At 40.1% G+C, this 137,891-nt stretch overlaps 2 protein-coding genes across 4 annotated transcripts; both read left to right on the forward strand.

The window, feature by feature from the left end:
* Positions 1-3,318: 3,318 nt before the first annotated feature.
* LOC111867740 (probable cytochrome P450 49a1) lies at positions 3,319-10,514 on the forward strand (the record flags this gene model as incomplete). The annotated part of the gene is made up of 3 exons (XM_023857857.2): positions 3,319-3,397; positions 4,932-5,141; positions 9,806-10,514. Coding segments are annotated over 3 exons (397 nt in total), but the record flags the coding sequence as incomplete, so codon positions are not given.
* Positions 10,515-11,486: 972 nt separating this feature from the next.
* Positions 11,487-67,575, forward strand: LOC111867746 (probable cytochrome P450 301a1, mitochondrial). Of its 3 annotated transcripts, none has more exons than XM_033752848.1 (11): positions 11,487-12,089; positions 23,042-23,175; positions 25,805-25,917; positions 28,156-28,272; positions 28,758-28,834; positions 33,839-34,040; positions 38,175-38,337; positions 39,270-39,439; positions 42,197-42,275; positions 46,425-46,634; positions 66,491-67,575. In XM_033752848.1, exons 1-11 carry the CDS (start codon positions 11,783-11,785, stop codon positions 66,521-66,523), a joined length of 1,605 nt encoding a protein of 534 aa, XP_033608739.1. In that variant the 5' UTR covers positions 11,487-11,782; the 3' UTR covers positions 66,524-67,575. The 3 variants fall into 3 exon arrangements, with proteins under 3 accessions (XP_033608739.1, XP_023713649.1, XP_023713639.1); XM_023857871.2 differs by lacking the exon at positions 66,491-67,575 and adding an exon at positions 48,716-49,161 and having other exon boundaries at positions 11,490-12,089; XM_023857881.2 differs by lacking the exons at positions 46,425-46,634; positions 66,491-67,575 and adding an exon at positions 48,716-49,161.
* The last annotated feature ends 70,316 nt before the right edge of the window (positions 67,576-137,891 follow it).

A 137,891-nucleotide genomic window follows, 5' to 3' on the forward strand; every position in this document is an offset into this window, starting at 1 on the left:
CTTTTTAATCATTTAATAATCCAACTAGATAGGAAATCTTCAAGAGAATTCGAACGGATCTGGAATATAGCCCAATAAATTTGTGTTTTGAAAGATATGGCGAATTAACCAAATAAAAGTGAAAATTTCTTAGGCAGAGGCCGTGCATATCCTTTCATTGTGACGTTGTACAACCGCTCAAACCTTGTACATATTTTTTCAAATTCTACATTAGCGTCTTTCAATATAAATTGTGAGGAAATCCAGATTTTCAGCAGCACTGATCCGTAACAACGCTCTCGTTATATACGTTTATAAAGGCAATTTTCGTATATAGTTGTAACAGAAATTATTAATAATTTTTTTTACGAAAATCTATAAGCAACTTGTCGATGTGGTCATTACTAATTTCAGACCTACACTGAACTGCCAGAAGTACATCGAAATATCAGCAGCATCTGCTGCTCCTATGCAGACACTCATTGAAGTGCTAACCACTCATGCAGCTGCTTAACCATCAATGCTGTGGTTTCAGGCGGTGTGGAAGGTGACAGTAATGTAGATAGAGATAGGTGCAGAGTGTAGCAATAGAGCAGGTGTAATTGAAGTCATGAAGGAAGTGTAAATCACTTTATCTGAGGTGGCGAGAAAATGCAGGGTTTTGTTAGAAATTTCCCTGGCTTCTTCCGTTCGTAATTCTCATAAGAATAGTAGGAATGTGAAGACGTTAGGGCTGTTGGAAGCAGTGGCTTGAGATCATCACTAGTGTAGAGTAGGTTCAGGCGAAGGCGGGAAGGTGGTCTCCAGAAACTGAACACAATTTCTATTTTAATGCCTGGAAAAAACCATGCTAATGTAAAATATTCAATCAAGAAACTATTCGAGTTTTAAATATATCATTATAAAATAATAATAATTCCATCAAAATATTTATCTATTGACGTGCTCACACAACAGCCTAAATCCTAACTACAAAAGAAGTACCAGGAAAGAGGGAATTAGGCAAACTCTTAGAGAGAGAGAGAAAAGAAAATCAACCAGCCCAAACCACGGCTACTTTGACAACAATAAATATTCAATAAGCTCAAACGCGCCAGCCATAATGTTGGGAGAAAACATGATTATACATACATTTATATCACATAAAATGAGTACATTTCCGGTCACGGTAGCCAAAGGTCTAAGGCTTGGAAGCCGGGATCGTGGGTTCGAGTCTAAATCAAGGCATGGGTGTTTAGTTTGTGTGTGCGCATTTTTCTGTGTTTGTGTACAGGTAGAGGCTTTGCGACGAGCTGATCACCCGCCCAAGGTATCCTACCAAATATGTAAGATCTAGAAAAACCGAAGTGAACGGAGAAGTTCATGCAGGTAGACCTACGCCCACTGGGGCTGTAGTGCGAAAGGAAGAAATGAGTACATTAATGTGAAGAAAATACCGTTATTAAACACGATTAAAAAGGTTTTGATCCAAACAAATCAATTTCCTTGTAAACAACATTAGCAACTGAAGCGACTCTAACAGAGGGGCATCTTTACTTACGGAGCAGACAAAGAACAAAGCACTATGTATAATGTAAGTAGTAGGATATCGAAGAGAGTCAGTTTCCAAAAGAGAATTGCAAAATTTTGACGGAAAGTGAATTTAAACAAGGGATAGTGTGCGAAGTGTACAGTTGTAATAGGTCCAAAGCATGGGAATAACTGCAATGAACTTTAAGAATAAAGCGACTGAAACAGAAGACTGCAAACTTCTGCTGGACGCATTCTACTTCGTTCGCATCAGTGGAAGTAATTCAATTCCCGAACACGAGAGGATTATTTAAGCTTCGATCAATTATACCTGACGTAAAATATAATAAGCACATATATTCAAGAGATGAGAAGGAAAAATTGGTGTTGCAAGCTACTGATGATGATGATAATGATAATAATAATAATTAAATTCAATTCAACTCTTTTTTATTTACGTGCAAACTTAACAGCACAGAGACCAATAACAAAGCTAGCACGAAGAGAGAAATACACAAAAAGAATTAAAAAACAAAATACAAAAATGAGAGTCTATATTAATTACACAGTTAGCATGAATAAAGATACAGAAACAAACATGCACACACAAAGCCACAATGTGAGAATTTGATTTTCAAATAGAGCAGCATACAATAATAATAATAATAATAATAATAACGTAATTAATGAAAATAACAATAATATAATAGTTTAATTAGTTCAGCATAAGATATGTTTCATCAACAGAGTTTTTGGTCCAAAGACGTCAGCGTCCCTACACACAATATTAGCAGCAGAAGCGCATCTAGCAGAGGGGCAAATTTTACTAACAGAACAGACATTGAACATAGGAAAGTCTCGGATATATCGAACAGGGACCCGAAGGTAAACAATTTCCAAAGCAGAAGGGCAAAGTAGAGAATCACGATAAACTTGAATAAGGAAGAGCGCATCAAGATGATATCTCCTCTTTTGCAAGGTGTGCAATTTCAATTGTTCTAAAGCAAAATCGTAACAGTAATGTACTTGAGGAAAAAAACGTTTAAAACAGAGAGCCGTAAATTTCTGCTGAATGCATTCTAGTTTGTTTGCATCAGTTGACGTAATGGAATTCCAAACTACTGAAGCGTATTCAACCTTGGATCTAACTAAAGTAAAATATAAAATGAACATGCATCCAATGTTTAAATAGTTAAAGTGATACTGCGAATTATACCTAACATCTTTATACAGTGTGAAAAAATAAAATTAACATGATCATGAAAATGAAGTTTAGAATCAAGGTATACGCCCAGGTCTTTCACTGAATATGTCCGAGTTATAGTGAAAAGAAGAAGTTTGTATTCGTATGTCAATAGTTAGTTTTCCTAGAGATCCTTATAACTTTGGTTTTGTCAGCGTTGAGTTTCATATAGTTCGCTGCACACCAGCTACGTATACAGTCAACGTCAGATTGCAGAAGATTACAATCTACAGGACAGCTACTAGCAATGTAAATTTTAATGTCATCTGCAAGGAGTAGGTATCTGGAGTGCTTAATTGAATCACACAAGTCGTTTATGTAGACATTGAAAAGCAGAGGCCCAAGAACAGATCCTTGTAGAACACTGGACAATACTTCGAAGGGCGATGAAATAGTTTCACCGATACGGACCAGCGATTGTCTGTTGGTTAGGTAACTGTGTATCCAGTTTACATAATCACCAGAAAATCCAAGGTCACACAGTTTGGGAAGAAGCAAGGAGTGGGGAACGAGGTCGAAAGCAGAAGTTAAGTCAAAGTAAAGGCATCCATCTGATGTGGATTATAGGTGTGATATATTTGTTGCAGGATGTCCCCAATTGCTGTCGGAAATCACAGAGAAACAGTTAAAGATATGGTCCTGGCTGATTATCAAGTACCAAAAGGAGTAAGTATTTTACAAATCCAAGATAAGTTTTTCCTGCCTTATGACGTAATATGGTTTTATTTCATATGTCAGGAGACTGTATTTTGAATTCTCGCCGCGGTGAGAAATAAGATCTTATATACAGATAAATGATCGTTATGTGTCGTCATAGAAACTTCATTTCTCGAGTTTGAGCAGGTTTCAAGAGAACTTTCGGCCACTAAATGACCGGCATTAGGCGAAATTACATATGCATCACAAAGTTGCAAAATCTGGTGATGAGTCAGTTCTCTCTAGGACGTCCACAGCGAAGTTTTTGTGTGCTATTCGGTCACTCGGTTCTAGTGCCTGAATCGTCTGAATCTAGTACACTCTTACGCGTAACCTTTTGTGTAGCACATCGTGCACTGCTGAACGCGGGATTTGTACGTAGCTGTAAGCTAGCAGCACGGATTGATCTGCGCTGACTTCGCTGGAATGCCTCTCTAATGCGATTGACATTTTCTTCAGAGGTCCGTATCTTTCCAGGGGATTTTACACGCAACAGACTACCTGTAGTCCTCAGTTTGTTGTCCCAGAACCGAATGGTTTTCCGTGTAGGAGGCCGACGTCCATATTGCGTTCCAAAACGATGCTGGACAGCCGTAAAAGATTGCAATTCTTCTAGCCACAGCACGCATTGAACCTGTTCCTGTGGTGTCAACATTGTTTCTGAGCTTGCCGAAAGTCATCAGCTGGCGCATTCGTGCAAGCCGGGCACGGAAAATAACTTTCAGAATTTTACATTCTGATGATGTAAACCGTATACTTGTATGAAAATTAGTTTCAGAATATGAATTTTCTATTTTGGATACCTTTCATCCGGATATTCTGTATACACGTGTAAATCAATCGAGATATATTTCAGTCACATAAAGTACAGAAAATACTCTGCCAAAGACCCAGTTCTACTAACAATTGGAAAATTCTCATTAGTCGTCATATTGCTGTTATTAACAAGAAGAAGGTGATAAGCAGAAGTCACTGGGCGGATAAAAATTTCAGTAGGATGATCATCATAACAAATTTGGTGAAAATCGAATAATTACAGTCATTTATGTACTGATGCTCCAAACTCCGTCTTATGTGCAAACCATATTATATAGGTCTTTCGTTTTGCTCTCCTTTACACACAAACGAGACGAAAACGAAATACCTATATTATATGGTTTGCACTGAAGACGGAGTTTGTACCATGTATCGTATTGAGTGCAACAGGATGCTTAAATATAATACTGATGCTCATTTAATGAATCCGTGTGTAGGCCAGAATGCATACCATTGAAAGATTGTATGACAGCGAACAATTAATCGGAAATTATGTAATCGTGGCTTATTTTGTAATACGATTCAGGTGTTTGCTTGGAAGGACTCAGTTCCGTCCAAGATTCTCATCAGACACGTCTAGAATACAAAACGCTTTTTTCCTCAGCCAGCTTTCCCAGTGATGTCCATAGTATGTATAATATCTGACTATACAAAACTTATTTACAAATACGACCATCTGCTCTTGCAGACTAACATCATCATGCCCCTCCTAATGCTGAGTAACTTGGAACAGTATTGCCCAGAAGCGGAGAAATTCATCCCAGAGCGGTGGCTGAAGACTGAACCGGAGCACAGCAAGAGAACGCACCCTTTCGTGACAATGCCTTTCGGGTTCGGACCAAGAATGTGCTTAGGCCGCAGATTCGCTGAGCTGGAGATAGAAACATTAGTGACGAAGGTATGTTGACATGCGCAGTTGTCCAGTATCTTCAGTATCATATCTTTTCTACCTCTCTACTGTTTGAGGATCCAGAATGGACTAATCTGTCTCAGGTTTGCGACCTGTACCGGACTTTTTTACTAGCTTATTAAACATTTGGGTTCATGAAAGGCGAATAAATTCTTCATTTTCTGTTTTCCTTAATTTAAAGAAGGACCTCTGTAGAAGCAGTCAGGTGGCTATGTACTCTCTAGACGATGGGCATAACTGTTTGTAAGAAAATACAGTGGAGCCTCGCTTAACGGGTACTCTCACAACGAGTAATTCGCATAACGAACAAAACAAATTTTAAAAAGTAACTCGGTTATCGATCGTCGTTTCGCATAACGAGTGAATAGAGGGGAAGTCCCTGATTGTGCTCTTGCTACATCAGTCTGTGTTTAGCACTCGTTCCACTAGCATCTTAGTGTCGCTTGTGATCACACATTTTTCCTCACTTTTGTTCAGACATATTATTTGTGACTTTTTTATGTGCAAAAATGTTCCCGAAGAAAAAGCCGCAGAAAGGCAGCCATAAGAGAATAAAAATAACCGTAGAAATGAAACGTAAAATCATTGAAAAGCGAGAACGAGGTGTGAGCGTGGCTGATCTAGCACGCACATACAATCGGTCTACATCAACGATTTGCAGGATTTGGAGTTGCATTGCGTTTCACAGTAAGAAGTTGTGGAGGAGAGTTTGTCAGAGGAGGAGGACGTAACAGCAAAGCAACAATCTTCTGGCGCAATAAGAGAAATGCTGAAAGCATGGAAAACTCTTGTATCGTGCATTGAGAAGCATCACCCTAATAATGAAGTAGCTATGAGCGCTATAAATTTATTTAATGAAAATGCTGTGTCGCATTTTCACCAAATTTTGAAGCTTCGGCAAAAACAAATGTCTCTAGACAGCTTTATAGTAAAAAAGAATTAGATATGTATCATAAATAATAAACTAATTACTTCGATTACTTTTTTGTTTTTTGCAAATCGAATTCGTATTCCAGGTTGGTTCATTCCGCATAGAAGAAAAGTTGAAGATGATTCACGCTCCTTAACAATGTATATATAATTTTCTTAGAATAAATACTTATAAATAAAATGATCTGAGTATTTTTTTCAGCATGGAACGCATTATCGTATTTAACATTAATTTATATGGAAAAAATTGTTTCGCTTAACGAGTGTTTCGCATTACGAGTAATATTCTGGAACGGATTATGCTCGTTAAGCGAGGTTCCACTGTAATTCTTAATTACAAATTAGCACCAGACTAAGGGTGACGGCAGTAATGGAGCAAGACGTGATGTGTTAGCAGGGTAGCAGATATTAAAATTAGTGTATCCTGGTTCATGTGGCAGTTTCTTATCTTTGAAAGTCATAAAGTAGGTTTCTCCGTAACGTCGGTACATATGGACCAACCTATATTTCGTTACATCCGACAAAACCGTAATCTAAACGACTCGAAATGTGAACGTTGACTTCTGTAACACAGATCGTTAACTCTATTCTTTTTCCTTGGCACTACAGCCCCAGTAGACCTAGGCCTACCTCCAAGAACTTCTCCGTTCACTTTGGTTTTTCTACATCTTACACATTCGGTAGGCCTCCTTGGGCGGGTGATCAGCTCGTTGCAAAGCCTGTACCTGTACACAAACACAGAAAAACGCACACACACACACAAACTAAACATCCATGCCTTGAGAAGAATTCTAACTCACGACCCAGGTTTCCAAGCGAACGAAAACAGTACTTAGACCGCTCGGCTACCGTGACGGGCTCGTTAACTATATACCAGATATAAAAATATATAGAACGAAATGTTGGACAATTGAATGAAACATTAATTTTAAAGAAAAGGGAAGATGTATGCGATTCGTACACTTATCTACATAAGTAAAGAACTACTTCGCTATATACGTGTATTAAAAACCTTCGAAAATAAAAAGTCAACAGTGGTCTTCTGAAATGTGTCCTGAATTGACTGAAGTGTAATATAATTCAAAATAATTAAAAGGAATATCTTTCCACACGTGAAACGTAAGAAAGTACTGATTTAGTGTAGACTGCATTAGAAAGAGATATGTTTGATTATTCTGTTACAAATTCTCTTTTAGTCTGTATTATTGGACGAACAATTAAATCATAACATACATTCTGTCCCGTGTTAATATTTTACGTGTCTTATGAAGCGGGTTTAGGATTTGATGATCGAATTCACTGCACCTTCATACAACTTGTTACAAATTTAAAAAAGTCACTGTCTTCGACTGGATATTCTCAAGTCCTGACCATACTACACTGATTCACTACTCTCCCTCACTCTCTTCGGCCTGGGTTTCAGGCTATATAGTCTCGGGTAGGACCACAGAACAGAAAACACTTCTATTGCCTATAAACGGATGTCCTCTATTGTTGCTTATTCGTTGGAAGGTGTTTACCGAGCAACGGGCTGCTGAACAAGAATCTTCCGGCGCGGGAAGGTGTTATTCGAGCCTCTACCTAGCAGTAGTCTATACGTCACAATATATACTGTAGCATATAGACCAGCAGAGGAACGCTCTTTCCTCGGCGGTCCGGGTCGAGATGGTATAAGGAGGGGCATTTTGTTATATCCTCAGAGAGGATGTTACATAAGGACCATGACAGCAATGGCTCAGTTACAAAAAGAATCTTAGGTCGTGTTCCTCATGGGGCTTGGCGCGAAGACGAACCGATTGAGGGTAAATTGCCAGTCGTAAAGTAACTTTGACCGTGGCTTGTTGCAGTCAGTGCACCGATCAATAGACCGATCCACCCTGTTCCTCGGGAATGTAAATACGTGGACCTCGCCCTCCAGGTTGGGGAGTTCCGAATCTGAGACGGTAAAATATAATCATAAGTCCTGCGGGACACGGACACGAGAATGACTGCGCTGGCGAGGCCGATCAACAATTGTAAACAAGAGATCCGTCCTCTAGTCAGAAAGGAATCCCCACATCATAAAACCCGTAACTCTCTGAGAATAATAAAATCTGGCCTTGAGCCCCAGGTAGGTGCTGGACACCAAGACAGGCTGACAGGCTGACCGACTGACGGTCGGTCGTAACATATCTTCGTTTCTGTAGCTTAGTTAGTTAGTTAGTTAGTTAGTTAGTTAGTTAGCTGATATAGGGGGTTCAGTTGTTTGCTGATGCTGTGAGAAGCTGGTAACAGAGGCTGAGGAAAATTCGGGAGCCCAGAGCAAGGGGAAAGGTCACCGCTTAGTTCCCCTACCAAGCAATGGCTAGCGAAGAACACAGGACATTGAGAAGAACTAGTGTTTCCTATATCTATCTGTAAAGTGTGTAGAACAGTTAGAGCTTAATACTTACTTGTAGTTAGGAGCTGAAGTGTTCAATAAATACCATCGCCAATCAAAAACCAGTGTATAAAAAAGTAAAGATACTCCTGTAACAGGCCGTGGAGGCGTGGAGGCGTATAGGGTTGTGAGACGTCGAGGATCCCATATTTTCTTGACAGTTGGCTCACAGATGTCGGTGAGAATTCAGTTTTAAGAGCCCGAAGTTCCTTACCCCCAAGGCAATTCCTGGTACTTATTTCTGTTAGAGGTTACGTCGACACCAGAGAGACAGTGCGGCTGGAAGGATTAGGTCAATTGAAAAATTTAATGACCTCATCGGTAATCGAATCTGTGACCTTTCGACTTGTAGCACGGTATTTTAATCAACTATCCTACCGGGTGGCCCCGAACCCCGTCTATAGTCATGCCATAACGTGACATTTTGATGTCTTATTTATTTATTGCGCTAAGTTTCCTCTTCGCGCCTTTTTCAGATACATATGAGTGAAAAACTGCAATTAAATATAGCTCACCTTTCATATATTATATATATTCTAACTTTGTAACTGCTTTCAAGAGACATTGATGATGGGAAGGTAAATATAAAAATGTCTGACCAAACGCAATATATTTCAATTATTTTTTGATCATAATTTAATGTGATAAATTTATTTTAATAATATCAGACAGATTCAAGAATTATATTTATGTATATCAACTTTAGTTTTAATTTTCACCGAGTTCCAATAACGTGTGTAGTAATAAGTGTACAAGATTATCCAAATTCATAATATATCATAAAATTCTTGAAATCGAGGAACATATCAGGGGTAGGAATTATTTTAAATATAATATAATAATAAATAATTTGACATTATGTGATTCAAGTTAGAGTTCTCTATGAAACATCTGTTGTTAAACACATTTCATGTGCTTGTATGTATTAGTCGATAATATGAAGCTGCGAGTAGTACTTCTTATTCCTGAAGTTCTCTCCAATGCATACGTATTGTGTGATTATTGTGTTCTGTTTCTGTGAATACTACAGTGCCCTACTATATATGGTGGTCCGAAATCGTTATGTATTATGATTATATTCGGTTCTGTGCAGAGCGTACTACTGAATATAGGATGCGTAAAATATGTAAAATGTTTTCATCTAATGGTAACTAAATGCTTATGTTCTGCGTGCTGACAGCTAGACTGTTAATTCATGTACGGTTGTGGTGATAGTTTTGAACTAGACTATAACTAACGTACACTACCAAACAAAACAAAAACTAATTTTCATAACTGATTAACACTGTAATTTTATTTTCAGATTATCCGCAACTTTATTGTTGAGTACAACCATGAAATGAAGTTCGAGAGTAAACTGCTCCGGATACCTGTTTCACCACTAAAGTTCAAAATGATTGACAGGGAATAATTAAATATTTCTGTTGATTTATTCACGTCTACGTTCACAGAGATGAAAAATTCCATTCCATATATTAGAACCATCTATGTCAAGAAAATATAATAAGCAGACCAGTTCATTCAGAGATAAAAACACGTCATATGAATACAAACAGAGGAAATGGCAGCTCAGCGCATCTCCTTGTGACAACTGCAGTTAAAAATAATCAAATGGGATTAGGATATGTATAATTAACAATTGAACTGATGAGTATGGGCGAATTGTTGCTTTTACTTCATGTATATCCACTTACATCTCTTATATTTTATATCTATTCTTACACAAACATGAGTTGAAACGGCATCTAACAATGGATCAGAAATGCAAATCACATGTGCCAGTGAACAGTGTATAGACTTAATATTATATACAGGCATTCTGTTACACTGACGTTCCATTTACAGTCTATGAAATTTTCAGTCTATAATGCTACAATCTATAAAATTGATTAACACTTCAATATCGGACAGCGATTATCATGTGCATATTTTGTGATACTATATAATAGTGTTAATATATTAAAATATTAATGAAATGAAACGAAAGTAATAAAAGGAATTACATACAATTAGTTCGCAGTGCATTAGGATTGCTCACAGAAATGTTGCCTGAAAATGGCCTTCCATGGCCGAAACATGTTCATACATCATATAACATTGTAGCAGTGCATATGTGTTTTAGTTTCCGTCTCAATGTAACTTCATTACATTTCTCATTAATGACCAGCCTTTACGGAACTGATATAGGAAAGGAATATGAGACTTACTGAAATCTAGGCCGCGCCATAGCTCAAGCGGATAGTCGCTGGCTTTCCAACGCGGCATAACGGGTTCGATCCCGGGTCTGCTCAAGTGGGATTTGTGGTGTACAAAGTGGCGCTGGGGTACATTTTCTCCAAGTACTTCAGTTTCTCCTGCCAATCTTCATCCACGAATTGCTCCACAATCACCCTCACCTATCATCTGGGGCTGGTACAATAGGCCAGAAATGGCAGCAGTAGAAATGACTTAGTTCCACCCCACCAGAAAAATAATATTAAAGTCTAAAGGAGAAAAATTTGTGATAAGGTGAATATTTAACAAGATAAATGTACAATAATTAAGTGCGCAGTGTGATATCTTCAGAAAATGAGTATCTTTGTATCGACAGAGTGTAACCCTAACCAGTTCCCTTTACACTTCATTTCGTCTCAAAACCCTTTAAATTTGTCATCTCCTGGACGTGCTGAAACAGTGATAATTTAGAAAATTCCTTTAAAATTTTACCAAATTTTAAAATGTTAAAGGAATTTTCTAAAATTGGAACTGAAGATTTTAAAAGTGCCAGTTCATGAATGTCAAAATTGACGTGTGTGTGACAAAGATGATGTACGAATCAGACAAATATCAGCGAAGTAGATCCTGTTAGCCAATTGGGAAGACCTGTCTGTTTTTAAATTTTAAACTGGGTGCAGTGTAACAGCTATGTGAGTGTATACACCTGATGATGGCCGTTTGTGGCCGAAACATGTAGTGTAGAAGAAAGCAAAACTAAAAACCTACAATAAATTGTCGCACTGAGGACGGAATTTATATCATATATCGTATAGTCTTCTCGTTATCATGAATTGCCCTTCACATCACCGACAAACATATAGAGGAGTGTTTCTTGTACTCAAATATAGATTTTCTATAAGAGATAGACCAATAAATACGTGCATACAAAAAAGTTTACAGTAGGATTAAGTCAGATCTTTTGTGACTTGCATGTCAGAGAGAGAGGGTGACGAAACAGTATATCCTGCACCATGTCGTTTGAAAGTGATACGCCAAAGAGCGACTAACATAGTGACGTCTGAAGATGTGCTGTAACAACGTTCATGATAACTCTCGTATCTGCTATTTATATTGCACAGCAACTCTGACCACAAGCAGTGTGTGCGAGATGTTACGACAAGGCGTTTGTGTGAGTAGGTCGCTCGTCGTTGGAGGCCAAAACGCAGCGTTGCGCAATGTCAGCGCTCGTGTGCTCAAGAGATGCAACAGCACTATGGTTGCCACACAGGCCAGGCCGGAGGAGTGGGATTACGCCAAGCCATTTGAAGACATGCCAGGACCAAAGCCGTTGCCTATCATAGGGAATACCTGGAGATTTATCCCACATATTGGTAAGCTACTGTTTCGTTACTTCTTCATGGGTACGCTCAGAGTGAAAGACCATTCGTCCGTTTTTATGTGCAATTCATCACGAATCGGATACATGTGAAATTTAATACTGGAAGAATGAATACTAAAGCTGTCAAGGATATTAAATTGTGAAAGTATGGTTCGAGAGTAGTACATATTTTACATGTATTTCAAGCAGGAGTCAAGTTTCGAGGGATTAATTATACGAAACCAATGCAAATACGTATTACAGCTTTAAATTGTTTTCAGCATTGTGAATATGTAATAAATTTTCGAAGAAAATAGTGTGACATATCTTGAACTTTCCATAGTATGTTCGGTTCTTTATTAAACCAACGACGAAATTACGAATATTGTTGAAGAAAAAACGAGGAAACCCATGCAGTCTGTAAGACTTTCCACTATCCATAAAACTATATAAGCAATAGCTTTCGTTTTATATGCATACCTAGGGGATCCAATATTTAGTCACCTTATCTGCCTGGATTTCCTTCCTCGAATAGAGTCATTCACGTCCGAATTATGATCCTATTTGCGCCGAATGAAACCTTGCTATATTCGAATTGAGGCCCTGTCTGGGCCGAATATTCTCAAGTCATATCCGTAGAATGGATTCATTTGCGCCGAATGTATATTTTACATCAGTTGACGATTTTTATGCAGATCAGCTTACATTTTGCTCGCATGTTCGTGCACCGCTATTGTACATACTCGGGAACAGAACCTTTGTTGTCAATATGTCCCGTAATATTCCTCAGGATGTTAAAGTCCATCACTCTTAACTAGCTTCAACTTCAAGCGTGGTAGCCCTTGTTTAAGGAAGGAAGCGCAGGTTATCGAGTTATGATGACGTAAATATTGAATGTTTAGAAACGGAAAGGCATTACAGGCCGTGCTTGTTACAAAAAAAAAAACAACTAATCAGATATATTTAGAGTGAAGAAGGAACCTTCAAATTAAAGGTAAGTTCAATTTTCATTCACTATTTTGGCCTGAACGACTAACTAATGAACTAACCAAACAATAAATTATATCAATGTAAGGGAATCGACGTTGTGATGCTAATACTCTTTCAACGTAGAAAGAAACTGTTCGCGGTTTATGTAACTCTTATTCATAAGAACTGGATTCAACTCGAGCGTGTTCACACCAATTACGAAGAAAATTAATAATATATACACATTGGACTCCTAATTTTGATTCGTGTTCTTCGTTTCCCAATAAAGAATGGTACTGCCATCCTTCACCTCCTTCATGCATGCTATATATACTGCCTATCTAATTCTCCATTACCCGATTACCCGAGTATGACTACAAGAAACAACTTCATGACGTATGATCCATTTTGTTTAGCCAAATTACCGCCCACCTCTTTGCACATCGAAGGTTAATTTCCGCTTTAAACAAAGGCAGCCACTAGATCATGTACTGGACGATAGGAAATCAGGAAACATATCTGCGCTGTTAACACTTAAACATCCCGCAGCGCCATAAATTTTAATGTGTTTCATATAGATAAACTGAATCTATTCATAATCTCTATCGGCCATTTCGAAGGTGTTACTGAGTACCTGCTGAATAAGGGGACGTGTTTCACGACTCTCTCATATACCACTTGTCTTTCGATATACAAGTATTTAATGGTACATTTGTATGCAAAACCTCTAAGTAAAATCTTTTACAAATTAAGCCGAATTCAAGTGTGAAGCATTTTACACTATTTCCCACTTACTGTGTTACGAATTACAAGTGAAACAATTGTGTCTTACCCGTCACTTTGCAACATATATTCACGAAATCTTATAGCTTAATCCAGATTAATAACCAAAATAAGAGGTCGCATACCTAAGACTCGTCATTAAGCATATCTCCAGAACATAAGCTATAACCTTCACGGATGGTCGTCAATACAAGGCGAAATTCCAAGGTTACCCTTTACGTTATTATATGTTGCTTGAGAAAATTGCATTGGTTGTGCATCACATAATAGAAATGTTAGAATTTCATCCTCGTGTTTAATGTCCAACTGAATGCAAGGAGCTGAAACTGTTTGAAACTGACAGTCGCTCAATTTGCCAAGAACCCACCGCCTTTTTACTCGTACGAAAGACGAAGTTTCCTCACCGTGTTAACAAATTTCCACCTAAGAATCATCTCTGCCTTTACTCACTTCAGTCCAGGCTCTCACGCTGTTTTATATTAAATATATTTTAATATTTCTGCACCTGCATCCAGTGTCCCATCTCTTCTACGAGTATTGCCTTCAGGACTGCCGACTAAACTTCAGTGTGGGCACTTCTACATAGACTGCGAGGGTTTAGGATCTACCTTAAAAAATATCATATTTAGCTGCACATTTGCTTATTTGTTGCTACCAAACAAAAAGAGAAGCATAACTGTAGCGAAATGCTTTTTGTTTTTTCGCTTTTATTTTGTATGCTCTCTTGAATTTCAAAATTAAGGTACAGCTTTCGACACAATAACGAAGTAAATTAAATACATTATAATAAAATATAAATACACTTTAAAAATTATAACTATATATGTTATAAATAAATTAAAGTAAATTGAAGTAAATTAAAGTAAATTAAATATAATTTTTAATCAATTTTACTGTCCCCTTCAATCACTACATTCGTCGTTCGCATGGGCCATTATCACGTTTTATATGAATAAAAAAAAGAAATATAATGCATTGCGATCCAGTAATAGTGTATTTCATTCACTTTTTTCAATATTTATATACTTATTTATTTACTTGTTTATTTACAGACCATGTAAGGATGGTCTATGCCAGTGGTTCTCAACATTTGTGAGACCGAGGTCCGGTAAATTCTTTCTTTATAAGACGAGGTAACGTAGCGGTAGCGTAGCTACTGGCAGAGCCTCTTTTGCTGGACAGGTCAAAGGGTAGACATCAGACGAAGAGGGACACCAAAAACCAAAAACTGATGCCGGAAACAGCGTCATCAGCAGCGACTTGAAGCACAGAGCAAATGAAGCTCGAGATGGTTCAAGTTCGTACAGCAACAGGCATGACCAGAGTGGTTTGAACGGCTGTTGCACTGCGATGTGGAAAGCAAATGGAAAAACTACCACATTATCACTTTTCCTGGATAGTCCTGGATAGGATAGAAGATCGCATTAAGTGGAGGAACTGTTTTGGAAGAGACTGTGGACCTGTCATCTGACAGATTACTGATGAATGAATGAAGACGAGGACCCAGTATAGTTGATGCCAGGGCCGGTACCGGGCCGCGGCCCGGCGGTTGAGAAACCCAGGTCTATGCATCCGAAATATGTAGTGGTTGATTGAGGCAATAATATTAATAAAACCTCTAATATTTTATTGACTTTTATTAGTTTTATAAATATATAATACCGTGGCATGCCGCCGAAACGACAGAAGACACGTCAATTGATCGGTAACGGTCGTGATAAGAATATATACTTCAGTGGGAAGGGAATACCAGCAGGGCGTTACCTACGAAACGCTGAAACAACAAACACGTTTCCCCGGAAATGAAAGGGTACTACCAGCAGATAAAAAAGAACCCCTAAACACGATGCGCTCTATTCCGTCCGAGGGCAGGTTATAAAGTCCAGCTTCGAAGAGACTTTGACTTGACCGTCGGTAGTAGTCAGTAGTCATTCTTCAGTTTGACTTCGACTATAGCAGAAACAGTAATTGTGATAGTTGTGAATAACTGTACTTGTGAATGTAGAAGAGACTGGCCAATTAACTTCTTCTTTAAACCTGAGACCCGCGTGAGTTTACTTGTCGCGTAACAGAGGCAAAAAGTGACAATATATTTTGTTGCTATGTCTATCCGAGCGCGACTCCATTCAATTCGACTAAATTTAATACGAAGTCAACTAACACAAATTAGTGTTGAAATTCCTGATTCTTGAGTCTCTCGTGGCTAAATAGTTAATCATGATCTTGCGGCATTTAATCAAAGCTCTTTTTAGCTCATTTTGTTTCTGTTCCCATGACTATTAAAAAAGTAAAGTAAAAGTATCCCCGTAACAGGCCGTGGAGGCCCATAGAGTTGTGAGATGTTAAGTTTCCCATATTTTCCAGATAATCGGTTCATAAATGGCGCAAAGTTGTCAGCCCTACACGCCGGCCGCCCTTTAACCCCAAGAATATTCCAAGAATATTCCTGGTACTTATTTCTGTTAGGGGCTCCATCGACCCCAGGGCCATAGTACGGCTGGAAGGATTAGGTCAATTGAAAAAATTCAATGAACTCATCGGTACTTGAACCCGCAACCTTCCGGCTTCTAGCACAGTGCCTCAACCAACTACGTTACTGCGTGCCCCCCTGTCATGTTTGAAGATTTTTGTGTGTTTTTATGTCATCATTATCTTTTGACAGTTACATGAGAGTTGTTTACCTTCTAACAAATTCACCTCCTCTTTCTGTCCCTTCCTTTCATTATTCTGTTTCTCACATTTACGTACAATCGCATTCAAGAAAAAATGATATTCGCAATATTACATAAGGTAACAACGATAGTGTGCCCAATATTGTCTCCACGGGGAGTCTCCTCTTTAGTCACAGATGGTGTTTCTGGAAGAACTGAAGAATACTTTACTTTGCACGCATTTCTATTCTAACACATCGTGTTTTCTTAAATAATATAGCTAGGAAATAAAAATTTGTTACTCAACAATAAACAAAATTCAATTATACCAACAGACAGCATAGCCTGTGTGCAGGACTCAAACCCCGACTTTCATATAATCGTATCTGGATCAAGTAAAGTGTTCACTGTTTGCAATTTTATACGTGTTAAAGACTATCATCATTCATTATGTCTCCAGGATGAACTTCTTACTTAGGCAAAATATTCTTTATGAGTAAGTTAAACTGGTCGGAAGTAACCACAGAATTTCGCACTGTGTCCATTGTTGTGATTGTTGATTTATAATGAAGAGGTCACAAAAATACGTATATGCACGTTTACGATCTACGTCGTGCTAACCATGCGACACCCTCTATCCGCAAATGTTGGCACAAATCGCTGACAAGCGGCGGTCGCTCGGTCGGTATAGTTGGCTTGCACGCTAAAAGCCACGGAGTTAATTTTTTACTATCTACGTCGGTACGAAATTTCATATACGTATTTCCAGTCGTTCATGAGTTATAACCAACAAAAGCGAAAGGTGAATATTAACTTCAATCAGACACAAAATTATTATTACAGTTCACAAAGTCGTGCGTCCGCCATGATGTTATTTCAGATTGTATGACATAGAAACCTACTACGTTGGGATAGGTTGCAATGACATAACATCCTTATGAAAATTCATAACAGTCGAATATCCGGTTCAATGAGAGACATATAGACCCGTCGCTAGGAGGTGTATATGTGAACATCAGCCGTTGCTAGGTAATGCCCGCACGCAACAATAGAGGAGCTCTCGCGATACATGAGCAGTTCAGTCGTCGCTATGTAACGCGCTTAGAACACGCGTGCGCGGTGACGTCACACAAGAATAGAGGTGAAGCAGTGTGAGTAGGTGTGTTCAGAGTCGGGATTTAGAGGACTGGGGGTTGAGTGGTTAAGTTACAAATGAGTTCAAGAGCTCCATCAGGTTTTTGTTGAATTTAGTGATTTGAAGGACACGGGTGTCGGACAGAGTGTCTTTTACGGACTTCACTTTAGGTAGTTTGTTCAGGACCACCTCCCGTTTGGCGAAAGTGGTATCGGTAAAATTTGCCGCCCGGCCGTGTTTGTGGCAGTGCTGTGCGAAACAACATAACAAGCAGTGAATATGAGTGTACACCAAGGTGGCGGACGTCCCAGAACCGGGATTCAGGAAATACCGGAGACAGGAGTTCTCATCGTTGAAATTTGAATGCCATGCTATAACGAACAGATACCCAGAAGCAGCTTCTGTAGCACAATAAGTACACGAAACGCTCAGTGGCATTGATATCATTGCCAAATACACACCGGCTAGAGTAGGGGAAGACTCTCAGTTCATAAATATTGTGAACAGTGCGGAGGAGAACAGAGCAAAATTTTGCAAATTTTTAGATGGTAAGCGGTCTTCAGCGCTCTCTACGGCATGTACATGGTAACACTGAATGAAACTAAGACCGTCCTGAAGGTGAATGCACGGGCAGGGCAAAATACAGCACTGAACATTTTCTCATTTCAATCAACGGCCCAGAATGACAACTTCCAGGCAGAAAAAGGACGCAAGAGGCATGTCTCTGAAGATACCACACAAAGAGTCAAGAAGTATACAAAATCAGTCCTACTGCTCCGAGACACTCAACACCAGTAGCCGCAGGCTCCGCAGAGCAATGGGGAAAACGTTTGGCATCGTGTGCAGCATTATGGGCCATTAGAAGAATTTCAGAAAATAGGTTTATCAGTACAGGCTCCCAGTTCGTCCAGTAATGAAGCTGTAGCCACTGTAGTGTGACAGATAATGACAGAGCTCCGTGAAGCTATGTTAGAAGAAGATAGAATAAAGGTTATTGCAAAAATGATACTTAATGAAACAAAATGTCTGCTGGAGTTTATAGGCCGCTCAAAATCATAGAATTGAATGCAAATGTCATTTAGCGGCAGCGCTATGAGCTCAATGAACAGCTGCAAAATGTTCATATAGATGTGACTTTACTCTCAGAGACACATTTGCTACCCTATGCAATGTTCTTTATTTGAAATTATCACTTATATCGCGCTGACCGCTTCTCAGAAAGAAAAGGCAGAACTGCGGTTGTAGTCAGAAAAGGCACTCACCTTGGCTTTCAGTCCTGCCCTTGTTTGGTTCAGTAGATGCCACAGAAGTTGGCATTCCGTCTGGTAATAGTGAAGTCCTACTTGAAACAGTATATAAGTCGTCAGGCCACGCCTGGACTGGCACAGACATCACAGAGTTCTTAAGATTTAGAAAGAAGTCGCTGCTGGCAGGAGATCTAAATCTTAAACATCCATTTTGGATTTGCGTAGTTTCAAAATCTTCAAGCGCGAAACTATTGAATTTACTGCGTACTCATAAGTTTGAAATTTCAGCACCACAATTTCCCACTCATTACTCTCCTACGGGGAATGGTGACGTGTTCGATGTTGTTGTGCACAAGAATGCTCGGCTGTCAGAAATCATTGTCTCTGATATTCTGCACTCAGATCACTCATTAATCGCTTTCCACTTGTCGGTACTGAACATAGGAAATTTGTTTAAAAATTACTTATCGTATTTAACATAAATATACGTATCTTAAAGATTACAATAGGAGAGTTTCATGGAGGTAGGCCTAGGTCCAAATGAGGGCTGTAGCGCCAATGAAAAAAAAAATTACAATTCTTATTCAAATTGGAAACTTGATGACTAAAAGCAGAGGTCATAGAAACAGTGTTGTACTCGTATATTGTTTTATGCAGTCAAACTGCAGAGAAAAACAATTTGAAATAATTAATTAAACTAACTCCTTGAAATAAAATCATTCTTGAGTAATACCAGCCTCAGATGTAATTCTAAAGTTGGCCACCATTTTTAAAAGATTCCACCTCTGATATCTCTATTCAAGTCATAGCCCTATGTAAGTAAAATTCCCTAACATTTCCTTTTTTAGAGCGAGGAATCATTAGTCTCATCCAATACTCCGTCAGACTAAGGACCAAAACCTGTCCGATTTCAGAGGTTCTGTATTCAATATAATATAAATTTCCCTCTTCATCTCGAGGCCATCTTCTTCGTCCCCAGATGAGGATGAAGGCACTAAAGCGATAGGGGACATACCTATTTAACAAGATTTGATGGAATGAATCTGCAGTGAATGAACATCGAAGAGAATTGGCTACACCCATGCTAACAGCAAGAAAGAAAAATATAAAAATTTGTGTAACGAGACCTGAACCTGTTAAACTCTCTAGTCTTGTCAATTATAGCTTCATTGCAGCTCACATCACCGACAGGAACATGATTCAGTGAGATAGGTACTAAAGTTTTTTCCTTGGCACTACAGCCCCAGTGGGCCTAGGCCTACCTCCATGAACTTCTCCGTTCACTTCGGTTTTTCTCTATCTCACACAATCGGTAGGACCCCTTGGGCGGGTGATCAGCTCGTCGCAAGGCCTCTACCTATACACAAACAGAGATAAACGCACAAAAACACACACTAAATATCCATGCCCTGAGTGGGATTCGAACCCACGATCCCGGCTTCCGAGCGATCGAAGACAGTTCATGTTTTAGACCGCTCGGCTACTGTGACTGGCACTAAAGTTTAGGACGTATAATTTAGGTAGAACACTAAAACCTGTAAGGCAGGAACTACAAATCACATCAGATTGTGGCGCAGTAACGCCAGTTCCTCCGTATGTCACTAGGATTGAACATGTAGGGAATATGGGGAGACACTCTTCTCCATAGCCCACCATACAAGTCTTAACAGAGCATTGAGCCGGTAACGTAGTTAGCTACATCTACCGACAATTTGCATCAATTTAGTGCGTAATTTCATTACGGTCATCATTACTCTGCATTTTAAAATGTGTGTAATGCTGATAAAGAGTGCAAAGTCATATTTCATGTTTCGCTGAATCATACAGGATTATGGTGATAAAAATGAACTTGAAACAGAAAATCTCTCGTATCAACCGCTTTTTTTACAGGGACTGTAAACAGAATCAGTGTCTGCGAGAGATAATGCTTGTATATCAAGGTTTTAGCGTAGGTCGGTCGCTGGCGGCCAACCTCAAATGCTGCGCAGTTTGTGACTGCATGTGCTTAAGAAATGTAACAGCGCTATGGCCATAACACAAGTTAGACCGGATTAGCTGTATTACCTCAAGATCTGAAGAAATACCAGGATCAAAGTCGTTGCTTGTCATAAGGAATATCTGGAAATTTATTCCATATCTTGGTAAATTATTGTTTCCCTACGTCACTAGGTTGTGCTGTCAAAATGAAGGAAAAATCATCCATTCGTATATGCAATTGGCCAACGGTCAAATATTGTCGGAAATTAATATCGGAAAAATTAACACTAAAACTCTAAAGCCAATAAAATTCTGATTACTGTCTGCAAAAATAAACCTTTTTTGGGTGAGTCTGAAATTGAAAATTAATATTCAAGAACTTTTTTTACGAAATAAATATGAACGATACATCTCTGATGTAGATCATTTGCGACTTTGCGAATTTGGTATCAATTTAACAGGTAATATATGGCTCTATGTTGTGATTCATTTCATGTGATTGGCTTTAAAGTATATATTTTTAGTTTAATAAATGAACATCATAAGTGAAATCGTGCGAAAAAAGTTGAAGTAACGTTCCCACTGTTCTTAGATGTATTTAAGCAATAAATTTCCTTTAATTGAAGATGTTCTGTGACATACTGGTCGTACATCTGCAAACTTATATCGAGCAAAAATAATGCCTAATAAACGATAGGTGGATTCGATACGGTTATCCAGTTAAGCTCCAGCGGAGAGAGCTGGAACTGCTGTAACTCGACGAAGTTCTGCTTATGCACTCTCAATTACTGTGCTGTGTTTCAGCGCCGTCGTAGTCAATATGCCTAACACACGTGTTGAATACGCAGACACGCATTTTGTGTACGGTTTCTGCGATGGAAGTGGTAGGGTTGCTGTGGCGCGTATCTGCAGAAATGTCCACACCACGAAACATTTGAGAATGTATAGGGAACACTGAGGGAGACTGGTTCCTTCCTACGAGCGAATACACAACGTGAACATGGCTTGGAGAAGATGTTCTGGCAGCAATGGGGCGAAGCCCAAGTACACGTTTAGGCAGAAATTCCAGAAGGACTGGTGTAGAACAGGCATATGTACGGAGAATTTTCACCATGAAGTTTTCTATCCGTGTCATCCCCAACGAATAAAACATTTCTTCCAGGCAGTAAAGCTAACCGCGTGAGATATTATAAATTGTTCTAACCATGGCTACACATTCCATATGATGTCCTGTTAACGGACGAGATTCAATTTACCGGGGAGCGTAGAACCGTCACAAAGAATTTGCCCTTTTGATTACATGAGAATCAACATGAAGTAGGATAATTTCACTAGCAGCACAGAATTTTTATTAATGTGTTGTGTGGATTATTAGGCAATAACCTGATTGGACCTCACGCTATTGAGCCATGTTCAACCTGATGGCATCTGTGCCGTCCTTCCTTGTTTACGTAACTCAATCATTCTCATATACCACTTGATTTCACCTTCCTCCAGTTGGTTAGGAAGGAAACGCTTCGTCCATGTATTGAGGGTTGGAACCTAGTCTTTCTTTTGCCATCTGCTAACGGGGAAGATTTGTGTAAAATTTTGTTTAGGCTGCGCCCTCCAAATTCTTCTTCTATTCTCGCACTGGCCTCTTAGGGCGATTGACCGCCGTGTTGGGAACGCTGCAGCAAAGTACAGAAACATAGCATCTGTCGAAGAATGTGAACGAGATACGAAAAAAACAGGCTAACATTTTAGGAACTGTTTATCATGTGTGAATTGTAAGGACTTTCATGTTTCAACAAGAATTCGACCACCTACCAGCTTTAACTGCACCGTACTCTGTCATGTTAGTACTTCATAAATTGAAAACCAAATTTACATTGTCAATGATGTTTCTTTTGTGAGTGCCGCCTACCTTCATAAACTTCACGATGTCACAGTAAGTACAACTTCAGAAGCTGGCGGGATCATATCTGACAAAAATGGCTGTCGCATATTAGAGCAGTATGAAGACAGTGTGGTTTCTATTGACATGGTGCTCGTGCTAGTTGCATTAAAATTGAAAATTATTCGAATAAGGATACAATGATACAAAACTTATGTTTTTCCAATAAACATCTATTCATAACACCGGAAACTAATAATTTTTAATCTGATTTCATTGTGCTTAATTTCCTTGTTATTTTAAAAAACAACTTGGTTTAAATTTAAGGTGATCTTTATCGACTAACAGAAGAAAGCTACCACAGAGATCTCTACGAAATGTATGGGAAAATCATGAAGATAACTGGAATCCCGGGGGTTAAAAACATGGTGATGGTCTTCGATCCTGACGTCATTGAAAAGGTAAGTGTTCACAAGTGACGCATTCTTGGTCTGCATTTAGCTTCGTGCTGACGGAGTGCGCAAATGTGTTTTATGGTTCTTGCATTCTTTCAAATTCTTAAGGGGGAAAAAATCCCCTAGTGCACCACAGAGCATTCGAAGAAATTTATTTGATGCCCCCCCCCCAAATATTTTAGGGACCTCGTAATGTATTTTAACTGGGATAAACTATCTCAAGAAGCACTTACAATGAATTTAATTTAGTGGAGTTTATCTGGTCTTTCCTACGGTATTTTTCCACAATTTCACAAGGTCCTTTCTGTGATACACTGTCAAATAAAAAAACATTAGCCTCTAGGCTGCAGCCGACCGCCGACGTACAGTTGCCACGACCGTCACTCGAGCGTTACAAGGCTAGTTCACAGCACCACCTAATGGCAGTTTTTGCGACCAGTGATTTGCAGTATTAGTCTGGTTTTATCATTATCAGTTTGTGATTGCTCCCGCAACCAACCAATGAGTGTATTAGCACTGTTACAAAAGACATGTTATAATAACACATGGCATTATCGGTTGCAATTTTTTTAAAGTCATGGGAGTCTTGATAACTTCAGTCCATTCTTACGATATGTCAGCATTACGTTGCTGTTTACTCAACATAACTGGGATATCATCTGCTCCAATGAACAAAAACACAATCGGAATCAATGAACGGAAGGAAAAATTTTGTTTCACCTGTGTCCAAGTGAATGTTTTTCCATGCCACAGTTTCAGCAAAAAAAAAAAGCACAATGTTGAGAGATATTCTGAAATTAGTCACAAAGATTCTGATACAAAATTTCATCTCGGTTCTGATATTAGGTAGAAAATGTTGCGTGGCGTAAACTTGAACTCTCCTTTCAAAAGTCTCTCTTTACTAGGCCCAATAAACATTCGAAAAAGCGAACTTTCAAATTCACTCAATTCGTTTAAAACAAAATACATCATTTTAGGACCGAGAACTAATGAGGGAGACCATGTTGTCTCCATCAGGTTATCTCTTTGAATATTCTGGAAACAGAGCAGAAAATGTGCCATCATTTACAGAAGACAATAACGAGAAGGACAGAACATAAGCCTAAAGATGAACTGACGAATGGCCTAAAAACATGTAACTTCCTCTCCCCACACTCTGATGACTCTACATATGTGGTTCATACTCTTCAGTTGGCAGTAATGAATAGAGTGGTGTTCAGTGATAATTCGACCAACGAAGAACTTCATATGGGTTTGGCTTTAAAAGGCAAAATGGGATGTGGATATATTTATATATCTTGCAGGATTATGCGTCAGATACCAATCTACGGCTCCAGAAAATTTTGCCCATAAGAATTATTTGAGCTTCTGAATCGGTAGGTAGCAGTAGCGTAGCTATGCTACAAGCCGGAAGGTCACGGGTTCAAGTCCCGATGAGGTTATTGGATTTTTTCAATTGACCTAACCCTTCCAACCGCACTATGGCCCTGAGGTTCACTCAGCCTCTAACAGAAATGAGTACCAGGAATTAATTAAATAATCTTCCTGGGGAGTAAAGCGCGGCCGGTGCGTAGGGACCGCCATCTTTGAGCCGATTGTCTAAATATTGTGGGAGCCTCAACGTCTCACAACCCTATGGGCCTTCACGGCCTGTTACAGGGATAGCTTTACTTACTTTTACATACCGGATGCTCTCAGGCTCTATAATCATTGTTAATGTATATTTGACGATAGAGACGGAAACAGTATCCGAAACGTCGAATACTACGTGCGTATTCATACCCTTGATAGGCTAAGTAGACGCTGTTGCACACACTCGCCGATAAAGTTCCTAAGAACGTTTCCTTCTGCTGTTTGTCTGAAGGTGGGTGGTGACAGTATGTGGGAGAACGGTGGCAGAGGGAGCTATTGAGCAATTGTATTATCACGTGTATTCATGACTAGTAAACGAGATTTGGGTTCATGTATCAATTTATCGGATATTCACTAGCCATAACTACAAATATTTATAACACTTTCAAAGTTGCTCTAATAATAACGCATAAGTAAATCCTTCTATATATGCATTAACTAGTCGTTGCTAGGTAACAGATTTATAAAACGGCTATTCATCTGCAAAATTTCTCTATCCGTTTCCTGACAACTGATTATTACACAGGAACTATAACTGACACGCTCCAGCTACCCCTGACCTAGAGCACATATGAAGTATTCAAATCACAGGTTAAGTCTTCACAGGACGACTTCTAATTCATTTTTGAACTACGAAATTCCCGTCTCTAGGTTCTACCGACCATTAACTATCTACTGCTTCAGTTATCCTGGGAATCTCGGATAGAAAACTTCTTTATTAAAGACAATTGCGTAACCTAGCAACTAGTCACAGAGCGTATCTTATAACAATGGATTCCCTATTGTTTTCACGTTCTTAAGTGGGAAGTTGTTTACTGGCCGTAGCAAAGAAACGGCAGTTCTTCCACTGTTGCCTGTATTCGTTGCCGCGAGAATGATTACGGACATTACTGTTATAGAAACGGCACATGTGTCACAATATCACCAACCGTCATTGTTCAGTCAGACAGTACAGGTTAATGAAACATTCTCAACAGCTACCATTCACTGTTTCTGTGCTCAGGTGTACAGAAATGAAGGACCGTGGCCGATCAGAGACACAGCAACAAGTTTGGCCTATTATCGACTGATTACAAGAAAAGATTTCTTCCAAGGTGTTGGAGGCGTAGCTATAACGTAAGTAGAATATCACATTGTTGCCATACTACGTGATAATTCCATCTTAATGAAACAGCTCTCTCTGCTCCTAACAAATTATTCAATCACGTACTGATTTAGAATAATTTTTTTTTTCCATTTAAAAGCCGGCCACGGTAGCCGAGCAGACTAAGGCCTGTACTCGCTCGGAAGCCGGAATCCTGGGCTCGAATCCCACACAAGGCACAGATGTTTGGTATGTGTATGTGTTTATTCTGTGTTTTGTGTTGTCCTGTGTTTAGTAGAGGCTCTGCGATGAGCTGATCACTCGATCAAGGAGTCCTACCCTTTGTAAAATGATTATGAAAATGAAAATCATAAGCCAGAGCCCAAAGGGAATGTAGAGCCAGTAAAAAAAAAAATCAATTTAAAACTGTTCACACTTCATTACCTATCCACTTACATGCTCTCCAGTTCTTCAGAAGTTAATAATTGCCCTGGCAGGTAACATTGTGTGTTTTTGGCACTTGGAAGTTACTTTCCACGTTCAAATGTAGGCTATTGGTTCCAATACTTAGCCCGTTTCAAAATCCAAATAATCCCGTCCTCTTCCTTTTTGTCATATAATATAACTTCTTACTCCCATATAAATTATGGTCTGATCGCCTCTATGGTCTAGTGGTCAGAGTTCCTGGCTACAGATTCAGAGGTCCGGGTTCAATTCACAGCGCTACAAGATTTTCTGTGAAGCAGTGGGTCTGGAACGGTGTCCACTTAGCCTCGTGATTATAACTGAGGAACTATTTCTAGGAAATAGAGGCTCCGGTCTAGAAAACCGAGATTAACAGGCGTGGCCATTCGTTGCGCTGACCACGCAACATCCTCTATCCTCTAAAGATGGCACTAAGTTCGCCGACAAACGGCGGTCGCTCCTTCAGTTTAGTTCGCTTGCGGACTACAGGCCACGGAGTTTGTTTCTTTGTTTATATATTTAGGTCTTCCGTGTGGATCACCTTTGTACAATTCCGCATTTGTACATACGCCGGGAGTGGGCGGCGATTTCTTTGGAATACTGAATCCATATCCAAAGGCCATTTTGCCCATTCAGAACCTAAGGATGCTCCATGACTTCTTGTCTACACAACCACATATTACTGGGCTTATAGTTCACAGTCAGATAATGTGAATGGGGGGGTATAATACGAGGATGGAGAAAAATAAGTATTAAGGAGCTCTGTAATTTAAACTTCTCAAAAAATATTTCAGATTGATCGCCTGAATAAGGATACGAGATGCTAAATATGTAGCATGAATGATGAAGATGAGATTCATGAGAAATATCAGCCCGGAAAACTTAAGGGAAAGAAAAATTGGGAAACCCAGACGTATATATGATGATAATATTCTAACCGGATTTTATCTCCGCAAGAAAAATATGTCACAAATGGAGGTAAAACAACTGTCATGGACTAATAGGTTTTCTACGTGGCCCACTAGGTAGCAACACATTCCAGCTTCATAACAGTCTAGGTAGCAGACGCGCATGCGCACGTTCAGAGGCTGGTTCTATTAGTCAAAATGGCTACTGTTAAGGATGTACTACAGAAGAGCGAATTTTTGTTGGGCGCTTTGTGAGTAGAAGGCCTAAATACAAAGGATATTCATAAAGATGTTTCCTGTTTACGGTGGGAAACGTTTGTCCGTAAAGTGGTTCACAACTGGATCGAGAATTCTCTCAGGAACGTTCTGCAGATGGTGCCTAACCAGTTGCGGAAGTGACTGACACAAGTTAAATGACGTCTGTGTTGCGGCTCTCGACGCATTGGTAAAGCTGTGGGAAAGGAATGTTAATGTCGGTGGAGGATGTGTTGAGAAATAAATGTTATTTCCAGGTTCGAATATCACGTGTTTCATGTTTCATATATATCTGCGACGTATTTACTAAGTCTCTTTCGTGTGTGTGCATATATATATTATATGATTATGAATCATATGAGGGTTACTCACATATATCCATAGCTTATAGTTGATTAAGTATTAAATAGATATATTTAAGACTATTTTTATGGTATTACTCATTTCCTAGTTAATGTGTGTATATCAAATTTGCCAGGTTCCTGAGTTGCACGCTGTATCCAGCATGAATTATTGAGACAATGAGGTATTTCACTTCTCTCTGTAAGCTCTCCTGCTCACATATTCTGCACATACGGCCATAATTGTCCTAACTGTGGCAACAGGATTTAAATATGTTACACCAGCTACGTTTTATTTCAGTCAAGGAGAAATATGGCAGAAGTTCAGGTCGAAAGTGAATCCCACTATGATGCAGCCCAGGTCAACTAAACTCTATGTGGCACCCATCGATTCCGTTGCCAACGATTTCTTGAAGAGGTAAATTATATAATTTTATACACACGCTAGGCTTACTTGCACATACACCCATGTAATCTTTCTCTTTACAGATAACAGTAAGGAAAGATAGTAGAAAAGCATGTGACTACCCTCTTTCAATATCACACCACGGAGTTAATAGCGAATATCCACAGATATTATGAAATGTACACTCTCATTCTTTGCATATAGAGCAGCCACAAATATTTATACACGTATAATATTACAGTAGAGCCTTTGGATGTTGCCTGCGTACTTGTGCCAAATGTCTTTTGTTTACACTAGTAAACTCCACTCGCTTAAACCTGGTGTTATTCCTTTATTTATATTTCAGCCATTATGCTGAGACTGAAAGCAACTATATCCCACGAGGAGAGGCGCCAATATTACCCGTTCTATTTGATACTGATTTGGATAATAGTGTCTGCAAAATACGCACAAATGTTCATCACACCTCTTCCTAAAGAGTGTCCTCTTCATTACAGAATCAGACTGATAAGAGACGAAAACTTGGAAATGCCTGATGATTTCGCCAACGAACTCTGCAAATGGGGATTAGAGTGTAAGTATCCGTAAAGAGTAATGTAACACGAGATTCATAAGCTTATAGAAAATTTTACCACAGAAGATATTGTGCGGGAGGGGCTGCTCGGCCGTGGCCGTGACTCTAATTTTCTGCATTCAGGCAGCTCAAATTTAGCTGTAAATATTATATATTCTATGAAGAATATTTTTCTTTTTATTTCCAGACATTATAATTGTATAATTCCCTCCAAAAAATATTTACTCTTATTTATGAGAGCTCCTCTGTAGTTCCCACAAAAATGAAAGACCTACGTGAGGTTTGGGTACGTTCTGTAGCCTTGCGAATGTTAATCTTCTTTGTCCAATTAAATTTTACATAATTTTATATTACATTACGTTTTTAGCGATAAGGGTTTTCTCGGTGTCATGCACTTGGGGTGTTAGTGGTCAAGGAAGTATCTCACCCCGACTGGATTTGATATGAAAACTATTCGTTATAAAGGAAAAGAAACCCTCTTTGTTTTAAATGTGAAATTTGACTTCCCGACAACTGAAGAATGCTGAATAATAGTCCAGTGTCAGAGTCCGGCCCTGAACCCGAATCAAATGTTAGGCTCTCTTGGGCCTCGACATGGAGGGTTAACTGGGTGTAAGTCTTAGTTGGATGGAAGAGGGAATTTTGGTCCCCGAGCCTCGAACTTGGAGGTTGTCATTAGGAAGTCTGTGGGAAAGCTGCGGACTTGATACGAAGTTTTAATGTAGTGCAGAAATAATTTCAAAGCTGTGTAAAGATTAGGAATTAAAAGGGCATTTATTATATAAATTAGAAAGGCGTACAATTCTTATTACCCAGTTCAAGAGGAATTTTCCCGTCTCTGTTCACAAAAGCAACCAATATCCCCCGGGGAAAACTTCATAACAACGGACTAGTAGCTCCGTACTTCGCGTCTGAAAATACTGATGAATACAAGAAATGCTGGAGCGGACACACAGGTGAATCCCGGAGATTGGGGTTGTGCTCAAGTTGGTGAAACGTTTGTGAAAAGGTCGTGGTGTTCTCCTCAGCACCCTGACTGTATGTTCTTCCTTAATGCGAGACCCTTATTTCCAAAACCATATAAATGAATAATATAAACGACAGTAATATATATCTTAATGTTTGTGTTATTAGGTTGCTGGTGGACGAGAAAGCAGAAGTTCAGAATTGAATGGTAGCAAGCATTACTCGAATTTCTTCATGATTCTGATTTGGCACTATCTTTCCCAAATATTTAAAATTTGCATATTCTGAAAGGCTCCACAACCTGCGTTTGTGTTAACATTTTCCCCTGCATTCTGGTGACAAGTTACCAATTTATTATCAGTTCTTTTTGCGTTTACTTCTAGACTAACTCACTTACCGGCCTCAATTATTACTTCCATGTTTTCTTTATGGTAGCTTTGTTAACTCCCAACGAATTTACGTCATTTATATAGACCACAAGGCTAAGCAATTGAACTAAATTTCATTAACAGGCGATTTTCTTTGTCCTTCATAAAGGAACTCGAGAAAATGGCTATGAACTCCTTCCTCTACCGGAAATACAGAGTGTTAATAAATATACGTTAACAATGCTCTGCGGTAGATAGATGGGTTCAGTCTGATCAGATTTTGTTAATACACCCATGTCCGGAAAGGCTTTGTTTACGCGCTAGGGCCTCTGAAATGTGAAGAAGAACGGCCCTACCTCTTACCTCTGTGGTTTACTGGTGATATTTACCTAACACTTCCCCAAGAGACCTTACCCAAGCTGCTGGAAGTGGTGTCTTTGGAAGTCCGTCGTGAAATGTGGTTCCAGCATGATGGCGCCCCAGCACACTGCACTAATGTCGTCTGTAAGTATTTAGATGAAACCTTTGGCAACAGATGGATTGGACGTGGAGGCCCAGTAGCCTGACCCTCGCTCCTCCGACTTGACTCCATTGAATTCTTTTTCTGGGGGTACATGCAAAGACTGGTATACGAGACTCCAATGCAGACACAACATGATCTTGTGGCAAGAATTGCAGTAGCAGCTGGAACCAACCGAGAAATGCCGGGAACACGACCAGGCGGTGCAGAACATGCAATGAAGTTCTCTGCCGCCATTTTGAACAACTTTTATAATGTAAAACAACGATAATATCTCCTAAAACTTATGAATCGTATTGGATAATTCTGTGGCCCTTAGTCCAACAGGAAGCGTTTCCGGACATTGGTGTATTAACAAAATATGATGAGATAGAACCCATCTATCTACCACAGATCGTTGTAACATATTTATGTATACCCAGTATATGAGACAAATATTTAGCTACATGGATTGTATTGTCTCAGTCAAACGTATATTAATGAGCCTTGCTAGTTCCATATTCATGCCAGACTCAATAAGAATACTGAATAAGACTTCCCTCATAGAGAATTGGAGACTTTCTAGAAGTCTATAAATAGATGAACCGAGTATCGTTCTATTTACATTTCCTTTCCAGTATCTCGAGAATGCAACAACTCTCATAGGCAATTAATATCTTGTGTGAAAGTCCAAATTAGTTATCCCAAAAATTTCATCATTGTATGGAGCTAATCTTGAGAGAAAACATTGGATATTATTTTTGTTAAGTTTATAGAAATGATATGACTTGATAAACTACATTCAGTAGCTTCATTCCTTTAGATAGGTACAACTGATCCCTTCCACTCCTGAGACAGTCCTTGCTTTTCTAAATAAAGTTAAGGCCGCGCTATAGCTCAAGCGGTTAGTCGCTGGCTTCCCAACGCGGAGACCCGGGTTCGATCCCGGGTCTCGTCAAGTGGGATTTGGGGTGGACAATATGGCGCTGGGGAAGGTTTTCTCCGAGTACTTCGGTTTCCCATGTCATTCTTCAGTCCACCAATTGCTCCACAGTCACCCTCACCTATCGTCTGGGGCTGGTACAATAGGCCAGAAGTGGCCGCAATACAAGGGACTTAGTCCCACCTCACTAGCAATAAAAAAATAGTGTTAAAGTTTTTATGGACCTCGGGAAGTTTTATTTCACATCCTGCTCTAATAAGTTCTGCCGAAATATTGTCAATATCTGGGAAAATGTTCCTTTTAACTTGTTAACCAGCAATTTCAATCGCGAAACAGTTGGTCTCAGGGAATGATACTTCAGCAATATGCATTCTATCTGCCTAACATAATTATTCAATATAAATTTCAGAATTGAGAGAAGGAATTCTTCGAGCTATTAAAAATGTTATGAGTATCTTCTAGCAAATTACCCTTGTCAACATTTACCAAGTTATTCCGTATTTCAGCGTCCTGTTGCAATTGTTTAACTTAACGTCCATGTATTTATCGTCCGTCAGTATTGCTTTGGTAACCCTGACTGTATTGTACCTATTTTGTTTTTCAGGAATATTGTTGTCTAGACGGCCCCCATTATGCATATTATATATCCTATATATGACACACAACAGGATGCATACTATTTTTTTTCCTTGGCACTACAGCCCCAGTGGGCCAGGGCCTACCTCCATGAACTTCTCCGTTCACTTCGATTTTTCTAGATCTTACACATTCGGTAGGACTCCTTGGGCAGGTGATCAGCTCGTCGCAAGGCCTCTACCTGTACACAAACACAGAAAAACGCGCACACACAGCAGACCACATTGTCGCTAAATGGTTCACGTACATCCACGGCACTTTCGTGGTTTGGCCACAGAAGCGAGCAACAAGTTTTTGTCACATCAACAAACTTAACAACACCATAAACTCGAGAATGGAAATACAAGTTAATAATACTCTGCATCTCTTGGACGTCTTGATCATGAAAATGGGCATTACGTTAGTCACGAAAGTATACAGGAAACCTAATCATACCCGAAATAACCTTCATTTCAAGTCCAACCACCCACATCGTGTGAAAAGAAGAGTTGTTCATAGCTTGTCATATTTCAGAGTCGGAATCATTTCAAGCATAGAAATTAAGAATATAAGACATTACCTGATGCTTACTCAATATCCACGAGTGTTCGTTAATTTCATAAAGAAGCCAGGGAGAAGCAACCGTCCCTCAAATACAATACTTCATGACATGATCATTATCCCATACGCTGGGCTATTTCCGAAAATTTCAGACTCATTGAAAACCGTTTCAATGTCAGGACAATTTTCAGAACAAAACATACACTCCCCAGGGTACTAATGAAGACTGTACCGGTTAGAGGTATCCAGCAGACGAATCAGCGTGTGTACAGTTTTCTATGTGATTGTAGAAGATGTTATATCAGAGAAATGAGCAAATATTTAAAGGAGCAGAAATATAACTTGACCCAACGTCTTCACAAGTCCAAATTCTCACACCCCAATACGTTTTTATTACATTATCGCATTTTTTACTGCTGGTGGGGTGGGACTAAGTCCCTTGTACTGCGGCCACTTCTGGCCTATTGTACCAGCCCCAGATGCTAGGTGAGCGTGATTGTGGAGCAATTAGTGGAATGAAGATTAGCAGGGGAAATCGAAGTACTCGGACAAAACCTACACAAGCGCCACTTTGTCCACCACAAATTCCACATGACCAGAATCGGGATCGAACCCGGGCCTCGGCGGTGGGACTCCAGCGACTAACTGCTTGAGCTATAGCACGGCCTTTATCACGTCTTAAAATTACCCATTTGCGTCTGTGGTAATAAACTGCGCAAGTATAATCTTAAGAGTATTATTATCTTTATCTGAATTATTTGGCCGATCACAGTGGCCGCGCGGTCTAAGGCATGAGCTGTCTTCGTCCGCTCGAACACTGGGATCGTGGGTTCACATCCCACTCGAGGCATGTTTGTGTTATTCTGTGTTCAGGTGGCGGCCTTGCCACGGGCTAATACACATTCCAAGTTTCCTTTCCGATTGGAAAAGAGGCCGAGGTCCCCAAGAGGTGTACAGCCACAGACGGATGGATGGATGGATGCGTAAAATTTTACTTCATACCGAACATTAAACTCATTGTAACTGTATTATATTTCTGTATGTTCTGACAGCCATTGTGTATATTGCTCTGGACACGCGCCTGGGCTGCCTGGATGCAGATCTTGCACCGGACTCAGAGCCTCAAAAGATGATTGACTGTGTCTCTGTAGTATTCGACTGTTTGCACGTAATGGAATCTAAGATCCCTATGTGGAAATATGTGAGCACACCAACATGGAGGAAGTTCCTCAAAGCTTCGGATATGATGACTGAGTATGTATGAAATTAAAAATAAACTCATTACATATCAGGCATTATTTTCAGATTTGAGTACCACAATGTATTCGACTCAAACTTTGTTAAATATTTTTCTGACGGAGATTGTGGGGAATGCCTTTGACGGAGACAGAGATCTCCAATATATAGGACTTATGACCCGATTTGACGTAGCACCTGGCCGGAAACGAGTTTAATATATTCAGCCGGCATGAAACTTTAGTTCTTGTAAGTGCAACATACATTCTAAAACATTTTTGTGCGTAGCTTTTTTGCTAAACTTGGATGTCGAAGAAGTCGTAAGCTTTATCTTTCATCTTCATTTTATCACCTTTAATTTCTTCTATAATTTCGCCGCCCAGTATTCCCCCCTCGTCACTCCAAATAATGGTAAAGTTTATTTGTGCCTACTCAAAAAACGGAACGGATGAGTGGCCCTAAACTTCACAGGTAGAAGATCTTAAAATATCAAAAAAGTAAAACCAACTGAATAATTTTAGTGAGACGAAATTCAGTTTGGTGCATGTGAACATTCTGAAGACATAACCGAGCATGGAGTTCATATATTGAAGAGACAGAATTGTTGTTGGTGAAGAAACATGACATTTCCTACCAAGCGGCAGCTGTTTCTACGTCACTCTTGAAACGAATACTGCTGAATTAATACTTATATTTTGGAGATATTAGAGAGAATTTCCTGATGGAGTGAATTCCAGATTTAAGAATAACTAAAATTTTGTAAAGCCTTTCCCGTTACGTCGAGTCAGAATATGTTTATCCATACTTTGTTATATATTATATATATTTTTTTTCCTTGGCACTACAGCCCAAGTGGACCTAGGCCTACCTCCATGAACTTCTCCGTTCACTTCGGTTTTTCTAGATCTTACACATTCGGTAGGACTCGTTGGGCGGGGGATCAGCTCGTCGCCAGGCCTCTACCTGTATACAGACACAGAAAAACGCACACAAACACCCATGCCCTGAGTGGGATTCGAACCCACGATCTCGGCTTCCGAGCGAGCTAGGACAGTGCATGCCTTAGGCCGCTCGGCTACCGTGACCGGCGATATTATGTATATAATACGTAAATATTTTTCAGACAGACGTTGTAGCTCTTAATAAAGCATGTAGTTTACAAAATGAAATTTTGGTTTGCAGAGCGCTTCTGAGACAATCAAGTAAGAACTGGTTGAGTTTCAATTAATATAGAGATCGATAGAAACAAAAATTAAATTATCTTGACGCTTTTTTGCAGGTCTCAAATGTAAAAATATTGTTTAATTCAGCTAAGACATTTCGGAGTTATAATATTCGGAGTGACTTACATAGTTTGATGCAAAGTATAACCATAACATATTCCTAGATACGGGAAAGTTAGTAAATGGATCACAAATCGATATAAAGCGAAAGGTGTGTGATATACGAACTTGGAAAAGCATTATTCCTCCACATATCCTCCACCGACATTGATCCCCTTTCCAATTGCTTTACCACTGCATCGAACCCCGTAGCATAGAAGTTTTTAGACTGTTGTCTCAGCCACTTCCGCACCATCGTTTCAATCTCTTCGCCATCAGCAAAACATTTGCCACCAACGTGGTTTTATAGCGGATAAAACAGATAGAAGTCACTACGGATCAAATCTGGCCTGTAAGGCGGATATTCAATAAGTTCCCACTGTAGTTCTTGAATTCTCTTCTGGATTACTCGGGCTGTATGGGGTCTTTCCAGGCCACTTCGAATTACATCCCGAAGTTCAACAGAACTTCACACTACGAAGCAGAATACACGTTTTCACCACGCTTATGAAAATGTGCTAACACTACTCCCTGAGAATTCCAAAATACTGTAAGCATAACCTTCCCAGCTGATTGCGTAACCTTAAACGTTTTGGTTGAAGGGGTTGACGGTAAACTGGGATGTTTCCACTGCGCTGAAGCATGTTTTGACTCGGGTTGATTGTGATGCAACCGTGATCTGTCCCAAGTAACAATTATGTTACTTATAAGCCTACCTTCTTCTTCATCTTCACACAATAAGAGATGTTGCAAGGACGAAGCCATTCGGTTCATTTCATTTTCCTCACTTCTTCAGTTCTCTGGCCACCCCCGTGTGTACACTTTCCGGAACTTCACACTATCATGCATTATGCTGTATGCTAAACCGTGGGCCCACCCTAGTTTAGCTACTACACTGTCTATCTTTGTCTTTCTATCAGCTCGAATGAACCCTTCCACCCGCTACGCAGTTGTTTCTGTCGTAATCTGAATAGGGCTACATAATCGCATCATCTCCGACTTTCGAATATTTTTGGGAGAAATTATCGACCTTGTTGTGAACAGCTCTAAGCGACAAAGACTTCTCATCGAATACAGGAAACATTTCTTTATTAACAATCTCTGCATTGAGTCCTTCCGTCCATAAAAACGCACAATAGAACGCTACTCTTCGATAGTACACTCCTCAAGCACGGTCTCCATTTTGACTACTGAAACCAACCTGTAAACATGCCCATGCACGCTTTCTATCCAGACTGTCATGAAGCTTGACTGTGCTGCTACCTAGTATTACATAATAGATCATTAAAAATAGCAGTGCGGGGGCCGGTTTTTAGGGCTCACCCCTTATATACATAGTATTACATAGAGAAAAGCTATTACATCCATTAAAGCTGTGTTACTTCAATTTGTGGCCTCTTTAGTGACTCTCCCTAGTAAGTTGATATCTTTGTAGGTTGATTATTATTTTGGTAAAGCATGAGGTCTGCACATTAGCAGAGTAACAGACAGCCCATAGATGAGATCTATGATCACGTATTAGAAATCAGCTCCTGATTGCCATCCAAATTTTGGGTCAGCATTCGGATAAGGCACGCTTCCAGTCATTTGCTTTTATTATTTTTCATTATTCATTTTAAACGCACTCTGTGTATGTCGTATGATGCGTAGGACAAATGGCTGATTATGGAGATGAATTAGAAAGGAGAAAAGAAGTTAATATGGACTAACTTTAGAATCACCTCAGATATTGTTAGAAATTCTTCCTGGGAACTTTGAAAATTTCTACGCTTAAAAATGATACATGAAGACAAACAGGCGAACTCATATATTTCTGAAACTGAAGAAACGCGTATACAATACACCATAAATTGGTTAATCAGTGTTGAAAAGCTGCTGCTGCGGTGGTTGCAATCTTCCACTGATTTTATCCCCAAACTTCGCAAACATATTGCCTTACTTTGTGGCTAAACTGCTAGCATTTCTACGCTGTATCATGGAGGTTCCACGTTAATTTCTCGGCCGATAGGCCTGTCATACCCATTGAGAGTTTCCACAACCTCAAGGAAAACAGAGAGATCAGTAATTCAAATTAGGCTAATGTTTTTCCAATTTGTTTTTTTTTTAGTAATCTTCAGATGAAACGAAGCTATATTGTGTTTAGGGGTAGATAAATTGATCAATCAAGAACATTATAATTGTTTGAAGTAGGTGTTAGACATTCATTAAACAGCATGCAACGTTGGCATAGAAGAAGCATTAACTTAAACGAAAGTCGATAATGCTGCTATTTCAGGAACACAAATATAGGAAATGAACCCTGAATACGGAAAATGCTGTCTTCTAGAATAACCCAGTGGAGTATGGCAGAAACTTACAATGTTTAGGAGGAATTTAATTACTCTTTTAATCTACCTGGGTCGGTCACGGTAGCCGAGCGGTCTAAGGCATGTACTGTCTTCGCTCGCTCGGAAGCCGGGATCGTGGGTTCGAATCGCACTCAGGGCATGGATGTTTGTGTGCGTTTTTCTATGTTTATATACAGGTAGAGGCCTTGCGACGAGCTGATCACCGGCCCAAGGAGTCCTACCGAATGTGTAAGATCTAGAAAAACCGAAGTGAACGGAGAAGTTCATGGAGGTAGGCCTAGGCCCACTGGGGCTGTAGTGCCAAGGGGAAAAAATATCTACTTGGTCGAAGGGTACGTCAAGAAGCAACTAACTCCGAGAGGCAGTATCTTCATAGCCTTGCTGCGTGACCTTCAGACCTCACGATCCACGACAACTGCGTACTGAGTATCATGGATGACCTGTCAAAATCAGCTTCTGTTAAGCCGCTATTCTTCCAACAGGTTCTGTATGAAACACATCAACCAGGCTATGGAGCGGCTCAAGGCCATGCCAGAGGACCCTGACAGGGAACTGACTGTCTTGGAGAAGTTGTTGATAACAGACCCCGATCCCAAGACCGCGATAGTCATGGCACTGGACATGATGGGGGCCGGTGTTGATACGGTAACTAAATTCATACAGAGTCCCTTGAGAGGAGCTCAGAGTTCTTTTCTTGATAAAGAAATTCCCTATATTCTATTGAAATTAAATATATTTGCAGGTCCCCAAGAGAACCCGCCAATTAACTGTATCCAGTGTCAACTGAGTAAGGTACTGATTCTCCAACCCTATTTATGTGATGCCAATTTAATGCCTGTTTCCTTTCCATATTTTCCTGAGACTCCTGAGTGGAATCCTCCTTTCAAAATTTCCGATTTTAAATATTGGTGTATACTACTCTCATTTCTCCGATGTATACTGTATTTTTTTTTTAATTCGCTTAGTGGGAGGTGGAGTCCAACTGGGTCCACTCGGCACTACGGCCATTGATTGACCTATTGTAGCCTACCTCGGGTGATTATGATGGAGAATTTGATGGAATAAAGAGTGGCAGGGGAAACCGAAGTACTCGGAGAAAACCCGCCCCAGCGCCACTTTGTCCACCACAAATCCCACTTGGGAATCCAGCGACTAACCTCTTGCGCTATGGCGCGGCCATGTATCCTGTAACTGCAGCCCTTATTCTCTTATTTCAGTTTATTATCCCAAACAAATTTCTTCGTAACAAAACCAGAAAGTTTCTTACCCTTCAGTGTCATTTCACTTTCTCCATTTTGGGTTCAACTATCCTCCTCAGCACTCGCCATGTGCACAGTATCGCCTGTCGATGTGGTCAGAGAACTAGGCTGGAGAACTGTGAAAGCCAGCTGAAGTAACCATCAGTCGTGGAGCGGAAGCCGGAGGCCCACTGTCGTTCATAAAGAGACTTTGCTTGGTGACGATTGTGAAATAAGACCATGCACTCATCGTTACAATTTAATTTCACTCATATTTTATAGTAATATAATTCAAAGATGCATGGTCGTTATTACCTACTTCGGTATATTTTATTTCAGACTTCCTACTCCACCGCTGTAGCTGTATATTACTTGGCGCAGAATCCTGAGAAGCAGCAGAAACTGTTCCAAGAAATACTGCGCTACCTTCCTGACAAGGATCAGCCAGTTACTTCGGAAATCCTGACTGAGCTCAAGTACCTGAAGGCGTGCATCAAGGAATCCATGAGGTACCAATCCAAATTAACTAGTTGGCCCTATTTAATCGGTGCAACAAACCGCCAATCAATTAAGTACATAGTTTGGCAATCAACAAATACACTGTCTAATGAGCCAATTAAATAACAAAGCTACAAGAAAACGCTAACAGGTCTTCAACACAATGCAATAAATACGAGAATGTTTGTCTTTTGAGACATTTGATCTTTATGCAAAGTAAAAAATAAGGTTTTATGAAGAAGCTACACCCCTCCGCCTGTGCACCACCTAGTATCACCGCACAAACCGTAGCGTATATTTGTATAAATTCGACATTAGAGACTTTCATTAAAGGTTCTGCGAATTCAGATTTTCGGTAACATTAATCAATAACATTACATAAGGCCATAAATGATCTTTTGCATATTTTACTTAAAGCATCGATGGAATTTTGGTGAAACTGGAAAAGCGACATACCCAGATGGTCACTATTAATTTTAACCGAAAGTTCAGCGGCCATATGTACATCGAAATAGTAGAAGCATCTGCTGTTCTCAAGCAGTCAGTGGGGTCAGGCTGTGCGGAAGGTGGCACTAATGTAGACAGAGGCAGGCGTAACGTGTAGCAGAAGAGCAGGTGAAACTGAAAAGGCTTGAGAGGAGGGAGTGACACTTTGTTGCGGTGAGAGAATCGTTTTCTTAAAAGGTTCCAGGCTTCCTCGGTTGGTCTTTCTGATAAAGTAAAATTGAAGCTATCCCTGTAACAGGCCGTGAAGGCCCATAGGGTTGTGAGACGTTGAGGGTCCCACATTATCTAGACAGTCGGCTCAAAGATGGCGGTAAGGATGTCAGCCTTAGGCGCCGGCCGCGCTTTACTTTCCAGGTAAATTATTTAATTAATTCCTGGTACTCATTTCTGTTAAAGGCTGAGTCGACCCCAGGGCCATAGTGCGGCTGGAAGGATTAAGTCAATTGAAAAAATCCAATGACCTCATCGGGACTTGAACCCACGACCTTCCGACTTGTAGCATAGTGCCTCAACCACTACGCTACCGCGTGCCCCGGTCTTTCTGATAAGGCTAGAGGAAATCTGAAGACTTTAGTTTTGTCAGAAGCAGTGGCTTGAGGTCATCAATAACGTAGGGCAAATTGGTGGGGGGCTGGAGGGTAGGAAGGTATAGCATTAGAAGAACTTACGATACGAGGGTAATTAGCTTTGAAAGAGACGGTGGTTGGTTTGGTTGTTGTCCTTCGGGATCAGGGGCCAATCCTCCTTATGATGGTGTTCCAGGTGTTTCCTGATCTGGAATGGGATTTGTGGTAAGTATATTTTGTGAATGTGCTGACGGGCCGAAACAGGTTCACGGCCATATCTCTTACCATCCCTAATGTTACCTAATTAATCAACCATATTACTGAGTAACAGGTACGATTATTTCCTGAATAGATAATATTTATTCTCTTGGTCAAGATATTCGTTCAGGGAGTTCAACCAACTAATAAAATTCGACTTTGCATTGAGTCCCGAGTCAGTGCAATCTACTCTAAAATTTATTGTTTCACACACACACACACATATATATATATATATTTCTTTTAATAATATCTTCAGCAAATTATTTCCAAAACCATTAAGCTGGTGTTCTGGTTTTATGAGAGACGGTAAGTGACAGCTCTACCAAGGAGCTGATGGAATGATACGTATAAATCCTTTCTATTTTCTTAGGCATGACACAGGAGGACAAGAGAGAGTAGAGGCGGGAGAGAAAACAGACGCAACAAAAGTCAGCCTCGTGAGCATAATTGAGGAGCTATTTCAACGAAATGGCGGTTCCGGTCTAGAAAACCGAGCTTAATGTGGTTGGGGATCCGTTGCGCTGACTACGCGCCACCCTCTATCCGAAAAGTTGGCACTAACTTCGCCGACAAGCGGCGGTGTCTCGGTTGTTTAGTTCGCTTGCGGACTAAAGGCCACGGAGTTTTTCATTTTTATGTTTATGTTCTTAGGAGTAATGATAGCTCAGTGGGTATAGGTACGGGCTACGGACTCGAAAGCCCGGGTTCGATTGCACGCAGTGCAAATTTTCTCTGTTCTCTACAACTTCCAGCCCGATCCTGGGGCCCAACAAACCTGGTATCCAATGAATAATGGGGTAATTTTAACTGGGGTTAAAGCGGCAGGGGAGTGAAGGTGACCATCCACCTCCATCTAGTACTAAGGTCAAGAAAGGTGGAGCTATACCTTACTCCCCCATATGTCTTCATGGCAAAGTGCTTAGCTACTTATGGTCAGGGATAATTTTACTTTCTTTTTAATATTTACGTTTAAGTGCGTGACAGGAATGAGAAGAGGGCAACTCTGAAAGACAACACAGCAAATAGAAGCAGTGTAGAAACACACTATTACACGTAGAACTGCACCGTCTACATGCTCAGAAGTAGAACTTACGTTTTCTAGTGTGGAAGAAACTTTATAACTAATAATCCATGAGGAAAATAGGCAATACAGATACGAGCATTAAAAATAATGATCATGATGATGATGAAGTAGATGATGATAATAATAATAATACAGTGCGTACAATCAAGTGCGCGCCGCGGCTGCAATTTGCCGTGAGTCATACCACCGCAGAACGGATGCAGTCGCGGGGAGGAGTTGCAACTCCTCCCTGCGACTGCATCCGTTCTGCGGTGGTATGACTCACGGCAAATTGCAGCCGCGGCGCGCACTTGATTGTACGCACTGTAGTAGAAACAATAACTACAAGCGATATGTTTTAATTGTTGCAGATTGTCCCCACTTTTTGTCGCAAATCAAAGAGAAACCGTTAAAGATATGGTTTTGGCTGATTATCAAATACCAAAAGGAGTAAGTATTTAGAAAGTATTTAGAATCGGTTTTCTGGCATGTGACACCGTATTGTTTGGTCGTGACATTCTGTAAGATAGAACTCTAAATGCTCACAGCTGCAAGAATCTTACTTCCCACCTGCGGAATGCCTTCACACAAGCTCTGTTTCTCCAGACGCAGACAGACGGACACCTGTCGGATACTAAACCACCATTATCTGGTTGATGTACACAGCACAATCACATACACACACAAAGTTTAGCTACCCTTTCTATTTTATTTGCGTCATATTTGATGTCAGATACGTTGTTCAACGAAAATTTAATAACTAATTTGAATTCAGAATATTTCCTTTAAATAATTAACATTACAAAAAAGAAATCAGTGAAACATTAACTGATATGAGAAATAATCAGTTTCTTGTGGTGGTGCCAAGAAATGTTTATGTTTTTTTGGGATGTGAAACCGTGTAGTCTGATGGATATTTACCGACATGTCGGAGGAACATGTTGCCGAAATTTCTGGATCGAACCTGCAGAGTAGGGCATGGGATTCCTCCGAAACTGAGGAACTACTTTACTATATACTTGTACGAGTATTACATGACGTCATGTAACTGACGAGAGAAATCTTGTGAGATTTGAGGTTTTCACGGCGCTGACTATGAAAAATGCCATTTTCTGGGATGTGACATCTTGTAGATCCTGTGTTAACCGACGTATCGGAGGAAGATATCGCCTCCATCTTCAGGGTATTTCTTATATCTTGAAGATGGAGGCAATACGATCCTCTGAAATGTTTGTTAACACAAATCTACACGGCGTCACATGCTAGAAGACGGCATTCTTCTTGAGAGTAATCTTCATTACTGTTAAGTAATAAACCATAATTTCGGTATTTTATCAGGACTCCCCTACAGAACGGAGGTGTATATGAAATAATTCATCGGCGTAGGGAAAGCTTACTGAATTTCGTGGTCCACTGTAGCGTCATCTACGGTATATTTTTAAAATTTTCCGTAGACGAGCGTTTATTATAAACAACATAATTTCACCAATAATTCAAATATTTCTGTCATTCTTTCTCTTCACCATATGTTTCGGCCACAGACAGCCAGTATCAAGTGTTTCAGCTTTGCCGAAACTGAAATGTCCATTTTTTCACAATACATATACAAATGCGATATTCCATAATCTAAATAAAATGGATGTTAAATTCGATTACATAGCTAGTAGTGGATTAGTCTGGCTCAGGATGGGACCGGTGGAGGGGGGCTCTTGTGAACACGGTGATGAACCTTCGGGTTCCATGGAATGCTGAGAAATTCTTGATAAGCTGCAGATTTGGCGGCTCCTCAAGAAGGGCTCAGCATCATAAGTAATTAATTAAGTAACTTTTTTTAATTCGCTTAGTAGGGGGTGGAGTCCAACTGGTTCCACTCGGCACAGCGGCCACTGATTGGCCTATTGTACCTACCCCGGGTGATTATGATGATGGAGAATTTGCTGGAATGAAGATTGGCAGGGGAAACCGAAGTACTCGGAGAAAACCCGCTCCAGCGCCAATTTGTCCACCACAAATCCCACTTGACCAGACCCGGGATTGAACCCAGACTGCCGCGATGGGATGCCAGCGACTAACCGCTTGAGCTATGGCGCGGCCAAGTAGTGAATTAAGTAAGTAAGTAAGTAAGTAAGTACCGGTCACGGTAGCCGAGCGGTCTAAGGCATGTACTGTCTTCGCTCGCTTGGAAACCGGGATCGTGGTTCGAATCCCACTCAGGGCATGGATGTTTAGTTTGTGTGTGTGCGTCTGTCTGTGTTTGTGTACAGGTAGAGGCCTTGCGACGAGCTGATCACCCGCCCAAGGAGTCCTACCGAATGTGTAAGACCTAGAAAACCCGAAGTGAACGGAGAAGTTCATGGAGGTAGGCCTAGGCCCACTGGGGCTGTAGTGCCGAGGGGAAAAAAAGTAAGTACACGTAAGTGTATATTCTATACAGACATCACTTACATTAACTTATTAACTCTTTCTTGTTCATTCTAAGTCTTGATACACCAACAAAACAACACCGCATAGAACAAACATAAGAACAGGCCTTACACCATGACCCTACCAGTGACAGATAAAGAGAATAGATTACATTTGCGTTTATTTTTAGTACACATGAACTCGGGACTTAACCTTCAGTCTCACATGGTTATCTTCAGTTTGCGAGTGATAATGGATCTTACAGTATTTCAGTTCACAAACAAAACTGATACATTACCAGATGCTGATCACGTTGTTTACTGAAGCATGTTGAAAATATGTTTACTCGAGAATGCAAGTAGAGTTTTTATAAAAATCATGCTGTTTGGGATAAATCGAAATGTTGCGTAGTATCACTGAAAAATAAACAATTGTTTAATCTTTATATATTTCCCCACCTTTCCAATATTTCGACCAAATTTTCTCCATGAAAAAGACGTGGCGAGGTCGCTCTTAAACGCTTGAAAATGCGGTATGTGCACGCGCATACAAACCCGAAATGTCCATTTCCACGAAATAGGGATATTTTATTCCATCGAACAACAATTTTATTGCGAAGAAAATGTAACGGGAGTTAACCTCATATATTAATTTTGTAGAGAACATTTCTGAGAAGAGAAATATTTCAAATTCTTGCTTATAAAATACATCATTTTGGACCACCTCTGTGTTCTACTTGTTCCTGACTACAAATTTTGAGGTCCCGCGTTCGATTCCCGGCGCTACCAGATTTTCTGAGTAGTGGGTCTGAAACGGGGTACACTCAGCCTCGTGAGGATAATTGAGGAGCTATTTCAAGGAAATAGCGGCTCCGGTCTAGAAAACCGAGATTAATGACCATGGGGATCCGTTGGGCTGACACGTGACACTCTCTATACGCAAAATTTTGCACTAACTTCGCCGACAAGCGGTGGTCACTCGTTCGATATAGTTCGACTACGGACTACAGGCCACGGAGTTCTCTTTGTTTTTGTACATTATTTCTAGGCAACACCGGAAAATCTTATAGTTCACATACAGCATAATTTTCTTAAATTTTATTAAATGACGCTGTCATTATGCAGACAAGCGTCGTTGCGTGTACAGTTCGTCCGACTTTTGCTTCACTATTTAAGGCAGAGGCGCAACACGTTTTCTCGCTTCATCAGTCACTTGGTTGCAAAACAACGTGAAAAATAACTTATAAACAGATCGCTCTTCCTCTCTAAAAGCAGAGTAACGGTTGCCTAGCAACAATATCAGGGCCGGAGGTAAGGAAAATATTTAACTAATGAATTTCTATGTAAATCCATACAAATCACACTATATACAATTCATTCATATAAATGTGTAGATAATTCTCTGTGAAGTAATTAATGTTATTAGCTTTCGGCAAGTTATCCATGGTCGTCATGCTGGTATTATTAACCAGAAAAAGGTTAAATTTAAGCTACAATTATGGGATAAATTTGAAGAGTATGATAATCATAACAAATTGAATGGGAACCGTTGATTATTCGCCCTTACTTACAGCTTCTGTATTATTCCTTTATAAACCTCTGCTTACTGAACGAAGCTTTCTGCAGGATAGATTACGTAGAATCGAATGGTTGAATGAAAGGAATAATTTATTGGAAATTGTTTTATCGTGGCCTATTTCGAGATAAGAGGCAGGCATTTGCTTGGAGGAGCTGAGGTGGGGCAGAGATTTGGATGAGACACACCCAGAACACAAGCCATTCCTACCTAGCTTTCTCGCTGATGTCCATATACGTATAAAAGGCTGACTATATAAAGCTTTGTAAGATTTGAGGTTTTCACGGCTGTGACTATTAAGAAAGCAGTCATCTGGGATGTGGCACCGTGTAGATGTGGTGTTAACCAACGTTTCGGAGGGACGTATCGCCTCCATTTTCAGGGTAGAAGGAAAAATAAGAAATCCGCAAGCGAAGAGACCGTGAGAACTGGTACAAGCAGTCTGCCGGTTCTCACGGTGTCTTCGCTTGCGGATTTCTTATTTTTACTTCTACCCTGAAGATGGAGGCGATACAATCCTCCGAAACGTCGGTTAACACCACATCTACACGGTGCCACATCCCAGAAAACTGCTTTCTTTATATAAAGGTTATTTACCAATACGACCATCTGCTCTTGCAGACCAGCATCTTTATGCCCTTCACGATGTTGGGTCACATGGAGCAGTATTGCCCAGAAGCGAATAAATTCATCCCAGAGCGGTGGCTGAAGACTGAGCAGGAGCACAGCAAGAGGGCGCACCCTTTCGTGACAATGCCTTTCGGCTTCGGACCAAGAATGTGCGTTGGCCGAAGGTTTGCTGACCTGGAGATGGAAACATTAGTGGCGAAGGTATGTTGACATGCGCAGTTGTCCGGTACCTTCAGAAACACTTCCTTTTTGTCTACGAACGTGAAATTTGCGCTTTCAGTCCAAGGGAGAACAGAGTTTGAGAATTCTTCAGAAGAAATCCCCAGGGAGCTCGTAGATTGAATACAGAGACCGTAACAAAAGGCCAGACATATTACATTAATAAGTATGAGGTGGGCAAGGCATATAGCACGAATCGGGGAGAAGAGGAATGCATATAGGACATTGGTGGAAAAGCCAGAAGGAAAGAGACCACTGGAAAGACCAAGGCATACGTGGGTGGACAATATTAATATAGATCTTAGAGTCTGGGATGAGATGGATTGGAGTGATATGGTTCAGGATAGGGACCAGTGGAGGGCTCTTGTGAACACGGTAATGAACCTTCGGTTTCCATAAAATGCTGGGAAATTCTTGAGTAGTAGAAAATTTGGCTTTTCATCAAGACGGGCTCAGCTCCGTAAGTATGTAAGTATACTACATTAATGATCAGCTTCATAATTTATACTATCCACGAAAATTATTAAGGGGAAAACGCAGAATAGTAGACATGAGCAGGGCATTGTACAATAATTTAAATTCATACAACAATTTTATTATAAAACAAAACAGCAGTATTGGGTTGCAGTATATTCTAATGTATGGGATAAGACAATATTAAAATGGACCTCAAGAGAAGTATGTTTGATTACACAGAGTGGATTTAGCTGCCCCAGTTTAGGGTTCAGTATAGAGCTGATGTAATAATCCGTGCGGGTTCCAGAAGAATAAAAACTTCTTTATCTTCCTTGCGCCTATTAGGTGGACATATGAATACTGAATGCTTAATCATAATATGATTATCAGCTGGTCAAAGTACAGTTCGTCATAACATATTTGGTGTTAATTTCACTTCGTTGGCCTGGGCCTCTTGTGAGTGTCGATAGAGTGAAGATGTTTGCAGTTCTCTTTTCGGTTGGTGTCTCCAGTGCATTCGTAGTGTGTCATGTTGTGGTTTTATGAGTGTGTGGGGTTATGAATGGTGCTTTAAAGGCACCATTGTAATCGGTAGGGTTATGTACACCGTATATAATTAATTATATGGAATGTAGCGTATATAACCCATTACCATTCCATGGTAACTTGTTTGCTATATTACGTATGTGCGTGTAAGCTTGACTGAAGTTGAAGAAAGTCGTCTTCTGGGTTTAGGCACCGTGTATTCTTCGTTTTGGCCGACGTTTCGGAGGAACGTATCGCCTCCATCTTCAGAGCAGTTGAATGGCTTGGAATGCGGAGAGCAGTAGCTGTGGTGATAGGATGTGAAAGATGCTGCTTATATACGAAGTAGGCAGGGGGGGTGGTTAGGGAGAACGGACCAATGGGAGCAGTGGGGAGCGATTAAGACCATATATGGTGTGTGTTGATTAAGGGTGGGGGGAGAGCACCTTTCACATCCTATCACCACAGCTACTGCTCTCCGCATTCCAAGCCATTCAACTGCTCTGAAGATGGAGGCGATACGTTCCTCCGAAACGTCGGCCAAAACGAAGAATACACGGTGCCTAAACCCAGAAGACGACTTTCTTCATTGTCATCGCCGTGAAAACCTCAAAACTTACATTGACTGAAGTTGTTTCCAGTTTTGTTGTTAGACTTCAACTCCAAAAAGAAAAACTACGTGGCCTGTAGTCCGCAAGCGAACTATACTGACCGAGCGACCGCTGTTTGTTTGCGAACTTAGTGCCAATTTTTGCGGATAGAGGATGTCACGTGGTCAGCGCAACGGATTCCCACGGCCGTTAATCTCTGTTTTCTAGACCGGAGCCGATACTTCCTTCAAATAGCTCTTCGATTAACCTCGTAAGGCTGAGTGTACCCCCTTCCAAACTCACTACTTCTCAGATAATCAGGTAGCGCCGGGATTCGAACTAGGGACCTCTGGTTTTGTAGCCAAGAACTCTGACCACTAGACACAGAGGCGATCGTTAGACTTTAACTAAACCATTAAACTAGTGACAACACCAAAATACACTCTGAACTGATTTTCGTAAATGAGTTAAACTCCATATTTTCTTTTTCAGATTATCCGTAACTTCAAAGTTGAATACAATTATGATATGAAGTTCGGGAATAAACTGCTGCATGTACCTGTGTCACCACTGAAGTTCAAAATGAGTGAGAGGGTGTGAGTTCTGTAAAGGGTCCAGCTGATTTTTCCATGTGAACTCTGAGAGAGGTGGAAAATTCCAATGCCGTGGAAAAAAATCATCTGCGGTAAACAGAGAAAAATTAAACCAATTCACTCGTGACGTCGACTGCGACAGAGTTTATAAGGAGGAAGGTTGCTTCAGTAATATAAGCTGTGGCAGCTAGAGTTGAAAGATGTAAGTTTTATTCAGAAATATAAAACTAAATATTTATCTGGTGAAAATGTGCGATTCATTGCTTTTACTTCATCGATACACATGGAGAGATAGTCTTTATTTGTAATTATGTTCATCCAAAGTTAAATTGAAGAAATCACAAATTTGTACTAAATACTAATTTGTAAGTATCCCAGGTAGGGCCGTGCCATAGCTGAGGCGTTAGTCACCGGCTTCCCACAACGGAGGCCCGGGTTTTTGGTAAACAAAATGGCGCTGGGGAAGTTTTCACCGAGTACTTCGGTTTCCCCTGTCAATTCTCAATTCACCAACTGCTTCACACTCATCATCATCTATCATCCAGGGCTGGTAGAATAGGCTAAACAGTGGCAGAAATATCAAATGGACTCAATCTCACCTCACCCATAGAAACTAACACAACTTATTCCTGGCAGGATGTTGTATACAGAAGAGTGTACCAGGGTTTTGTTTGTTACCAATAAAATTCTAAGGTTGGCAGCGCTTGCGCGGTGGACAACATGGCGGTAAACTCTTGTGTTATTGGTTCGACAGCTAATGCGTAATTATCAGCATTATTAACGAAAGTACGGAATTCCTCTGAGAGTGGTTCGCGATCTTCTTAAAGCAAACTGTACGGAAATAAAGACACTTTATATTTATTAATAATACATTTTGAATACTGATGGACGGAGTGGGGGTATGCGACATCACTCGCGAGATCACAGATTTCACGAGACCCACACTTCCCGCTACGCCATCCACGTTACAATATGTTCCCACTGAAGAGTATTCTAATATGTAAGATTTTTTCGGCACCGTATAGTTATCTTTTGGAGCTGTAAAATTTGCAGATCATTGAAAGTACTGTGCATCGTCGCCTGGTAACAAGACAAGAACGGAAGAACTGATTGTGATTCATACGCAAAGTGGGTCGCATTTAGACGTATCCGGAGGTCCAAGGGCACCGTCCAATGTTGAAATATGTAAATTTTATGCACGTTTGAAATATTTTCGAGAAACGAATTTGTGGGGGTCGCGACCATATATCTCTTCTCACCATGTAAACCTTCGATTGCAATTCATTATAAAATTTCGGTTAAGAGTAGCAAAGTGTGTAGCAAATTCAGCTATTGGCCATATGCGTTATATATTGCGGCATATTTGCTCAAGGCAAGTGCCAGCCAGCGAGGGCAGGAGTCGTTGGACACCGAAGCCGAGGTCGATGCACTGTTGGAAGCCGCTACCAAGCAGCGCAGTGATGGCCGTTGCTGATAGCACAAGCCTGTGCGTGATAGTGATTTGTAAACTTCAGTCACGAAATGTGTGTTCAAGGGTTCAATAAATCCGATTACCAATCCAAAAGCGTCTATAATCACACTCTATCACGTGACAACATAATTCACATTTCACAGTACGATATAATCTAACTTCATTAATGTACTAAAATAAGGCACCCTTATGAAACTGATATATGAAATTATGTATAAAACTTATTACACTCTTTCTAATTTTTAACATTATGTGACATGGAGAATATTTAGCATGAAGCAGGGAAAATAATTCGAAACCCAGAAGTTTCATATCTGTAAGGCGTGAGTAGTCTTGCATCAACAGATTGCAAACCTACACATTTCCGTGACACATTTTATTTCATGGTATGGTCCTTAAAACCTGCCATCACTGGTTACGTGCTGAAACACTGATGAGAATGGAATTAATTTTTGGGGAAATTTAGAGATCAGACCATATAATAAGGAAGGGTAGTGTCCTGTGTGTGTCTGCAATACATTAACGCTAATTTAAAGTTCATAAAGCGAACCAAGATGTTGGTACGGCCGTAAAGTGATCTGATCCGAACGACGTTACAAGGTATCTCATACTGATGCCAATAACCCTTCCTCCTAGCCAGAAGTCACATACTGCTGCCACAGCAAAGCATTTATTGCTTAAGAAGCCCGAAAACCGCTGAACTGCTAGGAAGAAATCCTGATATCAACCGGATAAATATAAAAATAATACGAAGTCTATAGAGCCAGAAGCTGTTGCTTCCAGTCTAATATCCTAAATTCCTATATTAAGTTGTAGCTCTTGGACTCATGAACTTCTCATTTATAATCTTAATACTCGTAGTATGCATCCTGTTGTGTATTATGAACAAGGTATAAAAAGTACACAGTCTACACAACAATATTCTGTATTTAAAACAAAGACTAGTATCAATTTACGCCTGATGATGACCCCGTATAGTGGTCGAAACCATCATTGAGAGCCACAGTTTTCGCTTCATATTTTGAGTGGTTACCAAGCAACAAAACAGTTACCTACACAAACAGCTCTTCCTCTACAAAATCCGGCACAAGTTGCCTAGCGACAACACCACAGTAGGGAAAATGGAAAACACTTCGCGGCAGGAGAAAGGATGTCGTCCATCAGGAGCTACTGGTGGCGGTTTCTCTTCTCCTTCCGATCGCCTGCGAATTCATGGTACATGACGCAATCCGCTCTGGACGTTGCGTTGCGCTGCATGTTATGTGTAGCGAATGGGACTTCATTCCTTCGCTCAACGCAGATGGTTAACTGTTCAAGCAAGAATGATTTGGTACGACCATGCCAGAAGTTCCTGATTCGGTTCAAAATTCGACCAATAGAAGCAAAGTTATCCCTGGGCTTAATAAATTAAACGCCGCGTCACGAAGACCAGTATTATTGTTAATTTTACGGGTTTAAGTTAAATGATGCAGTGGCCGCGCAATAACTCAAGCGGGTAGTCGCCGGCTTCCCACCGCGGCGGCCCGGGTTCGACCCCATGTCTGGTCAGGTGGGATTTGTGGTGGACAAAGTGGCGCTGGGCCGGTTTTCTCCGAGTACTTCGGTTTCCCCTGCCGATCTTCGTTCCACCAAATTCTCCAATCAATGGCCGCCGTGTCGAGTGGATCCAGCTGGACTCCAACCCCCTATGAGAATTAAAGAAAATGTTGATACAGTCGGAAGATAGTTGATCACACAGACAGAATCAGACGAAGAAGAATCACGACCGAAGTTCAGATACGAAATTTTTTGTAGAATACGCAAAGTATTTCCAAAATAAATTAATTTCAATTCTGATGTCCAGTTCGTAACTTAATGTCCCTGTTTTGTTCTAAGTTATCATGCAGCTCAGTACTGTGAGTAGTAACATACCAGAATCTTGTTAGCAACTTACAGAAATACTCGTTTATGTGATGGCTCAAGAGTGAAATGACCTCTGAATGGAAATAGTACGCAAGCTTCTACATGCATTGCACCGTGTGCAGCAGCGACATAGAATTAAATATCTAAGAGCGAATTTAATAAAGAAAGTCTTGTAAGTGAAATGTCCTTGCAGCTAATAATAATTACTTATTCCGCAATTCGGTATTTTATCTTGACTATTCTCTATCTCCAATTTCTACGTCCATATACATATGCTTTCTTTATATTTTTCTCAAGCATATACTAATATTCCTAGAGAGACAATCATATGCTACTAATTTGTTTCATTACTATTACATGCTTCATGTCTGAGGTCATATCCAGCACTCCATATTTTTAAATTTGACAACCCTTCGAAACCACGTTATGGACGAGAATCTGGTCCGATAATTCAGTCAGATCCGAGAGGGACACGAAAATTGAAGAAAGCAGTCTTCTGGGATTTGACACCGTGTATAAGTGGTGTTAACCGACGTTTCGGAGGAACGTATACGTTCCTCCGAAACGTCGGTTAACACCACTTATACACGGTGTCAAATCCCAGAAGACTGCTTTCTTCAATTTTCGTGTCCCTCTCGGATCTGACNATATTGTTCGCAAACGACAAGCTGCCAAAGTAGTCACGATTATAATGCTAAAACAAGAAGGTAGTGAGTAGGCTGCTAAGAGGGGATAGGTTTAAGTTGAACGCTGGTCATACCAGATTTCTTTAAAGTGGACTAATTAGTGGTTCTCACTTGTAGCTATGCGAGTAATTTATTTATATTAGGTTTCTTTTATATCAGCTGTGTGTAGCGTGATGATATTAGATACGTAATTAGTGAATTACCATGGACAGTTTTTAGTATTACCTAATTTGATGTACTTCGAGGTTCGTAATTTATACCCTTTACTAAACTTTCCTGAGGGAACGAGGTAGCGTAGCTGATTGAGGCATTATCCTACAAGCCGGAAGATGGCGGGTTCTATTCCGATGAGGTCATTACATTTTTCAATTGACCTAATCCTTCCAGCCGCACTATGGCCCTGGGATCGACTCTGCCTCTAACAGAAATCAGTACTAGGAATCTTTCTAGAACCTAAAGGGTAGTGGGAGTGTAAGGCTGACAACCTCACCGCCATCTGTGGGCCGATTTTCTAGAAAAATTGGAACCTCGAGGTCTCACATCCTTATGTGTCTCCACGGCCTGTTCTTTTATATATTTGCACATTGCATATATTTTTCTATTGTTTTATATATATGTATATATACGAGTAACATATATACTGATCACAATGCAACATACTAAAAACTGACGTTAAAAAATGTCAACCTGAAATTTTATTTTTCAGATCATCCTTAAATTTATTGTTGAATGCAACTACGAATTTAACTTGGAGTGTGAACTGCTACACATATACGTATCGCCTCTAAAGTTCAAAATTATTGACAGAGAATGACAAAATAATCCAGTTGTTTGACCCACGTCAATTATGAGAGACTGGGAAAATTCCATGTCATCCAATAGAATCACCTGCGGCAAACAGAGATAAAACAGTCCGTTTCACTGAACGATATCAGCAATGATAAAGTTGATTGATATCCACGGGAAGCTATTTCATTCCTGCAATTATTTTCAATAGGACTTGACTTCAACTAAATATTACGATATCCGTGCATATCTCTTGGTTCGTATATCCCAAGGATTAAGCTATGATGGAGCACATTCTATATAAAGAGACACGCCACTTTTAGCTCTTTGAAGCTAGAAATCCCTGTGAATAGTATTAAATTTTCATTTCCTATCTCACAAAAAGACACTGGGTCTATTTATGAAGAGAGACCGGTTAAGATATTCAGGAAAATAATCACCAATTTTTCAGGGAATCTTAACCTTTGGATGAAACACAGACAATTTAAATGATAAAGCTAATGTTAAAACAAGAAAAGAAATGTGGCGAGAACAAGAAATGGAAAGTTATACCGGAAGTTCTCACCGTGATTACTATGAAGACGATTACGTTCTAGGGTCCTCACAAGGTGACATGTCAGGTGAAAATTCAGTTCAGAAATGCGTGCATAATGGTAGAAGAGGTATGAACTGAATTATGTCGTCTTCTGGGATATGGAGCTGTGTAGATCTTGTGTGAAGCGACGTTTCGGAAGAACCTACCTCACCCATTCTCGGTGTAGAAAAATCCGCGAGCGAAGAACCATCATGAACGGTCTGCTGTAATCTTCCTGAGAAAGGTTATCCCATGCGACAGAAAGATGCTCAAGCTTTGGTTGAATTAAGACGATATTTTTGAATATTGGTAGAAGAAAATTGTATCATCAGGTACCCTGGCAACGCGACAAGAAATGAATAGGTTCAGGATTAGACGAATCGATTTACTGGATAAGTGGTTTGCAGTTACAATTACAGTCACTCTGAAATAACGTCTTCCAGACCTTGGAACCTGGCTAGTCTGTCGCCTTCTGGTTCTTAGCTGAGCTGGTTTCTTCTGTTAACAGCTCTGCTCCGTTCGCCTCTGATCTCAGTTCTGATCTCTTCTCAGTTCTCCTGTGACCTGTGTATGGTTTCATATTCTACCTTCGGACGGAGAGTGTTCTATACACCGGTCGCGGGTGTATTCGTTGCCGCGGGAACTTCACTAGTTCTGGATTTTCACTTACGTGATAAAGTCTGTTATTTGTACGTATGCGTTGTCGCGTGAACCTATTTCATTGACACTCCACCAACGATACAGAACCATGGATACCGAGCCGTTGTCTAACAGTGGATGTCCGCTGTGACTCAAATATTCTGCTTTTAGGCAGCAGGCCACAGNTAATTATATCAGCAAGACACATACAAAACTTGTGGTTACATTTTGTAAAATATATTATTCAAACGACGAGAATTTTGTTAAACAAATAAGTGATTTTATTCGACGTGTGATGCAATGGTTAAGGCGGTATTAATTAATTGAGATGTATCAATGAAAGAATGTTTTATTTATCTGTTTGTCTAAAGTAGAGAGACACAAACTGAATAAAAATGTAAATTTAAAATTGATTATGTTATTTGATGTATTATGGCCCTCTAAATCATACAGATATAAAAAGAGTTTTATAGCACTTGAGACCTTTACCGAAACATCCCTTTATTTTTAATAAGTCTGAACAATTTCAATTAAAGAAATCTTTGTTCTGGTTTACTTTCACGGCATGAGTGCTCATGCCCCCTTATCCCTTCGACAGTACTAATATTTGCAGGAAGTTGTGTTCTAATTATGAGATTAATAATACTTTGAATAAATCTATTAATACTATCGAAAATTTCTTGAAAGTAACATAGATACATGTAACATTCGTATATGAAATATGTCTTGTTTTCCTTCCTCTCCCTATTCAGACGCTTGTGAAAAAATAACTTTATTATAATTACTATTATTATTGTTATGGAGGCACGCGGTAGCGTAGTTGGTTGATGCACTAAGCTACAAGCCAGAAGGTCGCGGGATCGAATCCCGATTAGGTGCATTTTTTCGATTGACCTAATCTTTCCAGCCGCACTATGGCACTGGGGTCGACTGAGCCTCTAACAGAAATGAGTACCAGGAATATTCCCCGGGGGGAAAGGGTGGCCGGCGCGTAAGGCTGATAGTCTTACCGCCATCCATGAGCCGATTGTCTAGAAAATGTGGGAACCTGAAAAATCACAACCCTATGGACCTTCACTGTCTATTACAAGGATAGCTTTATTTTTACTTTTTATTATTGTTATAATTAATGAATCCATTGGTACTGCGGCCTAAAGAAGATCCATTTGGAAGTTCAGCAACAAACATGAGCATGGAGTACTGGTAGAATGGTCACATGGCACAAAGTATTTACACTTTTCTTCCAATGAAATTTATCGAATAAGTTGTATTCCATTGAATAGGACACGCTGATCACAAAACGGATAGATGAAGATAGAAGAAACGTACAGTTTTTCTGATATCTTCTATTTTATGAGCAGAAGACATAAGAACTTGCATAGTAGTTACTACACAACTTCTAAGAGTGGCTTAATTTAAAAGAGTGTAAATCTATATTTATTAATATTACACCAACTTCTAAAAACACATACATGAAAGAACGCCGTGTTCTGGTGACTCAAAGCTCAATGCATAGAGCAGTAACATGACGGATATTTTCTGTCTAGATCTGGAATTAGTTAGTAGTGGTCCAGTGGTCAGAGTTCCTGCCTGCAGATCCAGAGGTCCCGGGTTCAATTCCCGGCGCTTCCAGATTTTCTGAGAAGTAGTGGGTCTGGAATGGGGTCCACTAAGTCTCTTGAGGATGATTAAGGGGCTATATCACGGAAATAGCGGCTGCAGTCTAGAAAACCGAAATTAACGGCCGTGGGATTCGTTTCGCTGACCACGCGACACCCTCTATCCACTAAAGTTGGCACTAACTTCGCCGACAAGCGGCGGTCTCTCTTGACCGGTACAGTTCCCTTACGGACTAAAACCACGGAGATTTTTTTTTATAGTTTTCTTTTGGTTAGGATAGTCTTGTTGTCTATTGTAACTGGGAGGGGAAACCTGCAGTACTAGGAACAAACCTGCCTCAGTGTCTCTGTGTCCAACATAAATCCCATATGGACTACTGGGTTTAAATCTGGGTCTTTAGAGCAAGAGGCTGGGGACCAACTAGTCGAAACGTCAGTCGCTATTTCAGTTCAAGGCGGATCTCTCTCTTATTCAATAAGTGACCGAGTGAATAGTGTTGCCAGACTGGTAAATTTCTATGGGTCTGCCTGAAGGACGAAGCTGTGCAGCGAAATTCGTTGGAGCTGGAGATGTCAGTTAATGCTTTGAGAGGGAACAGACGGGCATCAATCTTTGACTTCAAAGTGAGCTTTGATGTGGAACGCTGTGGTTTTTACTGTCGCCACCAGTATGCTCTAGCGCGCATACATAAAGTCTGTGTAAAGTACAGGGCGAACCAAAAACTTTTTTCTTGCGGTATTAAACGCAATACATAAAGACGGTGAGATAATGATAAGTTGCAGAGGACATCAATTATGCGATGAATTTGGGGAGAGGACTTTAGTTTTCCAACAGAGGTAGAGATCTTTATCTGTGCCACCGTGCTCATAACAATACTTCAAGTCTTACTTCTATTCCCACACGAATTTTCATGAAGTGGTGCTTAGATAAGAAGGGCGATGTATTAAATATTTTATTTGGTAGGTTCCGGATTTACCGATCACAGTGGCCGCTAGGTCTAAAGCATGAACTGCTTTCGCTAGCCCAAAAGCTCGGATTGTGTGTTCGAATCCCACTTGAGGCATGGATGTCTGTGCGCTTTTATTCGGCGTTTCTGCTGTTCTGTTTGCAGACGGGCTGTTCCATCGTCTAAGGAGTCCTACCGACTGTGGGTAGGATTAAGAACCTGAGAAAACGGCCAAAGTCCAACAAAGTGCTGTAGAGCCTTAAGTAAGTAGATAGGTAGGCTGCGCCATAGCTCAAGCGGTTAGTCGCCGGCTTCCCACCACGGCGGCCTGGGTTTGATCCCGGGTCTGGTGGTCTGGTAGTCTGTGGTGAACAAAGTGGCGCTGGGGAGGGTTTTCTCCGAGTACTTCGGTTTCCCCTGCCAATCTTCAATCCACCAAATTCTCCATCATCTTAATCACCCGGGGCAGGCTACGACAGGCCAATCAGTGACCACCGTGCCGAGTGGAACCAGTTGGACTCCACCCCCCACTAAGCGAACCTTCCTGTAGAAAAATAGAAGTAGGTAGGTGGGCGGGCAGGCGGACGGATGTACGGAGAGACAGACAGGTCCAAGATTCAAATGTCGAATTCGAGGCCGGTTACTTTGGATGCTATCTGTCGTCGCTGTGGTTTAATTATTTAAAAAGGGACAACTTCGCAATACATGACTTCGAGTCATGGCCATATCTGATGGTGTCTATAAATCGTAGAGTCAAGAAGTCTACAAGGAAATCTGTAGATCTTAAGCGCAGCAACGGACGCTGTGTGTGCTGAAAATAATGTGGACTATAATTCACAGACCGATGTAGCAAAACTCCGCCTACACAAAAATTGCTGTAGCCATTCTACGTGGTTACAGCACATGTTGGTGTTGTGCAGATGGCAAGTCGAACAAAAAACTTGCAACAAGGAACCACTGGAAGCATATTTCTGTGGTGTTTGGACCCCTTATAGACATCATCGTCAAAATATATTTTTATTCATTTACAAAAATTACCATATAAGCTCCTTATAAAAATTGAAATCTCTCCATTTTTATCACTTATGATATATATATCTATATGTATTGCGTTTTTCCACCTCCTTCTGTTCCCCTCATTTTGGTTAATAAAGAAAACACAAACGTTATGAGGTATATGGAAACTGTCCCTCAGAACTGTGTTTGAAATGCCACTGCAATATGAAACTAATCTTCTGACTTCCAAAGCAGATAATCCACCGAAGCAGGCATTCTGACGTTTCCATTTACGTAAGCCTGTGTGCGTGTGTTCTACACAAACTCGCCTTTGTGTTCTTCTGTGTTCCCTCTTGAAACAGGAAACTGAAGCACGCGTTGCCATGGTTTCACAGAGTGCACAAATTGCATTTTATTGATTGCTATCTGAATAATGAGTTGTAATTAACATGTGATAATCACGTAAACTGCATAATTAACTCGTATAAACGGAGCTTACTGTCACCTAAAATTAATTTGTGGGGCAAGGACAGAACTAAACAGGTAAAAATCTAATCTTTGTGTTGTTAATTATTTATATTGGCCTGAAAACAAATACACTGGCCAGAATTGAATGAAATTAATCCTTTTAAGCATGTAGATCATTTAAGTAATATTTACAAAATCAGTTCCTTCCTCACAGAAAGTACACTGTGACTCCATTACAAAACTAACTGGTATATGTTGATTAGGGAGACAATCGTTCATTGCACGAGAATCTTCCGAAATACAGAAATGCATTCTGTGGAAAAAAAAAAGGAAAGAATTCTATTATTAAAAAATTTGGTGCACATAGATTTCACTGAGATTTAAGAGAGAAAGCTATTTGAGGATGGCGAGCATTACTTCGGAAAAATACTGTCAGCCCCTTTCATGCTCGTTTCCTATCATGGGGAGAGATCACTTGGAGGCTACGGCGGAGATAGGAGACTAATATTAAAATGAATTCTAAAAACAAGTTTTAGGAAGTGGACTATATTACTTCTGGGTCAGGCGAGAGTCCAGTAGCGAACACTGCTGAACTTAGCTATAAATACAAATATAAATCACTCCGTCCAATGTGACCTGTAAGTTTTTTACTACACGAAAACTTAACACCCTTACATGTTTCGGTCTCTGTGAACAGTGAACAGTGAACAGTGAAAACAACACAGCAGCCATGAGCAAAGCCTGGACGATATAAAGAACCTCCACATCAAGATAGCCAGGTGGCACATTATCTGCCCCATATAAGAGGGACGATGGGAGGACGAACACGAGCCTGCATGGTTTACGAATTTTAATTATTGACAATCCAAAAAATTTTTAATTAGCATCAAGAAATTTTATACAATTTTATAAAAAACTTTACATTCCCAGGAAACTGCTGTGTTTGTGAAATGTGAAATGTCTATTTTGTGTACTATGTATTGTAGCATATAAGTATACGTACTTTACGTCTAAACAAATTATGTGATGGTGGTTTCCTATTTGTAGTGATGTTTGCCCTCTGAAGATGGTCCACAGAGACCGAAACATGTAAGGGTGTTAAGTTTTCATGTAGTAAAAAACTTACAGGTCACATTGGACGGAGTGATTTATATTTGTAATTGTTAGTGTGACGGACCAGAATGAAACAAATCAAACTTAGCTATAAACCTTGAGGTTCCGTACAAGTTGAGTATATCTTTCTATAAGCTAAGCCACTAAAATACCTGAAGGAGGGCTTTTTTCTTAATGGCTCTTCGAGCCCATTCTGGGCCCTGGCCTCTTATTCAGTTCCGTAATCATTTTTCAGACAGTAGGACTCCTTGGACGAGTGATCAGACCGTCTCAAGGCTACTACCTACTCACATGACAACACAAACACAGAATAAGCGCATACAAACACCAAATACTAATGCCTTGAGTGGGTTTCGAATCTACGATCCCAGCGTACGAGCGAGCAAAGACAGTTCATGCCTTAGACCTCGTGGCTACTGTGACCGGCTGAAGGAGGACATTGCTCTTAAACGAAAGTATTTATTTCAAGTAGAGTTGTCATATATAATAATTAAAGTGATTTGATATTTCCACTAATTCTTATAACGAGTTGTGTTTCTAGAAGTTCTATTTAACAATTCATCCAGTATCTGATGAGAGACAAGTCTATGTTTGTGGAACCCAGACCCAGCAGCAAAAGACTAAAAATCCTACACAAGTGTCACAAATGATACTCTGTAAAATGAAACTGAGTCTCACCTCCTGGAAATTCACGACTTCTATTAGAAAATGTTCAGCTGACTAGTTTCAGATAGCTTCCATTCAATATTATACCCATGTGGAAGCGGGTCAGAATATATCCACCGCTCCCTGCGAGCCGTAGAAGGTTTCGAAACGAGAACCCGGTGGCTGGGAGTGAATCTGGGCCACTCTGTCACTGTGGACAAAACTACGAAGTCTGGTGGTCTAGGTTGGGGTTTGGGTGCAAGGATTATGAACTTGTTCTGAAAAAAAATATACTAAGAGAAAACCGGATTCAATCTGGCTGAATCTTCTTGAAAACAATGGCTCCAAAACGGCTGTTTATCCATTGATTATTATTATTATTTATTCTGAATTTAATTTTGTACATGTGCCCATTTCCGTAAGATTCCAGGCACTTCCTGCGGTCCGGTTTCATATTTTGGTCTTCCGTGTTGTCACCGTATAGTGCGTAGCTGCACACCAGGGGTTTCGGGGAAAATATTGCCTATATTTTCAGGAAAGACTTCTATACGATTAGTCCCATATTCCATAGCTCACTTCCTTATCTCACACTACACTAAACATGATAGAGACTAACTCGCATCCACTGCTGTGTCTGATTATAAGACTGAAATCTATATAAGTTTTGTTGGCTCCAGGTGGTTTTGAGGCTGAGATATTTTGTCCCTTCTTAATTCTTCCCTTATGTAACTCACTTGATGTGAATCATTTGTTTCGTAGTGTCTTTTAACGCTGTATTCTTTTAAAACTGATTTATTTTCATTTTAAAGTACAATAAAAACAGCATCCCCCTTAATAAAAATAACGCAATACTTTCAGTCTGCAGAATTTTAAATGATTATTGTTCATGAACAACTTCTGTTTTCGGAACTGCATACATATTATTGTACAGCAGCGTATTAAAAGGAAGTGGATGAATAACATTAATTCCTTCAAATTCCATTAATCACTAACACTGTTTAACTAAGATATTGTCTAGCAGCAATTAAAGGCGCGGGAGATAACATACTGTTTTCACTTGCGTTTATTATTTTATTATTTTTCAGTTTTAATATGCATGTATTATATTTTATGGAAGAATAATTCTGCTAATTCAGTTTTAATAAGGATAAACGGCGTTGTATTAAAATTCATTTGAACTCTGCCAATTTATAGTACGAAGTGTAAAACCAAATTTTTAAACTAACGTCACGAAAATTTGGAAAAATACAGACTATTAACTGCTGTCGGTACAGTGACTGGCTACGGGCTGGACGACCCAGGGTCTGAGTTCGAGTGCCGAAAGCTTCAAAAAGTAAATGTTGCAGGTCGACTGTATCTTACTGCAGTAACGGAATATAAAATATTGTGAACACCTGCCAAAAAATAATATTCTAAAGTGCATTACATAAATCCTGGGTTTAAGATGCAAATTCTTCATTTTAATGTCGTATATATTGCTTTAGAACGCTTTCGGGAATGTTAATTTAATCTCAATATTATTTTATACTTCATTAATGTAATTCACGCGAAAGCCGTACCGGGCAAGTCACATGCTGCCCACGGATTGTCAATTATTAATTTAGCATCTCATTTCTCTCGACAGTACATTTATGACAACAGCTTTCTTGAATATGACGCCGTTTAGTCTGAAAAATAAGCTCTAAACTTCCAGAAGAACCTACTGCCTCCACATTCAGGTTACGAAAAGAGAAGTATCTGGTTCTTCCGAAACACTAGTTACCATTTGCGGGACGACATAACGTCATATCACACAATTCCGTTATATTATCCATTTACACTTTCGTAGAAATTTAATACATCAATTACCATGACAATTTAAATCAAAGTTATACCTTTCAACTAAAAGAGCAAGCCAAGATTCCTGGCAAATTTCATTTAAAAAGATCAACTGTCTTTACAATTTCGTCATAACTAATGACATGGAATTACCGAATACTGCAGTAGATGGCTCATATGAACACGGTAATTGATGTTTGGATTCCGTAAACGGCAGGAAATTTCTTGACTAGCCAAGAGACTGTTAGGTTCCCAAGGAGGACTCTAATCCAAATCTAGTTATTTAATTACTACAATTTTTGGGAACATATATCTCGTGCTTTTGTTGCAATGGTGAAATAAAGGAGATATGGTGTGGGTTGGGCATATAACTCGCGTGGGATATCAAAAGAATTTAAGCAGATATTTTATACAAAACCCTCTCGGCAAGCCGACCGACACCGAGAGGATAATTTAATATTCAGAACTTGCATAAAGGCTGCTAAAATTATTAGAAATAAACTTCTTCTACCATACCTAACTATAATAACTTGAAAAGACTTGTAGGTTTTGCTGAGAGACTAAATGCGATAGAGCAAGAGCATATACTAAGCAGTTCAGTATTGAGATAAAAGTTTTTTTTGGTCGAAGGTGGACACTGCGGTAGAAACTCAGCCACAACTTCAACTATTGCCATCTAAGATTAATATTCATAACTACTAACAGCAAATCTGACTGTAACAACGATGGAATAATAGCTCTTGGTGTATATACGATATGTGTGTATGTATGTACGTACGTACATATATGTATATATCACGAAACTGTTGTGAGTATGTAAACGGGACGAATGTAGTTCACAGTCGTATTCTGAAACAGGCTTTCGTCTTAGCGGTGGTATTACCAGAGAGTTGGTTAGCTAGTTTCTTTGTTTGCTAGTTAATAGGATTCCTACTAAAGCTTACGACGTTCCATCAGACGGAGCGCTGAAAAGCAGCTCCACTCGATTCAGACACGGGAGTCAAAGGGAATGCCTCTCGCTGCCGTGAAGACATAGCCTAAGGCCCATGTAAACATGTGTTAACATTGCAAGCAGTCCTTTCCGTATGCTTCCATTTATCTCCGTAACGTTACATTGAGGGCAATTGCAGTAAAATTTCCAGTAAGGAGTGTTCTGTGTGTAGGGCCACTGCACGATCAGCATCAAGAGTCTGCATTCCTCTTTAAGCAGAAGAACGCATTTCCCGGCCCAAGACAAGCATCACAACACAGGCAGCCAAGCGACCTCCAGAAACGTCACGATATTAGAAAAGATATCTATTTTAAATTTAATTTTTATTACATGGAAATCAATTTCTGATGATCATTTATTCATGCACTTGTAGTCGTCATTAATTGGTGGTAGTCTAAACATATAGCTAAAAATTAAGTAGAAATGTTTATGAGTTACTAAACCAAGGAAGATTATAGTCCAAGTACGGGCGATATCCCGAGCCATACGAGACCAATCAACATCTTTAATCTGCAGCAGAGATTTTAGTTTTTCTTTTAATTGGTATAGTGTGGGGTGGAGTCTAGCTTATTGGCCTATTGTACTAGCACCGGGTGATTAAGGTGATGGAGAATTTGGTGGAATTAAGTCTGGCAAGTGAAACCGAAGTACTCGGAAAAAAAAAACTGCCCCGCCATCTTGACCACCACAAATTCTACTTGAACAGACCCGGGCTCAGACCAGGGCTGCCGGAGCGGGACGCCAGCGACTACCAGCTTGAGATATGGCGTGGCCTCAGCCGCGATTTTAGTTTTGATTTTGTTTTTGAATAAATATAGGTTCAAATATTATTCTTCTAATAGTGAAGGAGTGAAGTCGGCATAGTTCCGTCGGTATATAGACGGGCTAGAGGCTGGACGTCCGGGATTCCATTCCCGGTAAGAACAAGATTTTTCTATTCTCCACAGTATCCAGACAGGATCTGAGGCCCACCCAGCCTCCTATCGCTATAAAGAATATGAGGTTAGCAATTGAGAATAAAAACACTGCAAGACACAGTCGTTGGCATTCACTTATATACCATTAAATACACAGTAATTTCTATTTACGAAACACGAAAAATATTTTCATTACTTACAGGAATAACGAAGCATAGTGTTAAGTCTTGTTAAGCATAAAATGTTTCGCTTTTATCATTAAACTGTATGTGGTTACTTATCCACGAAAAAGCGGTGAACCTAAATTGCTTCAGCTGTTATACCTTACACTCCCTCTGAACCCATAGCAGTAACAAGCTAACAAGACCGAAGAAAGTGGGGGCTGCATAAGGATTTTATATGGTAACGTGTATGCCCATTGCTAGGCAACGGCTTGGTAAACTCATTCTCGCAACACACGTGCACTGAATTATAAGATTCATATTGCTAGGCAACAGCACGGTAAATACGCATTCTTGATAACACGTGACATGTGTTTTCCGTGGAAACGGATGAAGGGGAACACTCCACTTGAGTACACATACTATTTTCATATTTACATACTTCATTATAATTGAGAGGATATCATTTATTGCTGATAGAAACATATTGTAGCATTACTAATCATGTTATATACAATAAATAAATTCTGAAATTATTTTGTGCTGACTGAGGATATCACAGGTGATCGATATGAAGACAACTCTTTTCTCACGTGTGACGTCATTCACTCTGGTAGGTAGGTACCAATGTTACAGAGGGATCTTTGTTGAAGAAGAACATAATTTTATCTGAAGAGTACATATTTTTCTATATTTCTACGGTGCTGAATTTCGCCAAATCCCAGAATATTGCAGTTCCAAGAAACTCTCTTTCATGTTTTCCGTTAAGCAATCGCTAATCTAAATATATTTCAGAAATAACGATCTCTTTTATGAGAAGCTTACTTTGTAAATAAACGGATAATGTTCGGCTTGAGCTTTGTGAGAAGTAGAGTGGAGGGCTCTTGTGAAGACCGTAATGAATCTTAAGACTTACTGAATGAAGCACAATTACTTGAGCTAACTAAGCAGTTATTATACTCGTACTCTCAAGGACTCTGATCCATGAAGTTAATTATATAGTTCACAGGTAAATCGAGGTAAAGTACAAAGGACATAAACCAAATAAAACATAATTTTAGTGCAGATCCTGAAATACCGAATGTAATATAAATCAAGCCAATAATTTTGAACATGAAGTACGGGACCAGAAGAGGTCAGACATCAGCCCAGAAGACGTTTGTTTCGCGCAAATTACAAAAGAATATGGAATGAATACATTTATTTACAGTTTATTTAATGATACTACGGATCCACGTTAGCTCAGTCCACATGGTGATTGGCTACTGGCTGGACAACCGAGAGGTCGGATTTCAAGTCCTGGTAGGGTCAAGAATTTTGACTTCTCCATGTCGTCCAGACCGGCTCTGGGGTCCATCCAACCTCCTATAAACTGGGAGTTTCTTCTCAGGGGGTAAAGCGGTCTGGGCGTGAATCTGACCACTCGTCTCCAAATAGTGCCGAGGTCAAGAAAATATGGATCTATGCATCCACTCTCACATATGCCTTCATGGCGTAGTGTTTAATTAGTTGAGCAAAGGGACAACTTTATCTTACCTTAACGATGCTAACAGTATCTCAGACACACTCTCTCTCTCTCTTTCCTGTTCCTCCATTTTGGAGCACAGGTCATCCTTGAAATATTTTCATTTCCGTTTCTTAATCCTATGACATTCGGTAGGACTCCTTGGACGGGTGATCAGCCTGTCGCAAGGCCTCTACCTACACTGGACAACACAAACACAGAATAAACGCAGACATTCATGCCTTGAGTGGTATTCAAACCCACGATCCCGTGTTTGAGTGGGCGAAGTAAATTCATGCCTTAGTCCGCGCAGCCATTGTAATCGGCGTATATCAGACTTCAGACTTATAACATCAAATAGTTAAATCATCAAGTAATAATGAACTGACAGGGATGTGGAAGGAAGTTTATCTGATTTTACTTATTTACTATTCCAGTGTTCGTCCTCGGGGCTGTGGAAATTCACCTAAAATCTCGGTCACGACACGAGACTGGGAGTTGAGCTTGGATCCCCAAGAATACGAAGTAGGAGTGCTAATGGCTCGGCCGTGTATTTCGGTAGAACGTGACAAGGACATCCGGATACGACTTCTGCCAACGGTCACAGCCTCTGGAAATTTGTCCAACCGACAGCATAATGCATGTTAATCAGAGTACAAGCTTTTAGCTGTAGCTGTAATCCTCACTGAAACAGTTTTTCTACCCACATTCAACATGAAATAAGCGTAAGAATGAAGCAAACAATTTGGTTTGCTACTTTGCTTTTCAGATTATACGAAACCCTCGGCACTGAAAACAAATAGACAACGATAGCGACACAAAACTTCGTTTATTTTAAAACAATGTTAACCTCTGAAAATTACAGAATTATCAAGAGATTTTAAGTGGGGGAATATCAATATACGAACTGCACGAAATTTTCAGTTCTTAAGAAGGCTAAAGCTTGACGCGATATCGTTATGTACGCAATTAGAGTTAGTCTCGTTACTAGTACCAGTACAAAACTGATGCTATAAATGCCAGTTGATATATATTTGAATCGGTATTACAGTGTCAACATATTGTGGCGTGCCGCCAGAAAGCCGGAAAGGTTCAGAAGATCAGAGTTTATTTCCTAGGCAACGACCAGCGTTTCCGCTGGAACGCCTTGGAATCCGAACGCTAACAAACCTAAGCAACGAATTGTTCAAAGCGGTTGCATGACAACGGCTGCGATAAACATGTATAATTCAGTGGGAACGGAATACCAGCAGGACGTTGCCTAGGAATCGCTTAAACAACAAATGCTTTTCCCCGGAAATGAAAGGATATCCAGCGGACAAAACGGAACCTTTGAACGCGATATTCACTAGTCAGTCCGAGTGTTCGTTATAAAAGTCCAACTTCGACGAGACCAGTCAGTTCTTAGTGTAGCTCCGACTAGAGCGGAAGCCAGCTGGCAGCCGACAAAGGGATCAAGACACTTCACTGAGATCAGCGGTGCAAGAAATAATTGTGATAGTGAAGTTGTGAATAATTGTACTTGCGAGTGTAAAAGAGATTGTACAATAAATATATTCGCCAATTCCGGGAACCCACAAAATTTCTTGTCTCGTTGTCTAGCACACACGTGACAATATTTTGCGAGAACTTCATACCGTATTTCTAGTTAGTCACACGGCTTAATGCATGATGTAGTTCTATTTAATTTATCTTCTTAAGCTGTTAAGTTTGCCGTCTTTCCAGAACTTTTCAAACCGATGAGGTTAAGTATTGCGGATGAAGATTTCTGTAGATGTAAGAAATGTTGCATATGCTTAGGAATTGTTTTACGGATGAATTTATATATTCTAAATTCAATAGTTATGTCTATCCTGAGGTGAATATTTGCACCGGAGAGGGATGGAGTGAAGGTGGTTGAAGAAAACCCCTTCATAATTGGTACTGTTCCCTAAGTTTAATCAGAATGATTCAGTCACGGAGGATGAGCTGGGAAGGACATATAGCACGCATAAAAATTTTCTGGGATAGCCAGAAGAAAAGGACTACTAAGAAAGCTTGAAGATGATATTAAGACGTATCTTAGAGATAGGATTTTGTGGTATGTGTCGCACTGAACTGGCTCAGGACAGGGACAAGTTAAAAGCATTGTGAACACAGTAGTGAACCTTTGGGTTCTATAAAATTTTGGGAAGTTCTTAAGTACGTAAGCGACGGCTTCTCAAGGAGACTCAGTTTCAGGGAGTTGGTCAGTTAATGTCAATAAAGGCAGGATTTTCCGCCTGAAATTTCAGTGGACTCTATTCTGGTCGTCACTCTATCAGCAGACACTCACGCTTTCGCCTATTTAGTGTTATCACTTGATAGTTGCTCTACAAGGTGTTCGGATTTGTAACTGAATTTACTGAACACTGAAAATTGTTTTAACTTTCCCGTGTCATGCCACAGTACTCAATATTTGTTAATGAGAAACTTAATATTGAATTAACACTGCACATGGAAACGATTTACCTTCTCTCAAACTAAGAGCGGGAATTATAGATGCTACTCTTGCTGAGTATTACGTTATTAAAATATATAAGTAGTCGAAGCATTCTAGATTTCAGCACCAGATGTATGGTCAGGTTCAAGTGACCATAGGATACGAGGCTAGACTAGCCTTACAGCTGGGTGCTGTGCTCATGGTTTATATAACGACACTGTAACAAGTTTTCTATACAGCGCCAATGGGTGTAGCAAAGAGAATACAAATTTATATCTGTGCAGGGAAATGAATCCGTTCTGTCCGGTTACTTCACTTTTTGAATTATCACAGCTAACCACCTCCAACAAAATTCAAAATAGAGATGGTACGATCCCCTTTAAAAGAAATGTAACACTTATCTAAAAATGTCTTTCTCTCATAATTAATTCCGAAAAATTAAAACGGATATTTAGGAAATATTCTACGAATTACTCGTCATTACCACGCCGTAACAATCTTTATCTCAGATATTACCTGGCTTCAACTTAGCAACGCCTAAAGTAATGTCCTGAAATTCTTTGTCATACTTTATCTTAGAGCCGGTCACGGTAGCCGAGCCGTCTAAGGCATGTACTGTCTTCGCTCGCTTGGAAACCGGGATCGTGGGTTCGAATCTCACTGAGGGCATGGATGTTTAGTTTGTGTGTGTGTGTGTGCGTATTTCTGTGTTTGTGAACATGTAGAGGCCTTGCGACGAGCTGATCACCTGCCCAAGGAGTCCTACGGAATGTGTAAGCTCTAGAAAAACCGAAGTGAACGGAGAAGTTCATGGAGGTAGGCCTGGCCCACTGGGACTGTAGTGCCGAGGAAAGAAAAAACAAACAAAAAAGAACTTGATCTTGGAAATTCTGCGACTGTGGCGGTTTACATCATGTGTGTGAAATGTTGCCTAGTAGGGGAAAAGAATTTTCTGCAGATAATCAAAATCTGCAGTGAGCTGTTTCATAGTGAACGTGACGATGTTTATTCTTTAGATCTTATCGCGAGGCTCGTTGTGTTGCACAAGCTTCAGTTTGTACTCGTGTAGTTTCAATCTTCTGCACAGATCACACAATAAGCTTCTGAATCTCTAGTTCACGGATAATGTGTTGAACAGAACATTTCGGGCTTCACTGAAATGTTGCTTCAATAAGCCTACTCTCGACTTGTGATATGCTTGGCCTCTCTTGTGAATATTATTTTGAGACAAAGCCCGTTCCTTGGAACTGGTGATACCACATGCGAATATCCTTATCAGTAGAATCATCGTTTCCATACACCTGCCTAAGTTTTCTTTTTCAGAACCGACACCAGGTACTTTGATTCGTCACACCACAGTACGCACTGCGCCTTTTCCTGCGGCGACATCATGACTGAATGACCTCGGCTTTCATGCAGTCCGAACTTGTCGCAGTGCGGTGCTGCCATCTCTCCAGAATTCATTTCACTATGACTAGGAAAGATTTTGTTCCAAATTTTCGAAACGTAACAACTATGTAATTTACCAGCGAATAAATCTTCGAGGTTCCTATTCGTATATCCTTTATATTTGCAAAGATAAAGTTATCTCCATGTTTAATAAACTAAACATTATGCCATGGAGATGTATGAGAGAATGGAGGTTTAGCTCCACTATTCTTATTCTCAGCACTAGCGAGAGGTGAATGGTTAGCTTCAGCACCCGTCCGCTTTACCCTCGGGGATAAATAGGAATACAAGTGGAGACAGTTAGCTGGGTTGGCCACAGATCCGGTCTCGAGGCTGTGGAGAAGAGAGAGATTTCCTGTTCCTGCCGGAAATCACACCCCGGCCTCCAGCCCGTAATCCATCGCTATAACAACAGGTCCCTCCCGGCTCCTATATGACTGTTAAATAGGATATGAGTGTGTGTACTGCATTCAACTGAAGCAGCATATGAACCAGAGAGAGGCTGATGGAAGAGAGTAAAGAACCTTCACGTCAAAAACGGGCAGGACATTTTTCTACTTACGTTGCGACTGTCAGCTTCTCAAATAGGTATCTACTCCACTGAGTCTCTCAGTCTGCTAGCCCGTAAATAAGCTAAGAACCGGTTTGATGTTTTAATGGGAATTTGTGGTGTCACGCTGCACTCGTTTTGCAGTCATGAACTCCTGCGCAGTGCGGGCCTTGCGGAACACTGAAACCGGGATCTAGCTGAATATTCACGCTGTGATGTTGGAAAATTCTGTAGACAGAGCTACACTTATAGAAGATGTAATAACAACAGAGTCTATACATAACTGAAGTTGATACGTAGAATTACGCTATGAAATACTCTCGGCGTGACGGAGAAGTTCATGGAGGTAGGTCTAGGCCCACTGGGGCTGTTGTGCCAAGGAAAAAAAAATCTCGGCAATGAAGAACGCTCTAATACCGACCAACGTGTTTTCCACAGCTCCTGTTTCGCAACTACAGAGGAACATATGTAACGAGAGAAGATGAAGAGAGAGCGGCGCAAAGCAAACACACGAGCAAACGTGATCGGCTAGAAATACTTGAATCAAACTCCTGAAAATTGTACGGAAAATATTCCTCTGTGGTGTACGCAAAGATTATAATCACCTCAACTAATTCGTTGGACAGAAAATAATTTTATAATGACACTGCTAGAAATGGGCATATAATGTAAAGTTCAGTCATATTTATTTTGTCGAGATAAATTCTGAAGAGGACCCAAATTTTCTTGGGTTTCGTTTGCACTCAAGGCCGATTCTATGGTCTAGTGATCAGAGTTCCTGGCTACAGATTCAGAGGTCCCGGATTCGATTCTCGGAGCTACCATATCTTATGAGAAGTAGTGGGTCTAGGACGGGGTCCACTCTGACTTATGAGGATAATTGAAGAACTACTTGAATGGAAAAGTAGCGACTCCCATCTAGAAAACAGAAATTAACGGCTTGGGGAATCCGTTGCGCTGACCACGCGACACCCTCTATCAGCAAAAGTTGGCACTAACTTCGCCGACAATCGGCTATCGCTCTGTCGGTATAGTTCTCTGGCGGACTTAAAGCCACGGACTTTAGTTTCTACGGTTTGAACTCATCCTTTCCATTGGTTTATATACGATTGGATGTTACATAGTGATGCTAGTAGTCACATACAAGGGTTGGATAAAAAGTAGTGGGAACACTCCTGTAATATGAAAGATGTGCGACAGGTGGCACTAGCGCTGTCTGTAGCTGATAGCAGAAGTTCAGTTGAAGTAGTGCAGTGAGTGGCTCTGATTGTATTTCACTGAGTTGCATTGTGCATCGTCTTGAAGTGCAGGAGACCGGTTCAAGCACCCTAACAACATGTTTACGAAACAAGAAGAACGCTCCTCGGTTTTTTGTTGTAGTAATTCCAGGGAATGAAAGAGTTCTCTTAATATCTTTACGTATTAATTGTTTAATTTCGTCCCAAACATGGTCATATAAAGAATTTAATTTGGATATATTTTTCTGAAGATTTAACTAATTCTACTTTAATTGCATCCCATATTTTCAATGTAAATATGTATATTTTAACACTGAGTTGAAATGTATTTTCCTTCTAAAGAATCAACGAATATCACTGAAATGGGTACAGCAGTCCATTTTCATCACTAAAAAAACATCATATCTTTGTTGTTGATGTATATGGACAATTCGTGGTTGACTCCCTAATGACGCATGTATGTTTAGATGAAAGTCAGCATAATTTAAGTATTATAGTGCACCTTGCACGTGCAAATATTTCAGCAATGGTGTCATAGCATGTTAGTTTGTGCACGAGGAGAAGCTTCCGAGCCCATCACATGGGATTGCCCCTTTCATTCCAGTCCCCACGAGCTCGCTATCAGACCGGCAGGTTCCTCATTGATTACGGGTCCAGATGCAGGCCAGTTGGCGTTACAATAACGAAGCTCTTCTCCTCAGGGAATACGGAGCGAATCCTCTCAGACCTTAACTAAGGCCCGGACAGCTCCATCCCGCACACAGAGACGTTCAGCATCTGTCCCAGACGACGAAACTATGTCACAGCGTAATGCTGACCTGGCTCTAACATTGCTCTACGGTATGCTCGCGTGTACCGAATTATCCGGCTTTACAGTGTTACAGTACAATTCGTAGCCAACGCAATGACAGCAGAGACTAAAGGTTCAACGTTGCTAATACCGAAGCTCAACTCTCAAAGTGATCCTGCGCCAATTAGAACCACCTCCAGTCCTCAGAACACATCATAAGATCGAGCCTTAAATTTATTCTCCTTTGGTCTTTTTTTCGAGCTTCGAGTTTTCTGAGAAGTTGCCAAAAATAAAAATTGTGAATAAAATTCTGTCATTCCCTAAATACTTGTACCAAAAACTAATCGTAGCTTTCTATTTCACAGTTTAATTTTTACACGCTAACTCAACAAGTTGCCGGTCACGGTAGCCGAGCGGTCTAAAGCATGCACTGTCTTCGGTCGCTCGGAAGCCGAGATCGTGGGTTCGAATCCCACTCAGGGCATGGATGTTTGTGTGCGTTTTTCTGTATCTGTCCACAGGTAGGGGCCTTGCGACGAGCTGATCACTCGCCCAAGGAGTCCTACCGTATGTGTAAGATCTAGTAAACCGAAGTGAAACGGAGAGTTTCATGGAGGTAGGCCTAGGCCCAAATGAGGGCTGTAGCGCCAAGGAAAAAAAAAACTCAACAAGTTGGGCGAGAAAATTAGAAAGTTAGTACAGTCAAACAGATAAGGAAGTAAGCAGGGCCGCGTCATAGGTCAAGCGGTTAGTCGCTGGCTTCTCACCGCGGCGGCCCGGGTTCGATCCCGGGTCTGGTGAAGTGGGATTTATGGTGGACAAAGTGGCGCTAGGGTGAGTTTTCTCCGAGTACTTCGGTTTCCCCTGACAATCTTCATTCCACCAAATTCTCCATCATCATACAAAAGGCCAATCAGTGGCCGCTGTGACGAGTGGACCCAGTTGGACTTCACCCCCCGCTAAGCGAATTAAAAAAATAATTTTAACGTGTGATTTGAAGATTTTATGTGTGTTATAGTGCAGTGGTATCTGGTGTGTGACAATTATAGTTCCTGTGTTAAAATCCGTTGCCAGGAAACGGATAAGGAAACTTCGCAGATGAAGAGCTATTATTTTGATATTACCTAGCAACGACTATTGGAAGCAGATATAGAAGACTTCATTTATACGTTACAATTACAGGAATCTTGGAATTGTTATAATTAATAGTAGCTACGACCTCTAAGTGGTGAATAAATCCGATTACAAATCCGAACCCCGTCTTTAGTCACTGGTACACGTGACGGTATGTTCACTTTTCCAGTTTATCAGAAACGGGTTCTGCCTCTTCTCCTCGCCTTCTTTGTCTGAATAATCTTCCTTGCGAACTGCATGCAGAACCTAGGCACGACCTCAGTACACTGATTTCAGCTCTGAAGATGGATGTAGCATGCTTCTTCGAGTTGTTATACACCTACAGCGCTATACGTTATCATAACTCACGAGAACACAATCTAAACAAACAGAGCAGTGACTCACTTCTTACGGATTAATATAATTTGAGAACCAGGCAGATGGGGAAACACGGTCTCTGCATGGGATGTTCTTCCTTTACTTTATAAAAAACTCCTACTCACTCATTATTTGTTTAGGTATATTCCCTTCTTTCTTCACGGTCGGCCCATTTATTTCCATCAGTCACAATTTTATTATTGCAATTAAATAAGCTGAAATTCTTTCTAAACCTTGTAATGCACTGGTCATACCATTTCAATAGTCCCCGATATCTCCATTTTTAATTTTCTTCAGCCGTATGAACACCTTCATGTCCTTAAATATGTCACTTCATCCTACTAGAATTCGTATGTCCTGTAAAATTTCTGAGAATTTTCGTATATCCAGTTTATATTCCCTGCTTTTCTTTTCCTCTCAAGTTCACATTTAAATGTTCTACGTAAATGTTGTGGTGACCACAGTATTATACAAATGTATCTGTTTATCTTTCTTGGTTTCTTCATTTCACCCTCTTCTTATTGTCCAGTACATTTGATTAATCAACCTTCTCTAACCAAACCTCCCTTCATTACGGGAATATTTAATTACATGTTGTTTACATACATATATATAATTAATGTAAATTCTATTAACCTGCGATATTACTGTGACTTAATAAATGCTTAGAAATTTAACTCTGCTGTATCTCTTCATTGTCGATCTCAACGGCGGCGCAGTTTAAGACATGAACTGTCTTCGTTCTCTCGAACTCTGAGATCGTGGGTTCGAATCCCACTCAAAATATGCATGTCTGTGTGCGTTTATTATGTGTTTGTGTGAGGTAGAGGCCTTGCGATAAGCTGATCACCAATCCAATGACTCCTACTGATTGTGTACAGATTAAGAAACTGAAAAAGTGACAAATTTCCACAAGGTTTGTAGATCCGTAGAGAGGTGAGTTTGTCTTCATTTGTAATTTTATCTCAATGTACGGATATCCTTACCGGCTTCAAAGTAGGCCTTAAATGTAACTGTACTCTATCCAATATTTTACTTTTTATTTGTAGAGAAAATGCAAAGGAAAATGGAAACAGCTCTTGGCATTCTAACAATAGATGGCGTTGATGTGCTAGGCCGTCAACTTGACGCCTCCACACTGACAGCTTATATCGATTATTTGGCGCACTAATTTCAGTTTCCAGATTCACTGAACAGTACATGCGTGGGCACGGATAGCTGATTGTACTGTCATGTGAAGCTCATTATCATCGGCTTATGGAATTAAACAGACGGGATATAACTTTACATTTAATTGTATGATAATACTAATTATGCGAATATGGGAATTACGTTTGCCTTGGTAATGATATATGGGAATAAAACTTGTCTAACTTGTAGCAGCTAATCCTATGCTGTTGAAAATTATTTCATTGTTTTAATAACTTTGAATTGTAACCGAACAGTCTAATAGAAAAAGCCCAATCAGCTTAAAGCTTCTTGAAAAGCCAATGGACAGTCATATTGTAAAAGGATTATATGTTTTTTATGGATCCCGTAATTTTCGTTGACATGTAACACGACGTGTAACATCTCGTAACGTGTTGTACCATTTTACACTGAGGTGAGGCTGGCCTCCTCCGAACTCCCAGGTTGGGGAACAACTGTTTACAAGTTGCCTGCAAATGCTTAAATATATTCAGAGTTCAGAGGCCATATCCTCTGTCCATCATTATCCACAACTCACAGGTGGCAAAGGAATCCTTAGTCTACAGCGCACAATATTCTGTTTGCGAAAAATCAGATAGATAAGGAAGTACACATAACGAAACACCGCTGGTTCATTTTCTTCCTTCAATTTAATTGTTTCTAAAAATGGAAGACTTAAGGAAATGTTATTTGCGACATAAATATATGTTTCAATCTAGTAGTCAACATTTGATCCAAACACTTCTGTCTCAGATAAACATTTAGCGAGTCAAACCACCGACGAGAACAAAATAATTTACTTCTTTTTGCATGGTGCCCATTAGTGTTGTGCAATTTTAGCGGAAACTGCAAAATGCCCACATACGTTACGAGCAGTAAAACTCGCGAATATAAAATTTCCTTAACATCCTATCAGAGGTTTTCGTGTTGCCTAACCGTTAGGCCCTAACGGGAATACTGCGGCATTACAAAGCTAAGAGGCATACTTTGTAACTTCCACTGTAAGCGCACAAGAAATTAAACACATATATAGTACATGACTGTAGGGTGATTGTTTACAAAAGCTAGGGAAATGCTTTTTAACATTTTCTATGCAAACTGATTCTGTAAGAAAATAACTGAACACATTCCTTCTAAAGTTAGTAGTTACACAAGTGGTCAAGGAATCTGCTGCCTTCTACGGAACTCGGAATTATGTTACCGCCTTGACACGTGCTCGCTTTACTACTATTATTATTATTTTAAATATCGATGTACAAATATATTTGACTTTAATATAAAAAGATTGTATAATTTTAAATTCATTGTCTCATAATTCATTACATATGAAATTTTTACCCCATGGTAACATGGCCGCGTATCTCTATTATACGTATTTCAGCTTCCAGAATTCCTTTCATAATAGCCTGACATGTATCTAAGTGCGTCTTAAAACTGAATTCGTACCTCACAGAAACACACTGGATCTCATTTACGGAGACCAAAATGGTTATGCTTGTTAGGGAAATACGAAGAGTCGCCATTTACTACGATATTGTGATGTGCTGCCTCAAAGCCGGACTATAGCACGTCCATCACTGGTCAACAGCTAGCAATTCCTCGGAAATCGCTGCCCCGAAGATGAAAGACTAACAGTGGGGTTTCCACCGTTATTTGTAACGAATTGTATACCAGCGGTAAAAAGAGATTCGTTTCATAGCAGCGGGCGAAACTAAACCCCTCTACAAGGTGTTCTGTATTCAGCTCGAGTGCATGATATAAGAGTCCATCTTCGGCAAGAGACCAGCCTGAGGTAGGATTCCAACCCGTGCGGAGGCGGGGGTCGAATACCTCCACCATGACCCTGCGAGTCGTAGGAGGCCACGAAAAGGGAAGTCTCAAATTTGAGACAGTAATATATGGTCTCGAGTACCAAGGGACTCGGACCCGAGAAATACTACTGCGCTTGCAAGGAACAGGACCATATACAAAAGACAGACCCGTCCTCTCATCAGAGAGAGCGCCCACAGGAACAAGACCGTAACTGTCAAACAGTAATAAATATCTGGTTATGAGCCCCAGGAGGGTGCTCGACACCAAGACTAACTGACTGACTGGCCGTCAGTCGCAATGTGACTTTGACTTTGAGACCAGCCAGTTTGTATCCGACAAGAGCTAAGGACAGTTGAGCTCCAAGCAGAGCAGAAGACACTTCACCGAGATTAGCTGTACGAGAGTGTATAACACGGAAGAGGAAACGTCCGAAAACGTTATAATATGTAAGAAACACATTAATACTCTGTTCGGACAAAACATATAAATTCTGAAAACTCGGACAAATAGTAAATGTAAGTCTCGTTGTCACAATATTCCAAGGGGTTATTACTGTGAATTATATAAATTACTTTGTATTCGGCAGTAAATTAGTCGGTGTTCTTAATTAACACCCTTTAATATTATACCCATGAAATACCTTTTCTGGTGTTCTTGCTGCACGCCTTACCTTTCTTATTGATGTCTCTTAAATCGTCAATATTGCTGAGAAGAAATGAAGTTTTTCTTTCACAGGAGCAGGAAAGTTGTGTAAACGTTACACTTACCTGAAACAGGAGAAGAAAACGTAATATATCGTTAGCACAGACTAGCAAGTAAATACATGGCTGAAATATTAATCAAGGAATATTTTGCGGAATCATTTCTACCAATAAATACAGCTCATTACTATTACAACTGCGTGTTAAGATGCGAGGGGCTGCATTATTATGTACTCTTTCATGGTATGTTCTTTTGGTCGATCCAGTGAAAGAAAATGGCCTGCATGGTATATATAATATATATGAAAGAGATGAGAGACTTGTATAAAATTATGACCGGAAAACTTTAAATAAAGAGAACATTTTAGAGACCTGGAAGTAAGCAGGAAAGTAATGATGAACATATAATTTTGAAGGGACAAAGTTTTCTGCCTTCACAGTAATTCTAATAGCTGACACAATGTGACATCTAAAAAAATTTAATCTGAAGTACTTATTGTCACTGTATGAGTATTGACAGACGTGGTTTGGATTTGTAATTGGATTTTTTGGACATTTACAGATCTTAACTACAAGAAACTATAGCGCTATAGCTAATTCAGGAACTCTGTACTTCACTACGGCACATAATAAGTCTTATCAGTCTGACATGACTTTATCGGTCGTTTTCTAGCAACGGCTTTCAACGGGGGATCTTTCCCTTACTATGGGTCCCGAACTAACCCCGTGCTCCAGCTATCAGCTTCTAACAACAACACCTCACAAGGACTGAACCACGCCCGTCCCCTCACTAACTCACTTATTCACCAAAGAACTCGCTACACTCCACTGCACTGCACTAACTAAACTGAACTCGGTAGGTCGAGTGATTGCCTCGAAGCCGACCACACAACAAACACCGTTTCAAACAGAACTTCCATTGTTGCGCGAGAGCCGATTCCTAGCAACGGCTGTGCATTTACAAAGATCTTGCCTAGCAATGCCGTTGTCTCATTTTTTCAGTGTCGTTCCCTAGCAACGAGTCTGTATGCCACAATCTATATAAATAAAAATGTAAATGTTCGTTTGTCTCTGACTGAAGATCTCCGATAGTTCTTCGCCGATTGCTTTGAAATTTTGACACAATGTTGCATTCGAATACGCAATTCTGAAACCCGAAATGGTGACTTCGTACTCTAAAAGTTACAGTAGTTACTTGCAATGTTAGAAAATAATATCGTATGAAGATATGGGTAGGATTCAAGAGTTTAGTTGAGGGCTCTTATGAACATGCTACTAGACCTTGGTGCTCCGTAATAGAACGTTTCTTGATTAGATGAGTGGCTATTATGGGTTCTGTTCCATAGTCAGTTTTGAAGTTATTATCCGTTCCTAAACAGCAGAAAAGACAACTACTATTTTGATTTCACTGGACTCAATCTCTGAGCAGAGAGAGTAATTTCAGACAGTTCACGAGAATTAATCAAAGAATCAATGTTGAAAGCACTTAAACCTCCTACAAATTTGTGCTGTGGAATGGTTTCCAGTTAAGGAAACATATTTGCTAAACAATGCATGTGTGGCCGATATTGTTATCTGCAATTCAATCGATTTATAAAGAATATAAGCAAACCTTAACATATGCAATATTAAGAGAGTGGCAGTCATTGAAGCTGAAACTAAACTTGCAATGGACTCAGGCAGGAGTAGCCTGCGAGTCTTTGTTAGATCTTCATGAACTTAAAGGCTTCAATAACTTTAGACGTACAAAGAGAAATACAGCCTAAAAATGGAATGACGGTAATATAAACTACTGATGACTTATTTGATGACACAGTTGCAGAGATTATATGGCAATGAATGATTTAGTGAATAATGAATTGGAAAGGATGTGAAAGGAAGAGATCGTGGCCGACTTCCATGTAGACGCTGCTATCCCAGAATTTTCCTGTCAAACACATTCCCGGAGTTTCGCTATCAACAACAGAAGGACATTCATTGCTAGGTAACTAAACAATAAACACGCATTTTTGATAATAGAACACAGGCTGTTTTCTCCATGGGGTTCGTGCCTTTGAATTATAAGAGTGTACAGAAAGGAGTGAGTGACCCCGCCTGGGGATAACCGTGTGAAGGCGAGGTCGAATACTTCCACCGTGACCCTGCGAGTCGTAGGAAGAGATAAAAAGGGAAGTCTCGTATCTGAAATCGTAAAATATGGTCGCGAGTACCAAAGGACTAAGACCCGAGAAAGAGTGAGCTAGCAAGGACAGCAGCACATGCAAAAGACAGAACCGACCTCTCGTCAGAGAGGACACCCACAAAAACAAGACCGTAACTGTTAAACAGTAATAAATATCTGGTCATGAGCTCCAGACGGTGCTCGACACCAAGACTTACTGACTGACCGTCAGTCGCAATGTGACTTTGACTTTGAGTACGGAGTAGTAAAATGGAGTACGAGGGAGTAAAACGGAGCACGAGAATGGAGTATGTCCTAGAGATTTGTGAAGTAGGCAGATAATCGGCAGCGCTCTAATTGATTGTGATTACGAGAGATTGTAAAAGAAGGCATTATTAAATCCAATCTTCTAAACCAGAACCCGTTATTATTAGCTATTATTAGTCACGGAGCCATAAACTCGTGACAATATGTCTTGCCTATGAACATACTGGACGGCCTCTTTATAAAATATCAACTGTGTTCCTTTCTTTGTTATAGTCTTTAATTTTTGTTAAATTTCTTATTTAACGACTCTGTCATTTTCGAGAATAAATACCATCGACGATAGGGCAGTCAATGTATAAGTAGAAATTGGTGGGATGAGAGTTCGCAGGAGAAATCAAAATCCACCCCACTGTCAATTAGTTCACCACAAATAGCATATCATCTGAACTTAGAACGAACCCGGGCCGCTGCGGTGGGAAACCGACGACTAACCGCGAGAGATATAGCAGTCCTTTTGTCTTTAAAACGTTTATTCCATATATTCCGTCAAATAAATGAAATTTATTATGAAAATATTTGTCTAAATAAAATTTCACGTTATTTCTCATTTAATGGAAACGAAATATTTGCTGGAATGTGTTGTTAACAACAATTATAGTAGTAATAATAATAATAATAATAATAATAATGATAAATGTAAAATTGTAAACTGTCCTTGTGCTTAACTAACTAAGCACTAGGCCATGCAGATGTACGGAGGAGTGGATGTATAGACCCACGATTTCTTGACCTCAGCACTAGTTGGACTTGTGTGGTCAGCTTCACGACTCAGGGGCTTTACCCGGGGGAAAGAGTCCCCGGTACCCATCGGATAGGAGGCTGGATGGACCCCAGGGCCGGTCTCAACGACATGGAGAAGTGAAAATTCTTGAACCCACTGGAACTCGAACTCAGAACCCCTCAGTTGTCCAGCCAGTAACTAGCCGCTATACCGACTGCGCTACCTCGGATCACAGTAGTAGTAGTAGTAGTAGTAGTAGTAGTAGTAGTAGTAGTAGTAGTAGTAGTAGTAGTAGTAGTAGTAGTAGTAGTAATAATAATAATAATAATAATAATAATAATAGTTCTGAACAAATAGTAGGTTGTTAAGAAAATATTTAAGCATGCATTTGTAAAACATCCGCGTCAGGCTGCGGTATTTTCCCCATTCACTTTCTGTAGTCTGTGCTTTGTGCGAAGATCTCATACATATGCGAGACCCGAAAAGGTTTCAGCCTGTCTATAAACACTGTGAGAAAGGGAAAGGAACAGAGCTCAACGACCTAGAATCAATAAACCACGTCTTGTTTTCTAAATGTCTACAGGATGAAAATTTAATAGTTACGCGGTCAGAAAGTTGTCAGAGAAACTGAACGTTGCATTACGTGCCCTCGGCAACTTTACCGCACACACTTCATACTGATCCAAACACGTGCCAAGGGTTCAGCACGTATTGCGGCGCGGTACGTGCGCAGGAGATCCTAATTCTGTACGTTTAACGTATTATTTTTCATACGAAATTCTCCTGCATCTACCAAACTGCCGATAAGTACATTTGAATGGAGAAACTTGGTCTTTACTGCCTAGGAAGAGCATAAATGTCTGCTGTCCGTTGAAGAAAAAGCGAGTCAATGACCTAAGGCAGCCTGCCTGTACTGTGCAAACTGAAAACTTCGGCATAATTTTCGGGGGACTCTGACTGTTGCCTTTATTACACTAAAATTCTATGTGCTCCTAAATGAATGACATAACAGGGAAATATGACCAGTTCCTCTAGAATTTGTCTCGCCTTCTCTTCGCTGAAAGAAAATAAAAGTGTCTGAAAACAAAGTACTCAGGACTGTATTATATTCATACGAGACGTACAATACAGGGTTATATAAGTCCGTGAAACATTTTGAAAATTTACAATAAATAAACTACCAAATTTTATTACACTGAAATAAAGATAAACTCACCAAGTTTTCTTTACATAGTTCACAGATGCTCGATGTGTTCACCTTTGCTGACACGGCAGACATCTATGCGACAATCCATTTCGTCTCACACCCTTGTCAGCATATCACGGTTGGTCAGAGCCACAGCAGCGGTGATACGGTTGCGAAGGCTTAAAAAATTTAAGATATTTGAAGATATACATTTTCTATCGGCGTAAGAGTTACCATGATCCGATGCATAGTTTATTTGTTATGAATTTTTAAAATGTTTCACGGACTTGTATATAACCATGTATAATGCAGTTGACCATTGTATGATTTATATGAGGAATACTGTGATGTACACAGGTTACCCCTCCAGGTTTGACTTTCTTGCAAATTTGGTATTCTAGTTTCCCTTTTTGGGGGGGTTGCTGGGACTGGGTTCACTTGGTATATCGATCACTAATTGACCTATAGTATGAGCCCTGGATGACAGAAGATCATGAATGTGGAGCAGTGGGTGGAATGAGAATTTGCAGGGGAAACCGAAATACTCGGAGAAAACCTGCCCCAGTGACACTTTCTCCACCACAAATTCTACACAAATTTACCTGGGCTCGAACCCGGGCTACCATCGTGGGAAGTCTGTTACTAACCGCCTGAGCTATGACATAGTCTCTTCCAGTTTCCTTAATCTTAGCACCAAATGAAAGTAAGGGATGATTAGCATCACGGCAGCCTTATGCCCTTCATGCACATACCCATTTCATTAGTGGCTGGGTCTCAGTCGGTCTCAATATGGTGGTAATGATAAACCGTCTCACGCCACAGAAGGTCATTCAGTCCCTAGGCTAGTCACAGATATGAGCAAGCTACACGTTTGCAAAATCGAGATGGATTTATCTTCCTTTCCCCCGCCCCCTTTGGCACTACAACCCCACTGAGCTTAGGCCTACCTCCATGAACTTCTCCGTTCACTTCGGTTTTTCTAGATCTTACACATTCGGTAGGACTCCTTGGGCGGGTGATCAGCTCTTCGCAAGACCTCTACCTGTAGACAAACACAGAAAAATGCACATATACAAACTAAACATCCTTGCCCTGAGTGGGATTCTAACCCACGACCCCGGTTTCGAAGCAAGCGAAGACAGCACATGCCTTAGACCGTTCGGCTACCGTGACTGGCGTGAAAAATGATTATGGAACCGAATAAGAGGACTGGGCCCTGAATGGGCTGGAAGAGTCATCGAAAAAATATTTGCCATGCTTAAACGTTATAATGTTTATAAATTTACATTTAAGTATTAATTTCATATATACTCTAGGCAGAGCCACTGTTTCGCATGTGTTAAATTCTGCTTATCTAAAATTAAGACGAGATTGAGTCGTCACAGCATTTATAAATCTCCATATAACACACGGTATTAATTCAGTTTTACACGGTTTTATTTAGACACGTTATTATCGCGGAACACAAACCACATGTTTGATGATGGTTTATCCTATGTACTGATTCATACGAGATAATATTAATGTTTCTAATATTCTAATGCTGAATCACAGCGCCCCAATTTTGTTCAAAATCTTTTCAATAGCAGCGGAGATATTAAACGGGTGGAAATGTGCAGGTAAAGGTACCTGATGGAGCCACGTAAAAGGTCCCATGCTACAGTAGGAAAACGCTTCTAGAAAGGTAACCGTGTTTAAATTCGATAATGTCTGCTATTATATTAAGTCTCTGAGGTTTTGCTTTGTTCAATGTTCGTTCAAAATGCTCACCTCTGATTCCCGGCGCTGATTTTATTACAAAGTTAAACCGTATTTCTAATTTTGCACACAGTGTTTCTACAACTTGTCTGTGGTTCTGATCCACAGACATTTAATGCAAAATCCGTTGAACTGTTTTATCGGCAAATTCAGCAATTTACAAACCGATTCTTCTTAAGCTGAAAACAATTCTTTATTTAATTCCATAGCGACCAGTTATTCACTATTTGGGTTTACAACAAGAAATGATACGAGAGGTTTCTGTTTAATGACAAAACTCCGTGACCTGTAGTCCGCAAGCGAACTGTACCGACCGAGCGACCGTCGCTTGCCGGCTAAGCTTAGTGCCAAATTTTGCGGATGGAGATTGTGTGTGGTCAGCGCAACGAATCCCCACGGCAGTTATGTCTGTTTACTGACACTTACTCTTAATGGTATTCTGGATATATCCGTGTTGATATGTACGAAATCTCATTCCTGGGGAGTAAAGAAAGAATAAGAGCTTACCTTTGGCCATATAAGTTCACCTAAAATTACAGAGAGACAAATTAGAATGAATGAGAACAGCGACCGTTAATAAATCATTTTTCACGTTATTTCTCAATTTTATAATTTTTATTTTCTTGGTTACATTTACGAAAAACGGTATGGTAAGATGAAAATTCCTAAACTTCATTTTGTTATTTTGATTACAAATCTGGACACGGAAATTTTCACTATCACAGCCTTGTCTGTGTCCATTGTTCACGCCTGTATTGTTTTCTGTAAGATGTTTCATTAGTAAATAATAAAATATCATTTAAAGAGATATTGTTTCAAATTTTATAAAATTGTATAGGCATGTTCATAAGTCTTGCACACGAAAAAAAAAAAAGCCAATGAAGGGTAACAAATCTGACCGCTCACTTCGTTGGGCCCTTTACGTCGGCTGCCACTGTGTAACCGTCCTCCATGTTCCTACGTTGTGCCCCACTTATCAACGTCCTCTCTCTTCTAGTGGATGTCGAGAAGTTAGGTGGGAAGGGAAGAGAATTGTGGTTGTTGGTGCTGGTAAGCGAGAGTTCGCTTCCTGTACACTCTTAGGTGTCTCGCAAGTAGGGAAAGACGGGAGTATCTGGGTTCTGCTCGGTAACTGGTAGAGGTGAGTTCTTATCCCGGGGTCTTATACGGGCCTGGCTCAGGCAGGGCAGGAAGAACCTTACTCTACAATCACATACACCACTTCAGACTTTTGCACTTAGTAATTATTTAATTCACTTCCGTTCACTGAATATTATGGAAACTCTAATGTTTACACTTAATTGTAGTTAACATGTAATACTTTCTTTTCTGAAGGAACGTAGTTGTAAATTTGAATCTGACTTCGCCGAAAGTTGGATGAAGACTCCCCCAGGTGGAATGCACTCTCTCTGGATCCTAAGGTCCACGAACCACAAACTCCAAGAGAAGTCCACTCCTCCACTTTTGCCATTGGTTAAGTTTTCGAACTATAAGGCTCCCTAAATTTGTCAATTTCCTATCATGTTGCTTTGCTATGTGATTCTCGCAGATGCTGACCCGACGCTAAGGATGACAGTGACTTGATGCATTACGATCCGGGGATGAGGCTCCGGCCCTCCCACTTCTAAGTTATCGCTGTTCCGAGCTGTCAGCTCTCAAATTCTCAAAGACTCTCCGACTTTGCTGAAACTGCCAGAATTCCAGGAAAGTACTAGATGTTACTTCCTGTCAACATAGCAAAACTTGAACTATGTCCCTTCTGCGTGTAAGAGTTGGCTATCTGCCGGATCTCTTTGTTATTTACTTAATATAGGTATAATTAATACACAATAGTCCACCAATTGGAATGAACGGTTACACAAATAACCTTTCCGTGTTGCAGATTTAGAATGTCAATTTGTGATCAGCGCGCATGATTCATTATGATATAAGTTTATTTCATAAATGTTATCAGAATAGAACAATTTATATATGTGTATATACAATGGGGAAGAGAGAAAGTAACAGCAAGTATGAAGTAGACTGCATAATGAGACGCTCCATAATTTAGACAAAAATAAGACATTACTGCGATAATAAAATCAAAGAGGCTGGGATGAAGAGTAATGTAGTGCGCATGCGGTAGAATTGAATTGCACGAACAGCTTAAATGGGGATTCTTGCGTGTATTTTGTGTCCTAGTTTTAAAGTGGAAGGATATAAACAGTGATAGATATAAAAAGGAGTTGGAAAAAACTAGAAAGAGAGATGAAACTAAATGCAGGAAACTACCAGGTCAGAAATGAAGGAGAAGGCGACAGAAGACAACAAGTCAAGACTGGCAGAAGGGGTATAAAAATAACATAAAAATAAATTTTAAATGAAAATGAGAGAAAGCAAAATTAACGTTCCTTCAGATAGGAGTGACTGCATTTAGACTCAGACGGACGTGTCACATGTAAAATTTAGAATCTTTGGGACACTTTCTTTGGGGCAGATTATAACTCGTATGTTGTGCAAAGTAGTTAAAGTGAATCTGCATGGAGAAATAAGAGGCAAGTAATTAGAAAACTGCCCAAGTTAAAGCACTTAGCAACTTCCTACTCTCTGTGTTGTATGAAGTACATGCTTAAACACAAATATTTTCTCTTTATTTTAATATATTCCAAAATTTGTGCAAAATTTACGCTAGATTAGTATATTTAACGACATTTTACCAAACGTGAAGATCATATATCTATCCAATTCCGTTATACAGGTCTAGTTTCCTTCTTGGCACTTGAGTAAAAATTCTCTACTGTATTACATTTGTGTTTCACAGTTACTTGTAACTGTTCTACATAGGTGATTGATTAATAAGTGCTATGACTGGATACATATACGGAGAATTGTTGGAACTAAACATATAACACGGTTCTATTTCTACGGCCATTTTGTCGTAGCATAAAATATTTTTTTATTGCCAATGGGGTACTGCGGCCACTTCTGGCCTATTGTACCAGCCCCAGATGATAGGTGAGGGTGATTGCGGAGCAATTGGTGGAATGAAGATTGGCTTTGGAAACCGAAGTACTCGAAGAAAACCTTCCCCAGCGCCACTTTGTCCATCACAAATCCCACTTGACCAGACCCGGGATCGAACCCGGGTCGCCGGGTTGGGAAGCCAGCGACTAACCGCTTGAGCTACGGCGCGGCCTTAGCATAAAATAAATACGTCATAAAATAATGCATGTTTATAGTACAGCGTCGAATAAGTGAATGAATATGTTTACTGATGTTTTCCAACTGAATTTTATGCATCGCCAACTGAAATAAAATATAATCGTTAACGTAATAATTATGTATGAGTCTGTGCCAATGACTGTCTCATTAGAATAATATTGGACTAGTCACTCTCCCTCTTATTATCCGAGGCACAGCAAGAGAATTTAAAAATGATCATTCAGGAAGCGAGTAGACTACAATTATAGAACATTGCTTTCAAGAGGTTTACATTGTACTCTTCAAGGATATATAATATACACGAACCTTCAATTTCCAAGCATTTGGTTACATTCATTAGATTAGTTAGGAGGTTAGACATGTAAGAAAGTGGAACTAATTGAGGAATGCGGCCGAATTGGAAAACCGTCTCAGACGAACAGAGGCTGGTGGAATCCAATAACAAAATGCTAATTTACGAGGAGTGAGAGAATATATGTATACGCAAATAAAACAAAAACAAACTCCATGGTTTTAGTTCGCAAGGGAACTATACCGACCGAGTGACCGTCCCTTGTCGTTGAAGTTAGTGCCAACTTTAGCGGAGAGAGGGTGTCGCGTGGTCAGCGCAACGGATCCCCACGGCCATTAATCTCGGTTTTCTAGGCCGGAGCCTCTATTTCGTTGAAATATCTCCTCAATTATCCTCACGAGGTTGAGTGTACCCCTTTCCAGACCCAATACTTCTCAGAAAATCTGGTAGCGCCTGGAACCGAACCCGGACCTCTCGATTTGTAGCCAGGTACTCTGACCACTAGACCACAGAGGCGGTAAAGTGAATGAAGCAGCAAAGAAAATCCAGAGAGAAACATATTTTTACCAGCTGAATGAAGTTCATTCTCTCACTTAAATTTTAAGAACTTTTAAATATTATCCTTCCATATACGTATGTGTTAATGCTCATGTAGTTTTTTCCTTTGACAATAACTTTATTTTGGTAGGCGTATATTTCACAATTCGTAAATGCATGCTGCATGTATAGAAAACTCTACGTGTTTTAATATTCTCCTAAAGCTATTGATCGAAAAGTGTAAACTACAAATTACATATTTTATCACGGACTCTCGTTTGTTCACCTTCTACTTTATTTTCCCTAGATACAAATATTTTCTGCGGAATATTTTCTCATTCTCGAACAATACATTCTTTGATCTGGAAATATTGGTGTTCCAAAATTTAGACGTATATTCCGAAACGCCGCAGATGGTCGCACGAGGAAACTTTTTCACATATCCTGGCTGGTGTCCCTTGTACCTTTCCTATGTACTGTTAGAAGTATTTTAAATGGCACCTTTAAGTAGACCATGAATCTTCCCTCCTCAGTCCCTTGAAGTTCTCAGAATATTGTCACATTTTATATCAATCGACTTTAAATAACTTCTGCAACTGATACAATAACTTTAACCCTTAAAACACATGAGTAACTGCTTTCACATTAAAATATTTTCCCCCACAGAGTGTACTTGGTTTCCTAGCATCCGCACAAGAAGAGTAGTCTTTACTTAAGCATCACTACGTGAGCAAATACAATTTTAAATTTGTTTTCTGTGTAGTAAAAGTAAGTAAAATTATTCCTGTAAAAGGTCGTGGAGACCCATAATGTTGTAAGATGTTGAGGTTCCCACATTTTCTAGACAATCGGCTGATAGATGGTGGTAAGGTTGTCAGCCTTACGCGCCGGCCGCCCTTTACCCCCAAGAATGTTCCTGGTACTCATTTCTGTTAGAGACTGAGTCGACCCCAGGACCATAATGCGGCTGGAATGATTAGGTAAATTTAAAAAATGTCAATGACCTAATCGGGATTCGATCCCACGATCTTCCAGTGTGTAGCATAGTGCCTCAACCAACTACTTTACCGTGTAGTTTTCTGTGTAGTACGGATTTAATTGTTTAAAGTCATTTAGATAAATTTCGTGTTTAAAAGGGTTAAATATCTACGATCAAGCTGATTATCTGGAAAAGAAAACGTAAACCTCTGATGTATTACATTATTTACCCACTTGAGGAGGGAAGAATTCAGGATGGTTAAAACCCATTCGTGGAGGAATATACCCGAACACGGCAACTCCGTCATCAATTACATGTCAACGAATAGTTCTGTGCTCCTAGACCAACATTTATGACAGAAGCTGGGATGATATAAAACTCACACGATTATATCAGATCTATAAATTTTACCGATAGCCATAAAGTGATTGGTTTAGAATTCAAATGAATTTTATTGGGCTCTATATTCAGCCAAGAGAAGAAATGTGTACACATTCTTCATAAAGTCATCCAGTATACAAATATAGGGTTCAATCTAGTAGAGATCTTTCTCCCCCAGTTTATCAAGAACAGACAGCAATAGTAGCTAGAGGATTCGGACAATCAGCGACATTTGTCTGAAAGCGAGGGCAATTATTACTACTAGCAGAGATCAGGATTGTACCCCCAATTCATGACACCTCCTCCCCCAGCAACCACGTGTGAAGCGCAATGAGTGCTTAGTAGCCGTAATTAGGCTGCAGCGTGGGTGTGCGACTGTATGAATTTTATTGACTTTAGAATGAAGTACAAATCCCGTTAGCCTTTCTTAATGCTCAACCGATAGGGCAGCATATCTGCTCCTCCTGACCCACATCCCATAGGTTTCAGACCCAGAGGACGCAATGATCAGCTCCCAGCCCAGTTGGCGTCATAATAATGCCCTTGTAAGCCAGGGATAAATTCGAACGTACACGACAACGGCCATATATTCCCTATCATTGCCTTCTATAACGTCTTCCTCTACAGCTCCCAATTCGAGGGCGATAAATAATGTTGTATTGCTCTCTTTATAGAGTAAACATTACAGCCCGACTACAATTTGGCCTTCTCTGAGAGGGTCTTGACCAGCTAAATTCATTAATTCAATCACCAATGGCTCCACAGCCCTTTGTTGTGCCCTCGTCTCTTCTTCAGTGTCGTATTCTTTTTTAAACAGCTGATAGGACTTTTTGGACGAGTGATCAGCCCGTCGCAAAGCCGCTACCTACACAGGACAACACAAATACGGAATAAATGCACACATAAATATCCTTTCCTTTGAGTGGGATTCGAAAACACAATCCAAGCGTCCGAGCGAGCTAAGACAATTCATGGCTTAGATCGCGCGGCCACCGTGATGGGCAACCAGCCAAATAGGGCAGATAATAATGCAGAATTCTTATGCATGTATTACTAAAGATATAGAAAAATCCTGAACAATGGTTCCAATACCTTTATAATCAACACAATTGACATCCTCTTAACAAATAAAAACGAATTAATTCGGAATTTAGTAGTCTAAAGAATAATAACCAACCAACCTTAAATGTAGATATCTTGTACTTTCTCTGCTAAACTAGATGCTGGGAAATTAATGTGCTTTCATCAAATTAAAATTAAAAATCAAATTAAAAATGTCTTTGCCGTCGGCCGATTTTTCGGCGTCCCCAGAAACAATCTCCTCACTTCCTCAGAAACCTTGGTCATCACTTTGGAAACCCCTGCTATATAATTTACTTACTCACTCATGGAGCTGAGCCCTTCTGAAGGAGCAGACAATTCTGCAGCTACTCAAGAATTTACCAGCATTTTATGGAACCCGAAAGTTCATTACCGTGTTCACAAAGGCCCTCCACTGGTCCCTATCCTAAGCCAGATCAATCCAATCCATACCATCCCATCCTATCTCTCTATGATCCATTTTATTACTGTCCACCCACCTACACCTTGGTCTTCCCAGTGGTCTCCTTCCTTCTGACTTTCCCATCAATATCCTATACGCATTCCTCGTCTCCCAAATTCGTGCTTTATGCCTAGCCCACCTCATCCTCCTTGACTTGATCATTCTAATTATAATTGGAGGAGAGTACAAGTTATGAAGCTCATCATCCTGTATAATACAAGGGAAAAATATTGTATCGAACTGTGTCTGAAATATCCTGATAGGCAAGACTAACAAAGATGGGCGCTAAAAATTTGTTCTGTGCAACTTTTAAGATTATTCAGTCGCCTGGGAAATAAATGTGTAAATATTAAATGGAGCTGTAGCAGGAAAGTTATAAAACCATAGACAGAAATACAAACATCACCAACTTGCACAATTGGTGACTCTAGAAATATTTCATCTTTGTTTCTACAACATGTATAAAATAAGCCAAAATAAATACGGTGTTCAAGAACACAACGGTCGGACAATTGTAATGCGCCCAAATTATTTTACCCTCATGATTTAGTAAATTCAAAACTTATAAGCAAATATAGCAATAATTAAGAATTCGAAATAATGAAGTAATTTAAATCTTTGAGAATTTTTAGTTACCAAATTATTTTATACTTTACTAATTCACCATTCTAGTCGTATCAAATTAGCCATCTCTAGCTCTGCAGTCCTTTGTTGGACCTTGGCAGCTTTTTCAGTTTCTTGGCCTTTTTTTTTTTACACAGTCAGTAGGATTCATTGGGCGGGATATTCAGCGCGTCGTAAGGCAGCTATCTACAGACAGGACAACACAAACACAGAATAAATGCACATAGACAGCCGTGCCTCCAGTGGAATTCTAACCCACAATCTCAATGTTTGAGCGGAGGAAGACGTTCATGCCTTAGACCGCGTGAACACTGTGACCGGCAGTATCATAAAACTATGTTTGACAAATGTACATTTTGACTCAAAATTCAACGTAAAATATGTAATTTTATGCACTTGGCTTGCGTCCAGATATGATATCGGAAGATGGAATTAATTAAAAACTTAATTTTCGTTCATGTTATATAAACCTTGTTGATCAGTGTAAATATATTCGTAAATACACTTATAATCTGTGTCTTGCTAGTACTGATAAAGGTTCATTGACTTCTCAGACATCTTCCTACAGCTTCTCGTATGCATTATCGACGTTTCACCAGCGAACATGATGGTATGCCTTTACAGCTCTCTGAGGATTGTCACTGAAACAGTCATTCTCCGATATATATTTACTGAGCAGTGCCCAGTCTCTCTGAAGCTTCACTCCTGTTCACGTAGATGTGGAGCTGATACTCCAGTAGCATGCATAATCACTGACAAATCGATACTAAGCTACCTGATTATTGCAAAAGCTCATACTGACGAGAGTCACGTGTGAACTAAGATTTGTATTTGGTTAAAAAAACTTCCCTTATACGCCCGGGGGAATATTGTAAGCCAGGGGTGGATATATTGGAATATGTCTAAAATGAGATCCGTGTTAAATGTAGAATGAGGACCTTCATAACTTGTACTCTTCTCCAAGTACAATTAGAATGATCAAGTCGAGGAGGATGAGATGGGCAGGGAATGTAGCACGAATGGGGGGACGGGGAATGCGTATAGGATATTGGTGGGAAAGCTAGAAGAAAACAGACCACTGGGAAGACCAAGGCGTAGGTGGGTGGACAATATTAAAATGGATCTTAGAGAAATAGGATGGGATGATATGGATTGGATTGATCTGGCTCAGGATAGGGACCAGTGGAGCGCTCTTGTGAACACGGTGATGAACCTTCGCGTTCCATAAAATGCTGGGAAATTCTTGAATAGCTGCAGAATTGGCGGCTCCTCCAGAAGGGCTCAGCTCCATGAGTAAGTAAGTTAAATGTAGAAGTGTCGGTGCTTGAAAACTGTATAGTTTCTAGAATTTAGATCAGAACACCAAGTTGAATTGGTGTCTATTGAAAGGAGAAGTGAAACAATAATATAATGGGAAAAGATTCTTTCCAAATATTTGTAATTTATTATTTTTGTAATATATTAGCTTTACAAAGCACCATATATTTAATGCTGGAAAGTTCTTCTCTTTTATATGTACATAAATGCCAAAACCATTTGTTGGAAGATGGTGTCCAAACCCACAAAAATAGTTACCGTTAAAACTTTCATATACAATATATTACGAAAGCGGTGTGAAAATGAAAAATTACGAATAGTATATAAACACTCTCGATGCTCTTTTAATGGGATGTGTGTGATGAATTTAGTACAAATATTGTATGAAACTGTTTATGAGTTCCATATTCTCAAACACGCTGGATCTAAGCGACAGTAAAACCTGATGAACACATGCAACGCGTGAAAGAAGCAGTTCAAAACTTCGAAGAAATCAATTTCGATTTTCTCAATGCAAAGTGGCATTAGTACCGGAACATCATTTTATATTCTCATAAAGAATTTTAAGGTATTTGACTCAAAGATACAGAATTTAAAGAAAATGGAGTGATCGTTACAAACCGCTTTGCATACGCATTTTCTGATTTCACTGAAGCATGTCTCCCGTCTGAGCTTCTCGTGGTTTATATCAGTTCTTCCCTAAGATTCAGGTATAGTACCTCAAACCTGACCATGTCTATTGCTTTCTGAATGTTTACCAAACTTTTTCCGAACGTGCTTATATTTCATGATCTAATCTATTGTTAGCGTTGTAGAATAAACGACATATAAATAAAGAAATAACATAACAATATATTAACTATTTAATTACCGGTTCAGCTACCGAATATTGCCATTCTGACAAGAAAAATCACCATATCTCCGATGAAAAATGGATACTCCTACTTGTTGCAAATAACATGTCTTTTATTTATAAGAAATTAAAGAACGCCGGAAGACAATGTAAAGGCGGGAACATTTTCAGGTCCCGAACTAAATTCGGACTTGTAATCTATGCCAGGTCTAAAACTTTTCGTTTCCTTAAACCGTTTTGCCACTAATATACACAACGGCTGGTCTTGATCTCCTTTCTCTCTGCTACCTTTAGCTTTAATTCTTTCCTTATCACCTTTCTCCCTTCATTCTTCCTTCACTTCATCTCTACTCCATTCATATCCTTGCTATTTACCTCTCCTCTTCATCTCTCATATTTCCACCATTCCTTTCTTTTGTTCTCTCCTATCAGCTTTCCTCACTAACTAACCAGTTTCTGTGAAGAGTCTTCTTCAGTATCTGATAGTTACATAGCTAGTCAATAAATTGGGGGCACGCAGTAGCGTAGTTGTTTGAGGCATTATGCTACAAGCCGGAAGGTCACGGGATCGAATCCCGATGCCGTGGATATTTTCAATTTACCTATCTTTCCAGTAGCACTATGACCCCAGTGTTGACTCAGCCTCTAACAGAAATGAGTACCAGAAATCTTCCTGGGAGTAAAGGGCCGCCGGCGCGTAAGGCTAACAACTTCACAGTCATCTGTAAGCCGACTGTCTAGAGAAAAGTTTGGAGCCTCGACGTCTCGAAACCCTATGGGCCTCCACAGCCTGTTGCAGGGTTAACTAGTCAAGAAATTCGCAACAATTCACACAACCTGAAGGTTCTGTACCGTGTTTAAAAAAGAGGGCCACTTGCCCTTATCCTGATCGAAAAGAATCCAATCCACATTCATTTGCCCCTCAGTTTAATGGTTAACTTTTATAATATTCTCATATATCTACACCTGGGCCTTCCCAGTCCTCTCTTTCCTCATGCATAATCTCCTATTCTGCCCCACGTATCTTCCCGCTTTCACGTAAGCTATTTGTTTCTATCCCTTATTTTCATCTATACGGAGATAAATTCGTAAAGCTTCATTCCGCTGTCTGTCACTACATGCTACTAGTTCCATCGCTTTTGCTTCAGAAGCAGAGACCCTTATGCAGACGAAACGTATGTTATCTTGGCAACCTCTAGAACTGTTAGCAGAAACAACGCCTTTCCTGTGAAGAAACGCCGTGTACCTCTTGATATGTAGTTTCCCGCGGCAGGTAATTATGGTTTGGGGCAAAGTGCTCCCTGTTGGCTGCTAACAGAACGCTTATAGTACTGCGTGTGTTTACCAAACTTGGATACCTAAACCCTACACTGAACATCATGAGAACTGTGATTGAAGGCTTGAGGTAATATCTGCTTTCCCTTGTGAGAAATGTATCAAGTAAACGTAGATGAAATAATAAGGAAACGAATGTTGTGTGATTCGTAATTTGCAACTTCTTGATGTCTAAACACAAAGGGTTATAAACTATGCGTCATTCATTCTACCATTCATTCATTTCATTCACCAATGACTCTACAGCACTTTTTGATTCCCGGACTATTCTTCAGTTTCCTAATCATTTTTGCAAAAAGATAGGACTCCTTGGACGGGGAATCAGCCCGTCGCAAGGCCGCTACCTACACACAAGATAAACAAACACAGGATAAAGACACACACAGACATGCATGCCTTGCGTTGGATTCGAATCCAGGATCTCAGCGTCCAAGAGAGCAAAGATAGTTCATGCCTCAGACCTCGCAGCTACTGTGATTTGCAGGTCTCACGTCGTATCTTAAGGAAATGTACAGAGTAGGGCTGGGGCCACATGAGCGCACATAATGCGTCCGTTGTACAAATAGACAAGAGAGGCGAATGCTACGCTTTTTTCTGGCTCCATTGCAGACACAAAACTACGCACCGCATTCTGCAAAAGTGTGGTGTCCTCAGCAACGTCCGTCATAAAGTACGTTCGTTGTAACGGACGTACTTCTTGCTCTCGTGTGGCCCCAGCATAAATATTCAAGGGAAGTCTGTACGTCTCTATAATTCATATACTTTCTAATTCATGCAGCTGAGCCTTTCTGGAGGAGCTGCCAATTCTGCAGCTATTCAAGAATGTAATTGTATAATTCAAATACAATAATTAATAATATGTTCTGATAAAATGTGAATTCTGTAGAGGCACGGTCCATTTTATTTTATGTGCAATGTGACATTTATGTTGAAAGCCTGATTAGCAGAGCCAGAATAGACGGCCATTGGTAGGGAACAGCTAGGTAAACACGCTTCCTAGGCAACGAATACACGAACGCAAGGATAGCGGAATTGTTGAAAGCGGTGTTTCCAATGCGGTCAGTGACGATTCTGGGCTAGGAGGTCATTAGTTACACCCATGAGGAGGCGGGGTCGAATACCTCCACCGTGACCCTGTGAGCTGTAGGAGGCGACGAAAAGGGAAGTCTCGAATCTGAGACAGTAAAATATGGTCGCCAGTCCCAAGGGACTCCGACCCGAGAAAGACTGCACTGGCAAGGGCAAGCAGCATGTACAAAAGAAAGACCCGTCCTCTCGTCAGAGAGGGCGCACCACAAAAATCAAGACCGTAACTGTCAAACGGTAAATAAATATGTGGTCATGAGCCCCAGATGGGGCTCGACACCAAGACTTACTGACTGACTGACCGTCAGTCGCAATGTGGCTTGGACTTGGACTAGACATGAGAGGGTCGCCAGCCAGCAGGACAGAAACGGTTAAGCAACGGAAACAGAGAACTGTTCCGGGAGCCGCTATCAGGCCGTGATTAATGAAGATGTAGAAGAGTCAGTTGGATGGTAATAAAGTTTGGGAAACTATTAGAGAGAATACCGAAATTTCTAAAAGAGAGTCTAGGTTATTATGAAATGAAGAAGCATAAGCCATGGTTCGATGAAGGATGCGCAAAACTTTTAAACCAAGGAAAACAAGTCAATTTGCAATGGTTACTGAATCCAGACGAAATAAATGAGGACAATCTGAACAATATAAGAGGTGAAAACAGCAGGCAACTCAGGAATAAAAACGAGAATTAAATGGAAGATAAAATTGACGGCTTGCAATGAACAGTAAGGAGAGGAACATTAGAGGCCTATATTAATAAATAAATTACTTTAAGAGGGGTTACCAACCTAGAATTAACTTAGTGAAGGATGAGAATGGTGATCTGCTTGCAGATTCCCACAACATTTTGAATAGGTGGAAGAACTACTTCTCTCAGTTAATGAATGTACATAGGGTCAGTGATGTGAGGCAGATAGAAATCCATACAGCTGAGCCGTTATTACCTGATCCTAGCCCTTTTGAGGTTGAAATTGTTATTGCAAAGTTGAAAAGTTTTCCCACTCCTGTGCATTATTTATTTACATATGATTTACTTAACGAGTCTGTCACTAACTCGTACTACGCAGCTCGAATCAGAGAATAATTAATGAAAAAATAATTGAAAAGAAAGTGGAAAGATAGATCATAATCGAATCCGAGGCATCATTCTGGCATTTTGACGAATTATCTGAAGAAAACCGCGAACGACCGCATTTAGTATGGCCTTTCTTCGGACCAAGATTTGACTCCTCAACTCCAAAAGACGAATAAACATCGCACACTTGACTTTAACATTCAATATGCGTTCTACATATCTTGTCCCTCTCACATGCTTTGACATTACAAAGTTGTCCATTACTGACTTATATGCACCTTGCTCTAACTTTATATTACAAAGTTCATTTCCGTGAATTGTAACGCCATGATCTTGTGATGTTAGCGCCCTAAATAAATGATTGCGGAAGCAACAGGAACGCGTGTCAATTAGGAATGGATTGGTTTGACAAAGCCGTCACAATCCAACCTTTATACAAACCAGCACCAGGAGATTTGCATTCCAGTCGTGTAATCATACAACTTGGGTGAGTGTCACCTGCTTTTGTTCCGAGCCGTCATGAAGGTGATCGCTTCATTGAAACCGACCGGTCAGCATGTATGAACAAAGGGTTTCAGCATTGACGCAGATATACGAGAATATTGTGGTGCAAGTCTGTGGTGTGAGAGCAAAGCAGATCTAACACCAGCCTTTGTGGCTCCATCCTGTATTGTTTTCATACTTGTAACTGTAGTGTATGGATAATATCATCTGCAAATCGGTGCAAAATTGAACATGTATCTCATTTTACAACCTTGTACGAAAAAGTATGCAAATAATTTACATAAACGTGAATCACTTGGATTAACAGGACATAGATGGGTAGGTAGGTAGGTAATTTTTTTCTTCGCTTAGTGGGGGGTGGAGCCCAACTGGGTCCACTCGGCACGGCGGCCACTGATTGGCCAATTATAGCCTGCCCAAGTGATTTTAATGATGATGAATTTGGTGGAATGAAGGTTTGAAGAGGAAACCGAGGTATTCGGAGAAAACCCGCCCCAGCGCCACTTTGTCCACCACAAATCCCACTTGACCAGACCCGTGATTAAACCTAGGCCGCCGCGGTGGGAAGCCAGCGACTAACCGCTCGAGCTATGGCGCGGCCTAGAGATAGGTAGATAAGATAGATAGATGGATGGATGAATGGGCGGGCGGACGGACGATCGGACAGACACAGACACAGACAGAGAGATAGAGAGATAGGCAGGCAGACAGACATACAGATAAACCCACATATTAAATACACACAAATATTAAGTAAGGGCATTATAAGCAACAACGTGCGCATTATACGGGCAGGAAAGAGAGCATAGATAAATGCCATATTTGTTTAATTAGCAAACACAATATACACATGGACGAAAGCTACGCTGACACAACCAAGTATCTGAGACCTTACGGACTATGTAGCAGGTGACAAGACGTACCCTCCTCCCAATATACTGCATGTAATAGACCCAACCCCACGTAAGTTTCGTAGGCCACATAAACTGGCCAGCATAGGACACATAAGTGCAGCGGTATTTAACAATATGACTTAACCACTAAATAATATGAAACATAAACTACACAATATTTTCACGTGTTAATGACTAGAGACGGTGTTAATTAGAATTCGATTCACTGAACTCTCGAAACTCGTATCTGCAAAGAATTTCAGCGCTATCGCTACTTCGCAACATCTGAAATTTACTAGAGCAAACACTAAGCCTTCTTAGTCTGTTGTGTCTCCACTAATCATTGCTTAGTAACGGCTCCTAACGCCGTAGATTACAGAATATTGTGTTCATGTCCCTACCGGCTACAGACTGTCTCATAAAACCTCATTGCCGCAACTCCTGGCCATTAAATCCTAGCCGCATCTGCCCTCCTCTGGCTACCACTCGCTATTGCAGGCTGGAGCTCGCTTCCGACTATGTTAGAGCTAAGTAACTTGTCAGATTCAGTTACTTTAGGACTGGCGACTTACCGCTAATCAGTTCGTCTTGGCGCCAAGCCCCTAGAGGCTCACGACCAGCGATTAATTTTTTCCTCATATTCTATATGTAATGTCTCTGATGAAAGGATGGGGTTGTCTCTTACGAATAGGTTTCGTCTTTGTCAAGTGCACGTATCGCACATATAGCACAAGTCTACGTGCTTATGGGACTGCCTTCCTCAAAGCTAAATAACTAGCAACGGCAAGTTATGTTATGAATGAAGATCAACTGACCAGACTCTCGTGGAAGAAACAACCATATGGGGCCCACGACCAGAATTTTTATTATTGTCAGATAGTTACAGGCTTGTTGATGTGGGGCACGGACCCAACAGAGAAGATCGCCTCTAACAGGTCTTCTATTGTTGCGTGCTTACCTTTTGTGGCGGTCACTTGACTTGACTGCTATGTAAACGTGTTTAATAATTTTATATCTGGAATCATTTTTAAATTAGTTCATATATTAGATTATTTTGACATCAACAAATATGTTTTTTTTGTAATAATAATATTTCGGATGTACATACTTCACGGATTATACAATATTACAATACAGTACAGCAATTTACGTAAATCCTCATATATTCCTGATGATGCCCCTTGTGTGACAGAAATATATGTTTGAATTTATATGTAAGCATGGGCTAAATGATTATTCGACCAACAATCTGAGAAGTTACATGGTCTAGTGATCAGCGCTCTTGGCTACAGATACGGGGGTTCGGGGTTCGATTTCCAACACTACAAGATTTTATGAGAAATAGTGTGTCTGGAACGGAGTCCATTCAGCCTGGTGAGGATAAATGAGGAGCTATTTCAAGGAAATAGACACTCCGGTCTAGAAACCCGAACATAACGGCCGTGGTTATCCACTGCGCTGACCACACGATATTTTCTATCATCAAAATTTGGCACTAACTTCGCCGACAAGCGGCGGTCGCTCGGTCGGTATAGTTTGCTTGCGGACTACAGGCCACGGAGTTTGCTTTATATATATATAATTATTAACTAATGGAGTATCCATAAGTATTATACTCAGGTTTCATATAGAGAAAATGTTTGGGAAACCTGATCTATAATTTTGAAATATGTTTATTCCTTTCTATAATGAAATTGAAAGTGGAGGAAAAAAATACACATTAAAGTAAGTATGAAACTGTTGATCTACATGACCAAGAGACTGTATTTTGTTTTAATTCTTTCGTATTTTGGAAACAGTGGTCTAGGCCAGGCCAATATATTACAATAGAGGGCAGCATTACATAAACATACTCAAGCGTGAGTACATTGTGATTATATCCACAAAGGGCTGCATACAGTGCACTCTGGTCAGGATAATTTGCAGCCATGTTGAGACAGCCAGGTGTTGACAACCGTCGCCAGCTTTTGCGCGAGAGACGGGAGGCTCAATAAATTGAGACAAATACACGTAGGCGTATTGTGCAGATTCCTGTATTTTCAGACGGAGGGTCTTAATCGTATTCTTTATCCAGGAGTAAAGAATGTTGAATGACGTATTTAGCACACTAAATATAGGTTATCAAAAAAATAAATAAATAAAAATCATCATCTGGCACCAGTTAAATTGTATTAAAGGTAAACCTACTTCAAATCTCACTCAGACAGAACGACTTTAAAATAAAAATACTTAATTTCATTTAACCATAATATTATCATTATTTGGGGATTATGAGTGATTTATAAGGTTTTGGATTGGATCTTTGGATTCATTGCACCTTATGCAGTCACGCAACTCAGAACAACAGGTAACAGCGCTGTGGCTATTTCACACACTTTCCAGATCATCTTTACACACGCACTAGGTTTCTCAGTCTTCACTAGTCATATCCTTGCAACGGGTTTATGACAGTCTCACTGTAACATCAAATCACACATGAGGTCTTCTTTGCACAGCCTAATTACTTTTGGCCAATATCCTGCAACTGCCAATTCCGAAGCCTTGACTCAGTTGAATTTCTTTGCTCCCAAGCTCATATCCCGGCAGGCTGGGGTCTCGAAACTTGACTCTCCACTCTCGACTCGACTACTCTTCTCTTCTTCCCAACACTTCCTTATAATCACTTCTCACGGACCCCACTGAAAACACAGTCTTTACTGCTATGGAGGCGTGTTTACTGATTCATTGCCTAGCAATAAAAGTCCTATTCTTGCGCGCGTTGGTTCGCCCGGGAATTTTGTTTATTGAGTCGTTGCGTGATATACATGTCACAATATTAAAATGGATCTTAAAAATACTGTCACGTGTTGGAGTGACTACAAACGCGTGTTTGGATTGGCGACTCGATTTATTGACCACTTACATGTAGTAACTACAATTAATTATAACACTTTAAGGATTACTGTAATTATAACACATCTGCTTTCACTAGTCATTGCTAGCAAACAGATGTCAACTATGGCTAAGATTTGACAATGTTTACTTTGCCCGTTTCCTGGTAACGGATTTTACACAGAACTATAGATGTCTCACCTTATCATACATTCCCAGTATCACTGTACTATAGCACAAATAAAGCCTACAAAACACCTGTTAAGCCTTTACAGCCCGACTTCTAAATTTTCTTTCGCTATGAATTTCTCTTGGATGACTTCAACTATCGAGTCTAATTCTGTCAACTGCGTTGTAGCGCCGAATGTCTTCTATATAACTCCTCGGCACGGACCAGCTTCAGAAAATACATATCAAGTTTTTGTTATTTCGTCAGTCCATTGGCGCACTGGCTGTTGCCTTTAGAAAACACACGTCACGTGATATCTACCCACTCTTGCGGTGACGTCAATGCACCTGCGCGGAAGTGTGTCTACAAAGCCGTTGTCTAGAAACAGGCTGCATAACCCCGTTGTTCTATTGTTCGTGTTGGCTCAAGTTTACTGAGCTTTTGCCTGGCAATGCGTTGATCAAATCCGTTACAATACAATGCGATTCTGTGGATGCATTGCATTTATGAAATTTGGGCTAAAGTCAAGTGCAGGATATTCAGAGTACTGGAAGGGGGGGAATATTTTTCGAGTAGTTCAAGATGAACTCAGTTCCTTAGAGTTTATAAAAATTCGTTTTGTGCTGTGTTTACTGAAATTTATCCGTAAGAAAACATTCTTGTCATAAAGGCGAAGGAATAGAAACCCAACATTATAGCAGGTATTTGGAAGAAAATGGATGTTGTGTGACATTCCCTGGATTTCTTGTTACCTATTAATACAATCCTGTGTTTAGTAAGGACCAAAGACACACACACATATATATATATATATATCTGCTCAAAAGTCGATCACATATACTTTAATTTAACCCTCTGGGACGTCATCAAAGCACACTGCTGCAGAGAGCAATTTGTCTCGTTCAGAATCCGACAGAGGTTGTACTGTCGCCTGTGGTAACCTTAGGGGATTTACCCTGTGACAGTTCTTCACATAGGTTGCATCTGAAGCCTGTGGGTGGGGGATCCCAAATTACTCTTGCAGCAAAATGCTGTATCTTGTAATTAATAAAATTAAGGTGAAACAGAGGAGCTGAGAAGAGTGGAATGCTGCTCCCTAATGCAGAGTTTCAGCAAAACACATCTGTACCGGTAACGCAGAAAATGTCAAAAGAAATTGGCAACGGTAATGACGGAAAAATATATTCTATTTTGTGCTCAAAAGTGGAGTCATTAGAATTACTCTGGAGACTTGGGAAAAAAGGAGAGATTTTAAACTATTGAAGATTTTGTACTACTATTACCGACACACTTATGTTATTGTTCTTCTATTTTCCACACTGTCTTTTCATTTCTCCTTCTCAATTTTTATATACATATTTATTAGCAATCAGAATTAAATACATTCTTTAAGCTAATTTGCTAATTTAAACACCGTCCTCGTGTGCTTATTTTGTCGCGATGAGGGCTCCTCCAGTGAGAGATCCTCTTCAACCATCAAGTAGATCTTCTGGTCATCGTTTCTTTAACCTTCTTCGTTGTTGTTCCGCTGCAGTAATGTATTGTTATGGTGTCCTAGTTTATCATGATGTTTTATGCTCTTCTCAATTAAAGAGTGTTTTTCTGCTTCAGCATTTCTCTCCCCTTAGTTTCCACTCTACTCCTTCTTCTCTGCTTCTCTGGCCCCATTTTTTTATGGAATGAATGTTGTGAATTCTTCTCCCATCAATTTATCTGACTCAGTTAACCGTGAAATTCTGTTATCATCAAAGTGGACCAGAGAGGAGTAAGGTGTCGGGAAGTGGGCTATTTGAAGCTGGTGTAAGATAAGGTGGAGTGCCCGATTCTAGTGAACATGGCAATAAACCATAGGGTTCCCCATAAGGAGAATAGTTTCTCTATAAGCTGAGCGACCAACAGAATCTCAACAAAAACTGTGTACCATAGAGATATTCCTAATTTAGTATAACAAAAGAAGCAGTAGAAGTTACGATGGTGAATAAAAATTAAAAAAAATGAACTGATATATGCTAATCAATTATAGGAATAAGTATCAAACATTTAAGAAATATAAATTCAAGGTTTTCTCTTTTCATTACATTTCTCGTCTTGGTAGCGAGAGCAAGTGTTTTCTTTCATAATTCTTGTGTGTCTGAATATATTCTTATTACAATTTTGTGTATTGCCAGGTGTAGGGTTTTGCACGTATATTATAGACGTGGTCTTGGTTTGGGTGATTGGATTTATAGGTACTTTATACACAGTACTCTGAACTACAGGCAATTACAGCACTGTCACTGATCTGCACATTTTACAGTTCACCATTATACTGTACAAGTACTAGGGTTCTCAGTCTTCGCTAGTCTTATCCTGGCAACGGATTCTGTAACATTCTCATTGTAACTTCAAATCACACAGTCTTTTTTCGCAGCCTAATTCGTTTCTTACCATTATTCTTCTACTGCCAATTCCGAAGACTAGACTCAGTTCAATCCCTCTGCTCCCAGTCTCATATCCTGGGAGGCTGGCGTCCCGAAACTCTACTCAACTGTTACTTCGCAACTGAAGTTTTCTTTATAACCACTATGAACGGACAACGCAGAAAACACATTCTCTTTGTTGATGCGAAGGCGTATTTACAGAGGCGTTGCATAGCAATGGATGCTATTCGGTTGTTGCTTTTTTATTTTTTACTCCGGGAATGCGTTCAGCGAGTCGTTGCCTAGCAATGTACTTCTATTCCGACTTCACTATTCAGTCTTTCGGTCGTCATATCACAATATTTATTTGGTGCAGTATCGCATGTACAGTCTTTCATTTCTCACAATTTAGTTTCGCTTAAGACATTTCTTTAATTTAAATTTTAACAAAGAAAATGGAAATACTGACTTACACAATTGGAACAAAAGGACTGGGTGTTTGACAAAGCGTATGTCAGTTCAGTATCCTTGTCATGTTGTATTTCTGGCCAGTCCTGCTGACACGTCAGCTTTGCAAACACGAGTAGTTCTTCGTGTATTACAACAAGAAATATCCGTTTCCGCTCAGGAAATGAGTTTACCCTGCCAGCAGCACAGCACTTCGTAACTAAACTTTGAGGAATGAAGATCAACAAGTACAAAATGTACTCATGTAATTAAAATAAAAAATCGTATGAGAATTTAAATCGTATCCGAAAACTCTAGCGCAATATTTGTCCATCGTTTTGTCAGATATTACGAATGTCTATATTGTCAAAATACATTGTAAACATGTTTTATGTGTCTGTGGAAAGAAACAGGAAAATGGCAATAATATTTCTTTTTCTATATTCAGTATATGACAACAGATTTTCTCTATTCACCTGAAATGTATTGACCTACAAGTTCTTATAAGTTTTGATTCAGATACGATATGAAATATCAGGGCCAAAATATTTTAATATGCCCATAATTTAATGTTCATAGGTAAAAGGTAAAATGGTAAAGCTATCCTTGCAACAAGCCGTGAAGGTCCATAGTGTTGCGAGATGTCAAGGCTCCAACATTTTCTCTAGACAACTGGCTCACTTGTGGCGGTGATGTCAGCCTTAAGCACCGGCCGCCCTTTACCCCCAGGAAGATTCCTGGTACTCATTTGTGTTACAGGCTGAGTCGATCCCAGGGCCATGGTGCGACTGGAAGGATTAGGTCAATTTGAAAATCAGGTTGATAGACAAATCATAAAGTACCTTATTGCAGTAAGATTTGAAGTCTTTTTGATGCCATGAATTTTGAATTTGCACCCTGTTTGTTGCTATATGCCAGCCGGTATCTACAGAAATATCCGTGATATCAGAACCTGTATCAATGACGTTCGTAAGTTGTTACTAACATGGTATCTGACATAGGAGTTCATATAGTAGCATAGATGTTTAATATAACAATGCAGCTATTTATAAAAGTACTCACTTCCATCCAGACACGAGGTCGACTATAACTGGGTTACAACTCCACCCCCCCCCTCCGTAAGTTTCATCGCGTGGAGCTTAATTACTTAAGCCCTGGTAAAATATTACCTTTTACCTCTACGCATACTTAACGTCTCCCTTGTTAACCATTCCGCTACGTGTGGAGGTATCCAGTAGAATTACCTTCATGCCGATTTTCACAGAAAGAGATCTATTAGTTCATGTCCATAAATAGTCTCCTGCTCGTATAAAACGATAGAAAATTGCCGTCCAAGGCCTTTAGTCACTCCAGGTTTCAGACGATTTATATTTGGTAGGACTCCCAGGATGGGAGAACAGCTCTTAGCAAAGCCTCTCTCTGTACATAACAATGCTAATACATAAAATACATAAAATCGCAAACATACATATATATTTCAAATGAGGTACGAAAGCCCTACGGTTAAACACTGTGCTAGCCTCAGATTGCGCGGTCATTGAGATCGGCACTCTTGCTAACATCCCCTGCAACTGAGGGGTATGTGGACAAGTACACAGGGAGACAGACGCACGTAGGTTTCATACTAACATGAGAGAGTAGAGACTGTCGCAGTGGTCATTATGTTTTTGAAAAATACTTATCCGCGTTTCGGAGGAATGCCCAAAGCTAAGTTAGAAACATTTGAAAATGGAGAAATACGTTCCACCGTAACACATGATCTGCCGAAATGCACGTCACCATATCCCAGAAAACGTATCCTTCATGCTAGTAGTTTTGTTCTTCTTGAGCGTGTGTCCATTGCTATCGTTCATTGGTAGGCATTTCGCTTTCCATTAAAATATACTGTACATATGTACATCCTGAAGAATTTTTCGATAGAACAGTTATTACTGTTGGAGTTATTATCATTATTATTATTATTTAATTATTTTTACCGCTAAGTTTATTGTACTCTATTATTTATTTTCATACGTGATATTATATCCACGAGCTACGATTCAATTTGTTTCCGATGTTCATCACGTTTCATGGAAAATAAATTAAGACTACTCTTATTTGCTATTTTCATATTCTCGAAATGTATGCTGTCCTCTGCTGTCCTCAGTCTTCTGAAATTCTGGGTGTGTGTTCTCTAAATGCTTTGTTATTAGGGGACTTCTCATATGGCTTTAAATTGTTCCAGTCTCACCTATTATTACTATAATCGTCTTCAGTTTCAAATTTTAAATTATGTGTATTTCAATGAATATGTTATCGTTATTATTATTATTATTATTATTATTATTATTATTATTATCGTCACGCGTATTAGTGACTAATAACGCGGGTTCTGAATTGGAGGAATGGGTTTATTTACTCCTGATACACCTCACCAGTAATTACACGTTATTATAGCTCTATCGCTATTTCTGCACTTTATAATTTACTTTTACACACACAGTCGTCTCCTGGTAACGCAATTAAAAAACATGAACTGTAACAGACTCATTGAATCACACACTCCAAGCATTATACATGAATAAAGTCTTCTAATCACACCAGATCTTCACACGACGAAATTTCCGTGGCTATCTTGCACCGACAACTCAGAACTCTTCTCACTGTCACTGCCTTGGTCAAGTCAAAGTCACATTGCGACCAACGGTCGGTCAGTCAGTCAGGCAGTAAGTCCCGGTTATATAGTCATGGCATGGACCTCACAGAATTCACAACTTTATTTTAAGAACCGATGCGTAACCTAGCGAATGGTCACAGAGAACCCTAGTCCAGCTGTTGCTTGGCGTGGACGACATAGAAAACACAACTTCCTCTATTGTTGCCCAGTATACCGTGTTTACAGAGCTGCTGCCTGGTAACGTGTTGATCAAATGCGTTACAATATTAATATTATTATTAAAAATTTGTACTGAATTTTAGTCAGAAACACAGTATGAGATACACTTTAGAAACGTATACGTAGATTGGAAGAAAGTTTCAAAATGGGTTCTAAAGAAATAAGTTGTGGCAGAGTTGGGTGGATTCATTTGGTGAAATATAGTATTCAGTAACTGGTGCTCTTGAAAGCAAGGTAATACAATTTCTGTTTTGATAGAAGGCGTAGAATTTCCTGACAAAGTACGCTACTATTAGCTTCGCAAGGAAAATTCTGCTGTATGAAGTTGAAATTGGTAATTTAGTTACATTTCAATCTCCATGTGGATATAGAAACAAGAGGAGTTTTATGTGAGGGCACACAAGAATACAGAGAATTGCGCCGTATGACGTTGCAATCTTGTGTTTACCTAAATTGGAGATAACGATGCGGAAGTCGCTCTTATTTTCGTCTTCTGCAATAACTGCCTCTACTCAGAGCTCTGAGAGTAATATAGTGTAGAAGCGCTTTAAATTTGGAGTTTAATCCTTGAGAATGAATACAGAATAAGTCACCGAAACGGAGTCATGAAAAAGTCTAGATTCTTACTTACTTACTTACTCATGAAGCTGAGCCCTTTTGAGGAGCCGCCAATTCTACAGCTACTCAAGAATTTCCCAGAATTTTATGGAACTCTAAGGTTCATCACCGTGTTCACAAGAGCCCTCCACTGGTCCCTATCCTGAGCCAGATTTATCCAGTCCATACAATCCCAATCTATCTCTCTAAGATCCATTCTAATATTGTCCACCCACCTACGCCTTGGTCTTCCCAGTGGTCTCTTTCCTTTTGGCTTTTCCACCAATATCCTATACACATTCCTCCTCTCCCCAATTCGTGCTACATTACCTGCCCACCTCATCCTCCTTGGCTTGATCATTCTAATCATACTTGGAGAAGAGTACAAGTCTAGATTCTACTTGCGAGAAAGCCAGACTGTCATTATTTACACATTTGGTTTTATTACGTTTCAAACTTTCCATACTCCAATTCGTAATATCTGACAACTTCAGTAGTAGACTTATTTAAACGACTGAAAGAAAATTTATCTTAATTGAGGAAGAGAAAAAACCATGAAGAAGCTAAAGTCGGAGAAAAACTGCAACAAACATAAAATATTTTTGGAAGGGACAGAGTAAAAATAGGTCTTCAAAAACACAAAGTTATTTCTTACATACAAATGTTAAGTTGAAACATATTCCGGAAAGGAGAAGCCGCAAGAAAACTTTCCACGATGTTTATTTCCTTCTACTGTAGGCCGAGGAAAGAGACGAAGGATGCAGAAAACTTTCAGACTTCTTGATGAGGACGAGGAAGAGTCAGAAATATCCGACATTCCGGGTTTCCTGATCCCACGTCATGAAAATTGTCGAAGTGATTCAAACATTGCAGTAGAGTCAGCCATTCAAAAAGTGTTCTTACATGGGGATTGATGTGCAAATATCTGTTGACAATGTCTTTCTGCAGACAGTAAGTCATACAGTCTTTCCCATGAGAAACTGACACATCTATATATGTTTCGTAACCTCTCTCATTCCGTCCAACCTAGTTTTCTTCGCTTCATAACTTATTCAGGATTCAGACCCTTAATCGGAAACTTCATGAAAGTCTCAACATTTTTTAAATTACTTTGTACAGTCCTCCAAACAACTATATAACCGTATGTAAGATTTGAGGCTTTCACGGCGGTGACTATGAAGAAAGCAGTCTTCTGGGTTTTGGCACCGTGTATATGTGGTGTTAACCGACGTTTCGGAGAAACGTATCGCCTCCATCTTCAGGGTAGAAGAAAAAATATAAGTAATCTGCAAGCGAAGAGACCGTGAGAACCGGTAAAAGCAGACTGGGTTGGGACAGTCTGCTTTTACCGGTGCCAAATCCCAGAAGACTGCTTTCTTCAACTTTATAACCTTTCATCCCAAAGTTACCGTAAACTACTGAGCTAAGATCGATTAAATCCTGTAAGAAATACTCTGTATGAAGCTGAAACTAAAGAATGAATAATACCATTAAAATCTGCACCTCTCATGTAAAATATATTTACAGATTCGTGAATATTAAGTTTAGAAAATGTAAACATTATTTACACTCAAGTAGAAACATTCATCTATGTTATCCAAGTTCTATAGACTGAAATGTATCTAAAAACAACTAACTCACAGGAATCAACTGACACATCCAATTAAATATATAGCGTGGTTGCTTGAGGGGCTATGCTACAAGCCGGAAGGTAGCGGGTTAAAGTCCCGATGAGGTCATTGAATTTTTTCAATTGACCTAATCCTTCCAGCCGCACTATTGTCCTGAGGTTCACTCAGCCTATAACAGAAATGAGTACCAGGAATTAATTAAATAATTTTCCTGGGGAGTAAAGCGGGACCGGCGCGTAAGGCTGACAACCTTACCGCCATCTTTGAGCCGATTGTCTATATAATGTGGGACCCTCAAGTTCTCACAACCCTATGGGCCTATAGGCCTTCACGGCCTGACGCAGGAATAGCTGTACTGTTACCTTTACTCGATAATATTTCGGGAAGTTAACTGTATGAATCATATGAAATACGTAAGCACACTCCGTCTGCAAAACTCAGAGTACTTTAATGCTAACGCTAGTGGTATATAAAGTAACCATGTTTAAAAGGTTAATCTCCTGCCACAAGAACGCAGTGAAACATTGAAAGGAAATGATGCTCTTACTTCTGCCATAATATTTCATTCGTTGAAAGGGGGATAAGCAAAAGATACTAAAAGCAGACTTTGTATCAGACATCCGCCACTGCAAACGGGTATGAATGATTGCTGCTTCACACGTACCACATCTAGAAACTAAGCATGTGTTCTTCATAGTACTATTCCCTTCAAGTCTTACTAAGGTCTTTCTCAGAGCCTCCAGGTAATTGCTCTTACAACTCCTTCCTACAGATCCTACGCAATTAATTGTGTAGTTGTCAAAGCGTCATTGAATAGGCAAATATATCCAATGGTTTTGAATCGTATACGAAGACAAACTCTTGTGAGCAGAGTGAAATGTTACAACATGTACACAATTGAATAACATCAAAGAAAATTGAATTTTGCTCATAGAATACACTGATGGGTTTCATATGAATCTTAGAATAATCACAGATAATTTTGATAAACAGAATTAAATCGTTGGTCTTTGTAATGGAGGAGGTATATGTGTCATNTAAGGTACGGGTAAAGTTGTGCCTGTGCTAATTAATTAACTAATTAAACACTAGACCATGAAGACGTGTGGGAGAGTGGATGTATTTTTCTTTTCCTTGATGCTACAGCCCCAGTGGGCCTAGGCCTACCTCCATGCACTCAATTCACTTCGGTTTTTCTAGATCTTACACATACTGTACGACTCCTAAGGCGAGTGATCAGCTCGTCGCAAGACCTCTACCTGTAGATAAACACAAAAAAATGCACAGAAACATCCATGCCCTGAGTGGGATTGGAACCCACGATCCCGGCTTCCGAGCGAGCGAAGACAGTGTATGCCTTAGACCGCTCGGCAACCGTGACCGGCTAGAGTGGATGTATAGATCCACGTTTACTTGACCTAGGCACTAGCTGGAGGTTAGTGTTCAGCGTCACACCCCTGCCACTTAACCCCCGGTAACCGTTGGATAGGAGGCTGGGTGGGGCGCAGAACCGGTCTGTACGACGTGGAGAAAAATAAAGAGTGAAAAAAAGATGAATATAAATAGAGTTGTGTGGAAGAGATAGAGAAAGAACAGTGAAGGATAGATTAATTTAAAACTTTTCGTATATTTAGGATTCCATTCTTCCTTGACGTGACGTCATATTTCTACTGTCCAGGAAATCACCACTCCTTACATTTGATTAAGAATGTGTGGTGAATCTCCTTCAGTCCATCCTATCCAGAACTTGCAAGAGAGTGCAGATTAATATCACGGTTAACGATGGGAGCAAGCTGCATTGTTCTTGCCAGGACTGTCTGGGTGACTGACGGTTGGAATTCGTCACCCCCGCCGCCGCCAGCCGGTCACCACATCCAGTGTTTGAGTGACGTGTGGTGAAAAGTTCCAAAGTGCATCAACCAGTGATTTATATTGCCATTTCCTCGTTTAATCGGAGTTGAGTTCGGCAGGGCCCCAAATGTTAACCTCCCCTTCCCCTGGGGGATAGGCTTTCAGTCTCTTATAGTCTGTCTGTCAGGGAAATCCGCACGAATGCTGTTGACGTTGCAAACCAGAAATTGTCTCCAACAGCTGGTGTCGCTACCCGTCTCAAAGTACGCCACCGCATAAGTGTTGGCACGAGGCTCCTAAAGCCAACACTTTACGACAAATTAAAAATCGAGCTCCATATCACAACCTGCTTAAAGGAAGAGGCAGAGAAGAAAACCGAAACTATTGCACTTAAAAAGCCTGATACGGAACAAAAGCAAATATCCATGTGGATTTTAAGATCGTGATTCTTAAATTCAAGTTCATAAATCATCCTCAACAATTTAAGAGTTGCTGAAAAATATATTTCTTACAGTTTTGGAAGGGGTAAATTAGAATACATTTATTTCACTGTTCCTCTCGTGAGGCCTATCATCAATTTTCAGTCATCTTTCTTATGCCAATGAAAGCGTTCCAACAAATGATTCATAAAGACCTTCGCTTCTTGCCTCCGTTATAATTAAAATCTCCACTACTCTTCCTTTCCTCAGGAAATGTTCACTCATTGTTTAAAAATATTTCTTAGAAAGGCGTTGATAATTCTTCTATTTAGATACTAATTACACAACTATGTATCTAATACATTACAGTGAAATTCAAGTAAAAAAATTAAGGTAGACTTGTAAGAGGCCATGGAGGCGAACAGGGTTGTGAGATGTTGAGGTTCTAGAAAATCGGCTCATAGATGGCGGTGAGGTTGTCAGCCTTACGCGCCGGCCTCCTTTACACCCAAGAATATTCCTGTATTTCTCATTTCTGTTAGAGGTTGAGTCGACCCCAGGGCCATAAAAGCCGAAAAATGAAATATTTATTAAAACAAAAAATGTTAACATAAAAAAGTAATTATATAATGAAAAGGTCAATTAATGGATTAAAAGATCAGTCGGTAAATATTGATGAGACAAATGAAAATCAGCGTAATTCTGTGGGCGGTCGTTCCTTTACTGCCACTGTTTGAAATATCCGGGTAGTTCTGGAAGCCAAAGGCGACGTCGATCCAGAATACTCCAGTCGCCTTGGAACCTCCCCGGGATACAATATGGAATTGAACTATATTGTGGCGTAGAGACCCGTCGCTAAGCAGTGACTCTGTAAAGAGCGGCAGTTGCTAGATAACGTCTGAAACATACATGCAAACAACAATAGATCTGCGAGATTATGCAACCTGTTTCTGGGCAACAGCTTAGTAAACACGTTCCCGCGGCAACGAATTAGGACGCAACAATATAAGAACTATATTTTCTATGTGGTCCGTACCGAAATATTATGAGTAGGATAGTCTGAAGCAACGATGAAGATGCAAGAAGCTTAAACTTCGCGGTGGTCAAGCTTTCAACCTCTCAATTGACTATTGTCGTTGTAGCATAGGATACATATGATAGGCGTCAAAAGCACTGAAATGTCTGTACTGACAGAGGATTTGTATATAGTGCACAAGGAAGAATTTTCAATAGTGTGCTATATATGCGATACGTACACTTGAGAAGGCGAAGCATATATGTACGAGTACATAAGTGTCAAATCCATTTTTTGAAAGAGAGGATGTTACATAGGGATTATCTCTGGTCATGAGTCTCAAGGAGCTTGACGCCAAGATTAACTGATTGGCGGCAAACCGTCAGTCGTAAAGTAATTTTGACTCTAACGACGAGAGAGTTGTGGGATGTAGACGTGAGCAAAGAAACTGAAAATTCTCCATTGTTAGGAGCTGTTACCAAACAACGACTAGTGAATACACTGCAGGCTGGAGAAGACTTAACGTGTAGTGATTTGTAAAGTGTGGAAATCAGCGATAGCCTTGTAATTGCTTGTTATTCGGAGTCGTGTGTGTAAGTGGGCAATAAATCCGTTCACCAATCTGCAGCCAGTCTATAGCCTCACTTTAAATATTGAAAATATATTACACGCTCCGGCCATCTTATTATTGTAAAAAGAGCCACAGGTATCCACTTGATTGCTTAGAACGCAAACTCATATGTCATGCCAAGGAAAGGGAATTCCCCGAGTTGTCATATTTTAAAAAGTTACAAATATATGACACAGTGTAGGGAATATACACGGCCAGCAGTCCAGTACTCAACTACGTGCTGCTACTTGTATCCGGAGCTTCATCAACAGCAGTATTGTTCAGCTGAATGCTTCGCAATCTAAACATACTGCTGCACTCTTCAGACTTGCTCGTCAACTGATACCTACGCTGCACTGACGTATAAATAGTATTTCACACCTGTGATGTCATACAGAATCAGAAATTTCATCATCTCTTTGAACTTATAATTAAAATAGAAACAAAAATTTCATAGCAATAGATCGTATGAATTTACAATTAATAGTTAAGCATTAATTTAACGCATGGACAAATTTGTTTAGAAATTACTGTTAGTTATTAGCCGTCTCACATGCAAATTGCTTTGTGAAATTCAATAAACAACAAACCAAAAATAAAATTCACGATCGAAAAAGAACAAAATAACTTCAATAATTTTTTGGATCTAACAATAAAACGTAAGAAAAGGCTAGATACCGCAATATATATATAAAGCAGACACAAAGGGTTATCATAATAAGGAATTATTCCTGCCACTCATATGAACTTAAAATATCAAGGATTGACTCTCTAATGAACAGAGTACAAACACACTGAATAATAAAGGAATCAAAGAAAGAGGAACCAAGCATCATAATGACACACTACATAACAATGAATATAATGTAATCCTAGGCACGAGACGTCGCAACCAACACAATCATAACTGATTCACAACACAAGAAAACAAAATAGGCAATTTTACATAGAGTGCTAAAGCAACGAATATTATTATATAAATATTTAAAGAAACATATAAGCGGCATCCCGAACACCAAACACTACACAAAAGATAGTAAAACCTCACCCACAAAAAGAAATTATAAAAAGTGGCATGGATTGCCCACTAAAGTAAGTAGGGAAGACGGACCGAATATTTTGCACCAGATATAACGAATATTTGCAGGCAATTAGAAACAATAACGGTAGTTCGGGATACTAGAAACATATACTGAGCACAAGACACACATATGGGTGCATAACCAATAAGATGATCATCAGAAAGCAGCGAAAAATAAACGGCCCAATACACTGGAAAAATACCATATATATAAAATCAGTAAAAACAGACTGCTTTTGAAGGACCCAATATTGGAAACACTAAAGGAATAACACTAGATAGCAGCACACACTTGATATAAAATAGAACCAACCCAGCTTAACGATATTCGAAGCAGCTACTCACGATACAATAAAAGAAATATCCACTACTATAATAGATATGTGAGCACAGGCGAGGGCATAACCCAAGTATTGAACTTAGGGAGGAAGTACAGAAGCTTCATTAGCAATTTTAAACATATTTGAAGATGAACAATGTTGCGCGAAAAGTGTAGTGTGCACACACCAGTGACGTAAAGAAGATTTTGAAGTTAAAAACCTTAAAGGTTTTAAAAATCAAGTGGCACGTGAGACTAACAAGAATAAACAAGTGATGTTCAACAGGATGCTACAATGTAATATTTATTTACAAAATCTGTAGATAAAAACATAGGATTTACCACAAATATAGGATATTTGTGGTAAAGCCAGAAGGAAAGAGACCACTGGGAATACCAAGGCGTAAGTGGGTGGACAATACTAAAATGGATCTTAGAGAGATAGGATGGGACGGTATGGATTGGATTGGTCTGGCAAATGATAGAGACCAGTAGAGGGCTCTGGTGAACACGGTAATGAACCTTCGGGTTCCATAAAATGCCGGGAAATTCTTGAGTAAGTGCACAACTGGCGGCTCCTCCAGAAGGTCTCAGCTCCATGAGTAAGTATGTAAGTAGGTAACATCTTACATCAGACATAGACATTAAACATCAGATATTGCGTTAGGTTGACGCGTAATTCACATGGAAGGGAAACAATGCATCGTACATATACACAATGGGGAAATTTCTTGCAAGAGCAAAAATTGGAAAGCCGAGAATTATCTGAAAAATAATACTTGCACTAGATATGAAGGGAGTCAATCGTGAAGTTCATGGAGGTACGCCTAGGCCCACTGGGGCTGTAGTGCCAAGGAAAAAGAAATATTTGAAGGGAATAGATCCTGAGGATATGAAATGATATTAAATTGCTTCGTATTGTGCCTACTGGTACGCAGTGGGTCTGAATATAATAAATTTTACCTGATAATGAGGTAATTAGCAGGTCACGGTAGCCGAGCGGTCTAAGCCATGTACTGTCAACGCTTGCTTGGAAACCAGGATCGTGGGTTCGAATCCCACTCAGGGCATAGATGTTTAGTTTGTGTGTGTGCGGTTTTCTGTGTTTGTGTACAGGTGTCGCCTTGCGACGAGCTGATCACCCGTCCAAGGAGTCCTACCAAATGTGTAACATCTAGAAAAACCGAAGTGAACGGAGAAGTTTGTGGTGGTAGGCCTAGGCCCACTGGGGCTGTAGTGCCAAGGAAAAATATTAGGTAATTTATCACTCAGGTGATGAACTATACACTTAATTAATCAGATATTTAATTGCAAATTGTGTAAGAAATACGTCTATTCTTCAACATTCTTCTGAATTTGATACTTTTTCTGAATTTAAAACACAACACGATGCTGAAATAGTATTCATTACGATGAACGATAATGAATAATCTATGCCTATATGCAAGCAAGCCGAACACGGTGTCGTGCTGATCATTCCTCCAAGGAGTCCTACCGTCTGTGTAAAAAAGATTACGAAAATGAAGAGGAAGCCTGAGCCCAACAAAGGGCTACAGAACATTGATGAATGAATGAAATGTATACAAAAGCAAAGGAGAATGACTTAAATTATTTTTAGTCCTCTGGGTTATGATAATTTTAGCCCTGCATTTTTTGCCTCTATTTTCAAGTTTTAATTTCATCTCTGAAGATGGACATATGTTCCTCCGAAACAATGGTATCCGACTATATTAATGGTCCACCGAAATGTTTCTATCCGCCTGCAAGATTACATAGCTTCGCATTACAGAAGGCAACGATTTTAATAATATACGGCGTGAAAACCTCAAGAAACTTCAACGGTTCATTCTTCGCAGTAATGTGATAACTGCAGACATAAATTGTCTGTTCTAAGGAGCACACGATTTGCCGTCCATGTGCAAAAATTTCTTCTTGCTTTTCGGTTCAGCACTTGCAATGCCTGTGGTTTATGCGGTTCAGAATGCTGTTGAGGAGAACAAGTGCATTAATGGAACATAGGCAGACATATGTAATTAAATTAGAATGTAATTAGAAAGGCATGACAATTAGCAGCAGCATTCGGCCTCCAATCTACCCTACGACCAGTTGACACAGGAGACAGAAATTCACACGAGGGAATGTTTCTATTCAAACTGCTCTGTGCCATGTTTTCCTGATGAGGCACATTCCTGCTAACGAGAGGTTCCCTCCTTCGCACAACCATCAATGTGGCTGTTTTACCTTTCAACTCTTAACCTCTACATTAATGATAGTTAACCTGTCAAAGTCCCTGTTTACAACTCCTAACGAAGCACAGGGAAATTTTAAAAGCTTCGTAAGCACATAATGTAGTAAAGAGTGCTTGAAATATCTAAGTTAGAATATCTGCTTATGTACATTGTAACAATTACAGCACATTCGCTGTCTTTTCTTTAATTATTTCAAAAGTAGCAATATTTACGAACATAAAATAAGTGTTTTATTTTTCTCTACAACATTTGCTGGCACAGTTTTCGTTCCAGTAAATACGTGTAATAAGGAGTTAGGCACGCAATATTCATAGATGCGAACATAGGTCTTCAAATAAGGTGTACGATTTTCTTATCCCATTTTAATTACCTTTATTAGCAAAATTCCCTAAAATTAAACTTAACGAAAAATTTTTAACGATTCTCGAATTGTTATATCCGGTGAGACAGATATGGCGAAAATAACGGCACATTCTTGCAACGTCCTCTTGCAAACTCTGCAAAAACTTATTTAAATTCCAGGAAACAGACCCGTCACCAAGACTTATTCACAGTCAAGAAATCCTTATTTAAGCTGAAAGATTCTTTACCATTTTCATGAGAGCTCGCCAACTGTCCCTGCCGGAACCTGAAGAATGTAAGCCACACAGTCCAAACTTGCATTTTTAAGGTTAATTTTAATATTGATATCTTCCAAATGAGATATTCTCTCCAGACTTTCCAGATAAAAATAATAATTGATATCTTCCTGTCTTCGGGGGCACGCGGTAGCGTAGTTGGTTGAGAGCACTATGCTACAAGCCGGAAGGTCGCGGTTTCGAATTCCGATGAGGTGGATTTTTCAATTGGCCTAATCCTTCCAGCCGCATTATGGCCCTGGGGTCGACTCAGAATCTAACACAAATGAGTACCAGAAATCTTCCTTCGGGGGTAAAGGAAAGCCGGCGCGTAAAGCTGACAAGCTTATGCCATCTGTGAGCCGATTGTCTAAAAAATGTGGGTGCCTCGACATCTCAGAAACCTTTGGGTCTCCACGGCCTGTTACAGGGATAGTTTTATCTTTATCTCCTGTCTTCTCGTTTTCTTCTGCCGTGATTGTCTGAAAGTTGCTAGCAGGTTGGTTTCTTGAATTTGGACAACTGAATACTGATTCGAGACGTGCACGTAAAACTCTCTGTGAATGTAAGATTTGAGGTTTTCACGGCGGTGACTATGAAGAAAGCAGTCTTCTGGGACGTGGCACCGTGTAGATGTGGTGTTAACCGACATTTCGGAGGATCGTATCGCCTCCATCTTCAGGGTAGAAGGAAAAATAAGAAAATCCGCAAGCGAAGAGGCAGTGAGAACAGGTGCAAGCTGACTACTTCCATATCCCAGAAGACTGCGCTCTTCGCTGTATGAATTTTCATGAACATGCTACAGACAATTTAACCATTCCTTCACGAAGACTTCTCCATTCGTATTCTGTACAATTCTCATCATTATATACACAAGAGTATGGACAGGCAATTTTAGAGTGTAAGTCGAAATAGTAGGTACAACCGAAACAACGATAATCATGTACTAGACTCCCTACTCCAAATGTGGAAACAATAATTTTCCCCGCAATATTGGCAGTCATCTATCAGACTATCTCTTCCACTGAAGATGTATGTAGTACATTCCTCCGAAACCCGGGTAACCATCAACCACACTACAGAGTATTATAATCCAGCAAACCACAATCCATGTGACAAAATATTTCACGTACAGTATATTTCTTTGCAAATGTATTTAATTACGAAACTCTAGCCTGTGGTACAGATTCCATTTTGTTTCTAGTACAATGCTCCGACTTGAAGATTGAGCTCATTCCTTTCAGGAAAAGTTACACATATTTTATTATAACCATTACCAGGAGCTGGTGCGTTCAGATTATCCAGGAAGGAATGCCATGCATTGAGGAAGTTTGCACACTCCTTCGGACTGCTTTAGAATCAAGATGATTTAGCAGTGCTGTAGAAATACAGAGACCCATAGAACACAACATGGCAGCTTACGTGGTACGAACCTCCTTTGTCTACGAGTGCTGCAGGGTTTGTAAGGGAATCATTATATTATGGTTCTCAATAAACGGGCCGTGAATCAAGCACGGTCCTATTGCGCACTTCAAATTTAATCATCCCAACAAAGACGTAAAAACAACAGAAAGAAGAAACAATGAAATAAGACTTGAAGTTAGGCAGAAGTTAATTTAAAATTTTATCATCTCACAATGCATATTAAGACTACGGATTTTATTTGGCGTGATGCAGTGAAGTTTTGTACATAGTTACTGACGTTTCGGATGAAACTTCTGCCTCAATATTCACGATAGAATATGGAGGAAACAAATTCCTCGGATATGTCAGCACCTCTCTACGAAATCATGTGTGATTCTGTCCAAAAATTGTCACGCACAGATCAACTTGACAGAGATAAAAAGGTCACCAATAATTTTGTTTGGAAAACGTCACTGAATCAAACCCCATGGGAGATAAACATATTGTAACAGATTTTGTTAACGCTATGCTAGGCAACAAGTGTGTAAACATGGTCCAAAACGCGACAACAGAGGAAGTTGTGTTTTCCGCGTCAGCAGTGACGTCACACAACAGTAGGTGGCCGTCACGTGACATATATTTGCTGTATGTCCGTGCAGCGTGAGCCAATGGACTGGCTGGATAGCGAACACGTGACATTTTTTCCTATGATGCATATACGTTCCTAGGCTGTAAAAGTGAGTGAGTGAGTGAGTGAGTGAGTGAGTGAGTGGAACTGAGTACCATACAGAAGTACATATAAGAAATCAGTCTGTGGAGATTTAGCATGCGACTTGAAGACTTTATTTTGCTGTAGCACAGTGATATTGGGAGTATGTGATTTAGTGTGACTTTTATAGTGCCTGTGTCATAAATTCGTGAAGACTAGTGCAGACAGGCTGAAGTGATCAGCGCGGAGTGCTTTCTAGTGTGAAAGACAGTAACAGTGTTACAATTGTTGAAGTTACGGCCTGTAGGTTGGAAATAAATCCAATTACCAATCGGTACCCCTTCTTTATTCACTGATACTAAAGACAATATAAAAAGGAAGATGATGTAAAAGTGAATTTGAGAGAAGTATTATGTAAAAATTAAGTTTGATGCAACAAGTGTAGGATGGATTGAAATTTTTGGGATTTTGTTGACACTATAATGAACACTTACATCCCTTAAAAGCGGGATATTTCTTCACAGGCACAGTATGTTTCATATTTTTCAAGAAACGTATAACGTACCACGAATTCATCATATGAGGGGCTTGATCGTAGGCGAAACAAATATCGTAATAGCCATTCTATAAAGAATTGAAGGGATGGATGAGAATTGAATGACAATTTGGAAATTATTTGAAACGAATCGGTCGTGCCCTGATCAATACCCTTATTACGAATTATAATGTGAGTAATAACTATCAAGACTCTTCGTACACAATTGTGCATAACGTTAAAATCTGTTTAGTTTAAGAGCTTAATATACCTACGATACAGTTTTAGGATATATGAAAACCAGGTACTAAATAAAATATTTCTATGAAGATAGAGTAACAGGATTGTGGGGAAAATTTTGTGATGGGCAAAGACGTAATAAAAGGTTCTCTTTACCAAATATTATTAAAAAAACTATCCTTCTAACAGGCCGTGAAGGCCCATAGGTTTGTGAGACGCCGAAGCTCCCACATTTTCTCTAGACAATCGGCTTACAGATGACGGTAAGGTTGTTAGAATTGCGCCCCGGCCGCTCTTTACCCCCCCCCCCCCCAAGAAGAGCCTGAGTCGACCCCAGGGCTATAGTGCGACTAGAATTATTAGAAAAATTGAAAATTCCACTTCATTGGTTATCGAACCCGCGACCTTCCGTCTTGCAGCATATGACTCAATCACCTGCACTACCACGTGCCCCCACCTAATGTTATTGGGACCACAAATTCAGTGAGCATGACATGAGCAAGTCACTCAGGACGCTTGACATAAGAACTGTAAATAGTAGTAGAACCTGGGAGACTACTTGGGATTGCAACGAGTTCAATTAAAACATGTATGCTGCAGCGTAGTTGGGTCAGGCACTATGCTACAAACCGGGAGGTCGCAGGTTCGATTCTCAATGAGGTCAATGGAATTTTTCAGCCGCACACTGGCCCTGGGGTCGACTCAGCCTCTAATAGAACTGAGTACCAGGAATCTTCCTGAGATTAAAGGGCGGCCGGCGAGTAAGGCTGACAAACTTTTCGCCATCTACAAGCAGATCGTATAGAAAAATGTGGAAGCCTCGACGTCTCATAACCCTATGGGTCTCCACGGCCTGTTAAAGGGACAGCTTTACTTTTATATTAAAGTGAATATTAAATAGTAAGCGGATGTAACCTGGGTTTATCTGGCTGAGGACGGTGACCATTGCAGAACCTTGTGAACATGGTGCTAACCGTTACGGCTCCAGTGAAGCCGAAAAGTATATCGAACAATTAAGGGACTACTGACGTTTTATGAAGGATTTTGATCCTGGGAGTTGGCTAAAATATGTAAAGAGCACTCGTTTCGAAATAAGTAACTAAACTTTCCATTTATATACAGCCTATGTATTTATATTTTGAATCTATTCTGAATGGTATTTTAAAGGTTAGTTATTTCCTCCAAGGAATTATTACGTACTATATTATAAACATCAGTCGGTTTATGATGTTAAGGACAGAATGTTTGCTTTGAGAATAAAATGAGTACCACAAACTCTGTGGAAGAAATTTCTTGTAAGTTAACGTTAAACTGAGCTGCACCCATAGATATAGCTGACCTATAGAATGTAAGACCTCAAAATGTAATATTTACAAAATTATCCAGAAAATATAAAAGTAGGCTTAAGTTTTTAAAATAATTAATTACTTGTACCTAAGACTTGCGTGCGCAATAACTTGAGACTTCATAATTATATACTTGTAGCTTGTTAAATAAACCAATTAACAATCTGAACGGCGTCTTCAGAAAGGAAACACGTTACAATACATTAACTAAATGAGGCAAGCGAACAAAACAAACTAATGGAAGTACGAGTAAATTACAAGGCACTTTTTTGTTGGACCTGTGTTTTCTTGATGATTTCATTAATTTACATAATCTAACACTAAAAGTGCAAATTGTAAAACAAAACAGCATTTAATTTGTGACGTAATTCTATTACAAGTAGCCAGTAAAGAGGTTTGTAATGTGTGAATTTTACATCCACTGAACAAACGCAGGGACAATTTTATCTTCGCAATTCTTCACCGGCAAATGATTGGTTGGTGACGTTTGACTGAAAGACGAGTGACTACATACATAGGTACTCAAATCGCAACTTAGAGCTGCAGTTAAGGACTAGAAGTTCGGGGTTCAATCTTGGAAATAGAAATAAATATTTATATTCTTCGCCAGGTCCTGAGCAGTTCTGGGCCCATCCAAATTCTTAATCATATTAAACAGCTGAATTTTTACCTGGACGGAAAGAGACCGGAATGTAAACATATTTCAGAGATTAAGAATCCATGGTGCTATATCTCCTGTCCTCCATACATTTCAACGAATTGTTCATTTACACCGGAGATCCGCATTATACACTGTGTACATTAAATTTTGTTTGCGGCTAATATAATCTCCTTCTTCCAAACTTTTTCTTCTTCAAGTTGTTATCCTAGTCTTCAGTTTATAAACTTCTTTATGGAAATTCTCAGCTCGAAATCTGTTTAAGCCGTCTTCTTCCAGGCAGTTGTCGATAATATTAATATTATATTATCCTTCTTACTTCGGTTCTATCTACTGTACCTTTTACACTAAGGTAAAAGGTAGGTAGCGTAGTTGGTTGAGGCACTACGCTACAAGCCAGAAGGTCGCTGGATCGAATCCCGATGAGATGGATTTTTTTCAATTGACCTAATACTTCCAGCCGCACTATGGCCCTGGGGTCGACTCAGTCTTTAACAGAAATGAGTACCAGGAATATTCGTGGGGGTAAAGGACGGCCGCCTCGTAGGACTGACAACCTTACCGCCATCTGTGAGCGGAATATATAGCAAATGTGGGAACCTCAACATCTCACAACCCTATGGGTTTCTACGGTCTGTTACAGGGATGCTTTCACTTTAAAGTTAAGTTGCTCATGTTTAAAGAAAGCAGTAACCTCGGAGCTAGATGAAGATTGCTGGTAAGTTCCACGCTCCAGACGTTTTACCCGTGGGAAGTCTTCCCCGGCAGGACAGAAAGCTAAGCGTGCAACAAGGCAGTCTGTTTGCAGTACCGATAAGATCCTGCTCCTGACGGAATCGGGTACCATTAAGCCAGCATACAGCCTCAGCAGTTTTGGAAACGTATGCAATGCATTAGTGATATTGCGTTACAATATTAATTATTACTTTACGACACCTTATGATGCAAGTTATTACAGCGTTAAAGCTCTGGAGCTGTATTCGGAAGGTCCTCGATTCCTATCTCTGCTTAGATAGCAGGTATCCTGACTCATGCTCTTCGTGATTTTCCACAATCCTTTCAGGAAAATGCCTGGATAATGCCTGAATTAGACCATGACTACTTGTTTCTGAAACCCTTCCAATTATTATTCTTCTATCGTACTACTTTCCATTACTGTAGTGTTTGCGATGCCGAAAACATCATAAAGTAACAAACAAAAATTATCACAACTTGTTTCATCGCCTATATTTCTATTTACAAAATAAATATATAAGCTAGAACAGTGTTTGCAAAGACACTATATGCAAGCAACCTATTGCCCACCTTGTTCATATGCAGATTAAATAGATAAGATATGGGCGGTTGTATGGGGTTCGCTCCAATGCTATATACAGGAAATGGTGAGTTAGAGGTAAACCGAAAGTCGTAAAATAATTCTGACTTTGAATTGTCTGTAGCCATTCATACGTTCATGTCATAATATATAAAATGTGAATATATTCTGCATTGTACATTGTAAAAGACAAACCCGTCCTCTTGTCAGAGAGGGTGTCCCACATCAAGAAACCAGCAAATCTCATACAGAAATAAAGAATGTGTCGCAAATTGGTGCTTGACACCAAGAGAGACTGGTCGATTGACAGTCGGTCGTAACATAACTTTGATCTTGGTTTGCAAGTAGTCAGTACTAGCTAGTGGTGGACAAATACGGCTAGGAGGCAGACAACTTTAAGGGGGTTGTGACCAAGAAGATTTAGTGTGAGACAGACGCCAGCCAGCTAGGACTGGAGCTTCAGAGCATGGAAGCCGAGAAATCTACGGCGTTGGAGCCGTTACCAGGCGATAACCGGTGAAGATACTGCAGTCTAAGAAGACTTCGTGCGTGCTGCATTTGGTTGTAGATTTCGAGAATCAGCGATAGTGCTGTGATTAATTGCATTTACGGTTTGTAAGAGTCCAATAAATCCAGTTACCAAGCCAAACCCAGTCTAAAGTCACTCCACCGCGTGACAATATTATGCACCCCACCAATTTTTATATCATCATCATTATCAGTAATCTGTCAAGACGACAGGTCCACAGTTTCTTCCAAAACAATTCCTCCACTTAATGCGATCTAGAGCTTTCTCCTTCAAATGACAGTATCCTCTTCTGTCCCTAAGGTCATCCAGCATCTTCTTACGTCTTCTTCCTCGTCTTCCTGTCACTTATATCCGCCCCTCTATCTTTCTTTCGAATTTTTATATACAGATTTTATATACACCTGAGAGATATATTTCTGTCAGAGGCTTCAATTATCAGAGGAAGGTCTAAAGAATACAGATTTTACGCTTCAAAAATCTAGTGAACATTATCTGACTAAAGAGCGATGTACATTCGAAGAATGTCTTTTCATTCGTTATATGAAGTACGCTCTTTTTTTGATTTCGAGATCTTCGCGTACAAGAATGTTCAGATTGTGGTCTTCTAGGTCGTGATATCTTGCAGTCTTGAACAAAATTTGCGGATTTAGGCTCACATTTGCCTCCATCTTCAGGGTCAATGTTAGCACAGTAAGGATGCCGAGAGGGTTTTATCTACTCTGCCTATCCCGTCGACCTGAGTAACACATGTCTTTAGCACTTGACTATAAAACCTAAATGCATCGTAAACGTACTGACATCGACTCTGAGGGTACATCTTCATAGCGTTGGCATCCGCCTACATACTACTCGGTGTCACAAATCAAAAGACCATGATCTGAACATACTGTTCCTCTTCAAAATAAAAACTTAATTTCTTTGCAGCACTAAGTTATCAGCAAAGAAATATCAGGTGTTACCTAGTACCGTATATCAAAGTTTTCCTCGACGTCCATATCCTTGGTTAGCTAAGTAAACACAACGAAAAGAAAGCAAGACTGTTTTGTAAACTCAATGACTTTAGTCCGCAAGCGAACTATGCCGACCGACCGACCGCCGCTTGTAGGCGAAGTTAGTGCCAACTTTAGTGGATAGAGGGTGTCGTGTGGTCAGCGAAATGGATCCCCACAGCCGTTAAACTCAGTTTTCTATACCGGAGCCGTTATTTCCTTGAAACAGTTCCTCAGTTATCCTCACGAGGCTAGTGGACCCCGTTCTAGACCCACTACTTCTCAGAAAATCTGGTATGACCGGGAATCGAACCCGGATCTCTGGATCTGTAGCCCGAACTCTGACCATTAGACCAGAGAGGCTGTCGAGGGTTGTGTAAGAAGTAAATAAAACAAGAATTATTAATATCCTCTTTGTTTTTTACTTTCGTACAAGAGACGCCCGAAGTTATCACCATATTCATCGTCACACAACTCAGCTCTGCGTGAAAAATAAATCTGATAGCTTCCAAAGATTACAAATATAGTATTTATTTATGTCCCAAATTGTTTCATTAGACGCCAATATTTCTCTATATTGTAGGATAGTACTGTCACAGATTTTGATTTTAAACATCCCCACAGAAAAAAAGTACAGGAACGTTGAAGTCGGTTGAGTATGTAGGCCAGGAATGCGCATTTCACGTCCTCCGTAAATACAGAGTCCAGGATAATTTTCGGACAGACACTGAAGCACATCGCGGCTGTAATGAGATGGAACACCAATGTGCAGAGATCGTGACGTACACTTTTACGTCATCACTCTGAAGTCACTATATTCTATTTTCCACAGACACCCGGTGTTCATACGGCGGTGTAGAATTCAAACGACCTTGCACAGGACTATTTATTTCACAATGTTTGCCTACACAACGTACGATGTACTCTGGTTCGTAGGGAAGATTGGATTTTATCACTAAATGTTGATAAAAGTTTATAACCACATGCAAGTAAGCTTAACAAACTGCGAATAACACCGAGTGAACTTCTGGTAATCTCCTAATGTTGTACATGCCTTCCAATCTACAGTGTATTGTGTGGGAAGTCATCCTAAATTGTTCCTCCCAACAACGGCATATACACAGAAATACATAATATTTCTAATGGGCTTAAGGTGAGATAGTGCAGTCAGTATAGCTACTAGCTACGGGCTTGACGAACGAGGGGTCGGAGTTCGAGTCCCGATAGGGTCAAAATTCTCTTTTCTCCACGTCGTCCGGACCAGCTCTGGGGGCCACCCACCCTTCTATAATCGTACAATGGTTACCGGAGGCTTTTTCCCCGAGGGTAAAGCGACCGGAGCGTGAAGCTGACCGCTGGACTCTAACTAGTGCCGAGGTCAAGGAAATGTGAATCTATACATCCACTCCCCCGTAGGCCTTCAAGGCATAGTGCTTAAATAGTTAAGCACAGGGACAACTTTAACTTTACGTTAAGCTGAAATGAATAAAGAGTATGTTGAGCCTGTAATGAGATCATACATACAAACATATTAAAATGCCTACCTTACATTGACTAGTAATGTCAGGATATATATACTTCAAAAATCCTTTGTTTCGAAAAACGAATTATCGAAAAGTAGCTGCGTTAGGTGGTCAGTACTTGGCTGCTAATTGTTTGTCACAGAACAGAGCTCAATATATCAAGTGGGACTAAAATTTACTCCATTTCAGTTTGTTGCTGCCCCATTCAGCTTTCTGTGAGGTGCGTCCTTGTATGAGCTCTCTTTCCCATTTCATTCAAATTCCAGAGAGATGCACACACAACACAGAATTTCCGTGAAACCCCAACCTGTAAAACACAATAACAGCCACTAGTCGGTATATTATGTGAAAATTACAGAAGCCGGTGTATTCACAGGATCCTAAGCTGCTTTCCAGTAATACCGCTTAAGTGTGAGTCCAACTATAGGGAGTGACGACCTTGCCTTATGCGAGCTCCAGGTCACACTGGCCTGGTGGGTAGCACCTCGTAGTGGCCCCTTCCCAGAGTTACGTGGCGGGTGTACAAGACACGATAGCCATGGTAGGCAATCTATGTGTAGGAAACCTTGAACATAAACCCCGGTTCTCCAGATAAGAAGTTTTGGAACAGGCTGGTGGTAACCTGCCCAATTAGAAAGAGTTATTCAGAATCCTTACAAATGCTTCATATTTAAAGAGGGAACAGGCTAACGAACTCGAACCTTATGAATAATGATGATGATAATGATGAAGGCGAACTTTTTACACATACCTTAATTATTAATTTAACCTAAAAAAGGAAGATTAAAATACTTTTTAAGATTACTTTTGTGAATATTTATCAACGCGTCAATTGTGTAGTTAAAATATACTGAGAAATATATCTTGAGCATTAAAGCTTCTGACTTCTATTTGGAAAGGGTGCGGTTCGAATCTAGGCCAGATAATAAATTATACTGACCGAGATATTTTGCATATTTTCTCAATCCCTCCAGAATAGTACGTACATCGAATTAGGCCATAATTTCTTCTTTACATATCCCTTCAAATGAGTTGTTTCATTGGCATTCTCTAAGTTGACGCCGCATACTTAGAGTTATTAACATCGTCGTTAAATAAATCACATATCCGGAATGCCCTGAAGCTTGAATAGTCCTACCTTCGAACACTGGGTTCTTTATAAATGAACAATTGAGAAGGACTTCGAAGGGAGCCTTCATGGGGTTCTTGCTGGAGCGATCGAAACTAAAATGAACTGTAACTAGTGGCTACGACTACACGTCAGTTCTTTTCATGTCTCTCTGTCCACATGTAGCAACTGAAAAAGGGCTCAGAGGTTCTCATAAAATTTGATATGAAGGAGTTTACTCTTATGTGTAGACACATTTCAGTTTTGGTTCAAATTGGAAAATAATAACAGTAAAATTTGTCACCTCGTAATTCGAGAACCATTCAACAGATTATGTATCTCTCGTCCTTCTTTCTTTCAATTCGCTTAGTGAGGGGTGGGGGGTGGAGTCCAACTGGGTCCACTTGGCACGGCGGCCACTGATTGGCCTATTGTAGCCTGGCCCGGGCGATTATGATGATGAAGCAATTGGTGGAATGAAGATTGGAAGGAGAAACCGAAGTACTCGGAGAAAACCCGCCCCAGCGCCACTTTGTCCACCACAAATACCACTTGACCAGACCCGGAATCGAACCCAGACCGCCACAGTGGGAAGCCAGCGACTAACCGCTTGAGCTATGGCGCGGCCTATCTCTCGTCCCTTACTCTATTTATTTGTATCAGAGGCAATCACATATTGAAAAGTCTAAAGGCAAATGCATCGATACTGTTATACCTGTATTATGGGTACATTGCCAAAGACAATTTTCCGTGACACGAGTTTCATGTTTCATAGTCATTGCCTGATCTCTCGCTGGACAGGCCACTCTAGAGGTAACGTTTCTTTGTTTGTATTCGGTAGGTGCTCATTCTGGATAGCGCCTACAGGACCTGCTACCCTGACTGAGGAATTTTGTGATTTTCTTCAGTAACACCAGAACTTCGATTGTGCCACAGCTATTTCCTCAAAATCCACGAATCCCTCTACCATTCAAGGAATTGATCTACATTTTGACCTCTGCCCCAACATCTCTCTTTCTCTCTCTATGACTCTAAGGCCCTTCTAACCTTGGCCGCTTTTTCAGTTCCTTAATCTATACACAGTCGGTAGGACACTTTGGACGGGGGATCAGCATGTCGCAAGGTTGCTACTTGCACACAGGATGACACAAACACAGAACAAACTCACACAGACATCCATGCCTCAAGTGGGATTCGAACCCATGAATCCAGTGTTCCAGCCGGCGAAGAGGTTTCATGCCTTAGACCACGCGGCCACTGAGATCGGTTTCTCCAGCAAATATATGTTATGGTTTCTCAAACCGCGCTACAAAACACGAGCTGCCAGTTCTTACATAGGTAATCATTTTGTGCAAGGTCTTATTCTGTTTTTGGCCTGCCAGGTGATTGTAATCGATAAATATATAATTCAGAAGCGATCTGTAACGTAATTGAGCTGACTGGCAACAGTTTAATGCATGAGGTGATCATCATGGGACCCTACGTTGACGAATGAAGACTGTCAACTGAAATGCGAGTATTCATATGATTGTAAATTTTGGGTGTTACAGGACAGTTTACTTCACGCAAGTGAAGATCGGAATCTTCGATAATCCTTTTATATAAAGGCCAATATTCTGTCGTCATATATACATGTATATATGCGCAGTCAGGAGCTTTGGTAGTTGCAAATGGAACCACAAATTGGCAACAATAAACTGTCGAGGAACGCATGTCGAATTAATAATATTGTGACAGCCATAACCGAGAAATTCTAATAAAGCAGCATCGTCTCTTAGTAAATATTATTATATTACATTTAATATTTTAATGTAAAGAATTTAGCTGCATTTCAATAATTTATTTTAGTTCTGAGGTTAAATAATCTTAACGAAAGTTGCTCTTGTATATAAATTCTGAAAACTGCGCAGAAACTATTTTTGCAACCGAATTTATGCTACAAATTCAATGATCAGGCTGATAGCCAATAAATTTTTAATATGTTCATTCTAGTGACAAACCAATAAGCAAGAAATCCTACACACGCTCCTGATGCAGATATAAATCACCTTTATAAGTCATACTTCATGAGCGCTTTTCTCTTCAGTTTCAAAATTATTAGAAAGTGGCTAAATTGATTTATGTGTAGCAGCCCTTCAGTAAGTCCCATGGCTGTATCTTATTCTCTCCGTGTTTAATAAATCCTCCTCTGTCCCAAAATCTCATCAATTGGGCATCCCCTCCTCCCCCAGTGCTGACCACAGACCTGGAGGTAGTGCTGTCATAGCCACATCCCCCCCCCCCGTATTTATAGGGGACTGTGCTCCCCGTGGCTGCGGTGATGAATAGCGGCAAGAAAGTACGTTCAAGGGAAAACGGAGAACAACAGAAAGGGTAATGATCCGGAACATGGAATAAGGTGGAGGGTTCAAGAGAAATGAGGAAAAGGAAGTACATCTTCTGGATCACTGACCACTCAGAAAGCAATCTGCTGGAAATCACGCGGAGATGTCATATCGTTTTGAATAGCACTAGTTTCAATGTGGCTTAGAAACACGTTGAGATAACCATGTTTCCTTTCCAAAGGTCCCGATAAGTAGTTTCCGTTTCATTTGTCAAATTACGCTGTGGTTTATACAGCTACGATAAATACACTAAAAGAATTGTACGATACTGGAGGTAAAGTCACGTTACTTTAAATACTTCCAGTTTTATTTTTTTTTTAGAATTGTGAAAGAAAGAAGTTTTAATTATGGAAATATGCCTGCATTACAACACAGGACGTGGCAGAATTTCGTAAAACTAAATGTGAACATCATATTGCCGGAGGTGTCTCTTCAGTTTGCAATAAAAATATTTTCCACAGGAATAAAGCGACCTGGGTGTGGAGGTGAGTGGCTGGTATCCAGGTCAAGAAAACTTGGATCTATACATCGACTCCACCATAAGTCTTCACGGCTTAGTGTTTAATTACTAAATTACGAGGGATGATTTTTAATAAATAACACCACTTCTGTTGTGAGAATTTGTGACGGGCCGAAACTTTGAAGGTGATAGAACTGTTCCTTCAGATCAGCTATTTTGAAACTGGTGTTTTCAATATTGAGTTATATACATTATTCAAGATATTTTTATTGGTCTGGCTCAGGATACGGACAAATGGAGGGCTCTTGTGAACACGGCAATGAATTTTTGACTTACACAGAAGGTTGGGAAATTATTGAGTGGCAGAACGACTGGCGGCTTCTCAAGAAGGGCTCAGCTCCACGGAGTTAGTAATTTTCACTTGTATCGTCAGTGTTCATACCTCTTTGACCCATTTCTAGTTTCTCCGCAAACCCTACAGCCAGCTATCCCATTCTTTGGGCAGTCTACTGCCCTTCTTTTTTTTATGCGAAATATCCATTGCTTGCTATGCATCTTAATATCCTCTATCATTTTATTGACACCATGTTTCTCACTACCTGAAGATTTCTTGGTTCTAGAGTCTAACGTCATGTAGTGTGCTATATATTGTGACATGTTGACCCCTACCCCCCCAGCGGCACGTAGCGTGAACGTAGCGCTCGCGTAATAGGCGAGTAATCACCCCGCATCCTGGTAGCTATGCAAAGCGCAACGCGCGGTGACGTCACGAGCGGAGCCGAAGTGAGCCGAGCGGAGCCGACGTTAGCCGAGTCCCCGCGACCTTGAAGCTATGCAAAGCGAATCAACAGCGGTGACGTCACCGAGGGATATCGCGGTTGCTAGGCAGCAGTCAACAACTCCGGACAGCGTGGCTAGCAACACGGCATCGGACGACAATTGTCCCGATCAAGGCTACATAAGGAGCAGCGAAGGCTATTCACAGTCAGTCAGTCAGTCCTGGAGCTACCGCCGAGTGAGTTCTGGAGCTACCTACGAGTCAGTCCTCGAGTTAGCCAGCAACCAGTCAGTTGTATTGTGGCATTTGGAGTGTACTATTTGTGATACTGCAGATAGCAGTAATCGTAAATCTGTAATTTGGGTGATTGTAAGTGCGAATGTGAAATAAAATTCGCTACATCAAATACCTCGTGAAGTTATCTGTCGCGTTATACGCCCAATACGTGACAATATTTTCCGATGTTCCTCCAGAAGTCAGTAAATATTGTCATATGCATTAGTGTTTATAGACGGGGTTTGGATTGGTGAATAGATTTTTGACCACTACCAGGTTGTAACTACAAATAACCATAACAGTAGTGTCAATTTTCAAACTACAAGTCACTCTACACTAGGGGTTTTCAGTCTATTTCCACTAGTCTTTAGTTGGTAACAAAAGCCCACTTTGACTATTCTTCTGCAGTGTTTCCACTAGACGTTTCGTGGTAAAGAATCCTAGCAAAAGAGATTCTTCCGCTTCCGTTGCCTGCTGGTTAACACTCCACAGGCGAACTCTCAACTGCACTGCCCTTACTCACTCACTCAACAAAACACGGTCGGTCGTGTCATATATCCTCAGAGCGGACCTATATAAAATACCGACTGAATTACTTCTATTGTTGCGTGACATCACCGCGCATACGTAAACTGCAGTCACTCCATAATAACGGCGTTACGAGTCACGTATAGTGACATCACTCCATCGTTGAATGCGGGCATCACCTATCATCGGCTGATGTTTACACAGCAACGGGTCTATACGCAAATATATCCACAAAAATTCCCCTTGTTAAATTCAAGGAGACACGAATTTAGGATAGTCACTGCAGTAACAACATAAAATCTTGCCTGCTGTCTGATTGCATCACTGAGCATTTTTATACTAAGATACCTATATCGTGCACTTGGCCTCATGAATCTCACCTGTCGTGATTCATATCTATTTCTCTCCTTGCATCTTCTAGTTATTGTTGTTGTTGCTGTCATTATTGTTGTTGTTATTGCTAACTTTACAAAGGAGCACAGTACATTTTGAGACCCCTGCCATTCTACTATGTTCTGATTACAAAGTCGTGAAGTCATACACTCTGCAAACAACAGACATGTTCGGTTTAAATGAAAGAATGAGAACTACGATACACGCTTTCCTTCTAACAAAACACATGTGGAATTCACATGCTGCAGCTACTGGCTCGCAGGTCATGAAATCCAATATGGCGAGGAGAAGAAGGTATATAAAAGCTGTAGAACAAATAAGCAATTAGTATTAAGGCTTCAATTTTCGCCTTTTCATATTGTCGCGTGTTGAATAAGTAACGCTACAATAATTCAGGCGGTTTCGGATTTGGTTACTATGTTTATTGGACGCTAACTTTTACCATTACAAGTTCAATTAATCACAATCACAATTACTGCCTCGAAGCCAACTGAAGACTCTCCACTCTTCTGAGGCCAACTACAAACTGAACTCGTTTCACAGTCACAATGCGACTGACGGTCAGTCAGTTAGTCAATCAGTCAGTTAGTCTTGGTTCCGAGCGTCATCTGTGGCTCGTGACAAGATATTTATTACTGTTTGACAGTTACGGTCTAGTTTCTCTGGAACGCCCTCTCTGACGAGAGGACGGGTGCGTCTTTTATATATGCTGACGGCCCTTGCCAGCGCAGTCTTTCTCGAGTCCTAGTCCCTTGGTACTCGTGACCATATTTTACTGTCTCGGATTTGAGACTTCCCTCTTCGTCGCCTCCAACGACTCGCAGGTTAACGGTGAAGGTATCCGAGAACACGTCTCTTATCGTAGTTGGACTCCAGGAGGACTCGATAGGGAATCCCATCTCGAAGGGTTCATTCCGCTCGCTTCTATCGAAACTTTGCTTCAACAATTCGTGTGTAACGGTGGAAATTCTACTGTTAAGAATTGCTAGCGTTCTGATTCCTAGCCGCTTTCGTGGGAACGCTGGTCGTTGCCTAGGAAATCAACTCTGATCTCGATCATTCCGGCTTTCTAGCGGCACGTCACAATACATTACAAACTACAGTCATTTATACAAATCTGCAAATCTTAACTGTAACGAAGGGCTACACTAAACGAATAAATTTCATCTGATTTCAGAGCAAACTAATTTAAATAAAGACTCCTTTCCGTATTTGCGATTACTTTCAGGACGATTATGATGGCTCTTACATACACAAATCAGAAAATATGTTACTGCTCTCCTTTCTTTAAATATCTGTGACAAATGAAATGCCTGTGGAAAAGGGTACCGAACGTAAACCGCGTGGTTAATTGTTCCCTATATTTTGGTTCACAACATTTTCTTTTTGATGAGTATATAGTAAGATGCGCACAGAAACACACTTATTTTTCATGCGAAACAGTTGTTTAACATGTCCAATATAAATTAAGAATGGAATGGCTTGAAGATTTTGTATCAAATGTTATTTGTCGTTCACTAGGCGTCGCTGTCAGTAGCTATGACTATGGAGCATTGAATGATTGCATGACTTGCGAGTGCTGAGGAAATACTATGATAAATCTAAGTCAGGTTAGTCGGTCTAAGTACAGAATGTTTAAACCGGAACATTGTGAAAATGAACCATCAGCCTTAGTGTTCTGAAATGTGCTTGTTATTATCACGAGAAACTGATGTATGAAAACTGTATGGTGACATGTTATAGATACGCTTACTCGTAGTAGGAACAGTGCAAGCTATAACAGAACCCTTTGGGAAACATAATAAAAAATCACATCGAAGACTAACTCATTCAATACTTGCTTTAATCCTGCCATTCCCAGTAATACGAGTAAGTTGATGAGAGGCTACACATGAGCAAATCTCATAGATGCTTATAGACTTGCTGCCCTTTTGGATGTAATTCACAAGAAGGTCTATATTGGAGATATCGCATGGTTCAAAACTTTTTATCTTGAACATTTCTTGTCTCATACTTAGGAACAGTGGCATCTCTTGTAACTATTATTCAACATCCACGAAACATCCGTGCAGTCGCTGTTCGGCTTGGCGTATCATTTAGCTTTCAGGCCGACAGCAATATCAATAATAATAACCTACAATGGGATATTTCACGAACTCGAATCATAAAGACGTGTACACTTACTTGAGAACTTTCGTCGCTGTAAGTATTTCAAACATGAAGAGAGTGAGAAATCCGAGGGTATGTCTGAAAAAGACGGCACCACATCACAGAAACCCCCATTCTTCATAGTCACAGCCGTGAGAACCTCAAATTCTCTATGCACATTTTATTCTAAATAGAATACTAAATTGTATAACAACCAATTTTCTTCAATGACGCAATTGTGGCCACGCGTTGAAAGGAATTTTATACCTGAATTTCTTTTTATGAGCCACGCTTTGTAACTGAACATCTCTGTTTCTGACCTGATGATGTCGCACCTTACTCACACTACTAGACCCTCAGCACCAGACGGTAGAGCTACAGGACAGGAGTTATTCGTGGGCTCCAGCAAACAAGCTATACTTACAAAATTTAGGATGTCTAGAGCGGAAGGGTATGGATGAAAACCGGGAGTCAGTGGGGTAGACGAGATTCCTTCTCAGAGCTTAAGGAGCCTTGCTTCGACAAGACGATAGGACACAATCACTTCGATCATACATCAAGAACTCTTACTCGTAGTTTCATTGTATTCACTAATTGCATTACAGATTTGTTTCTCATTACGGCACGGATTTCACTTTAATATTATATTTCTACAGTGACTGCACTGGTTGCTGCTTCATTATACTGTCAGTCCTTATAGGCTGACTTGATAAGCTGGTGTTTAACAATTACACTATATACATGCGTGCCACTGCGAGACGTATTTTGTGCCTGTACTACACTAAAATTAGTAAAGTAAAAGGCAAATGTAAAGCCCTCCCTGTAACAGGCCATGGAGGCCCATAGGGTTGTGAGATGTTGAGGTTCCCACATTTTGAAGACAGTCGGCTCAAAGATGGAGGTAAGTTTGTCAGCCTTACGCGCCCTTCCCCCCCCCCAGGAAGATTCCTGGTATTCATTTCTATTAGAGGCTGAGTCGAACTCAGGGTCATAGTGCCGCTAGAAGAATTAGGTAAATTGAAAATATCCACCTCATCAGGATTCGATCCCGCGACCTTACGGCTCGTAGCATAGTGCCTCAACCAACTACGCTACCGAGTACTCCCACACTAGATTTAAACGAAAACTTTATGGAGAGAAGCCACTTGAAGTCAGCAATATCTATAACAGTCGATTTCAAACGACGTTGCTTCCCTTCACTTAACTTGATTGGTTACCTTTAAAATTTGGGGGTCAAGACAGTAATTATTTAGACCAATGAAATTTATTTATTTGGTAGTCGGAGACTTAAATTAATAACATTTCTACTGTCCAAGTCATTAAGTAAGCTCCCGTGTGTAGTTTTATCGATCCAAAGACTCACTTCTACTGGTTTTGTCGTTGTCTAGAATCTCGGAATTAATGGAATGAAATACATACTAGATTAGTACAAGAATGGATATATGTACATCATCACATGAGTGTAAGAATGAAACTGTTTCACCATTTGAACCTAAATCTTGAATAACATTACTGATGATCGTTACAAATAGTGATCGGTTATAATAATAATTAATTTATATTTCCTAACAGATTCCATAAGTACAAGAAAGTTTTGTAATATATATACTTCCTGGAACTTTGTATTTGTATAGTTTTACACATCTCCAATTGAAATCTAACTAGCGACTAATCAGGGCGTCAACAAATGACGGTGTAACAGACGGACAGGAAGTACTCGTTACACATTCTCCATGTTTAGTGGACACTTAGAAGAAGTTTTTCTCCCTAGCATTTTGTTCTTTTCTGAAAGCTTGTTTGACAGCACTCTAATGCTCTCTTTCAGCCATAACTTCAATAAATAGAATTCTACCACCTCTGTCGTCTAGTGGTCAGAGTTCCTGGCTACAGATCCAGAGGTCCGGGTTTGATTCCCGGCGCTACAAGATTATTTCTGAGAAGTAGTGGGTCTGGAACAGGGTCCACTAAGCCTCGTGATGATAATTAAGGAGCTATGTCAAGGAAATAGCGGCTCCGGTCTAGAAAACCGAGATTAACGACCGTGGGGATCCACTGCGCTGACCACGTGAAACCATCTATCAGCAAAATTTTGCACTAACTTCACCGACAAGTGGCGGTCTCTCGGACGGTATAGTTCTTTTGCGGACTACAGGCCACAGAGTTAATTTCGTGGCGTTCGTATAATCGGTCAGTTTATTCTGATTTACAAAATGTTGAGAAGGTGTGACACAGACTGGAATTCTGATGTATATTCCAAATGGACACCATGTGGTGCTGAGTATTTCATTGCAACTTACATTCTTTTATAAATGACATAACTCTATGGTGCCAAATCTGATCACATTACATAGTCGTAAAGACATATATTTTTATTTCCCTCAGCGTATACGTACAATATTAAGAATATTCGGGAAAATAAATCATTAGAAAGTAACGTTTTCTTGCCTCCGTGTCGTGCACTAGGATCGAATCAAGATTACGGTCCTCCGGGATGAGACGGCATGTGGTACAGCGTTTCGAAAAACTTTCTCCCACCATATTAATGGTTCACTTCTTAACCTGAAGATAGAGGAGCCATGTTTGTCCGAATAGTTTGTACTATCTACCAACTTACGCGACATTACTTCCCCGAAGATCACGAATTATACCAGTATAGGTTAGCACAACTTCAAATTTCGTGCATCCCCTCTCTGTAATTTCGTAAGAAATTAGTAGTCTAAGGGTAATGTTCCCACCTCATGACTCAAGGTACGAGGGTTCAAACCCGGCGGAGGTCTTGGAATTTTTAAGGGCGGAAAAATTCAGGGAACAAGTCCTCCGGGAGGGACTTTAAGCCGTGGGTCCCGTGTCGTAGCTTTACGGCACGTAAAAGAACCTCATGTCTCAAGGAGACCACTGAGCCAAATTTGTAAGGA

Source organism: Cryptotermes secundus, unplaced genomic scaffold (genome assembly GCF_002891405.2).
Source record: "Cryptotermes secundus unplaced genomic scaffold, Csec_1.0 scaffold580, whole genome shotgun sequence".
Classification (NCBI taxonomy): domain Eukaryota; kingdom Metazoa; phylum Arthropoda; class Insecta; order Blattodea; family Kalotermitidae; genus Cryptotermes; species Cryptotermes secundus.

What these genes read in the sequence shown, in the direction of transcription:
- LOC111867746 (XM_023857871.2), top strand. Translation starts at nt 11,783, where the DNA reads ATGTGCTGTAACAACGTTCATGATAACTCTCGTATCTGCTATTTATAT. An exon ending in CTGCAAATGGGGATTAGAGT is followed by an intron (nt 28,835 to 33,838) that starts GTAAGTATCCGT and finishes ATGTTCTGACAG; the next exon opens with CCATTGTGTATATTGCTCTG. An exon ending in TGGGGGCCGGTGTTGATACG is followed by an intron (nt 38,338 to 39,269) that starts GTAACTAAATTC and finishes ATTTTATTTCAG; the next exon opens with ACTTCCTACTCCACCGCTGT.